The sequence below is a fragment of the Vanellus vanellus genome, assembly GCF_965231255.1.
Source record: "Vanellus vanellus genome assembly, chromosome: 1".
NCBI lineage: Eukaryota > Metazoa > Chordata > Aves > Charadriiformes > Charadriidae > Vanellus > Vanellus vanellus.
This window is the reverse complement of record NC_138905.1, coordinates 32,318,068-32,462,246: the sequence shown is the minus strand read 5'-3', so window position 1 is coordinate 32,462,246 and position 144,179 is coordinate 32,318,068. Positions and strand designations below refer to the sequence as shown.

The following is a 144,179-nucleotide window of genomic DNA, read 5'->3' as shown; positions in this document are numbered from 1 at the left end:
TCTGGAAAGAATAAGCATGCAAGTTTCATACGAGAAGCAGACAATGGTAATACAAATTCTTAGCTCATATGAAAAAGAAGCTAACATTTGAATTATGAACTGCAATGGTTTTACAAATAAAGAACATTATCAAATAAGAACTATACATCTGGATCCTCACACCAATGTCACTGTGCTCTGTGTACACCCCATTCTCATACGTATTGTTCTCAAGGAACAATAGAAGTCATTCTCTGGTTCCAGACTAACTTCTCTGTTGCCATTAACTTCCACCCACAGTCACATCTTTACAAGAGAATAAATTTCTAATTACGAAACATCACTTCAAACACAACAGCCATTTTGGTCTTTCCAAGGCAAAACCCAAAAATGTTAGAAAGGAGAATCACTAAGTAGTATGATAGGAATCAAGCTATGCTTTCAGTTACTAGCAAAGCAAAATAAACTAACATTTGAGATAATTCTTGAAGTACTTTCCTTTAACTTATGCACCAAACCATGAAGACTCACTCACTACACTCTTGATTGAAAGGAGTGCACAGGGTAATAAGAGCTAGCATATCCAATGGAAAAACTGCAATCTTTGACATAAATCCAGATAGCACTTAAATAAATAAATCCAACTATAAAACAAAACTTTGATATAACAAATAAGAATAGAGTAAGTTTGGTTTTTTCTATAATTTTTTCTTTTAGCATAAGAGTACACTTACATTGCTGTTGAACAAGCCCTACATCACAATTAAATAAAAATATACGGTAGGAGCCTTGTTCTACATAGAAATTAATCAAACTGGAAGTAACTCTAGAAAGTAACATTTCATGTTAGTTACTCCACAGCAATGGGGAAAGATATTCAAAAGATCAGTATTATGCTGCTAGTGTCATGAAGTTATACCACATTAAAAAAATAATTAAATTTAGTACAATACTTGCTTTTATTAAAGAGAAACCAGTTGACAGTAAGTCAAGTTTAATGTGGCATTTTTCCCCAAAACAGTTTAATTCTCTCTTGGATGGAGAAACATGACATTCCAGCACTGCACTGTGACTCATCTACCTGACCACAATGAACTACAATAACTTGCCTCCATTTATAACAAGCAGCATATTGAGGCAATTATGATCAATTTAGCTGTATCTCCTGCCTTACAGCTCCTCTGGAATGTTCTTCTTAAGGAATCTTTTTTACTAGAAATGTCACAGGGGCAATGAGAGGGAAAATAGTAGTAATATTCCCTGGATATTGGTCCAGTATTTGAAGCATTGATTATATAAAATTAAACTACAAAATGCACCTTATGCAACAACAACAGAAAAAATACCTTGCCTGCTAAAACCTTGAACAGCCAGCAGAACTCTATGAAACCAAACCACTTATTTAAATAGACAGCTATTTTTCTGCATTAAAGGTTTGGCCCAAATCTTAGCTATAATGGAGCTGAAAGCACTAATGGCCCAGTGGTTACAGAATCAATGTTTCTCCTAAATGATAAGGCAGAAAAGGTTACAGAACATTTACGTGTAACTGAGATATTAATCTATACAATCACTCAGTTCTCCATTTCCATAGCAACCACTAGAGAAGAGTTTCCACTCTGAAGGAATTTTTCTTTCACAGTAAGACTGGAAAGCTGCCATTGGAACAGCATTGGTTATTCACTGCCCAGAGCACAGGAAATGCAAGGACAGGTATAGCAACACTCCAACCTCAAGAGAGGCTGAGCCCACCAAGACCACAGGGGAAAGTTAGGCAAATCCACACAACCTGGAATATCTAATCCTGCATCCCCTTTCACTTCCCTTCCCCCAAAAAATCCCACAAGTGGAAAAAGGTCCACACAAATGAGATTCGTTTCATAGAGACAACAAATTTGAAAAACTTGAAGTGATTCCATATGAGAAATTCCTGATATCACCTAACAAGGAACTAAAGCCCTTCATTCAGAGCCAGTTTGTGCTGGACCCCTGACAGGAGTCCAGCCCCATGGGGGGTTCTGACCATTGCACTACTGCTCGGGCTACTCAGGGAAGTCAGATGCCGCTTAACTTGCGGTCCAGCCAGTCAGCCTATGGACTGAACAGCCTCAACAAGCCAATGCTACCCTCACAAATAACACCATTCCCTCCACCTGCGAGAATTTTTATATTTTTCCTTCCCCATATTATTCATCAACACTTTATTAGCTTTATGATTTCTGTATAATAAAAGCCTAGCTTACCAACCTAATCTACTTAGACTGAAATACGTGGCAAAAAACTCCCATCAATTTGGGAGACAAGATTGAAACCACACATACCAAAGCATGTAACAATTCCAAAAAGATTATGTGTCTCAAAACTGTATTTATGATCCTAATATAGCAGGCCATCATTTTTTGTTTGGGTTTTTTTGTCTTTTCTTTTTTTTTTTTTAGTAATCACAATACACAGGAGCTAACAAAAATAAGACAAAGAGAGGCAGAGGGGAGCATCTGTCAGTCCCATCTGGGGTCCCCCAGTAGCCAATTTGGCCTAAACCACATAAATTTTCTGTTTCATAAATGTTAAGTCATGAAGTTTACTTGGCACTATTTGGCACTACTTGGGAATGTCTCAAACAGCATACTGTTCGTGCATAGGGTTTTTTTAAAAAAAAAAAACACAACTGTTTTTGCAAATACATGCTGTTGGTGCATTTGAAGGAGTTGGGACTTACACAAATATTAAAGAACTGTACTTCCAAGATGAAACACTGTCATTTAATATAACATTATTTGAAAGGACACAAGCTGTTCCTAGTAAATTTCCCAGGAATATACCCTATGCTCTACTTAAGGACAACCCTCCTGGTGCCCATTCTCCTGAAACACCTCCCAGATTTAATCCAATCTCCTGAAAGCTTTCCCATAGCCTCTCACAGCATGAATTACCAGCAGGGCAAAAGGTAGGTCTGAGCTATTCACTGATACCCAACAGCAGATCAACCAATACATGTAACTGTTCTGTTTTGTTGCTCTCGGGTTAGACATTTCCCAAAGAAAATATGAAAAAATTGGTTCAACAGATACTCTACAAGAAAGGCCATCAGATAGGGCTACTTATTAAAGCCAATTGTGTTATTTGCATGTGGCAGAGCAGTATTTAACAAACCAGTGCAGAGTCTGCACTATCGCATTTTTTGAGGCAGATTCACAGCTTTCATCATGAAACAGAAATCATAACTACAAATCATAACTATTCTCAGACTGAAGAGGAAATGAAGTAACATGAGCTTTTAACCCATAATCCTATTATTCTATTAAAAAAGAAAGCAAATGATGTTATTACAGGATCACTTTCCACAACTATTCAAAACAGCAGGACAGCTCAAAGCAAGGCATGCTATCATGCTGACATGCTCAGTGTTTCATTAGGAAGCATGTGTATTTTAATCTCTTGCCATTTATGTGTGATAAATATACCAAATTTGTGTCCATTAGTATGTGAAAGCATATTTGTCAAATACTCTTCCACTCATCTTTTCCTTATACCTTTGTCTTACCAAATGAAAGTGAAACATTAAGCTATGACAAAGATTGGAATAATTCATTATTTTTTCAGTCAACTATTTTTTATGAATGCTTTGATAAGTTTATGGTACTTCTTGCTAAATCCCACAGGAACCCTCAAACAATGTCTGTAAACAGAATTCAGTTTCTCAGCACTCACTAGGACAGAAATATATTCCTAAGAAGCTGAAATAACATCAAATCTATTGCCTTCCCTTTTATTAAAAAACACAGGTTGAATAACTTCAAAATCTTCCATGCAGATACTTAAAAGGAATGTAAAATATGAAGTAAAATATTTTAATAACACAATTATGCATCCATTGTGATTCAATGGGAGATGTTTTGTGCCTCAGGACTTGTAGGCTCTTGGTTGTTCAGATGGCTTACTCAAATTTATTTGTATCAACAAAAATAATTTAAGCATTCCAGGGTCGTTTTGTCATTTGTCGTAAGAGAGATCTGAGAAACACAAGGATGGTTTTGATTAAAAGATGTATTAAGTGACAGGGTTTTTAAGTGATTTCTACTGTGTTCATCCTAGAATCTACCAAGTCATTAAAATGGTGATCTCTTTTAAAAAGTAAATTCTTCAGAGACAAATAAACAAACACCAATTCCACATCTACACAGAAAAAAAAAGTCAAGGGCAAACCCCACTTCTGTTAGACTAGAATCATGCACAAATTCAAGTTGAAACATCATCATCACCTCTTTCCTCATAAAATCCAATCATGCAAATATTTAATCAGTGACCTGTCACACTCCACCTCATGACAGTATCAGCACCAGCAAATGATGCCCTGAGGTTTCAATATGCATACTATTACTCCATTTAGCAATAAACTCAAAACCAGAACATTAAACATTGACCTACTTCTTCCATCTTACAGTTTTCATTTAATGCCTCTAGTGATAACCAGAAGACTATTCTCAAGGGGCCACATCAGCGTCTGAATCAGAGAGAAAAAATGAAAATAATCCCCAACTCTCAACAGTCAAAGCTGAAATTCAGTTCCTGAGAAAAGAACATCATTGCACATATTGTACAGGACAACCATCTGTCCGAATGTGTCGATAGAGAATGCTGTTGTTTGAACAGATACCAAAATCCTGAAACAGAACATAAAACTTACTCAAAATTAAACATAATGAGTATTCTAAAACTACCAACCTATTGAATTATATAAAAAAACCACACAAACCCAAACCAGCATTACTTAAACTGAAATATATCTTCTCATCATCAAGCAATGAAAGTCAGAGTTCTTCTTCCTTTACATCTATGATAATTACTCAAAGTTTGTTCTATTTTTTGCCTGTGCTTACACCTGTGCTTTAAGTACTAGAAAAAAGGAAAAAGTTAGGACTAAAATACAGTACAGCAACAAAAAATAGCGTGCTCACAATCCTCCATCCAAACATCTAAGGGTGTTACTTGGTATATCACTCACATGAGGACCAGAAACCCGTATCAGATGTGTTCACAGGAGATAAAACACTGTGCCCAGAAAGATAACAAATACAAGCACTGTCTTTTGGGGATTATCTAGTGAGACTCTGTGCATGTCTGTGAGCTAAAATAAGCTTCAGAGGCAGCTGAAAGGAGATAAATGACACTGGCAAACAGTTTAAGGGCATTTGCTTTTAAAGGACCAATGAGATTTGCACTGTTCAGAGAGTAGTTGTGGGGTCAGTGTGTTCCTCCCCTTTCTCCTGAAAGTGTTGTCATTTTTCCAGCCAAGGACTCACAGTTCTTCCAAATTAAATGGTGCGATCAGGTACTTCCATTAAAATACAGAAAAAACATTAAATTGCACGGAGGTTGGCATTTTGAGAAAAAGAGGTGGGTGTGGTTGAGGCTGTTCACATTAAAAAAAAAATAAACTAGACACTTAAAAGCAGGATAAAAACCAGCCCTTGCAGTGTGACACTTAAAAGCTATTCTTTGTCACCTTCCTCTTCTACTGATCCTCATATTAAGTATTACATTGAACAACTGAGCACTGCAGGAGTTTTAGAAATCCTCTCCTAACCCACTCCTATTTAATAAAATAAAATATTGCTAAGGTGTTTATTTTTAAGTAGGAGACAACAACTTCTAAATTTTTCAGGAGCTCATCTACTAAAAAATATGTAACTACGCTCTGCTTTTTCTCGAAATTAATATATTGCCTCTGTGGCAAGCAACAGATGAAATCATCTGGGATATAATTCATTCCCTTGATCTACTCATATATTTCAATATTCAAACCAACTCAAAGAGCCATGGAATAGGTATTCAAACCTGTTTACTTTTTCCATCCCAAATGCTACTCATTTATAAACAACATACTCAATTCTATTCCAAATGAACAAATAATCTGAGTATGCAATTTGAAAATACTGCACTATAGCTCTTCCTAAATTCAATTTCTGCATCTTTATGATAGCAAAAATCAGGGAAAAAATCTTCAGGATTAATAACACGTATGAAAAGAGTTAGAAGAAAGCAAAATGACTACACTAAAACAAGGAATTGCATTATCAGCAACTGAAGGTCAAAAATACTGCAAAACTATCCAAAAATTAAATGCTACCAAAAACTGTCTTCCCTCCCCGCTTCCAAATATTCAGCACTATGTTTACACATCAAATTTAGGGGAACATGGGTACTATCTGCTATCTGACATCCACTACTTTTTTCCTTGAGTGTCATTAAGCAATAACAATATAAAAACAGTTGAAATACTTTAAAGCTTGGTCTCTACTCACTCTATTTTAAATTGATGTTAACTATTTAGGGAGCCAAGAACTGTTACATACAAAGTAGTAATCACAAAATAACAATAGCCTTTCTTTTTTATTAATATCACAGTAACCTTAGTTAAGCATTGTTTACATGGCCTTTTGGTAACCTATAAAATAATAAACTATTCCAAACTGAAGTATTTAAATATTTACGAACTGAAGTACTCGAATATTTATACATAACATGTCAATATTAACAATGGTGACAAATGAAAACTGTTTAGTTACATTACCACAATCATTCAGAACAAAAATGGAAACAAAAGAAGATAGACACAGATATTAATATCCTGTGAGAACACAGAGTTTAGTTAATTTTAATTAAAACTAATTGTCTAATTTTCTTGCAGGTTCTTAGAAAATTATTTCAAGACTCAGAGTTACAAATATGCTATTTAAAAATACAGTTTAGTGATTCCTAAAGAACCCAAATTTGATTTTTTGTTAAGAATGAATAGAATTCACAATTCACTGTAGAGTTACAGAGTATGGAATGCCTCCATAATTCCTGAGCTATTCATCACATAAAATTGACAACCCCATATAGTGAAACCATCAAGTGAACACTCTGCAGCCAATACGCTCGAAGGTACATATCAGAGCCAAATGAAATGTTCAGGTAATTAAGAGCCTTGAAATGAAATGAAAACATCACTGTATGTTGCAATCTATATCTAAAGGATATATGAAATGCTAAGCACCCACAGACACCAAAAAGCAGAGAAATAACCTACTTGACTTATACAATGGTAAATCCAACTAGCTTGATGTCTAATGCCAATGCTCACAAGAGATTCCACTTTTTTCAGAGGTGAAAAGCAAAACATAAATTTATCCACATTCTGAAATATTTGAGATGCCTTTAGCAAGCATCAGAAATGAAACATATTAGATCAGAAGCAGCATTTAAAACTTTTGCAAGTATAGCTATTCCATTTGCAGCCAAATCAACATACAAAACAGAGCTAGTGAAATGGCTTTTGCAAAGCAATAACCTGAATTTCATCCTTGTTCTACATATCTATCCATGGAAAGCAATAGAGTACTACATGAGAAAATTCAGAGGTCATCTGATGGGATATGGCTGTTACAAGTTCTGTAAAATCTAATGCCAACATTGCCTGAGAAACTACATAGATACCTAGAGAGACCTTCAAGCAGCTAAGACAGCAGGTTATAAGGGGATCCTCTTAGGAGAGGGTTCAGATATTGTTCATCCATGTAGAAATATAATATATGAAAAGAATTTTATTTAGTAAAGGTAGTTGATAAAACAATATTGAATTGTATTGACAGAACATTAGTTGTAGTGCTCTTGCATTTCCAGGTCAGATCTTTTCATTTTACTTGCAGTGAACAAACAGTACTTTGAGAGCTGTCCAATTAATAGCAGCTAAAAAGCTGAATTAATTTACTCTTTTGTAGACAATATAAGATGTTATGTAAATTACTTCTCATCTTCAAAGTTGTCTGCAGATAAAGCTCATTAAAATCAGTTTTATGTCAGTGCCACTCCCTTGACGTCAGCTAAATTATTCCCAATGCATACTTCCACATGTGTGATTAATGTCAGACCTAATAACCAGTTAATCACAGAGGAAACCATAATGCTGTTGCTTATTTCCTTCTAGGAATTACAAAACCTGCCAAGGGTGCAATGTACCTTAAAGTTATGGTAAATCAGTAGATCTAACTTCTTTCTATTTTCAGCATCAACTGGAAAGTTTCACTGTAACACAAGCTTCAAGAGCAGAATTTTGAATTATAAAAGTTTGGTAAAATGGACCAGAAGTTATTAATATTTGTGATTGGGAAAGAGGAAGGGCAATCTTGAAATAAAGATGACTATTTCTGCAGAAATAGTTCACTCAGTTATAATAAATACATTTCCCATTGGAATTGCATAAAAGAAGTTAGTGAAAATTGTCATGAAATGCATTTGATATAACACATTTTTCATTACTATTTTTATAAGAATTGAAAAATGGGATTGAACTCGGTCCCAGTGGAACAAATAAAACCTCAACAGAACTACATTAGAATACAAAAAGAAAGTCCAAGATTCAAACTGACTACAGTTCAATTCCAAATGTAAAACTAAGATTGAAAGAAATTTGAGGAAAATGTTTCATAGGTCAATGACTTCCCATTGCAGTTTCAGGCTGCAGTACCAGTTGTCCAAGAGTTGTCATAAAATCCCCGTTGCTTGGAGTTTCTGTAAATGGACTCTACAGGTGCAGATGAGTAATAGTCACCAGAAAACAGCAGGCTAAAAGAGCAAATATACATGCCAAGAAGGAGGATGTAAAAGTCTACCAAACACTAACAAGCTCTGGAGATTTATCATGCTGTTGCATCTTTAAGAAATGAAAGAAGACTCAGTCTGCTGAGCACACGTAAGGCCACCAGCACACGCTAGCACCAACGAAGGACTGTGCAACTCGGACAACATCCGAGGTAGCAGAGGCATCTGTGTGCCGTCAGAGGCACCAGGACTGCACGTGATGCTGCGGAAACCCCGTGGGGGACTCTCTGCACACCTGCCTAGAAGCCACTGTCACACCAGCGCAGCTTTCCCCTGTGAGTAAATTGCTGGGCTGGCCTCTACCCAGGTGACGGTGAGTGACTGCGCATGTGGCAGAATCTGTGTGACAGTGTGTGCTGTGGGTGTGAGAACACTGGGAGGGAATAAGCAAATGTACCATGTGAATAATTACCAGCTTTTAATAATCACGGAATCACGGAGTTTTCAGAGTTGGAAGGGACCTCTAGAGATCATCTAGTCCAACTCCCCTGCCAAAGCAGGATTGCCCAGAGCACATTACTCAGGACTGCATCCAGGCGGGTCTTGAAAATCTCCAGAGAAGGGGACTCCACACCCTCCCTGGGCAGCCTGTGCCACTGCTCTGTCACCCTCACCGTAAAGAAGTTTTTCCGTGTATTTGAATGGAACTTCCTATGTTCTAACTTGTGCCCATTACCCCTTGTCCTGTTACTGGGAACCAATATAATAGCTTGATTCTATTCATAATAAAAGCTGAATTAATAAAAGTTGTTCTAATAAATTTTCATTGGCATCTATCTGTCCCTGACTCACTCCCTGCCAGGGAAAGGAGAATTTAAAAGTGTGTTTGGAGGCTCTAAATGAGGTTAGGACCCGATCTCCTACACACCCTGATATGCTTTACAATACCTGCAGAAGAATGTATTTTTTTTTTTCAACATGTGGGTTTGTTCATCATACAATTTAAGTTATCTCTGAAAATATAACATTTCTTTGAGTATATTAAGAATTTTATTAAGAACAAAAGGTACTACAAACTCCAAGACATTATCAGCTCAGATCTTGTATCCAATGCATGAAGGGACTCCTCTAGGCTCACAGAATGACAGATTTTGGTGAATTCAGCAATTCTGACTTGAAGAGCACTGAAATTTGTACCCATACACACTGCCAAAATCTCCAATAACTATCAGAAGCAAAATGCACTTTTAAATGTCTTTCAGCAGTGATATCCTGCAAAACAACTCATCGTTAACTTCACTGTTGCTCCACTTAAAAAAAAACACCAAACAACAAAACAAAAAAAGAAAAACCCAAACCAAATGTAATTCATATTACATAAGCCTCATCACTAAATCATCTGTGAAGCCTGAACCGGCAACACTCCTAAAAAAGTATTGTATTGACAACTACAATTCTTATGGAATTAACAAGCTTCAAGTGATATTAAAATACAACTGTACTAAACAAGTATATTTACATACCTAGCTCTATAGAATATAAAAAAAAATAGTTGCATAATTGCTGTATCGATATTTTATTGCTAAAAGATGGGGGGGTTTCTTCTTTCAGATGAGTAAGTCTTAAGAGGAGGGAACATATACCAAATGTATATGAAGTTAGACCACAAGATGCTCGTCAGGTCAGAGTGTGTTACAAAGAGAATCAAGTATTTGCTGACCATCTTCAAGACTAATCCTTTATCATCAGCAACATGCATAATGACATTGGTTTAAACAAAAAATAAAGAAGTATTTTATTAGAAATTCCTAAATGGCTTCAAATATAAATATTATGTAAAAAACAGTTAATTCATCTGTCCTAAGAATCATACATTTCTTGAAAGAAAATTCCTTATACCATGAATTTAAAGGAGGAACTGGGTTGTTCAATAAGCAAGACATCAAAACATTCCTATACTTTCTACACATGCCTTAATATTTTTAATTGCACCATTTTCACTTCCCAGTCTTTCATCAGGTTTCTATACCTACTTAATGGACCTTATTATTGCTATTCATACAAAGTATGTTTGTACAGCAGCCTGATTCTGAGTGACACACAGAAGTGCTGCTTCAATGAAAATTAATTTATAAGCATATTCCTAACAAATCATCTGAACAATAGAAATAACTTGCAACAGAATCTCAGAATAATATTTTCTCCTCTAATTTGCATACAGAGAACTTTTCTTCATCATCTTCCAGTAAGCGGGAAGAAAAAAGAAGGAGCAAAGAATCATAATTTCAGATTCACCGTATAGAAATGTTATTTTTAATGGGGGGCAGGGTGGAAGGAGACATTCTCTGTATAACAGCAAACTGACTTTTTTTTTCCCCCCGTGTGCAGGATTATCTTTTCCACTCATTTCACACAGGTACCCCTAAAGTTTTTCCCAATTGGCACCCACTTTAACTTTCAAACATTCTTAGACTTGTTTTAAAAAATATTGGTGGGACTGAGTCAATCTTGGTTGGTTCAGCAAAACACAAGTCATTCTGAGGACAAGTTCTTCTTCCTCATGCTGCCTACATGTATGCACTCTCTCTTTGAGAAAACTGAATAACGGCAGATTTTATCTGGAAAAGGAAAAGAGCTTGTCTTAAAAAGACTGTATTGTAGCACAAGAGAAGGAGGCAATTTCCTTACCCAACTTCTATGCCAATTACCAAGCTGTGCAGCTTACAACTCTCCTTACTGGAAGCTAGCACCTGCCAACTGTCACTAGACTAACAGAGAAAAAAGAGACACAGTCATGTCTATATACACTTCTGCAGTCACAATTAACATAAAAACCCCCAGTATTTGCAACTGTCTGTAAAACCAGAAGATAATATTTCTAAAAGTCTGAAACAAATATTTCTGCTTTTATATGAGAAATGAGAAAACATTTAAACCCAAAGCTCTGGATGAGCAATTTAAGAAACTAATCTTAATGAAGAATTCCTTCGTTGCTTTCAGCTGTCTTCTAAGGCAGCCTTCTAGATTTGACTAACTGAAAACAAGAATACAGATGTTTCTACTTACCTACATGCAATAAAGCAAAACCTTGCAACTAAAAAGCTTATCCTTGTAAGTGTCCCTATCTTCCTATCAACTAACTGAAATATAAATTACGGAATCACGGAGTTTTCAGAGTCGGAAGGGAAATATAAATTAACTTGGCAGACTACGATTCCTCCCTCAGAAGTGGGCCAATTATATGCAGTAAGTCACAAATGCATACAAAAATGTGTAGTATGCCAAATAAGAAAGAGTATCTTTATGTGGAAACATTTATAATGTAGAAGTATAGGAAGAGCAATAAAATTGTTTAAAATAACAGCAAAAACTGAATTACAAATACTTAGAAAACAGGGCATTTTATGCATGCAAAAGTGAAAGGTTTTAACACAAAGCACAGTCCATAATTTCAGCATATTCAATCATCAAGCAGTTTCTTGAATTGCTTGGCTCAAATTAGTTTCAGATTTTTTTCTATTAAATCTTCACATAATGATTAAAAATAATAACCCTGATATATTTATTTGGATCTTTGATTTGATTATACGCTCCTGTACTTAATACAAGAAAATCTGTCATATGGTATGTTCTTCATACATAAAAATTGTTCAACTTTCTTTATTTTTTAAGTATTTTGAGAGATGGTAGGCTTACAGGTCAAATTGTGAGTTAGGCAGCAGGTTTCCATATTACATCCTAGGATCAGTTGAAGCCCATAATCTTGGCCTAGCAAGCCTTCCGAGATGCTGCTGTTCCGATGTTACCTTTCAATTAACAGCAAACATGTTCACAGACCAAGTCAAGACCTCCAATTCTTGGGAGCCTTTCACAGGAACAAAGTCTGAAAAACAACTACCTCTAAGGAGACAGATAATTTCACAGGTAACTATGTTCCAAATTGGAAGAATCCTGAAGGGCCTAACATAACAACTGCAGGAATATAAGAATTGGCTGCACTCCCACTACTTGTCGAAATCTGCCTCAGGTGACTCTGTTTTTGAGACACTGTCAGTAAATTTACCAGTGGTCCTAATCCAGACTCGGGCAAAATCAGACTATTTATTTTAAATCAATTATTGGAATTTAAGCTCATGCAGACAACTTCAGACTGAAGTGCAGAACAGGCTAGGCAAATTAAAAAATGAGTGTTAGCACTCGTTATCTACCACCTCCTCTGACCCAACTTCTCATCACTCCCTACCCCTAGGAGTGAGATCAGGTTTACCCAAGGGGTTCTCCTGAGACCACCAAGAGAACTTCCAGGGAAGATGAGAGAACCACCCGGGATGAAAGCTAGGTTTAAAAGTTTTAATGGGCCATAGATTCAGAGACAAGCATGAACACAAACAATACTAATATATCCAGCAACAGAAAAATTTGCTATTTGCCAGGAAGATTAAATAAAATTTTAAAATATTACCCAAATGCACACATTAGCATTTTCTCACTTGTACTAAACAGATTCTCAGGGAAAAATCCCGTAGAACGGGAACAATGAAGTCAGAATAAAAAAAAAAAAAAAACAAACAACTGTAGATTAACAGACATAAAGCCACAAACATAAACACATTTTTTATATAAGTGTTTAGCAACATCCTGAAGGGATGTTTAGAAGAAGTACAAGTGTCTACGTTCTGCGAGGTTACTCCAAACACCTAAATATCATTATTCTATACTACGTTAACAATCTTCAGCCAGAGAGTGGTCAGTCCGGCCCAAAACCTGCATATGGATGATAAAGGTTAAAGACCTAGTGCTAACACCTAATAAAAAGTCCTCTCATTTAAATTTGCCTATATTTAACTCTGAAAAGTCCTTAATGAATTTTGTGATAAAACGTTTAGATGAACAAGACAAAGTGACAAGCAAAGACTTATTGGGAATGTGTATTTAAGAATTGATTCTCCCAGAGCAGACATGAATTAGCCCCTGGACTCTCTGGAATGATAACCTGTGTTTTATGAAGCTGAGCTGAAATTACCCTGCCAGTAAATCAAAATTTCCAAAATGTAGTTTTTTAGCTATACAGATAACAAAATAATTCAAAGGGAAATATGGTTATCTTTGACTACAGTGTCTCCGAGCGAAACCACCAAATAACTGCTCTTTAACTGCTTGCACACCCCATTAAATAGCACAATATCTAGCTAGGATCCACACAATACATGTCTTCCCCTTTTATAAAAAGACATTTGGTATCTATAAAAACTTTCACATTAATCAGTCTTTAGTTTGTGATTTTCAAAAGCAACATATTACAGTCAAGTTGTAGACTAATTTTGCCATTGTGATAGTCTGATTATGCCTTTTCCGGGGATATCATTGCTACAACAAGTGTAAGTGGCAGAACTGGATACTGATTCAAAATATTCATACATTAAAAAATTCTGAAAAATTACAGGGCTGGGAAAAGTCAGAGGGGAAAAAGGTATAATACAAATCAAGAGCAAAGAGAGTTCAGGAAGTGAGAAGAAGGGGAAAAAGAGTATTTCAGAATGCCTGGCTTCCCGAGATCTATTTCAACAGCAGCTGGTGTCCCTTGGAGCTCCTTTATAATGAAAATCTGAAGTAGAAACTGTTCAATATTCCAAAGTTCATTTTTATAAAAGAACTAAACTGTAGACAGCTGATGAAAGGGGAGCTGAGCTTCTGGCAATAGCACAAAAGAGTGATGGCCTTATTCTTCACAAGAAATACAGAGAACAAAAAAAATGTATATTTTTAGCTGTTATTTCTTTTAATCCTTATTATTTTATTTTTGCTTTGCTCAAAAATGTTCATAGTGAAAAAATGTAATACTTTAGTATTACAGTACTAATACCAACAGCATCGAGTCTTCCAGCTTTTAGAAAGAGCAAGCCTTATCAACAGGGAAGTTATCATACTAGGGACTTTTAGAAGTTCACTAATAATGGTTGGTAAAGGAAAATACAGGTTTGATCTTCAACATATCGAGACATTTAATTTCTTTTCAACTTTCAACAGTGAATAGCTGGCAAGACAACTGACCGCCTTTATTGAAACAAAGTCAGCTTTATTTCAAGTTTCAAAGCAGCATACTACTTGGCAATCCGGTTATCTAGAAGGAAGTCTTCATTAATAAATATTTAGGGTATGAGGCTGCTTCTCTTTTCTCATGCAGAAAACAAAAGAAATTATTTTATTTCTCCTAAACTGTGATTAGGCTGGAACATGAAAAGCCTGAAGAAGAGACATAGCGAAAAACAAAACTATACATGAAAGGTGAATTTATCATATCCATAAAATCAAGATAGCTTTCAAAAAAATGATGTATTCATCACTGCATCACATATTACTTGAATTATAAGCAGGCACTCCAAAAAAATCATTGGGTTTACAGAACACAGAAGTTTAAAATGATATGGACTTCTTTCCTAGTTGTGGTAAATCCAAAATTCCCCATCTCGCTGCAGCTCACGTGTTAGAACCACTCACTCTTCTGTTGTCCCATCCCTCTGCTTGAGACAGGATACCATGTTATCTCCTTCATTCAGCAAGCACTGATCATTCCCAGGAAGATTAACAACTTAACTAGGTACAACATTGAGACAACATTAACAGCCAGTTCCACTTACCTACATCCAGTGTTAGTTTTAAATATTCACATTCAGATTGTGTTAGATTTTGTTTGAAAAATACAAGTTTCATAATTTAAAACAGCTATATTAATAAAAGGGATCCTTTCTTCTGATGAAATTGGAGACATATCATTACTTAAGTACTACAACTCATTACAACATACCAATGTTAATGGACCAAGCTACTGAATCCTGTTACTAACTCTCATAAAACAGACCTATAATATAACATCAAGGCTACCTAATGCACACAGCAAATCTACCAGTACATTTAAATACAATTACCAATGAAAGCTAAAAAGGGAATTCAGTCTGGAACATAAAATATTTCTATTTCATTCAGACATTAAGTTCGGCTGTTCATACAGCTATCCTTCCCCTTTCAAAAAGTACTGTTCAGACTGTATATTGATGTTTCTGCCTTATAGAGAATGACAGGATAATGTCATAGGATAATTCATGTTGTAAGGGACACCAGGAGGTTTCTAGCTCAACCTCCTCCTCAAAGCAGGGTCAGCTACGACATCAGATCAGTTGCTGGGGGCTTTACCCATTTGAGTCTTGAAAACTTCCAAGAAGGGAAACTGCACAACTTCCCTGTTCCAATGCTTGGCTGAATATATCAACACCTTTCCTTGATTTTCACAAACAAATTAAATTTAGCAGTTGTAAGATGAAGTGCATTACTCAAATTTTATGGATAGGAAAAACAATTTCATGAAGAAACTAACACAGCAGTAAATTCAGGTACATGCTTAACAACTTTGAGTACTGGCTTGACCAGGAATCAACAGCAATTTAGTTATGCTTGTGTTCAACTATTTTGCTAAACTGGAGAAAATGGAATTGTTTATGGTAAAGCAGGATGTTTCCAGTAAAGCTATAAAAAGAACACCCATCTCATGACTAAATCATGATCTCTACGCTACAAGCTAACTCCTTTCCACGGGAACAACACATAATCTGGCCACTATGTGTCAATTATAAAAGTATTACATAAATACAAGCAAAGAACTTATAAAATATGTATATCTCTATTTCTTCATTTCAACACTGCACTGCTCATATGAGCTTTTAGGAAGATTCCACAGATACGATAATGTTTTTACATATTGTCTCACATTAATTATCATATTCAGTCTGTGCTGCAAACCATAACTCATCTATGCCCCCCATTTCAGACACAAGAGCTACTAAGCTATTGCAAGTAGTATTTTTATCACATCAAAAGGACTATCTTATGTAAACCAGATACTATGGTGCAGTGGTAACTCCACCCGTCACAGTTTTATTCAGATCTCAATTCAGTGAGAGGCTTACATCTTCTTTTTGTAAATATTTCTCTGAAGTACCTATAACAAAACCTTAACATACCAAATGCAAATTATTTTATTTGCAAGCCCAGAACCCCCCAAAACTTCGCAGAGTTAAGCAAAAATACAGTATATGCTCCAGTCAGAATTGCTGATGTCTCTTCATAATTAGGACTATTTAAGTTGCTCAGCATTTCTGATCACAGAATGGTCAGGGTTGGAAGGGACCTCTGGAGATCATCTAGTCCAACACCCCTGCCTGAGCAGGGCCACCTACATCAAGTTGCACAGGACGGCATCCAGGCGGGTTTTGAATGTCTCCAGAGTGAGAGACTCCACCATTTCTCTGGGCAGCCTGTTCCAGTGCTCTGCCACCCTCAAAGTAAAGAAGTTCTTCCTCTTGTTAAGATGGAACTTCCTATATTCAAGTTTGTGCCCGTTACCTCTTGTCCTAAATGTTTACTACTACTTAAAACTTTGGCAAAGTGTCCTGTCTGTCCTTGCTTTCTGCCAATGCATATATAGAAACACATACTCACATACCTCATTTGAATAAATTTGTTCAAGAGTTCAATTTCAAAAGGAACAATGGAGGAAAAACACATCAATATTTTTCCTCTTTCAGCAGAAGTGTCTTTTACTTCAAAGTGACTATAGCTTGAAGCCATCGACATAGGCAAGCTTTGAGTTAATGTTACACTTTTTTCTGTATCTCTAAAAATGTACCTAAAACTAACGAACTTCTAAGAAGGAAGTACTGTGTTGTATCACTGCAGAAGAACAAAAGCCACCTTACCATCTACAAAGGGGAGTAAAAATTGAGACCAGTGTCTGGTAAAAGCACAGAAAAAGTGACTGGAGACTGAGAAGAGAAGGAGACTAGACTGGACTGACATAGCAATCAAGAAGAGGAAGCTCTGGGGAATCAACAACAGAAGCAAATGAAAGGAATGCTAACAAGCAAAAAGCAGGGAGAGACAAGACTGGCTGAGACAAAAAACTGAAGACAAATTTGGAATAGTCAAGACCAGGAATACCTAAAAAATTAAGACTAAGATTGACTACAGGAGGATATGGAGACTGTCATTAGGATACCTGTATAAAGGATGAAGTGAAAAGGACTGTGCTTGCAGAAGACTGGCAAAAGAGCTCTCATCCACCATGATACAAAGGCTTTAACAACTAAAGTCCTCCCTTTTGTAGTTTCCCCCAGTCCTCTTACTGTAATGCACACCATTTAACCCAAAATTTCCATAGTTTGTAACTAACTGTGAATTCCTCTTTTTCCCCCCATCTACTCTACAGATGAAGCATTCACAGATGTGTGGAGCACTCAGGACTGCTACTAAACGCTGTGGCAGTTGTAACCTGAGCAAACGTATTTACAAGAACTGTAGAAATGTCAAACTGGACACCAAAAATGAGTGAATACTCTTCACCTAACCCCCCTTGTCCCTCTGTTCACCATCTGTAAGTCTTGTCTCATCTTAGGTAGTGTTTGATAAACTAATAATTATTTGTGAGTCATTCTGATCACATAATGATAAGAGCTTTAGCAAAGCCCATGCAGATGTTATCAGTTCTGTCTTCAAAGCAGAGTTGAGTAACGTGGAGTTAATAAATCATGGGCTCACACAGTGATCAATGAAATATACTGAATTGTGATAAGTGAGCTCCATCCATCGCATGCACCAAATGAGATAGTAGAAAAAAAGATAGTATGTGATCATGTAGTTACAACTGTATCAGAAAGACATGCTCAAAGAGGCACTTAGAAGCTCTTTGTTCCATAACCTTAATAATGTGGGATTTCTTTCACAGAAGGTTTTTAAGATACTTGATTTAAGATTCTATGAAATCGAGTAAGTTCTTGCATTATCATGCAGCTATGTTGAGGCTGCATTACTTTTTGGTGTCTGTCAGAAGTAAAACTGGAAATCTCTTACTGGTTTAGAACAGCATTGCAGATAATACAAACATGGACAAGGAGAGAAGTTTTTTACTTAGCTTCTTATTTTTCCTTTTTGCAAAACTTAGGGATGGATAAGAATACTTTGATGCAATGTGTCAATAAACAGAAATGCAAAAACTAAGCAACTGATGCTGATTATACAGATTCAGAGGCAGCAAACAAACAAAAGCTCCATACTACTAACAGGCTCCTGCAACATTGAGGAAAGTTCTCATTAAAGAAATTTTGGTCGATTATTATTATTTATATAACATGGGTGAAAGATCATCCTTTCATAGGGATTTGTACAATATATGTACTCCAAGAAAGACATTTAAAAATTACTAACAGTAGAAGAGAAAAATGGAGAATTTTATAACATTAGGTTCTTTCAGAAAGCTTTCTCCTGCTCTTATGCAACTTCAAAGTCCTGTGTTCATTACATTTACTAGTTTACAAGTAATTTTATAGGGAAGACTGATATGAAGTAAAGTATACTTGTTACCACCTCCTTTGATACAGCCACCTCTGCACAGGTGGTTGCATTTTTAGGCAATTTTTTGCCCTGGTTATACACACCAGTAATTACATAATGGTTTATTTTTAAAACCTTAAAGAACCCTTTAAAGATTTTGTTATATGCTTTAGTACAATAACTATTGAAAACCTTCTTAGCTCACAGGTCATAGTTTACTTTCATTACTAAATGGACCACAGTTGATTAACTGCATAGATAATCTCTGTCAGGTTTTATAAGCAGAATTAAATACTGCTTCATAGAGCAGATGGAATTCCTAAAGAGCCCCTCACTCAGTCTGCAGCTCAGGCACAGCACCACGGGCACGCTCAGCCCCTTCAGGTGATTTTTAGCAGAGCTCAGCAATGGCAATGTCCGCAAGTGGTATTTCTGTTCTCACCAGCAGGTGTTACTACAGTCAGTCTGAATTACTGCCATTTACGGAAAAGTGACACAGAAAAGAAGCGTAATTAGCATTTTACAAGGGGAAAACAAAGTGAAACGCTATTATTTTTACTGCAAGAAGGTGCAATAAAAAAAAAAATAAATCCCTTTTTAGCTGATCACCATTAAATACACCCAAAACGCCAAACAAGTAAAGGAGATGGAGCAAGGCTGCCTCTGGGCGTGCAGACTGCTCCGAACGACAAACCCGCGCCGCAGCAGCGGTGCTGAAACGATGGGCTGTAAGAACACCAGACGGCTACGGTTTTTCCCCACGCTGCCAAAACATCCCGACGTCTGCCGGGAAGAACCAGAGACGAAACCGAGGAATGGGGCTTTCCCTGCAGCACTCTCCCCCGGCGCCGCCAGCGAGCCCTGCGGCAGAGGCAGCAGCGATGCCCAGCAGCTCGCCTCCCACCCCCACCCCCCCCTCCTCCCCCCGCGAAGCCCACGATCGCCAAGGGACAGCATCCGCGAGAGGATTACCCACGGACGCCGTCCCACTTTCGGCAGCCCGGGGGTCCCAGTAATCCCGTCCCCAGCGTCCAGGCGCCCTGGGAGGGGGCGGCTCCCCCCTTCTCCACCGCTTCTCGCGCCGTGTAACGGCCGCCGCCCCCGCCCGCTCACAGGAGCGGGCCCCGCCGCCCAGGCCCGGCCTCCGGTATCGACCGCGGGCCGCGGGGGAGGTCGGGGCTCTCCCTCCGCCCAGCCGCGGGGCGGCGGCCGCCCGCCACCCCACACCTGCCCCAGCTCACCCCGCCGCACCGGGAAAGTTGACTCCCCGGTGCGGTACGGCACAGACCCCCCCCTTCCCCGGAACTACCCGCTGCGGGGGGCTGCTCTCTCCCCCCCACGGGAGACTCGCGTCTCTAAAGCGGGACCCCGCTGCGCACAGCGGGCGGTTTGGAAGGGGGGGGAGGGGGAGGACACACCGCCGCAAGCTCGCTACGAAGCGAGCCGGTATCCCTACCTGTGCAGTGCTGCCGCACCGCCGGGCTGTCACCCCTTGGCGTCCCGCCTCAGCTGCACACACCTTGGGACGGGACGGCCACCGCACCGCTCCGCCGCCCGCTTGACAGCCGGCCGTCCGCGCCTCCCCGCGCGCCGTGCGCGGGGCCGAGCGGGGCGCGGGGAGCGGCGGCGGCTGATTGGACAGGGGTGATGTCACTCCTGCGCGCGCGCGAGGGAGGGAGCGCGAGCGGGGAGCGGTGAGGGGAGAGGTGACAGGGAACGGTGAGGGAGGAGAGGAGAGGAGAGGAGAGGAGAGGAGAGGAGAGGAGAGGAGAGGAGAGGAGAGGAGAGGAGAGGAGAGGAGAGGAGAGGAGAGGAGAGGAGAGGAGAGGAGAGGAGAGGAGAGGAGAGGTGAAGGGAGAGGAGAGGTGAAGGGAGAGGAGAGGTGAAGGGAGAGAAGAGGTGAAGGAGAGGAGAGGTGAAGGGAGAGGTGAGGTGAAGGGAGAGGTGAAGGGGAGAGGGTGCTGCGGGGAGAGTGAGGCAGTGGGAGGAGAGGAGAGGAGAGGAGAGGAGAGGAGAGGAGAGGAGAGGAGAGGAGAGGTGAAGGGAGAGGAGAGGAGAGGTGAAGGGAGAGGAGAGGAGAGGTGAAGGGAGAGGAGAGGTGAAGGGAGAGGTGAAGGGGAGAGGGGAGGACAGGGTGCTGCGGGGAGAGTGAGGCAGTGGGAGGTGAGGGGAGGAGCGCGGCGGGAGCAGGGTGAGAGGCGCGGGGAGGAGGTGAGCTCTGCGAAGTGAGGGGCGAAGGGGTGTACCCGCCGGCAGCCGCGGTGGGGGAGCGGGCTGAGGGGCAGCGGTGCCTCGGCAGACGGGGAAGGGCGAAGGGGTGCAGTGCTGGGGGAGGCGGAGGGTTTTCAGCATCCCTCCGTCCGCGCCCGTCCCGCCGGCGGTGACACACGGCTGCAGGTGGAAGGGCGCTCCGCGCTGCCCAGTGAGCATGTGCGGCGCCCACCGACTCGCACACGGTCACACACACACCGGCAGGCACAGCCCTGCGCTCTGCACATGCCCAAAGGGAGGGTGAAGCCCAAGTGAAGCTGCTGCCAGTCTCCGGGCCGTGTCCCGCAACTGCGCCCGCATCCATTGGCAGTAGAAAAAAAAAAAAAAAAAAAAAAAAAAAGCGAGAGACCAGCGGACCTCAAGGGTATAGCTGGGGAAGAGAGGCGATGCTCGGCATCCTTGAGAGACGTGCTCAGTAATGCCAGGTCCAAACTTTCAATTAATACCCTCTTCCCAAGTTAGGAGAATAATTTTGAAATGACAGATTTTTTCCTAAGCCTCAATTTATTTTCTGGACTTTGCATCTCCTATGCAGGATCCTATTTCTTAATTTTTTTTCGTTACCACAAATTTTCCACTTTGTAAATTGCTGCAGAAATCAAAACTCCCAGAGGGAAAAAAGGACAAAAGCGCTGTGTGAATGCACAGGCAGAAAGATGTCCTGTCCCAAAATAAGTATGGGTCTTGTTGCATACCTGCTTGGAGGAAAGCAAACAGGGTCATTGAGAAATGAGCCATTGAGGAGTCATGAGCTACCAAATTTGTGATGGCTGCTGCAGGACTCATGGAACCTGCAAAACTACGACACATGAGTTCCTGCTGTATATGAAACACAACTTTCGGGGGAAGCAGGGGCTGCAACCATGACACTTCATAATTACGGAGAGTGACAGACAGCACACAGTCACTAGCTGGCAGAGCACAAATAACACTTGACTAGGTTATGCCACCTGCACCGCAATAAGGACCAGAGAGAGGAAAACTTCAGCAAGTCCAAGGCCTGACAGCCTGAGGCCCCTTGTTGTTTGATGATCAATCCTTTCTTTTGGGAGTAACACCAAAGCGTGTGCATTTCCCCTTTGGAGAAATCAGGTCTCTGCAGTAGTGAGGCATCTGAAGTACTTTTTTTCAGCAACTCGAGGTAAAGAGGGGCAGTAGGAAGTAAGTCAGGACTGCTTCACTTGCATACGTCATCTTGGGTAGTTCTTGCATATCTGAGAGGATTTGAACTCCTTCTAAAACACAAGATAACAATGACCTTACAGCTTTACAGTGTGCAGATTGCAGCAGATACTGTTACGTCAATTACAGTGAGATCATACTCTCACAACCATATGGGTCAGAAGCTTGTTGTTCAAGGATAAAAAAGATAGTTCATAAAAAAAAACCACTAATAGATTCTCGTTTAATCATTCCAGAATTGGAGATTTAGGCTTGGGTCTTTAATTCCTGTGTCTTAATCCAATACTGAGCATTGTATGTGTACACAATGTGTACACAAACATGCAGAAGAGAAGAGCTGTCACTGTGGGTGTGTTCTCAAAGAGGTAAAGAGGTTAGATCATACATGTTGACAAGCAGCAGATAGTAAAGGAACACAAGGCATTTAAAATATTAGTGAGCTTTGAAACTCTGGCACAGACTTCAGCCAAACTGCAGTTTTTAGACACCTTAACTGCTTTCTTACAGTGAGGCCCATAAAACCGTTTCAGCCCCTAGTAGAGTTTAGAGCAGTCTTAAGACTGCTCTGAATGGCGTTCGGTTCCAAAATTGCCTCAGGCTGCATTTTGCAGCTAGAAACACTAAAACACAAAAGTCAGCTTTAGGATGATTTGCTGAAGGGAGCCAGGGTGCTCGGTGTGTTCCCTCAGGTATACAACACAGACAGCTATGTATGGCCACACTATATTTAACGTTTAGGATACTCTCTGAAGGATGTTATTCCCTAATGTTCAGTAATTTCAGTTTCCGATTTTATTGCCAGAAGTTAAGATGGCTGTCATACACATTTTGAGGCAGGGTAATTTTTTGCTTAAATATACCAGTGGGTGTCTCTGCACTGCACAGAACATCCCTGTCTCTCCCTTTGCGTGATTCAAACATCCTCCGCTAGAACCAGGGACTCAGCAAAGCAAAACAGAAACAGAAAACGTGCAAAAAGCAGAAACAGTGCATTCAGCACCCTGTGCATTTGTAATCATTAACTGCCCGTTATTCCATAACACTCTCTTCCTACGATCGGTTGATATCTGGAGCTTGTACACATACCTACATCCCTGGGTACTTGATTCCTGTGAGGAATTTTCTCCCTGTAAAGCAGCACAAGTAATTAGGAGCCAACCGTAAGGATGAAAAAGGCATAGCTGCAGCCTGCAGCACTCGTAGAGGAACAGCAGCCACTGACCTCCCTTCATATTTCCTACAACAGACACTCATAGCATCTACCATGGGAGGAAGGGGGGGGCGGGGAAATATGAAGCGGGGACAACAGCTTTCCGTTATTATAATAAAACGGAGACACATGCCAGCATGAGCTTTATATACCCCTACCCAGTCTCAGCAACCCTTTAGAGGATTAATAAGATTAGAAGCCCCTATTGTTTTGTGAATAGCTGTTTATTTGAAAAATGGCGTTTCTTGTAAACATACAGAAAAGACCATATGTTACTCCACACTCCAGTGCTGCCTTGTAACACTACTAAAAGCAAAGAATGAAAATGATGTTCCAACTGCAAATTTTACAAAAAAAAAAAAACAATTAATTTGCCCTTCAGCTCTGCTGCTGTGGGGTCTCACCTGGTTGAGGGTAATGCATTAAAACCGCTTAAAAGTACTCTTTCTTAGAAAAATCTTGCTGCAGCTTATGCTGCTGTAAGAAGGCTAACAATGCTAACAATCCATTTAAAAATCCATGGATAGTTGAATTCCAGATGTATATTTGCAGAAATAATTTGAACTCTGACTGTATCCAAGCCTGTCATCCATAAAGTTGATGCATGCAAGTTCCTTTACATTGCTCCCAAATTGTGCAAAATATTTCCCATCATATTAAGTTTTCAATTCAAATGAAAGCAAGAGTTTTAGAGTCAAATATGACCGAGCTGAACACTATTCTTGCTGAATTCCAAACTCTCCAAAGTGAATGAAACATGTCAGAAAGGTAATTTTAATTATAGAGCTTAAAATAGAGCATACGGCAAGACTTAAGGTTGAATTTAGCTTCTGTGTCTTACAAGTCTATTTTCAATAGCCGGTATTTTAATCACTGAAGCTATTATTTGCTATGCTTGATCTCTTTCATGACTCACATGTTTCTGGAAAATGATTCAGACATTTTTGAGGATGCAGAAGGACAAAATCAGGTACTTTTAATGAGAAACAACTTTTCTAACCATTCTTTTAATGGGAATACTGTCCACAGGAGGGAGCAGGAACTTGAGATCTGGCAAGAAAGGTAGCTTGGAGCTCAGACAGATTTTTCTGTACAAACAAAACTATTCATATCTGACAACGAACTGGAGCAGGAGAGAAATTAAGAGGGTGACATCAGGGTATGTTGACACTGTTGATCACTGGCTGGTACTGTGAGCCCGAGATACCAGTCCAGAGGTTGTAACTTTGGACGTTAGTTTACTCTAAGTTACACTGGGGCTTGTTTCAGAAGCAGTCACATCAGATCATGGGTTGGGTGAATATAAAATTAGCTGTTCCTCTCAGTAAGCAGATCTCAACTTTCCTGTGAATCTAGCCCCACAAATTAAAATGTTTAACTTGCCTATGAAATTATTTTCTCTATAAGCTATTACCAGGCTATCAGGTTTGTACCACAAGACGGGTGACTCGAGTGTCATTTCAGAGGAGCAGAAGCTGTCCAGGTTCTCTAGTGAGTCAAAAATACAGTCTCTCATGAATCCAGTCCATATTCTATGGATGCATATAGCCCGATGCCTATAGCTGCTTAAACTCACATAGCCACAGCCCTCCCATAGAAAAACAAAGGAGAAAAACAAAATAAATAACATTTTTAGAAGGCAAATTGTGTGGTCCTGTACTGGCTATTTCTCACACATGATAATACCTGTTGATGCCAACAGTTACTCATTTAGCCCAAGTGAGAGACAATCATGTGAACACAACATTCCTGTTTACTGACAGTTCTACACATTGGGAAGATGTTTCAGTTTTCCGTAAGTATATATGAAAATCTGCACAAACACTATTGTTGTGGTTTGGCCTATGTAAAAAGGATACGTAAAGGCCTATGTAAAAAGGATACTAGTATTTACTGCAGTTGCAAGTCTTTACATCTAAGAATTACTGTATTACCTTAGTTTTATCACCCTAATCTGCATTATGTGAACCTTTAAACGAGCTCAATGTTTTTTTTCTGAATTCCTGTCTCAAAAAGTATAAAAAGTGGATATATATAATACAGCATGTCTGCAATATTTCTTTAAATACAGCATGTCTGCAATATTTCTTTATATTCTTACCAATCAATGGATTCAGGTGTAATTTACAACTAAATGGTGCTAAATAAAAGCTCATATTCTTTTTTCATTGTGCTGATGAGTGCAGTTCCTGAGGGTTCTCCAAGGTTCCTGACTTTGAAACTTTTCTTCCAAAAACACAGGTAGGAAAAAAATTATAGTCTCTTCATTTCCGTGTATGCAACTGAGATAGTATAATATGGCACATGTAAATTCCTAAAGAAATTGCAAATATCTCAGCAGCTAGATGTTCAACTCAAGATATTAATAGCCTGTTTTTTCCAGAGGTGCTAAACATTTTCCATATTCTTTACAGGGAAGTGTGATGATAGATAGAAAAGATTGCCTAAAATCAGGCCTGAGCTGGCTGAATGTAAAATAATGAACACTTGTCTATTGTCTTTGAAAAAAAAAAAAAAAACCAAACTGAAGTGGCTTGCACAGTAACCCATAGTCTGTGAAGGATAAGGAGCTTAGTTCTCCTATCTTGCTAACTTGTTTTAAGCACTTTCTGCTATTTGAAATCGGGCACTGTAAAGGTTTCACAAGAAAATGCACAGATTTCAAAGAAAATCACTTCATTCAAACCTCAGTAATAACGCACACATAATCTTTACTTTGGCCTTTGGATTTTGCTGTTCTTTCAGCAGCATTTTTGGATGGAAATATATAATGCATACTTATATGTTACTTTTATTTGCTTTTTGAAATAAAACATTCATCAGATAGAAAGAAAAGTATTCATTTACTTCAAAAGAGAAGAATTGCTGTGCAGTAGGGTTCAGCATATCTGTAGAGGCTACAATATGCTCCCGATCTCTGAAGATTATTGAGCTATTCTTTGATGATATTTGCAGAAGCTCTTTTAGAAGGAGCATTTCTGATGGAAGACCCTCAGTCACAGTAGGTATTAAGTATTTGGTTATATTAGTATTTGGGTATTAGGCACTTAGCATTCATTAGCTGTTGGATACTTTCCACTAAGGTGTGACATATGCCTTGGGCTTGGACTTATATCGCATTTATTTTTACACTCACTAGCCTACAAGTCATCACATATTAGCAATGTGGGATTTAACCTCTATTGTTTCCTAAATCTTACCTGAAATCAGCCTGACAGGACAGGGTACAGAAGCAAATACAGACCCTGTCTGATTGTGAGAGGAAATGGGACAAAGAGATCTGTGCTGTTAGTTGCCATCAAGGTCAGTAACGGGTGGTTTCCTTGTTACTGCTGTTGTCTTCGTCTAGGGAATATTGACATGTCCATGTCGAGGCTGGAGTGCTGCAGTGCTTGGAAAGCCTCTCTGAGAAGATCTCACCATTGAAACTTCTTAAACAAAGCAACCACAATATCACCTTGGTGGTAAAGGCGTGGCCAAGTTTACCCCATGCCAGCACAACCCTAGCACTTTTGCCTGATGATCATCAGTACAGGAGTTAAGGCGTATCAAAATGATGTACTGGTGGTAAGGAACTTGGAACAGCATCAAAATGCATCCCCAAAGATTACCATCATCATCACTTAGTTTTAATTCTTATTTCATGAGCAGAGCAACCCTGCTTAAGTAGCACATTCTCTCTGTATTTTTGTTTTGTTAATATCCTGTCTCAGGTGGCCTAACCCCAGCTTTATCAGGTTCATCAGTTGTACTACATCTAGCACAGTTTTTCTTTCCTTCCGTCCCGATAAGGTTGTACGTTGTGTGAATGCCATGGCAAGCTTTTATGTGAGCAATGTACATTCTCCAAAGCATGCTCAAGTTCTACAGCTACAACATAAGCAACATGGGTATTTGTCCCATACCTACTAGTGCTAATGACAAGGCTAAAACCCTGAAATCTCCATATCTGAAATCTGTTTTTTCATCTTGCCTTGACTGCTTGTGTATATAGGTAGATAGACTAGATCTAGATGTGTGTACTAATGAATTTAGAACAGTTTTCTCCAGGAAGAAAATAATGAAAAGGACTATGTCCTAATTTTCGTCCAATACAGTCTTTTCTTTTAGAGCTCCAAAAAGTCTTTAATCTTCTCAGCAACGTACGGTTAAGCTTAATTTAAAGAATTCTCATGGGACTGACACAAATTGGTTGCTCAGCAGTTGAGATCATCTAATAAAAGGCTAATCTTTAAACTACAAAGACCAGGAACTTCCACTTCAAGAGTTTATATTTTTTTCCCTCATGCTTTTTCAAGCAAAGTGTTTTCCTTCTAAAAGGACACAAAAGTAAAGAAATAAAGAAAGGGAGATGTAAAAAAAAGCATACTTTAAAAGTTCTATCTATTTTAAAATAATATTTGTACTACATTTTGCAATTAATTTTGCCAAATTTATTTTAATGAGTGTTAGCTATGGATTAAAAGAGATGACCAATGAGAAAGATAGTAAAGAAAAAACATTCAACCTTTGATTATGTGAAAGATTAATTGACATTCATAAAGTTCTTTGCAAAACTACAGTCACAATAATTGTAGTGTATTTTGCATAATGATGTGCTCCAAATTTTCAAGCTTCAAGTGTTTTAATGTTAGGAAATGTGTTAAAATATTTTCCCATTTCCAGTGGTAGAAGATGGAGCTGTCAGGATTTCAGCCAGGAAACCTGACACAACTGTCAGCCAGCGGTGCGCCCTCACAGCAAAAAGGACCGACAGCATCCAGGAAGGGCTGCGTTAGACAGAGCATTGCCAACAGGTTAAGGTAGGTGATCCTTCCCCTCTCCTCAGCACAGGTGAGACACACCTGGAGTGTTGGGCCCAGTGCGGGGCTTTCCAGTACGAGAGACATGGACATACTGGAGCAAATCTAGTGATGGACCACAAAGATGGTTAAGGGACTGAAGAGTCTGACCTAAATGAGGACTCTCTCTGGCTCTGAGGGCTGGGATGTTTTAGCCTGTAGAAGAGAAGGCTCAGGTGAGTTTTATACATATGTATAAATATCTGATGGGGGCTGAGTAAGGCAGGCAGAGCCAGGGTCTTCTCAGTGGTGCCCGGTGGCACGATGAGAAGCAATGGGCACATTAAAATACAAGAAATTCTACTTAAGCATAAGAACCCCCTTTGTTACTCTGGGAGTGGTCAAATACTGGGACAGGTTGTCCAGAGAGGCTGTGGAGGCTCCATCCTTGGAGATACTTAAAAATTGACAGGACACATCTCTGAGCAACCTTCCCTGGCTGACCCTGCTTGAGCATTGTGGTTGGACCAGATGATTTCCAGAAATCCTTTCCAACCTCATAGGTTCTGTGATCAGCATAGTGTCCTGTATGTGTTTTTATGCAGAAAAATTCCAGCTTTTAAAATATCATGAATACAATTTTGCAATCTGTATATATTCAGGACATGAGACTTTTCCACGTAATTTCAAGACTCGGCTCGCACAGTACATTCAATATAGATATACCTAAGAAGTTTTTCTTAACATAGTGACATTTTAAAGTAAGTAAATGCATGTGTACGCATATGTGTATGTGTAATATAATGAAACACCAAACACTCCTTATTTTTCAAAAGGAGCAAAGATTTTATATAGGTTAAATACCTCCGTAAATATTTGCAGAACTGACTATTTTCATTTCTTTTTAGGTATTATAATGCATTCATTACAGGTATCGTAATATTTCTACAGATTGCATTACTTAATACTTCTCTGAAATGCACCCTCTTTTCTGAGTGGAATATATCATAACAAGCAACTGTAAACTATAAAAACTGCACAATTAATTTCAGAAGCAAGCAGGAAAATAGTGTATTTACACACACACGCGCGATATCAAGTGCCTAGGCATTAGTCATGTTCTTGATCTTCCCCTTTCTTTTGCAGAGTACATGGTGCTTGAATCTTTTCACTGTTCACTGAATGTATATATTAGGAAGTGTTTTGTGGTTTGCAGCATATGGCGGCATGATTGGATGTTCTATGGAACATTGCAAAGTAGACATAAATTGTCTCTTTTCTGCCATTCAAAAGGAGTGGAGTTGATCCATGTGATCTCTTACAATCTCATGTTCCGTCTTTACTTTCTGCTAGCTTCGTATTTGCTAAATGTAAAAACTGTATGTCTCATCTTTTGAAAAGAAGATCACTAACATGGGTTAATGATCTCATAAAGTTAGGCAACATGGATTATAGGCACATCAAGTTTTCAGTGTGGTTGCTTCTTACCTCCACTCTTTAGGATTCAGAGTAAAATTCAATATTTTAGACTAGCGGAATTTCTTTCCTTAAGGTAAATCTTTCAGGGGGTCTAGGAATGACAGTGTCAGCCTTATTTATCTACATTTTATCTTTTTAATCCTTTTTGATAGAAGTGATATTTTTATACTTACACTGTAGATGTTTCAATCACACTGTCCATGTGACCATTTGAAGAGCTCTGAACCTGTTGGTCAAATTTGAAGCACTGAAGTGTCAGAGCTAAATTCTTACACATTTAGTGAAGGCAGAGCAGAGTAGAAACACTTTGTAAATCGCTTGAATTAAGGAAAAGCTGCAATCTATTAAGCATCATAGAATCTGCATGAGACAGAGCGTCCCTATAGAAGCCCCAAATTCATCATAAACTGCTCTGAGGATAACCCCTTAAACTTATCCACAAGAAAAATCTGTCTCCAGCACTGTAGAATTAGTGCAGTACTAATTTAAAACTGATATTTTTCATAGAGTAAACCAGAGGGAAACAGCCTAGTTTTACATTATATGGTCTGCTTGGTACATAAACCATGCTGGATTAGTGGCTGAGATTTGCTCTACCAATACCTGATTTTGTGCTTGCACATTGGTGCTTGCATGCTTTACTTCTTTATTAACAGTTAACTGTGACAGACCAAAGCCAATAAACACAGTAGAAATGAAAAATCTAAGATAAATACAGTATTGTGCATATAACATTTCATTTAATGCCAACAAGGCTATAAAAATAACTGAAGTCAGAAATTACATCTCCAGTGAGGTTAGTATTTGTTTCTTGGTGGTTTGGTGCTTTTTGTGTTTAGCAGATGCTATACCTCAGGGGGGAAAAAAATGCCAACAATTACAGTTTACAATTAATGCCTCTCTAATTCCTAACGTTCTAGTGACTGATCACAAGCTGCTTCATTACACACACTGTGTGTGAAGTACACACAATTCCTCTGTTAAAAAGGTAGTTTATAAAGAGAAATTTAAGTTCATCTTATAATAGCCATCTGTTTTTTTCATCCAGTGACATTCTAATGGAAACTAAAGAAACCATTCTGAACAGTGACCAGAACTTGAGAGTCTGTCCTAGATGAATGACAAAATTTCTTCTTCATATCTCTCCCATTAAATCTTCATTTATTTTCCATGTACCCTCAGTTAGAGGCTCTTAATCCTGCTGGGATTTAAGAAATAAATGTTACTGAGGTGCAGAAGGCATTTGGGAAAATACACACTTCCCAGAAGAAATATAAAAGCCAGGGAATTTAGAAGCTATGAGTTTTGAGGATATGGCTCTTAGATATCTGAAATGACAGTTAGGTGGCACTTAAGTCCTTTTGTTAACCTACCTGTCTGCTTCTCTGTAGATATGTCAAGACCAAATTGTATCAGACCAGTCTAATCTCCTCATACAACAACATAGCCAATCTTGTGGACAGATAAAAGGCAACACAAGTCAAATACTAGGATTTTTTTAAGGTTTCTCATAATAGACTCTGAACAAATTGGGGAAGATGGTTTAGATAAAAATGCTATTGCCTGGCTAGAAAACCAGTTAGAAAAGCATATTCAGAGTAATTAGCACTAACTCAGAGTCAAAATGGAGAATTATACTTAAAGATGTTTGTCAAGGGCCTGTCCTGGCATGGTATTAACATTTGCATTGTTGAGAGGAGTGATAAAAGAGACTACATGGCTAATTAAATTCAAAGATGGTCTAGATGGAAGGGAGCTAGCTTGCCAGAGGACAGGTTTGAGTTCAAAGTGGAGTCTTGACAAGTGGAGATTCAATCTGAAAAACGTAGTGCACTGTAGGAAAGGATCTGTGATTCCCCAGCACAGGCAAGCAGCATCATATTGCTGCAAGAAAACAAAAAATAGGCTCATAGAATTGTCTAGGTTGGAAGGGACCTTGAAGACCATCAAGTCCAACCATCAACCTAACACTGCCAAAACCACCGCTAAACCATGTCCCTCAATGCCACATCTACCCATCATTTAAGTACCTCCAGGGACGACGACTCCACCACTTCTCTGGGCAGCCTGTTCCAATGCTTAACAACCCTTTTTGTGAAGAACTTTTTCCTAATATCCAGCCTAAACCCACCCTGGCGTTACTTGAGGCCATTTGCTTTTGTCCTATCAGACTGGGACTTATAAACAGCAATGTGAAGCTGCAGAACATGTAAGCCAGTCCTTCCACCTTACTCAGGTCTGGCAAGGCCTTATTACAGTACCGTGTCCCATTTTGGATGCACCATCAAATGGGTGAGGAGCAATGGACAGAACTGAGACATGCTGAGAAGAGTCGCTCTGCTGTATGGAAAAATTGAACAAAACAAGATGGTTTAGCCTAGAGAACGGGGGAGTAGGTGGTGACATGACAGCAGTCTATTAAGCAACTGGTGGAAGAGAAGGAGGTTCACCTGTTGTTTGAGCCCATGGTAGAGAAGACAAGAAGTAATAGCTGTAAGTTACAACAAGAAAGCATCAACTTAGATACTAGTGGTTTGAAGTCTCCAACTTGGGACCTTTGGAAAAGCAAGAAAAATCTCATTAAAGATGATCTCGCCACAGGAATTTGGCTGCACTAGTTGATCCCTTTAAATCTCCTTCAGCCCTGCGATTGATTGTCTTATTGATGTCTAAATCTCAAACAGAATTGATGTCTAAATCTCAAAAAGACTGTTTTCCTGTAGCAAAAGCCTCTAGCAATAGCAAAACGGGGTCCTGAATATCTCAATACCTTTTTTAAGTATTCTGAAGCTGTAAAAGGTTATTTTGCCCATATTACTCTGCATTAACTGAATGATGATGGGAACACCTGCTGCTTTTTGTAAGAAGATACTGCAACGTAGGCAGTGGTTACTTCCTTTATTGCCCTGCCTGGGACCTGCTCAGCCATAGCATAACCTGTCAATTACAAAACAGAGGAGGGAACTGCTAAAAACGCCAAGGCAGTGGCCATATTCATCTCACCTGCCTTTCTATGTCAGCAGTATAAATGTCTACAACTGCACCACTCATGCTAATCTCCATTCAAGGGGAACAGAGAAAACTAGGCAATTTCAGGATGCACTTCATTTGACTTATTTTAGATGTCTGTATTAGGGTGAGATGAGCAGAAGTGCTTATTTTTCTCCATTGACTAGATGCAGACTAGATGAATACCTTAGCTGGGGAAATCTGCATGGCAAATATTCTCATTTTCTAAGATAAATTCTATCTGGTGCATCGATTTCAGAGTCCAACGGTATCCACATAACGCTATTAGATACACAACAGTGCTGACTAGCAGCTGTTTGAAAGAGAAGGTAATAGAGAGAAGACCTCACTCCACCTCTCAATTAACTCCTACAGCTGTTAACAGCAGATAAAGCTAGGAGGCAGAGATTATAAATAAAGTTGAAATGACTGACCCTGTAAGAAAGGAGTATGATCATGCAAATTATGTTAAGAACAGAGAATTAATTGTAAAATCAGGTCCAATATCTTTTAGCTGAAGAGTCTATTGATTAAAACTGCTGTGTCCGCGACTGCAGTGCACTGGTGTTTATTTTGAATTAGAACTACCCCTTATATTGAAAACCACTGTATGTCTTCCCTTGGGCACTCCAGACAAAGTGTTAAGATCAGGTTCATGCTAAGTCTGGAGTTATATATTCATTATCAAATTACTGTATTTTCAATCATTTAAAAAAATATTCAAAAGGGAGGAGCGCTTCACCTCAGTTCTAGCCATAAGAGTTTTGCTGGAAAATGGCAGCCTTTCTTATTTCAGTATTTTCAGTAAAACATTATTTTGTAATTGAGAAAAGAGCAGAATGCACTCTTGAGCCTCAGTCTTTGAATCTTTAACCCTGCTTTCCTCTACAAGATCAGACAATTTTCTTTTCCTCTGGACTCAGCAACTATGTTAAATAAAATAAAATTGAAATCTTACCAAATGTACATGTTATTACCAGTGCCTCCCCTGAAAGGCTGGGCATCCTGACTGGTTCCATAATCCGTGGCTCTTCCACTTTGTCCTTCTCCTCTCTTCTCCCCGCCTTCCTCCAGCATTTGTGACCAATATGTTTCTCTCTCTCTTTATATTTGCTATAGTGTTCTGATCTGGGATTGCCTATGGCAGTCAGACCCCATCCTAATGGCCACAATTTACGCACCCAATTAGCAGAACCATTTAATTGTCAACTTCCATTCTGAATATTGCTTTGCACACTGCTGGAGTCACTCTCAGTCAGTCACTTGCAGGAGAAAAATAGAAGAAAACTCTTAGCTCTGGGGCTACTAGGGACAATGTATTCTCAAGTGCATAGAGAATCAGTTGTTGTTTGATTGCTTGAGGATCCAGAATACAGAAACAGATCAAGACGGACAAAGTCCATGCTCTAGATGTGTTCCCCGTGGACCCTTGAAAATGTATGCATCATCGGACTCTATTTCTTTAAGCCTTCTAAAAAGAATCCATCACGTTTTGCAGGAAATAGTTTGCATAGAAAACCGAATAAGTGCCCTGATGAAGTAACGAGAGATCGCAAGAAGACTTCTGAGAATTCAATGTATGTTAGTCAGATACACTGGAGCCCTGAGAAATCAAGCTGAAGCACCTTTCTCTGAACAACAGGGGGTTATGCAACAGTCCCTAGAGTTTCATTATGAACATGTTTTTAAGTAGCTCCTTGGGACTGGTGCTGAGATGGAAAGACTGCGTGGAGTAAGAGTTATTAGTTAATTCCACTCCTTTGTAACAACTACAAAACTTTCCTGTTCTTGACCATGAAATTTTGAACACTCAACAAAAGTTTCCATGGATCTTCCAAGGCAAAACCCCATAATCTTGCTCAAGGGAAAAAGAAAATCAAACTACTATGCCTTGTAAAAAATATTAAACATTTTTGCACTGTGGAGTGTTTGTAAATACAGCGTGCAATATTGTTGCATTTTGACTTGACTCTTACATGCCTGTATTCACTAAACATCAATAACTTATTTTAACCAGAAATATATTGAATGTGGCTTAGCTGAAATGCATCACAGATAAAACTGTTATGTTTCCCTAACATAACAGCGCTAAGTACTGAAATTCACACATTCCTAGAGATGTTTATTCATTTCTAAATCATTTTCATGTCATTGTCATACACAAAGATTGAAAAAAACCTCACACACAAAGGCTGTCATAGCTGATGAGATCAATGAAACTACCTACACGATGAAGTTTGCTGGATCAAGCTTTTAATTTCCTGCTTAGCATTTTAAATACCATAGGAAAAATGATTCATCAATATTTTATGTGCATATTTACTTATTTTCCAGTGACCTCCAGGTAACTGGTATGTTCCAGACTGAAGTCACTGAAATTGCATTATAAATAAACAATAGAAACATGAAAAGCCAAATGCACAGGTGGGTAAATAAGCAGATTCCAGAATGCCGCACGGTTGCCGCTCTCTGGAGTTAACAGTGAGAATGAAGCTTCATTCCCTTACGATGATTTAAATTGTCTTCTAAAAAGAAGCAGGTGCCCCGAGCTGGAGAACCCAAATACCCATGAGATACTCCATAATGCAGCAGAAATACAAACCAAACAAATAAAAGATCAGAGAATAGACTGAGAGCAAATCAGAAAGGAATGCAAAAGGCACTGCTTATCCACCCAGTATCTGGCTTAGGTTAGAGAAACCTTCAAATTGTTCATGGGGAAGCAAGGACTGCCTCGGAAGCAGATGCTGAAGATCTTTTCCAGCTGTGGTCCCCGCTGCTCCTGGTCTGGCCTTTAGCAGCAGTACGAGTGCTGTGTGGAGAATTTTACCACACCGTGAAACTGGCCCTAAAGCAACCCTAGATCAGGGCCACAGGTGAAGAGCGAGCTCACATGATATTTTTTCCATCCAGTTTCTGTTTTTAAGCAGAATCTGAAAATTGTGTGTCCAGTAAAGTCCAACTGCATTAAGGGCTTTTAAATGCATGAGGAGAGGTTTAAGACGTCAGCGGTTACAACCATCACGCTGTTAAGTGGTGTTTTCTGACAGACCCAGTAATCTCTGCAGCTGTACACTAGAAAGGCTCCTTCCGTGTACAAACCTGACAACAGTAAAGCATAAAAGACAGAATTGCCAGTAATGACTGCATAGCAAACAAGAATTTTAATGCCATATATAAAGCAAAACAGCCAAGACCAGAAAAAGCCACCCTTAGGTAACAAAACAAAACAAAAAAAAATTAAAAAAAAACATCCAACAAGCTAGCAGTCTGGCAGCAGTCTTTTTTGAGCTCTATACTGATTTTCAGCTCACAGCTGCTAAACCCCAGCTGCGCACACCTTATGTGGCAGCCCACATGCTATTTCTGCAGCTTTCCAAAGGCCACACTTGGTGAGCTGACCTTTAAGAGAGATACTGGGCAAGGAATGTAATGTTTCTTGCTTGACCAAGAGGAAGGTGAAACTACTGAAAAATACTTTAAGGCTTTAATGTATCCCAAATAGAAATTTCTAGACAGCAGTCGGCTGCAGAGAACACACAGTCTGATTGCACCACAGGTTAAACATCGCCAAAGCTGATGAGCTCTCTACTGCTCTGCTGGTGGAACTAAGAAAAGTAAATCTAATCTCTGCAGCATTACTGCTCCTTATGCAAAGGAGCTTTCCACAGGCATTGCTAAAGGAGTGACTTTATTATCAGTGTTGCCTTATACTTTGCACGAGGAAATTTTGTTCAACTTTGCATATAGTTTTTCCAAAATATGGGGTTTTTTTCAGGAATATGGCTACACATTTTCCATGCCCAAACACCCAGCATATAGTCTAGTGAATTCCTAAGGTGCTGATGTTTCTCTTTAGGAAACCCAAGCACTTTATCCTTTGGACAAAGACTTGTCATTTGACAGGGAGGTAGTTTTTGTACTGTTACTTCTGTAATTTTTGGCTCAAAATGAGACAAACTGACTGACCAAGTGGGTAAAGACTGCTGCTGCTTTACAGGTTAAAGGCGTAATGAGTCAGGATGCAATAAGCATGACTGAGACCCTCATGGCACATTCATGTGAAAAAATCTAAATGTGCCTGGTCTCTGGCAGAGAGAGCAGCTGGCCTGGCATTGCCCATGACATCATTATATTCTCCTTCTCCTTGCAGCAGGGGGGCTCATTGCCACTGCCTGCTGGGAAAAGGTCCCCGGCTGTGCTCATTTCCAAATGGTGCCAGCGAATTGTTTTTTGGAGTGCTTGTTGGCCCAGATCAGAACTGTGCCATCACCTAAGAGTGGAGACAGGTGAGTGTCAGAGCCCTGAGACTGTTAATTTACTGGTACAGCTTTGACCTTGGAGCTCTCCATCCTGTGTGTCATCCTCATGTGTAAACATGCTTCATATATTCTTGCTGCTCCTAAACAAGCCTGAGTTGCATGAGCAACATACAGAGTATATGTGTTGGCCCAGACTGACCAGTGGCAAGCCAAACTTTTCTTGAAACAGCTCCTTTTGCCCAAGCTTAGGAAACCCTTCTCCTCACTTTGGGGTCCTGGCATTGTGCTCCAAGCAGCCTGACTCAATGCATGCTGGGTTTGGTGTGCTGAGCAAGGGGGTACCGAACCAGAGAGGGCAAAGGAAGACATTGGAGAACTACCACTTGGAGCTGCTGGAAAAATTGGGAGTGCCTGGGCAGAGGAAACACAACTGGTTGAGGCTCTGTGAGCAGTGTTTCCTACTAAATAGTGCCAACCCATCCCGAGAGTAGGTCCATGATGCTACCCTACGTGCTACTCAGCATATGCTCCCTGAAACACCGTCTTGGTGGAGAAAATAATCCATGGTCATGTTGTCAAAGGTTATTATAACCCATGTATAAAAAGGACAAATTGAGCTTAAGCAGAAAAGTTTGGGTTTACCACCTTGTATCTTTTTGGTGTGTGTCTTTCCAACATCAATAATGTACCTTTAAAACAGAATTTCTGGCTTATTTTTCATTTAAGATAAAATGCATGAATATGTATTTCTCCTTTATCTGTACAGGGATGCCATGAGCATCCTGGATAAACTAAGCCAAAACACCCTAGGAAATGTGATTTAGAAATCAAAAATTTAGCTAACAATATTTGCAGTTAAATAGTTTGAGCACTTTTTCATGTTTGTTTCAGATAAAATTGCCATAGACCATCCTTCAAGCAGAATTCTGGGAGGATGGCACACGCACTGTTGTTTTGCATTGTTTGTACCAGCAAACATTACCAACTTATAGCTGTAGTAATGAGCTGCTGAACAGTATATTGCTTTAATATTGGAAAAAATTAGTTTAGAACAAAGACAGATTACAGTTAATAACAAACATACCCAATGCTCACATCTGAGAGCTCACCGGTAGGAATCACAGCAGATATTCTATATTTGGTACCACCAGACATAGCAGAGAAATTTGCCAAACAGTCCATCAGATGGTAAAATTAAGGACTCATTGGTTCTATGGGGTGCTAAAATTTGTAATGAATTACCTTAATATAGGTTACTTGAACTCTTGTGTTGGCTTATGTATCAGCATCTGTGCAAATTCAAACCGGAGAAAGTCAGTGTTGGTTTTATCCATGAAGGAGACCATCCTCCAACAGCCTTTCCTGTCAAATTAGTTCAAAAGTTCATGAAGTTTTAGATATGGAAATACAAGTGGTGACCTCTAATGTGCTCAGAAAATACAAATGAGATTTGGGCCTCTTTTAAATATTAATTAAATCAGATGTACTATAAAATAATTAATGTAATCTATCCCTTGCTTTGCAGTAGGAACATATGAGATATTCTAAGATAATAGGTCAGACAGGGAGGCGTAAAAGGAGACAACCTTTTTAATACACAGCTTACATTAAATTTTATTTATTCATCAGACCCCATATTGCAGTTATGAGATTTGGAGGCACAATATGTACTCATTCTGTCATGGTGGTATAAAGCCCCTTTATTGTTTGGCATCGGTTGGAAGTGTATATTAAATAAAAAGCTAACCTAGGATTAGAAACGGGGTCAAAATCAGGATGATTACATTTTTTGTCACATCTGGCATTTGGTAATTATTTCGGTGTCTTAAAATGCAAGCGACCAGTTCCATAAGAAATGGATTATCCATGCACATATCATGAGGCAAATCCAGACGCTTCCCTCATAATAAAAAACTGTTCCCTTATCTCCCAAGAACACACTGTAGATTTTCCACGACTCCACATAGGCGTTGGCATGTTTCAGAGTCAGATGCAGTGATGAAATCGCAGTGCCACTGTGAGGACACAGGTTTACATCACTGGCAGACACGACCACCCTCTCCTGACCTTTGTTTTCCTTGAACCTTTCGGACATGTTGGTCAGTATGTGATAGAAACAGTCAGCAGGCTGGCGTGGGTTTGGCTGGCACTCAAACAGCGGGAGATGCTTGGGTTCAGACACTGCAACTACTGGGCTTGGGCAAGCATGTTTGTTTCAGGGATGGAAAAATCGCCACCACTAAGATTAAAATTCAAAATGAACTGTGAACACATGCTCATTAAGGGAGCAATTAGATAAACTGTGTGGTTTTGCGTGACTATTTATGAGAAATGCTCCCGGTAAACACCAGATATTAGCAACACAACTGGTAACCATTCAAACAAATTACACCTACATTAAAAAGAGATTATTTTTTTCAAAGTGTCTGTCCCACATGAAAAACAGAGATTTTTTTTCTCTGAAGTTTGTCCTTTTTTTTCAGGAGATGATTGATTTTTCAGCTCCACAAGGCCCTTATCCAACTGCTTTTCACCACCTTCCTATCCCAGCTCTCCATGACCTCTTTGACATGGCCTGTGCTATACATAGCTGTTTATGTGCATTGCTAAGCGCTTCTGTGCCTCTTCAGATCTGGGCCCTAAATTCTTACCTGTCTATTCTTTTTACCGAAATGACCGTGGAAAGTCTCTGCAGGTGCAGTTTGATGGGAGGTCAGAGGGTTAATACGCGCTGCATGTTCGGGGTTGTACGAGGATGGGGAGAAACTGCATCTCTGATTTCAGGTTGCCTGCAAGGACAAGCTGAGTGTGCACGGTGGCATCTTGGAGACAGTCCAGACTCCAGGCTCTCATGGGTCCAGCAAGCTCAGCTAAACATAGGCAGGATGATGGGGTCACAGTGAATTCACAGCTTTTATGAAAGGGAATAGATATTCTCAGCAACAGGCCCCGTCTCTCACCATCTGCACCATTGTACAGTACTGCAATATTTTTAAGTCCAAAAGAGAGAATATATTTAGTTTTCCTTGTTTCCACACAAAGAGACAATAAAAAATAAACATCTGGAAATAGAGTAGTTCTGAACATTCTCCTTGGTTGCTCCTGAAGTTGTGTAGTAAGGTCAACACCCATCAAGTATTTATTAACAACTCTGCAGGTCAGTAAAGGGGAGACAAGACTGGCTCAAAGACAGGTCAAGAAAGGTGCCTGCACATAGAACTGAATCCCATGTAATTCACAGATCTGATGAGTGTTTTTTCCAGCTTTTCTTATGAAAGAAACCTTCTCTCAGAGTACTATTTTGTCCAGTGCAACATACTCCCTTTATCTAGGGAGCTTGCGGGGGGAGAGGACAGAAGCTCTTCAGGCTATGGAAGCTGAATTTAATAGGATTCATAGAAGAGATTTAAGGAGCTAATCATCCTTATAGCTGCTCAAGTCCAATTTTTATCCCCCAAAGCTACTAAATTTTTTAAGCATGTATTTTTGGCAACGCTCTCCAGCAAGTATCTCCCCTTGGAGTACCTTGAATTGTGTAGGCTGTATTACATAAATGAGCTTCTTTGCCATCTCTGTAACCCCTAAGTGCTAGTGAGATGTATAACTAGGTATTCCCTTATCTCACCAGGCTGACCTAGTCTTAGCCTTCCATTTAACAAAGCCAGAAGAGGACAGACATTCAACATAGGGCTTGGGACACGCTGGCACGTAACGCTACAGGGCTTAGATGCCAGGATCCAGAGTCAGAACTGACTGTGTTAGTTGTTCCCAAAGTCCTGTCCAAATATGAAGGAGGCTCAGGTGTCTACATCAGGATTCAAAGCAATTGGCACTCACCCTCTGCCAGCAAAAGGAAAAGGTTGACAGTATGTTTGATATTCCATACATACATCTATATACATATATATTTCCATACAGAAGAAAAAGGATGGGGAAATGCAAATGAAGCCAAGAAGGATTCATTTGCATATGTTTATCCCTCCCTGTGTTGTCCCTGTCATGGGTTAAATGAGTGGAGTAGGAGGAATATTGTCCACTTCCAAAAGGAGATATTTAGGTACTGCTTAGGCACCCTTTATGTCCCATAGACCCCTCATTCTCGTTGTCACAATGCTTGTCAAGATGGCTGGCAAGTGCTTTTAACAGGCAAGAAACAGGCAGGAAAACAATGTAATTCTGAGGTTTGTGGGTTTTATCAGCTCACTGTAAATGGGAGAAATATAGTTTTATTTGCAGCTCTATTTTTCTCAAGCTTCCAAAATTCCCTCTTATTTAAAGAAACCCTCATCTCATACAAGTGTACTATCTCCATGGCACATCCCCCTTAGAACACGAGAGCGTTAGCTTACTAAGCGCAAGGACACCTGGTTTGATTTCTGTCCTCTCCGAGAAACTGTGAATGCCTCACTTCGCAGCAGTCCCCTTCAGAAGAAACGCATGTCTTGGGCCTATATGGCAGAAGAGGTTCATTCATCGGTGTCTGCGCTGGGAGACGGCCAAGATGGGTCTGAACCACACCGCCTTGCTGCTCGGGGAAGGCAGGCTCGCTGAGATTTTCTCATCATTTGACATTTTCTGCAACGCACTGGAAAGAGAGTAGGGCTGAAATCAGGCAGCGCTGGAAGGGCTGAGCTGCCACAACCGTTTTCACCAAGTCCGACAAAGCTGAGAGCAGCCCACACAGCAAGGTTAAATTCCTTCCATCCACTCTGCTTCTATCCCCAGGGCTCCCAGAGGCAAAACTCCCCAGTGGCTCCTGGGCACAGGAGTGCACAACACACCCTGAAAAAACTCGAGACAAAAGTAAGTCCTTTTGCTAACCTCAAGTTCCAGTCTTAGAAAGCTGAATACAAAAAAAATAGATAATCAGGGGTTTGACTACTTCGGTTTTCAGAATTAGTGCACAACCCAAGCTACAACTCTCCCAAAGTGTCATGTTCCTCCAGCCTTCCTACGGGTCCTTGCAGTTTTCCAGCCACCAAGCGCTCGGCAACACTTTGTCAAAAGTTTTCTGTATTCCCTGGCTGGAAGCAGTTTGAGTCTTGTTGGGTAAGTACTGGGTCAAGGCTGTCAAGGTCTATCAGAACTGCGAAGACACAGAGAAAAAGACCTGGAAGGTATTGAGATGTAATTCAAGATTTTGAGTGATTATGAAAAAGCCAACATTAAAGAGACATAGAATCACAAAATGGTTTAGGTTGGAAGGGACCTTGAAGATTGAGTTAATGAAGATGAGGGACAGTGGCTACATGGGTCTTCCACCTACCCAATATCCTCTGTAGAGCAACTGTGTCTGTGCTGAGTCGGGCAGCAAGAGCCAGAAATCTCATCGAATGAATGAGTACCTGGATCTTCTTGGATGTACTTTAATCATGTAATTGGTCCCAACACTGAAAACTGCACAACTGTACTAATAAAAAGTTAATATCTCTTAATATAAGTTAATATCTCTTATATATAAGTTATATATATATATATATAAATATATAAAGTTATATATAACTTATATAAATATAAGTTAATATCTTTTTTCTGCCTAGGTAGAGTAGTCACCCCTTCACCTCGAGAAAAGCAGGTCAGTGCCAGCATATATCGCTCACGCTATCTGAAAATATGTCTTGTTTCTGGGGAATCTCTCATCCTGAAACCTTTATCCTTACACTTGAAGAGAAGCACAAGTAAATTGAGATCGCCAAGGTTGTCTATGGACTTGGATGATAAATTTATACTCATTCCTATAAAATTTGGGAAATGGGGTATTTCATATCAATTTTGAATGAGATTATTTTAAAGGTTTTTGATTTATTTTCTTTGCGGTGCCATGTTGATAACACCAAAGATACGTAGTATCACATACAATAGCAACAGAAAAAACAATTACTTATTTAATCACATTTTTATAACATTAACATGCTTTATCAGTGTTATCAGATGAATGCCAAAACCCAGCAATCACACAATCACTGGGAGCTACTTCTGCACTCCCACAAAAGCTGCACTCATTTACTTTCGAACTTGTGGCTACGAGCCAGTGTAAATGGGCAGCCTAAATTTATTAAACAAGGAACTGCTTCTTCAATTGTGAGAATCTCTCTGGCTCCAGACCTTCGGTAGCTCCGGTTGCCATTAAATAAAAAGCCTGATCCAATTCCTAGTTTTGCAAGGGAACTTGCTCGGATTCGCTTCATTTCTGTCTTGACCAGGGTTGAGCTTTCAAACCTGCACAACTTCTACAATATTTGTAAACTGCGGATGCTGCAGAACTGTATGCCTTAAATATTGTTTCGCATTCTGGCGAGAAAATAAATTAGCATCAGCGTATTTCTATAATCGCAGTAAAAAGCAGTGCTTTCTCATGATGCTAAAACATATTTTTAATTAGATTCACACACTGAATTCATTTTTTATAATCACCTTGGATTCTGTAGTTCAGCTGTTAAAAATCATTATCCCGGCTGGCCCCTAGCAGTCTTTCCCCACATCTGACCAACCAGTCCTGAACACAGACACGCGGGAAAGGCTGCCTGGTGCTCCAGGGGATGATGGAAATACAGGAAGCTATCAATAGCCAGCTCAGGCTAATGAAAGCACATCTCTGCAGGGGCTGAGCAAGCTGATCATTGGTTGTTAATTATATGGGGCAAGTTCAATTGCATCTCCCTGCAATAAGTTATGTCTGTTTGACCACGATATCTACTCAGTTTATACACCCATTTAATTACATTGCAGCCTTCATACTTGCAAAATGCAGAATCTCTTATTAGGTGAGTAATTCAGAACTATATCGACTCTCTCATTTTTAAATGGTTTTTGCTGTTATCATATAAACTTATAAAGAATTTTCATTGTATATTTATGCAATAGAGATACCAAGGTATAAATACCATTTTGGCATCTAATTTCTCCATTCCAAAAGAGCAGTATCTCACCTTTGTAGCCTTACCTTTATGCTTCTACCAAATGAACCATCTACAGCTGCTGCACAGAGCTCCTCTGCCCAGTTCTTTCCTTGTTTCCATTTGGATTGATTCAGCCTCACTTTTAAAACGTCTCTGCACAGAGCTTTTACTACATTTTTGGAAGAAGGAAGGTCGTGTCATCCAACTCAGTGTCTCTTCTCCTTTCAGCACAGCAGCCAAGAAGTTTTTTTCTTGATATCCCATCCTATGTGAGTCTTCGTCTGACCCCTCTTTAAGATCTCCTTCTCCTTTGTGACTCATTCTGCCTATCTCCTACACTTCAGCTGTTTTCTTCCTGTGCCTACTCAGTTTATCTCGTTCGTTGGAGTCAGTCTGAGCTTTCAGCCTGGCACCTTCCAGACCTAAACCTTTGCTTGTCTCTCTTTGCTTGTCTCTCTCCCGTGTCTGGGACACAGTTCCAGCTACGGACCTTCCAGCATCTCCATCATCTTTCCAAACCCTCCCCATGATTGTCTTCCCTTGGCACAATTCAAATTTACTCTCTGTAACTTTTCCATTACTTGGCAGTTATATTTGATTTTCCATCATATTTTTTCTCTGTCCAAACATGAGTAGTTCTGTCAATTCTCTCTGTCTGTCTCTGTCTCTTTCTTTCTGTCTCTTGGGGAAGGAAAGTTATCTTTCTTACACTAACAGAGTATTTTGAGGTGTTTTGCCCATATATTTTCCCACACTTGGTAATGGGGCGCCCATGAAATTGGAAGGGGACTCTATTGGATCAGGAAGGGCATTAAGGGATCCTTTGCCACTGCAGAGTCCAGCTTTGTTTAGTTTCCAAAGCAGAGGAAAAGAGTGCCAGTCATGGAGTAAAGGATGTCTACGCTAATATGTACGCTTTGAAGTTAGAGCCACGAGAGACAACTTTGCCCATGAGACAAAGTTGTCTGGACCCCTACAGTCCCTAAATAGTGATAAATGATTCAGCTGCAGGTCCATCTTCCTAAAACTCATTTTATATATTGCTGTGAAAACATTCCGGTTAAGCACTCAGTCATGTTATCATAGCACTGAGCTCTGACCCCCTGGCGTTATATAGGATCTGCTCAGATCCAGAGTCTCAATAATGTTGTGAGTTTTTTTCTACTCTTCTAAGACCTTTATACAGCTTCCAAATCTGTATCACAGTAGCTGTATTCAGTGCCTGGAAAAACAGTTCCCATTCATTATCATCCCTCCTCAGTCTCTCCAGTACTCCTTAGGTTGCCAAATTGCCATCAGTGCTTTTACTCTTAGTTTGTATTTATCTTCACGTCCCATTGGCTCAGTTTCTGTGTTCTGTGCTCTTTTGGGAAGGATAATTAAAAAAATCTATAATGCATTTGTTTGAAATAATACCTTTTATAAGTGACATGTCCAGCTGCAGGCCAGGGTGCTTACTTGCTTATATTCTACAGCTGTTCATTGCAGCACAACACTACGAAATCATATCACTAATAGCTATGGACCCAGTATGGGAGAGGGCTGTGGGACCTCACCTCTTAGAGGTGTCAAAGCGCAACAAAACTGGTCTCTGAGGGAGCCAAAGGGTCAGGATTCAGCTTTTTTTTTCCGTAGTTGTGTGGGCAAAACTACAAGTTTTATTTGTTCTCCACAATTCATTGATTTCGGGTGGGACCCAAAGGTTCACACTTGATACCTAAAATACTACGTGATGGAATATCACTATCAATATAATCTTTAAAAATTTTGTATTATACGCAGGTGCGTTTGTAGCCATTTTATCTTCTTGGGTGTACTGTCAGGCTATTTTTCAGGTACCTGTCATGGTTTCTGCCCTTTTTCTTAGAGTGAAACTTATTTCACTGGAGTAATCACGGTTTCCAGTCTATCTTTTATCAATGACATCAACTCACTCACCAGCCTAATGCTCCATTATCCCAGGAACATCACGTTGTTGTGGTATTACCTTTCCCTGGAGGAGGCTGAATTGCTTTTATTACTTCCTGCTTGAACAACCGCTAATCTCCTTTCTGGAGTTCTTCCAGCAGGATGACTATACTTCTGACACGACTGATTCAAGTTGCCCTTGCCAGGATTTAACAGACCAAAATATCTGTCTCACGTTCTTCAAGGACAGAGGTTTGATTTCCTATAGAATCTGTGATTTAAAAACAAGTGTTGGGGTTTTTTTTGTGCAGTTTCCCATTTATCCTCCTGTTTTGATGAACTTGCCCACGTTCTGGGTTTCCTGATGCCAAATTGCTAATTATTGGTCACAGCCAGACTCTATAAGGGTTTACAACCTGTAAATCCTGTTGATTTCTGTTCCTATTCAAAATCTAAACTACCCAGAATTTGTTGTTGAATTCCTGTTTTCCTGAATTAATTTTCTGGACTGTGACTTCTTAGTTTGCTAACCTGAGCTGCTAGATCACCTGCTTACTTTTAAATCTAATGTTCAGTATAGAATAAGTTTTGTTAAATGAGTTCCTGAACTTTATTGATGTACAAAGGAGTTAGATGATCAAGGGCCAGGAGGTTACAGCAATCACAGGACAGACACATACTCTGCACAGCCTTCACCAGGTTAACACCGTGGCCGTATGCTCAAAATATACCGAAGGGACACTCCCATTTCTAAACCAACAAATTAAATTCCCCTGAGATTGAGTAGTAAAATTGCAGCAATGAGCTAATATTTGAAAAGCTTTCAGCTTTACAGAATCACAGAATCTCCTAGATTGGAAAAGATCTGTAAGATCATGTAGTCCAATCATTAACTTAGCACTGACAAGCCATGTCCCTGAGCACTATATCTACACAACCCTTAAATGCCTCCAGGGATGGGGACTCCACCACTACCCTGCGTAACGTGTTCTAATGCCTGATGACCCTTTCAGTAAAGAAATTCTTCCTAATATCCAATCTAAAATTCCTCTGGCGCAACATGAAGCCATTTCCTCTTGTTCTGTCACCTGTTACTTGGCAGAACAGGTCAACTCCCATCTCTCTGCAACCTCCTTTCAGATAGTTGTAGAGAGTGATAAATGCGTGTGACAGGGCTCAGGACTTCCCGGGGCTGGAGAAGGAGAAAAGGTCTGAGGATGGAGGTGGAAGAAGAAAATGAGAGCCTTTCCCATGTCCACCAAAAGCTTCCCACGATTGCCCCTCTCCACCACCCTGCCACAGCCCCACAGCCTGCTCCTGCAGCGGTAGGTGTCTTGCTATGCCAGCTTGCTCAGGCATCTATAAACAGTATTACTGAAGCACGTCATGTTCCTTAACTTCTGCTTTTCGCTGGAGATGAGTATTTTTTATATAAAACTCTGGCCCTCAAGCAACACCCTTGCAGTTCTTGGGGAAGTATAGGAAAAAGTAAAGCCGGTTCCTCCTGCTGACAAGGGCTGATCAGAATAAATAACCTAGAGAAGTGAATAGTTGTAAGTCATGCAGGTCCCTCTGTCTTTCCTTTTCTTCTCCCAGTCTGTTAATGTGCCTTTTTACTCTTGGCAGAAGGATTTAAGAGATAGACCCGAGTCTAATGGTTGGTGCCACTCAAGAGAACTGACAAAAATACAGGGAAGGGATTATCAGTGTCTCTTGTGAGAGGAAATAGATAAACTTGAAGACAACACCTACTTTTATTTTTTTTAAAACTACTTAAATTAAATGGGATGGGTCCTACCGTATTTTTAGCACCAACACTTTGGGGTGTCCAAGAGCCTTTTTGTGCTGTTGTAACATAAATAACAACAACCACAAGAACTGATTCCTTCTGGTGATGGATCTGATCTCACGAAAGAAAACCACAGATGTAAAAGAGTAGGAAGAAGAGACATATTTAATTATTGTGGGATCTATTTTTCAAGTTGCCTGATCCTGACAGTCCAGGTTTCTCATTTTAGCAAAGTGTTTATACCTGGCTATTTCAAATCAGTTTAGTCCAACTCAGCTCAGTGGGAGCAGGTTGATATGGACCAGCTGAAGATCAAGTCCGCTCTCTTTTGCTACTGGAAGGGTACAGGCACCACAATAGAAAGCTGAACCTGCTGGGGAAAAAAAAAACAAACAGTAAAGTATATGGTAAGAACAGTGAAAATCTGGTCTTTTTTCGATTAACTTCACTGCCACCTAAATTTCAATTTACAGTTAAGGTTATTAACCACAGGAAGTTACTCATTTTGAAGCTGATAGCATACATGTCTGTAGTCTACCACACGTAATTTGACTGTCCAAAACATAAGCAGAACTTTCTCGTCTCCTTTGGTGCTCGGAGCTGGTTTCGGTGGTGTGGGTCCCCGAAAGGACTGTGCTTTTAACTGCACCCATGTGTGGACTCAGTGACAAAACTGCTCTCAGATATTAGGTCCATTAAAAATGACTGCACTTTTAAATGGAGAGTGTGACTTATTTGATTATCCATTTAGTCAGAACATGATTGCCCAATATCCTTTAGAATAAAGTCTTTAAATCAACCCAATTCTCCCCGGATGTCTTATTAACTACTATTCAGTAAAAGAGTGGCAATTACTTGGCTCTAAAATTGTTTTTTTTCCCTCCAACAAAAACATTTGAGGGCACCACACAAGCGTACACGCGGCAGTGGGCAGGAAATCTCCTTTTAGGTTTGGGCAATCAGCCATTCATCGCTGCTTTTTGTTTCCTCAAGGTTAATCCTTCTTTCATCGTGTTCCAGTGGCAATGAAGTTTTTCTAGATGGATTTATTCTTGCCTATTCACAGAAACCCAGTGTGAGGATCTTACAGATCAATTTCTTTCAAAGCTTTATAAGTAAATACATCTGTGTTAGAAAAGCCTTGTCTTGATCACTTGCACTTTCCTTATCTCTGCCTTCTTGCTCCAATCTGTTGCTTATCTAATTATCCACCATCCTCTTCCCACCTGTGCTGTCTTCTTTGGAATCGACCCCTGAATTCTGTTGAGGCATTAGTGCCTGAATGAACCCACATCATATATACCAGCCACCCTATATGCGTATGATACATCCGTGTCCTCTGACCTTTGCGCATTTTCCTGTTCATTGCCGCTGTTAATTCGTGTTTTCAAAATCAAAATATTTTGCTCACCTGGAATATCCATTCTCAGCATCATTGCACAGATATTCATGGTCTCTTTGAAAAACACGCTTTAAATAAAAATTTTTAATAGCGGCGATTTCTTGTGTCTCCAGCAAGTAAAGGCATTTAATTGCATATTGTCTTAAGAAATAGATTATGCCATACAAGACACAAAGGAGGAGAAAGCAGTCTCTGACAAGCTAACGTGAGGCAAAACTCATTTGTGATCCCAAACAGAGCAAAAGCTGAGCACAGCAGTAGGACACACCGACCACATGAGATCAATTAACGCCATTAGGACCTCCCATATCCTGTCTTTAGCTGGGGAGAGTCTCCAACACCTCTGAGAAAAGTGGAATATTCTCCCTAGTTACCACTTGTGATTTTATCTCCCACTGGAGTGAACTCTATGCCATCTCCCATCTCGCTCTCTGGTGGGCATGGTCACCACTCCACTTGCAATAACAAACATGCGCAGACGAGTTTTCTAAACCAACTATATTCTCAGCATGGCCAGAAAAAAGGGGATTGTGTGGCTTTGGGCTATTTCAAAGTACTTATTGTTTGAGGGGTCCCCTCTTTGTCTTCCCCCTTCCCTTTTCAGTGTGGCACAGTTGTCACAGACAGTCAAGGGTCGGGGGGCACGGCAGTGCAGCTATATGCACGCTCTCAAATAAAAGGGCATAGGATGAGTTGGTGGCCCCAAGGCCGAGGAGCACAGACACGTTTGTGACCTCCCTGCGTAGACCCTGCTCTGCAGGGGACGAGCTGCACCCACCGAGGCTCAGCCGGACCTTACTGCCTCCCCAGGTCTAAATCTGTGGTGGTGGTACGGGAGCCGGCTCTTCCTGCAGCATGGATGTGGTGCATCCGTGCCATTCCACCTGGGACGGCGCTGAAGGGCGCCAGAGTTCGCACAGTCCGTCCCATCCCCATTGCTTTTCATGAACAGGTACCCCCAAGGCTCTGAAAAGCCCTCACAGAGCCCTTCAGAACAGCCCGGTGATGAGCTGACGGCGATGCTGTGGGGCTGGTGGGGCTCCAGCGGGAAGCCTGGCCCCGGGGCTGCCTCTAATTAGCAGCAGAGATGAACCTGCCGAGACCAGCGTGGAGTCAGCAACGCTGCAAACGCCTGTCCGCGTTAGGACTCAACTTCAGCTGTTTGCTCAAATGCAGCACGAGGCAAACTGACACGTTTCCAAGTTACATGGAGCCTTAGGAACCACGGAGAGGCTTCAGCACTTGTTTGAGCTTTCTGAGAAGTTATGACTGAAAATATCTGGGTACATGTATATTTTAGCAGAAATACATATACGTTCTGGGCACTGTTGGAGCAAACCTGTTGAAAAGGTAGGGGTGCAACCGGTAATTACAATATCACATTACTATCACTTGGTCACATGCAGCTAGGCTATGCACCATTTATTTTAATCCGTTTATATTTCAATTTGATCTGTGGTTTTGCTCCAGAACACAGCTCCTCAAACATGATTTGGGCTATCGCTTCAAGGTTAGGTATGTGTGCGGCTTATGAGGATCTTCGAAGGTGAAAAATCCGGCAGTGATTAATGAAGTTGACAACCCTTCCTGCCAGGATGATGCATGGACCCGTACCAAACCTGCAGGAGAATTCCTGGGGCTATTCAGTCTGGACAATAACCTTTCAATGAACACATTCATCCAGCCAAACCACACAAAAACCATCTCAGCTTTAGAAGGGTTGCACCAATGCATTTTCAGCTTGTTGTCTGTTGTTGTTAGGAGCAATGAAACATGGAGAGATTTACCGATCCCTCCTGAGCCACCCCATGTGAGTCACAGCACACGGCTGTGGCCAACCGGCAGCACCTCAGGAATAGGCTCGTTTTGTATGGCACCAGCTTTCTCTTTTTCACTGTGGGGGTGGTGAGGCACTGGAACAGGTTGCTCACAGAAGTTGTGGATGCCCCATCCCTGGAGGTGTTCGAGGCCAGGCTGGATGGGGCTCTGAGCAACCTGGTCTAGTGGGAGGTGTCCCTGCCCATGGCAGGGGGGTTGGAACTGGGTGATCTTTAAGGTCCCTTCCAACCCAAACCATTCTGATTCTATGATTCTTGGGGTTTAGCTCTATGAGTGTTTTACGCAGTAAGGACAAAGTAATCCCATGTGCTTTTTCGTCCCATGTAACATAATGGTGTGCTCTTTTCTGAAGGGTGTTTTGCAGGTGAAGCTATACTGTGATGTTAACTTGCTTAAGAAATCCATGCCGGTATCTAAATTACTGCTCCTTCGTATAGGTTTCACAGGTCTCTGTCAGAATTAAAAAAGTCAAAAGTCAACAGAATAGTTCTGTTCCAGTGCGCTGTCAACCAGCATGTGAGGTAACAGCACAACAATGTAACACACTGTAAAATCATCGTTTGTTTATCATGAGGTCAGTAACGAGTACTAATGAATGGTGGCACAATATATTCAGGGGTTAATTTTCAGTACTTGGTTTGATTGTCTGCCCTACCGACAGCTGCCGTGTCAAGCATTTACTACACACAACAATGCGAATTAACAGAAAAGCGCAGCATCGAGTGACTTCACTTTTACACAGGTCAGAGTGTATTTGAAGGGGTCAACCACTGTGGCAATGCAAAAGACATCCTGAGAATTGACGCGTGGCTCTGCCCACCAGAGCATGCCCTGCCCAGGCAGCCATGGGGCCACGGCTGTCCCTGTCACCCTATTCTGTCATTAGCACTGCCCACTTGTGATCAGCCATTCCAGGCCAAGAGCAATTCAGTAGGGGTTCAGGCACATCACTCCAGGTAAAGTCCTGCTTTGGCCATCTTTTTTTGCCCTGGACCATAGTGACCGGACGCTTGCTGTGGTGAAAGCTTGATTGCCAGCATCACGCCAGCCCAGAAGGAGCTGTACACTGGGTGCCGCTGGTTCCCTCTTTTTTTTCTGATCAGGCAGGCTCTTCCCATGCTGGCAAAGGAAACACAACTAAATCATTAGAAATAAACGCAGCGGTTTGTTTGAGTGTGCAAAAGCGGCTGAGTGGGGCTGTTCCCATGATGAGGAGCCTCATAGCAGCAGGCAGACTGGTCTCTCCTAACCTTGGTAAATATTCGTGTCTGTGTTGATGCAGATCTCTGCTCTGTGTAGGGAAAGGAGATGATCCTCCTGACTTAGGTGTGGGCATCTTCACATGTGTTTGACCTGCTGCCGAGTAACACACCGGTCTATTTGTATTTGCTGCCCTGAGTAAAACATGCACAGAGCCTTGGTTTATTCTTCATTCCTTCACCAGTTTGTAGAAATAACTCCAGATGAGTCAGTTCTTTATAAAGATATCCAATTCTTCAAAATGTGCAATGAAATATCATTATGACAAAGTTAAATCAAGTGGCCACAGTGGAACCGTTTCCAGTGGGTTGTTCCAGTTAGGGTGTGAGAGGTTCACCTAGCACTTTGAAGGGGTGGAAAACCAAATGTCCTTTAAGCATCAATCTTCCTCTGGTGACCTTCTCCCCCTGTAACTCTTCCTCTGTGTAGTGGTGGTGGGATTCGGCACTGGGTGAGACCGTGGTGCTGCTGAGAGCCCTGCAGTGCCAGGGAGCCTCAGAGAGGAGCTGGCTCCTCACGGCTGCGCACGGGGAAGAGGAATCATAACTCTTAAGGTGAGACGAAGACAGAAATTAATGATAAGACTTCTAGCAAGGCTATGATTTCTGCTCCTATAGGTTTCACTTTACATCATCTTCAACGGAAACCACCCCACCCCCCCAGAAACTAGTGCAATCCATATATTTCATATATTAGCTTTTATTTTGTCAACTGAAGTAGTTGAACTTTTCAAATTCAGTATTTGTGTATTTTTTTATATCAATTCAAGTCTCACATGGAAAGCCTATTTGAAATTAAAATCTAATTTACAGTGAAAGACTACCGTGAAATGCAGGACCAGGCCGCACTGATTGTCATATATGATTTTTGACAGACGTAGTCTTACAGTATACAGCAATTTTTCTCTGAACATCTTACCGAAAACCTCATCATCCAGCGACGAACGGATGTAAATTACTTTTGAAACATATCCTACCAGACGTATTAAAAAAAATACATGCCTGGCAGGCAACCAAACCCAGAACCCAACCTGCAGACAAGCTTATGATGAGTGACAGGCAAATTCATTTCGCTTCTTCTGTTATCTTTTACATGGAACATCAAATTCCAGCCATTCAAAATAGAAAACTTTATCTACAATTAAGAAGGATGTTGCAATGATTGTCCCCAAGCTTTTTTGTGTCGAAATAAAATGTATACTTTGAGAGTGAGCCGCTTAAAAACATGGACTGTGCCGCTGCAATGGTCCTTTCACATTATTTTTATTATTAGAAATCTTTAGTGAAAAACTGATAAGCAGTAATCTCACGAAAATTTGCTACATAATTAATGTGTTCTGCTTTCTCAATATTTGTAGTGGAATGTTTTTCAGTTGCTGTCTGAAATACATGATTTGGAAAAAAAAAAAAAGATTGTGGTTCTGCCATGTGGCTGTCTCTAGTTCATAAACTGGCGGTGGCTGTGATGTCCCTGCTGGAGGCTGCTGTCATTAGCGGAGATATCCTGACACTCTATTAGACAGTTATCCACTAAAATAATATTCATTATGCAAACCTCTGCCCGAAGACCTGCCTAAAATGCCACAAGCAGAAGTCTCAGCTGCTGTAAATGAAGGCAGCTTCAATGGCTTTGGCAGGGCGGTCACTGCCTGCTCCTTCTGAAACATCTGTCCTGGGTTCCAGTTTTCAGCATCTCTGCTCTCACCACCAGCAAAAAGAACCAATTTGCTGAATTTTCTTTGTTGTTAATCATTAACCTGTGCCTGTGTTCCCACCTCTAACCTCAAACATCTTGTACGTCTGTCATAGAACCATAGAATGGTTTGGGTTGGAAGGGACCTTAAAGATCATCGAGTTCCAACCCCCCTGCCATGGGCAGGGACACCTCCCACTAGACCAGGTTGCTCAGAGCCCCATCCAGCCTGGCCTTGAACACCTCCAGGGATGGGGCCTCCACAGCTTCTCTGGGCGACCTGATCCACTGTCTCACCATCCTCACAGTAAAGAATTTCTTCCTGATATCTTATCTAAATCTCCCCTCTTCCAGTTTGAAGCCATTCCCCCTCATCCTATTGTCACATGCCCTTGTAAAAAATCCCTCTCCAGCTTTCTTATAGGCCCTCTTCAGATACTGGAAAGCTGTTAATCAGGTCTCCCCGGTGCCTTCTCTTCTCCAGGCTGAACAACCCCAACTCTCTCAGCCTGTCCTCATAGGAGAGGTGCTCCAGCCCCCTGATCATCTTTGTGTCCCTCCTCTGGACCCGCCCCAACAAGTCCATGTCCTTCTTGTGCTGAGGATTTTGTATGACGCTGATACATGATGATTTTTCTGTTTTGAAAACTTTTATTATTTTCTGAACACCTTATGCTCTCATTTTCTTCTACTGCCTCGATCCATGCAACAAGTGTCCTGCAAAAAAGCTACGTGCAACCTGCAGAAGTCTTCCCTTTGCACCTCTTTTTCCTGCTGCAGGGATGATGTGATGCTAATCCTGAAGGGCAGAGCCTCTGTCCTCCTCACATGAATGGGCCCTGACGTGCTGAGATGGTTCCTGCAGGCAGAGTCCCTCTGAAGATGATGCTCTCTGACAACGCGAATGAAGTCTGTGTTTCTTCATCTCATTTCAGACCAACGGGGCTTCTGGTGGCGCGATACTGAAAATGTGCTATGTGTTGCCTGTCCTGATCAAAAGGGTTAATAGTAGTCACCGTCCCGGACACCCTCTAAAAGGAGCGACCTGAAGAGCATCAGGGCAGGGGGCAGGCAGAGCAGGCGCAGTGCTGAGCTTTGCTCCCGCTGCCGCGACTCCCGCCCTGCCGGCACGCAATCTGCTGTGTGACAGCTATTCCCGACGTCGTGCGTCAAGGCCTTAAGCCTTTCCTCTTTGACACAGAGATTAAGGGCAATCCCGACAAATTCAAAACCAGATCAAGTACGGTACTTGGGCGAGAGGAACTACTGGCCTGAAAATTACCCAGCGCCGGCTGGACCGCAGGGCTTCTCGGGGGAACCTGTCCCCTCCAGTTTTGCTGGTGCAGCCGTGGGCACCACATCGTCCTTTTCCGAACCCATTCTGGGCCTTTAGGTGAATCGTGAAAGCTCAGCTAATGGGCTGCAAACCCATCACTTCATTTTTAAGAAATTTTTATTTTTTTGGTAGCTGTCAGGTACAGGTACCCACAGACACCAGTGTGGGAACTGACAACCGAGCAAGGCATTCGCCTGGTTTCCGATACTGCCTCCAAAAAGCGCTATTTCCATGTGCCTTTGGGACAGGGCTGGCTGCTGAAATGGAGACCAAGCATCCCTGTCCCCTACTTCTTACCAATTTTCTTTTCAAACAGCAATTCTGTCCTGAATGACTCTGTAATTTATGATCATGATGACAAACGGGTGAATTAGAAAAAGGTCATTAACATTATTGCTTACACAAATAGCATTACTGCTTTTTGCAAAACAAGCAAAACATTATGAACTTGTATCTTATTCTTACTAGCCACTATTTTATATATACTTTTATATATAAAGTATATAGGGATTTTTTGTGTGTGCATATATATATGCATTCACATGGGATGTGAACGGAGATGCATTGCTTTGAGCAGCAGTTTTCCCCAGGCTCTGCTAACCAACAACTGTGACTTCCCCCTAGTGGTCAATTGTTATTTTTAAATGATTAAATTATTTAAATGATTAAATGATTAATGGTTAAAGACCGGGCTGTCTCTCACATTAAAAAAAAAATATATATATAAAAAAAATCAGTTGGTTTTAGAAAAATATATACGAGCTTCCCTTTTGATAAACTTTATGGTCATTGCTTAATTCTAATAGAACAGCAGAGGCTGGTTCCTTATTAATGCAAAAATTTGGAATCAAGCATGGGGTGGGAAAAAGCCAGGAAGGAAGATTAATCTCAGCTAAATAACAGTTCTTGCTGGTGAATTGGCTCACTTGTTGTTCAAGTTCTATAATTACACCTAAAACCTGTGGTTTGTGGACCACCACAAAATCAAAGCTATAGTATACACTTGTAGGCAGTGCAACCAGTTTTCTAGTGGTTCCTAATTCAGTGTTTGGGTAGAGGCCACCTGATGGCTCAGCAAGGGCCACTTTTCCTCTCCTTACGGGAAATCAAACTATTCTAGTCCATATCAGCTTTTTTACCGTTCATCTATCCTCTGACACAGCCAGAAACTGCTTCAATTAGCTGCCTTTTTTTTCCGTTCCCTCTCTCAATTTTTTTTTGTTTCTGAAGAAGCTCCTGTGATATTCTGGGTTTGGAGTCCTCATCCTGTAGGTTCTTGACTTACTAAAGAGCTTGCATGGCTCCCCTGTATCTTCCTTATCTCAACAGCTTGGAAAATGCCCACTTTCCTCAAATTACTGCAACACTGGTCAAAGTCCCAAGCAAAGGTGAAAGAGTCTCTTCCCCTGGCCTTGCCCTGTACTTACAGAAAGCAGTTGCTTCCCAGGCGGCAGTTTTATCTTGCTTCAAGAAGTAAAGGAAATTAACGCAATCACCTCAGGGTGTTTGTTCATCATCTGTCTGCGTACTTCCCCTACCTCAAACCTGCAAACTCATTGGCAACTTTTAGTCAAGTTTGACAGAAGCCTCAAAGATTAGTAAGTCCTTGTAAGTCTTGAAACAATAGCTGAATAAAGAGAAAAAAACCCAAACCATAGAATTCCCTGGAAGGAGAATGATGTACTATTACTCCATTCTATGCTGTTTGTCAGCACCAGGTAGCCCAGTCTACCCCTAGTGAGTTGTGCTGCTCCGGACTGGCCGGGGCTCCCGCTGCCTCTCCCCTGTGGGTACAGTAGCCTTTGGCTGCTCTCCGCCTTTCCCCCGCAGGCCCGCTACCTTCATGGCTGTTCCTCAAATCTTTAAAGGAAACCTCAAATATTACACCTTTGTTCTTTCCTTTCTCTCTCCCAACAGTTTCATTTTTGCTTCTTCTTCTGACAGTGCTGGACAGGTGAACTTTTCATGCTGGGACACCCATAAGGCTGCCCTTGCGACAGCACAGATACTGTAGACCATCTGTCTGCAGTATATTCTGAATAATGCCAACACAAAACTCAATTTTTCCCCTTATGAAGTCTTGAAGCCCTCTAGATCTTTGCAAGCACAAGGCAGAGCAACAGATGGAGTGGGCTGCTATCACTCTCAGGTGAGATGCTGCATTTCAAGATCAGAGCGTCCCTCTTCAGAGCCCTGTGGACCGGGAAATAGGGCAGCACCCTCTGGAAGATACATATCAAGTGTGGTTTATTATCAGAGGTAAATATTGTTCCTTCCTTAATGCAGCACGAGAGCTAGCAGTTTTTAAGAAGTCAGGCACAAGAATCAGATTGTTTAAACTTCCCCGGTTTCCTGGACACATATATTTGTACAAGGCGGCAGGCTGGGGACTGGGGCATTTTTCCTCCTCTTCACTTATAGCCAAAATGTAATAGAAAGCCAGGAGGAATTAAATCCAATTTACAGCATCAGCTTAGATTTTCACATGATGCCATCGTTGGCTTTTTTTCAGCTGACAGGGGAACTATGCTGTCTTCTAAACTTCTTTATTTTACCTGAGTGCCTCACGGTAAGGGAGAACAGGACGAAAGGCTGGCCGGGTCCCGGTGACAGGGGCTGTCTCCTGCCCTGCCTCACTCTCCAACACATGCAAACCCATGACTGGGTTCAATTTTATCCCGCGGGGCTTCCCCTGGGGACAAAGCCAGTGCTGCCAAATTCATACTTCAGCAAACTTCTCCAACACCAAATGAAGGATCCATCTTTTCAGTTATTAAAAATGATCTGTATTTGTTATCTGCTCACCTACATGTGAGCACAGTAAGGAATTTGGTGTATATTTTTATTGCCAAAAGTAATGAGATCACAAGGACCTCAATGTTCTTCCTTGCTTACAGTCCCGATGGATCATATCTACTGTCTGTCAAAGTCCTGTTGACATGCATTTATCTTGACAGTTTGGTCTAAATTTTTCACTTCATGTGTACGAAGAGCAGCAAGAGATTCCTTCCAAATTAAAAAAATGATGGCCCGTGGATTTATTTGCACCCCAGGGGGCATCATTTGGGGGTAGATTCCTACAAGTAGCACATTCAGTTATTTCCATCTTCCTGTGACACCAGCCGCTGCTTCTGCCAGCCCTCTGAAATGTTCTTTCCTAAGGTAATAGGAGGTGGAAGACCAAGACAAACTCAACAAAGGACAATGGCTTTTCAGGAACTATTGAAATCCCATCCTCTTCCTGCTTTTCTCCCTAATTTTTCTTTCAGAGAAGAAAACACCTCCATACTGTCTATCTCTTCGTATATTATGACTAGAAGTTCTGTCTTACAATGGGCCAGACAGCATATGAAGCAAATTTGGTTCCCCAGTCTTCTGCCACTTTGCCTCTGCTATGTGGAGCCACAAGGAAACTGTATTTTCCTAGGAACAATGCGAGAATAGAAGATTACAAGAAAAATTACTGTTGGGATATCTTCTTTAATTCCCTCTGGATTTATACAATCACTTCAGTGAGAATAAAACCAAAAGCAAAGGTATATCACTAAAAGGAAAATTTAGCAACTATACGTATTAGTACACTGTGGGGAACATGCACAAAGATCGTATGTGTGTCTCCAAGACTGGTTATCATATGAAATCTCTTGTCCCAACAAAGCCTAGGGAACTCAGACCTCTCTTTTCGGGAATTATTCTTTAATCAAAACAGAAACAGCTGTATTTCGTATCTCCCAGTCAATGCATATTGCTGGAAAACTCAACAGATACCTGTACAGAAAAAAAAGGCAGCCCAGTATCTGAAGGTGCCAGAACTGCAGATGATGGAAGCTGGGATAGCCAGCGGTTTCCAGTTACACATAGGTGGCTTGGAGGGCTGACAGAATGGCTTCTGATTCAGTGATAAATTCTCTCTTTCAAGCATCAAGGCCAAGCATCAACTTTCTGATGTATCTCCTGAAGCACCTGTATCGCTTGGAATCCACGGCTCTCCCGCAGTCTTCTCTGCAGAGCAGCTGCCCTCCTGCCCGGTCTGTTTCCATTCTTACGCCGAATAGACAAGATATGGAAAGAGCATTGCAATGGATTTTGCATACTGGAAAAGATGTTATTTAAACTTCTCACTTCATGTAGTGTTTAAAACAAGCGCCCAGAATTTTGTATGTCAGATAATTCCTTTAGGACATAAAATCCTGATTTGGGCCCCTATCTGAAGGCTCTTAATTTCAAATAAACATTCTTATTTTCTCTTATTCACTCTTGCAGGTATGGAACATGCCTGTTTGGCTTTTCCTCTTTGCAGAAATATGACTAAATAAAGCATCCATGGAAGTAAATGCAAATAGCAGGAGATTTCAACAGGAAACGGTCAGACAAATTCACACTTTTTCACATGGTAGCATGTAAAGATATGCAGCTTTCCGTAAACAATTTGGTTGCAGTACATAGAGTCTTTTAACACCATGGGAACTTCTGCCAGAGTTGTTTCATGCTTTTTTTCCACTTTGCATTCTTAATCACATGGTGAATCAGATGTGATTTTTAGTGCTAGTGTAAACAGAACAAACAGTGAAATTTTAAAACCACATTTATTTTTAATACAAAATCTGTTGCACTATTACAGAAGTGAGCCTGTATGTTTACCCCCACATGCATAGATAATTCAGCATCTACAATTAAATAAGAGTAAAATTATATTTCTCTTTTACCAAAAAACATTGGCAAATCTTATTAAGAAATGTTGTCTTTGTGCTTTGTAGTCAGTGTTTGTAGAATTCATTTCTTATTTTGGTTCCCGTTAAGAAAACTGATCAATGGAAAGCTCAAAGGTGCGAAAGAAGCTCATCACAGCTAGCTTACATTTGTGATCCCTTCAGTTGTGCTTTACCTACAATACATACATGAAAGCTGCGAGGTGGACTATGGCCTAACGCAAAGCACTGGCAAAAGCTCGGAATGGTTCAATTAGGAATCTGCAGTAAATAAGCAGAACGGTTCACTATTTCGTTTTCACAGCAAAAAAAAAGAAATAAATTTAAGTAGATGCTTTAAAATACCATGCATACCATTGGCTATAGTACTTCTTACACAGTACAACATAAGCTTTCTTGTTTTATTTGTCTGTAACACCTAGAAGCATATAGCATCTACGCTTTAAGTGTATTTACAAATTCAACAAAATATCTACATATAAAAAGCTTACTTAAAATTAAACTTGATGCAAGTTATGAAAAACCAATTTATTGGCAAATGAAACTGAGCATTCCTTCAACCATAGGTTGTTATAAAAATTTATATTTGGAGGTAAACATTTGATTGATATCGTATGCGAGAAAATAATTTTGTAACCGATAATGGTAATCCTTTACCACTAAACCATATTAGCACTTGTCAGATTGAATTCTGCGGTTCCGAGCGGTAAGCCCCACACTGCTTCAGGGTGGAGATAATTATAAAGCTGCCACACTGATCAGGCTGGGACACAGAGGGAAATGCACTCTCGCTGGTGGAATCGGCTGGTTTGTTTTTTTAACAATTTATTTTACAAGAGCTTATACCTTGCTGTGTTAGTAAATAATTTAATTCCAGTTGGTTTTTGTTTTACATCTTCTAAGGCCATGAAAACATGTTGTGCTGTAATTGTCTAGAAAGCATTTATTTTATTTTTAAAGGAAAAAAAAATCATACCCTTCTTTGTGTAATTTAAAATATTTTAAACCTTTTATTTTTAGCACAACAGTTTCATAACACTTTTTTTTCCCCTTCACATTTTCAGTTTATTTGGCAATGACAGTAGTCCGCTAATCACAGTTTACTGCACCAACTGATTTAGTAGCACAGCGCGTTATGGAATGCATATTGTATAAAGGCACTGAATGTATTTTGCCCTGTGTTTTCTGGAATATTTTCTCTTATTTTAAAGTTTTTCTTTCAGTGACTGTACAAATTCCAAAATGCATTGCAATGCGTTATCTTTTATGCCCTAAAATCAATCCAATGTGTTTTGATGTAAAAATAGAACACTATACTGCTGTAATACTTGATAGATTAAAAAGGCTATAAAGTAATAGGAGCAAAGAGCAGATAATAGGGTCTCATTAAGCATCAGCAAATGCAAGTGTCATACTTAAATCATTTAGCAATTATATACTGTACATACTGTTCCTAACTGTCTTGCAAAAAGACATATGATAGCTAGACATTAAGTCACCAATTTCACAACAATGTCCACAAAGACATTGAAGTTCTATATAATACTACTATAACACTCTGACAATGAAAACGGAATTCATATCCAGGGATTCAGCTGAGGACTGCATAACAAATTGTCAAACCATGTTTTTATAGTGTACATAAGATTATCTGTGAATTGTGTAGCACTTTTTTTTTTCATGCATTATACTGTATTTTCAACAGAAAACACAATTCTAAGCCGATGTTATTGTTTGTGTCAGTTCCTTCTAAAAAAGTAAAAATACCCAAGTTCTGAACAGAATTTGAATTTTGTATTTTGATTCATACTAACATACCACTTAATGTATCATTATGCTGTATAATTGTATTGACCTGCATATTCTCATAGCATAAACAGCTTGTGGTGAGGAGCTCCATTACCTGCATGTTCATAGTATGAGAAGGAGGATGTGCAAGTGCTTTAAACGAACTGAAGATACAAGGGGATCAAGTTCTGTGGTTACACAAACGAATTCATGGCATTTACAGGAGAAGGAGCCTCAGAGCTTTCATTTCCTTCGGCAGGTTCTTTCTCTTTTTTACCACTATATTGTCCAATAAAGGAGCCATCCTCATTGAACTGACCATTTACACCTTCTCCATAGTCAACTAAACTATCATCACTGTCTTCTTTTTTCACAGTTCTGTCTGAAGGTGTCCGGCTTCCTTTTTTAAGAGGTTTATGGTCTTCTGCATCACTGGAGACACAAACAAACAAACAAAAGGAATTAACCGATGTACTGTGTATTAAGACAAGATCAGCCATGCATGCAGAGTTTATAAAAAGCATGTGTGCAGCCCTATAATCCTTTAGTAAACCCACATCACATTGTAGAGACAGATCAATATGATGCAGTTGACATGAATACATGGTGTAGGAATGGTTTAAACAGAGAATGTCTTCGGTGGAGGGAGGGGGGAGTTGTGGTTTCTTTTTTTTTCCTTTTTTTTTTTTCTTTTTTTGCCCCCATCGTGCACGACTTTTCAATGATAAGACTTGTACCCTTCGCTTGGAAGCAATTTAGATGCAACTGCAAGCATTAAAAAGTGGGTTGTAAAGTTATAAAAAAAAAAAATAATTCATTTGTTCTCTAAAGTAACAAGCTTATGATGTGCCGTGAAGTTAGTCTGTTAAACTTCTTAATTTCTTTGACTCCTTGAACATGAATGAAGAATGAATTTGGTTAAATGAAATATACTGATTTTCTTTACTAGTATAAAGAAAATAAAAGTGCTGCATTTCAAATAATTTGTTACATAATGCAGGCCAGACTTGCAATTTTCAACCTTACCTTTCAAGAGACCTACATATTCCATTAAAAGGGTGCAGAAGAAACAAATGAAAATAGCCTAAGAAGAAAAGCAAAGTCCATATCCTGATAGTGGTCAGTATTTTATCAATAATAATTTGCTCTTAAAATTGCTAAAACATTTACTGTACATAGCTAAAGCAACAATTTCTCTGACAGTAGCTACGGTTGAGCAGTTAAGAGCATGCTTAGTTTTTTTCATTACTTATCAGATCAACTTCCTTATCCTAACCCATAACTGATAACATGATGATGGGGATTTGGAGGACAACAGAAAAAGGAAAGGAAAGAAAGGCAGGGAGGAGAGATCCCTGTAGCAAAGTATTGTGGTCTTTCCCTTGTCAGTGGAAAAGCTGCAGCACCATCAGCATCCCCAAATACATTTGCAGCTGTGGGAAGCTTGTATTTCATGAAATAGATGTAGCTGGGCTCTTTTCAGAATCCTTTACGCTGCACTTCAGTTTCAAGATGAAGATTTCGGCAGCAGCTCTAAAGCATTTCCAATTAAAAACCACTACTGCCAGCTGCACTTTCAGATGCAGTTATTTACCTTGTCTTGAAAAGAACGTGACTTTATTTGCATATAGGGTACAAAAGGGTAAGTGATTTGGGGTTTTTATTTATTTATTTATTTAAAGACTCACAGTTTATGGAAAATATAAAGAAACATGTCTAGAATATCAAGGAAACAAAATATATTTACAATATCCACAATATTAGGCTGAATATATATATATATATTCAGCAAATTATTTTAACTGTGTAATTCCTAAAAACAAACACTTTAGCTCTTCCAATAATTATATTTTCTATTTTTTTTCTAATGAATATCTTTGAACACCCAGAGAAACCATACATATATAGCACATACAAGGTCACACAGATGCTATTGTTAGCTAACAAATACCCTCTTGAGCAACATTTCACTATTGCTAGAAAACCATTACATCAATTTTCCATCAAGCTGCTTCTCCTTATCTCAGCACCTTTTTTGGAAGACTCCAAGTTATCACATTCTAAATTACAGAAAAAGCATAACAGAAAATTTATTCTTCTATGCATACACAAGAAAGAAGTGGTAGGAATATCTATCTTATTACATGAGAAAACCTTCATGTTTTAAATACACAAAGGCAAAAACTCTAAACATGACTGTATCCATCTTGAGTTTGTTTTCAGTTATTGCTGTGTACATGGCATGAGGATAAATATCATATTGTTGATCTTCTGTGCTCACTGATATTGCAAACATATAGGGTAGTAACATTTAAAAGAATGCTACTCCAAAATGTCAAACATCCATCAGTAAAGTGCAAATGTTTCTAACACTGCAAACACAAGCAGATTACAGAGACATTACTGAAGTGAGTTCATTCTGGAAGGACCCTATATTTAAAAGGCTGAAGACAGAATCGGTTATTTAAAAATCACACTCAATGCAGTTTCTCCATTGCCCTCATTAGAGGGCATTAGATTCACTGTAACAGGCTACACAAATCAAATGAAGACCAGACCCTCACTCTGAACTAGTACCATGTCCTCCTCCCAAAGAAGAATGACCTGCAGTGTTTAATGCTTTCTGGGTAATAGCATTTAGTAAAGAACACTGCACATATGGTTTGCTGTTTAATTTTAGATGAGTAGCTTCATAATTCCTTACATTGTAATATGTAGGAATGAAAAGAAATTAAAATTGCATTTGTATGATATTCCAACTGGTCAAGAAACTGTGCAAATATTCTAAAGTCTGACCCTGTCCAGTGTAATTCACTAGGCTGGAATATACACTAAATAAGCAATACACCATCATTGTATAAAAAATATCCACATTTTTGTGTTTAATCCAATATAAAGCTCGATTTTCAATTATAACTTAGACAAATCTGGGTATGGGAAGCTCTGCTCTTAGGGTTTTCATGTTCGCATTTTTAAAAAAAAACGTTTATTTATAAGCCAAACAATGAAGAAATACTTACACAGTTGCATTGTGTCTGTGATTTTTCTATATTTTAGTAAGGATGCAGATTCTACTGTCTCTATAATTAAAAACAAACAAACGAAACTGCAGATTTACTCAGGAGTGTATCTGCACAGAGGCGGGCACTGGGGTAAGCGTATGGTTACAGCAGATGCAAAAGTCGAATCTGAATCCGGGGATTCCCTCCCTTTTTGCAGGCTACCAGTCCAGAAAGAAGTTCTGCCAAGACTCTGGCAGCAGAAAAAGACATGGGATTATCCAGGGTGCTTCCCACTCCTTGTTCAGGAAAAGGAAATATATACCATGGTACCATTTATTCTTCATCAGACTGGATGATCACTTTTGTATTACATGAATACAGTGTTTTGGGTGGAAGGGAAAGAAACTGAGGAATAAAAAGGAAAACAGCAAGCAAGAGAGAGAGCAAAAAAGTGAGCACATCGATATTTTGGGCAGCACTTTTGTAACCCTGGGGTGCAAAACAGAGAAGGGACTCTGGTGCTCTCGGGAAATGAACGTATTTTCTGTTTGCCGCTAACAAGCAAACTGCAAAAGCCACTGAATTGGATTATGAATACAGATGTCCAAAGAGCTATAGAACACTTTAGGCTGTAGAATATATAATACTATATTGCAGAAACATGTCAAAGCCATAAATTTTGATACAGTATCTGCAAGATTTGCTAATTTTGCTTACAAAAACTATTTCAAAATGCAACCAAGATAGATCATAATTTATTTTAATTGTTTGTGATTTTGCTTGCGGTCTTTTATACTAACCCATTGTAATATCTTGAAATGAAAAATAAAGTACAAATTAGGTTGACTAAAATTACAGTGGAAAACTGAAGAAGTTTTTGAAATGTGTCATGTATGCAATGCATATAATTAATAGTAAGACAGTAAGTACTAGGAGGGAACAAAACAAGAGGTGAGAACGGGTATGAATTTTATATTTAGATCAGACAGCCATGAAAGTTAAGTGTAGGAATACTTTTACTATTTGTTGTCTTACAAATAAATTCCATACTACTAGTTTTTTAGGGATGAATGTTGCTCAGTGAAGATTGATATGTACCAGTCATTTTGGTAAGTACTGATATGTACCACCCATGTTTCTTGCCCTTTTAGTAAGATCAGTGTTTAATATTAAAGCATACTCTAAAAGCATGACTTAAATATTTTTCATAAACAACTGTTAATATATGAATACATGTTTCTTTTTCTTAGTTTAATGAAACACATAGCAAACTTGCAGCTAATGATTAAGAGATATGAAGAAGTACGGAGGTGACAATAACGTGTAAGTGCAAAGAACAAACTTATTTTTAAAAAAAAACTACTTGCATTTCACAAGCTCATCAGTTATTGAAAGAAATATGTACCTTGAAATCTCCTTTCTTCTTTCAACTTTTCAATTTTTCTTCCTTAGATATGGGTACATGCAGCAACCAGTCAGAATGGGGAAGACAGTTTTACGATGCCTCTGCAGTCCAGCAGGCAACTAGTTCCCACTAAACTTTGCCACATTCATGGACATGCAAAAAGACTCAATATATGGTTAGCAATATACTACTTTTCCTTATAACATAACTGTCAGATGAAAGGCAACATAAAACAAACAAAACGGGTAAAGCATTCTGGGCTACTGGACACAGAAAGAGGATGTAGAAGACAAAAACTGTTGGCAGTAAATTCCTTTTCTGTGCCCTCAGGTCAACAGCCCAGAAATGTTTAAGTATGAAGAGTCACATAAAGCCACAGAAGTACCTTACACTAGGGCTTCCCTGCATGCTCCAGGAGAACCTCTGCCCCAAAACCTAACAGGTTTCTGCTCACGCTCCTACACTGATAGGACTGTGCAGATGAAAAATGCTTTTCCTATACACTTATGCACCTGTATCAATCCAGATTTCAAAACATTTTACTATTCCCAATCTAGCTAAGACATAAGCACATCTATGTTAGTTTTTTGAGTAGTTTTTCTTTAGCATCTCTGTAATACTCAATCTTCAATCCTGGCAGAAGCTAGAAAAACTGGAAGATTAAGTTCTGGCTTTAAATGGCAATGGTTTGAAAGAATTGTTGTTAGTCAAAGCACCTGACTCCCTCCTTGTGAAAATTTTAAAGAAAAATCTGCTTGAGAGAAATTCAACCAACTTTCCATGTTTGCTATTTCTGCTGGAAAGTTATGCAAAGGAAAATCAAAGCACTGATTTAAAAAGTAGTGACGCAGATGTTCGAGAATGAAAATAAGAACCATCAAAGAAAGCTCGTGTGTGTAAATGAGGACACAGTAAGACCACTGCCAAATCCAATCGGACTATTCAGAGACAAGAATTCTTCAGGCAGGCCATTGACATCATCTCTTGTGCTAGAGAGGACCAAGCTTAGAATTACGGTGCTGAGGCACAAATCATTGCTAGGTCGCTCTGGAAACACACCTAAGCTGCTATAAAACTTGAATAGCTACAAGAGAAAAAAATACTATTGTATTACAAACTATATTCCCATTGTTAATCAACTCAGAACAAGAAGGAAGAGTAATATATTATCTAGAAATCTCAGAACTCTCCACCAACCATTTCCAGAAAGTCTCTCCTAGCATATCCAAGAATTTGTAGGAAAAATAGGGTGTGTCAAAATGTTGAAGAAAAAAGGGAAAATAATTCAACAAAATGTGCAAACATCCTGCTTTACCACAGTAGCAGTCTTATTACTGCAGTTGCCTTGTCCTGTTTGATCTTCCAAAGAACATTTTGCAGAGTGCTATGAGACACTAGACTTTCATGCTTCCTGTGAAGTTAACTAAGAAGCTTGCAGTCTGTCCCTACCCATGAATCCATAGGTCCGTAGGTGCCATAACTTCTTAATTTCTCTTGATTTAGGGCCCAGGATGGAAATCTAGGCTGATTTATACACCTACACTGACCTGTACAGGAGCTCTAGATAGTCTTTAATTTTAATTTAAATAAACGTATATTTGCGGTACTTCTTGGTTTTCTTGCAGTTTCTTGGTGTAAGCACTGACTGCCCACAATCCACTATCTCAGTCTTCTACAACTCAGGAAACCATTGCAATTGTAGTGCAATCAGTTTGCTATAGAGGCACTGATTTCCCTTATGTAAAGGTGCAGGTATGCCTCCAGTCACAGGAACATAATGCACCCCATCATTCTGTGGTTCCTGGAACACCTGTGTTTCCTAAAGCATTATTTCCTTCGTTAGATTGATACAACAGGAAAATATGACGTTGGCAGGTTCTGCAGAAAGTATATGAAGTTAGATGAAGTTGAAGAGTGCAACACTTCAAACAAGTCCAAGCCATCCCAAGAATACTGGGAAGCCTAGAAATTAAATGTGACAAAAATCTCCCCTGAAATTGAGAGCTATGATTTCTCTAGAAGATCTTAATTAGTCATTAAGATTTAAGTAATTTAATAATTTAAATCTTATTTTTAAACAACTACTTTTATAACCGTTGGGCTTATCTGTCCAGAAATACTGAAATCTATTCAGTATAAAATTTCCAAGTCTTTCACTCCTCCCAGTTCCTGAAAAAGGAGGAAGCAAGTCTATGTTCTTAGAAAGTTCCTCTTGACAATCTGGTGTCTCTCTGAAAGTGAGATGTTCTTTCGTACTTGGCATGAAACGATTGTGAGACCTTATACTTTCCCTTTCCTCCTTTAAACTTTGGAGGAGAACGAAAGGAGCTCAGACACTTATGAGGATAAGAAAACGAAGAGCTTGCAGCAGAGCTCTTTTTTTTCAGCTGACGTAGGGAGTGTTTGTGTTCTGAGAAATCCTTCATGATCTGGACCAAAGATTCACCAAACAGGTTGCCGCCTGTGTATGGTAAAGACAGCAGTTTACATTTTAGATCTAGTGACGAGGTCCAAGGACGTAGCCATATAGCTCTCCAGGCTACAGTGAGGCATGCCAGATTTTTAATGGTGAGTCTCAGAGAATCCTCAGCTGCATCATGGATAAAATTAGCTGCAATTTTACATAGCCTGCGTTTCCTCTGCATGGCAACAGGTGGGACCCATTTCTTTTTGAATCTGGCTCGCTCCTCCTCCAACCAGATTAGTAATGCTCTAGAAGCGTAAGTGCAGTAGATAGATACTCCAAGCTGGGCTGCAACTAGCTTGAAAGATCTTTTGATTGCTTCCTCAACCTTTCTATCAGTAGGATCTTTAGGGAGAGCATCCATATTAGCAGGGACTGATAGTACAGTATCACCACTAACCAATGCCCTGTCTACCTGAGGCAAGGTCCCCCACAAGGCAGCTTTATCAACAGGAAGAGGATAGAGCTTACGTAGGACTGCCGGGGCTTCATACTTTGCCTCAGGATTACCCCAAATCCTACAGACAAGCTCTTCCACTGCTGAATGGATAGGAAGCGCATTATCTACCTTGCCTTCTTCAGAGGGGATAGGCAGTTCTTCTGACGCACACTCAGATTTCGAAGATTTTAGCATTAACACTCTCTTTATGTGCTTGAACAGATAATTCTGATTCTCCATGTCAAACTTACGCAGAGGATCTGGTCCTTCTTGGTCTTCTCTAGGGGACTCAGATGACACCTCCCCATCTTCAGTGGATGATTCAACCTCCAAGGCCTTGTCCGCCTCAGATTTCTCCTTCCTAGTAGTTTGATCTTTTAAACTGTCCATATGATCAGACTCAAAATTTTGGGAACTGCTCCCAGTCGCTTCTAGAGGAACCACTGGAACTTCTGTAATTGGTACCCTGGGATGCTTTACTGAATGGGACCTAGCCTGTGCCACAGAACTTATACTTTGTCTGGCTGCTGTCAAAGCATCCTTTAAGACAGTAGCTAGCTCAGGCAAAATTACAGATTTCATTAATGAATTCTTTTCAGATTCAGAGAAGTGAGTAGTAGTAGAAGGTCTTACCTTCCTGTGGTAGGAGCTCTGAGTGTCTTCTGAATCTGAGCTGTAGTCTGGGGTCTGGTTGAACCAGTGCTGGAGAGAAGAATGCTGCCTTGCCAGTGAGCCACGAATGGAGTTGCAGCTGAGGGGTTGCTGGAAAGGGGATGGCTGTCCTGCCTGAGAATCTGAGCCCTCCTCCGACCCCATTATCTGTTGCTCAGAAGCATGATGTCTAGAGCCATGCCTGTACTTCCATTCGTCTGACCTTTTTTCCTCTCGGCAGAGGGAAGCAGAAACAGAACTAACCCTTGTAAGCTCTGAGGACTGCCTATCCCTCCTCCTGGTGTAGGAGGTCTCTGATCTGGTGCTGGAGTATTGATCCCCTGACCTTCTGAAGAAGCTGGATCTGTCAGATCTCACAGACTTTGCTTTGGTAAAGACAGGGTCTGGTTCAGGAGAATTGGCACAGCTACCTTTTCTTTTCTTTTCCTTGTCCAGTTTCTTTCCTGTCCAAGCAGACATGGACCTGAAGTGATGAAAAGAGTTCAAAATACTCGAATTCCTAGATTTTTCAAAAAATACTTTTTTTTTCAAGGGAAACCCTATACCCTTTTTCCTCAAAGAAGCACTGCATCATGACCAGTTCCATGTGAGGCAGACAAACTGGGAACTGAGTGACTGCAGTGATGCTGGGCTGCAGAGAGGGTGCCAAGATATCTTCTGTAATCTGACTGGTTGCTGCTGCTGCCCTGTCTCTAAGGAAAAAAGAGGAAAGCCCAATATAGACTAATTACACAGAAATACATTTTAAAAAGGAGTTTTTGCATGGTAAATAGTATGAGCTCTTCCACGTGAACAAGTCTGAAAGCCTGACATGCATCTGTTGATATTCGCCAGACATGAGGTGGATAAATGTAATATAAAATAATTTAATAAAGCACTAGATGATTCTATAGAATAACTCAAGCCACTTAAATATGGAGACATAAATTTGAATCTTGCTACAGGTCACACATGAAAGTAGACTTGAATAGTCTTATTCTAGGCCTGAGAAAACATGTATTGAGGTCATATCATTTGTACAATTCTGTACGAAGGTCAGTTTCTGCTGCTGAAAGTTCCAAGTATCGAAAAACAGAGGAGCAGTAAAGGAGAATGCAAACTGGACTGCCTACAAAAACTTATACAGTACTTATTTACCTCTGCTTCCAAACATTGCTTCACACTTCCCTTTTTATCAGCGGAATTTAATTAATCCATATGCACTTAATGCTGTAATGAATTACTATTCTGAACTTATTCACCTAAGAACAGAGTATCGATTTTTTTTAAATCAAGGAAGAATAAACAGAAACTGCTCTTTGGCATTCAGAACTGTAAATCTATTCCAGTCAGATCAAGATGCACATTTCCCTTATATGAAGAAGCTATGGCAACAGAGTAGATCCTTCTTGAAAAAATGATTTTTCTATGTAAATTTGTAAAAGTCACACCTTCAAAATAATAAAGGGCTTTTACAATGCTTTTGACACAGGTATGCACTAGAACATCTATTATAAGACCCTGGTAAAATATAATGGTATCAACCATATAACACCAAATAATAATACTATTTCCTGTACTAATTAAAAACCAACAAATAAAATGCTCCTTCTTTAATAAACTATACTCATAATTGTTCTATGAACAGACTTGCCACAGCATGCTTTTTGCGATGCCAGGAGATTCTGCAAGACTACCTTTGTAATAAAGGAAAAGTCAGGAATAAGAGCTGTGCTGCAGGCTTTAAAGCTGCTTGCTATGTATCTTGTACTGAAATACATGAAAGGGAGATTTTTTTCTTTCCTCATAGGACATTCCTTCCCCTCTGTGTATAACGTCACTTCCTTGTTACTGGATTAGGTGTTAGTACTGGCAGCCATTTAAAATGCATTTGTTTTCCAGTCAATGTAACACAAGATTGTCTTTATTAGGCTTCCATTAGGAATGTATTTTCAAAACCCATAATGCTAAATGTACCCTAACTGAAAGGACACTGTATCTGGCATTTTAACTACCCGAAAGACGGGTTTGAGACTATTGAGTTTGAATCTGGATTTCACCTTGCATTAGTGGATGGCTTATTCTAAGCTTGGATGTTCAATTTTTTTTCTAATGGTGTGGTTGAAATGCTATCTATAGTTCTATACAACATTGAATAGATCTATACAAAACAGAATCTTTGTCAACACGGAAAAAAAAAGGTTAGTTTTGAATTAATAAGTGTGATATTATATACAGTTCATGTGTGATATGAACCGTGGAGACAACAAACCACATCAGTTGCTCACCTGTATTCACCAAATGTTCCATCGTCTTCCTTCATAGGTTGTATTTCTGGATCAGCATGCGCATCCTCCTTTTCCTTCACTAAAATATTTGAAATAGTAATTTTTATCATGAAACTTCAAGATGAGAAACCTTAAGACCTTAATTTCTTAAATTGATCACATTTGGCAGGAATATGGTTTGAATAAAAATAATTTTTTTAACTGGGGCCTTAGGCTGTTACATTTTTGCTTTTGAAGGAGAATTCTGTTAATTAGTTATCGGATTTTATTTTCATTAAAGTACAAAATACTGTATGTCACTCTGCATTAGTAGAACTTTTTCTTGCTTTCATTTCTAGCACTGAAGAGAAAATTTTGTTAAAAATCCTACTAAAATACTTTCTTTATTTATGTTATTAATAGAGCTATTGATTATTGAAATCTGAAAATTTAGTTTTACCTATCCATGCTCCATTCCCTCTTGATATTCCTCTCAAACTGATTGATAAAACTGAATCAGATTTACTTGTATTCACTGTCTGTACACTTTGTGCTTCCATTTCATGCAGTAAGACTCTGGGGAATTTTAAATAGTATTTTAAGAATTATTAAAATTGGAAAAAATAGGTATGGTCTGTTAATTTCTTCTTTTGTGTAACATAATCAAAAGCAAAGCAAAATTGCCTACACTGGAACCTAAATTTAACATAATTGTATCTCTTGCACATCATTGTTATAGGTTTAGTCATCATTCACTGGTGGGAATAAATCCATGCATGTAACTTGTCCCTATAAAAAAACTATGTAGCACTGTGTCTTTTGGCACAGAAACCCGCTAGCATCTGAGAAGACAGATGTTTATAGAAGACATATATTCCTATAAGTTAAGATTGTTGACAGAGTAAATAATATGCTGACTTCTAGAATTATCTTCACGGTTCTTTCTTTCGCCTTTTCATTTCTGTTTTTCTGGCTACTACTCAAATCTTTCCCTTGTTTAGCAGATGCAGCTACATAATCCAATATTCAACCTCTTATTTTTTACTCTGGTAATTTCCACACTTAATTTGTACATCATTAGTTTATATGCTGCTGGTTAAGATGATATGAATCATTCCTGACCGTATTTTCTAAGTCTATAATTACAATAATGCATAACACCTTGAAATATATCTGGCTGATATAATTTCATACTGAAATAATTTATTACTTTTTTCAAACCATAGGGAATCTCAAGAAGACATGCTACAAAGAGTTAATAACTTTGTGCTTTGCATTTGTTGCTATCTGTGGAACAGTACATTTGCAATGACACAAGAAACACAATTAGCTCTAGAGTCACCGCTGTACACAAGACTACATACTGAATCTGGAAATCTTATATATAGTCAAGGTCCACCTTTATATATGCGTGTGTATATGTAAGTGTGCACAGAAAAATTAATACCTTACATCTAGTTATTCTGCAGAAGCAGAGAAAAGAAGGGCATAGCAGGGATCCCCACAAAGTAATGACAACATTAGCATCCAACTGCCTTTTACTCAAACTGTGGTTTACCCTCTTCTAGATGGTGGCTCAGTCCAAGTCCTCCCTAGTCTTTTCAGCTTCATCACTTTACCTATTCCATCCTACTAATTTTCCTTTTCTTTTCTCAATTCTCCCGACTAAGAGTCACTTTTCTATATACTCTATAATCTCATTTTCTCTTTAAAAAATCCAAATATTAGGAAAAACCCTAAGATGAGGTCTTCAGCCTGTCATTCAACTCGTATATAGCACTGTGTTCCTTAATCAGTGTTCCTTAATCATCCGTTTTTTTCTCCACGGGCACATAGGGGGTTGGGACAGAAGCTTCTCTTACTTAATTTTTGCTGTCACTACAAATCTTTAGTCTCTCCATAAAACAATTAAACCATTAGATTGAGCAGAGTAGGATTCTTATACTTAATAAGGTGATTTTATCTTCTTATAAAAATAATCTGCTATGCTAAGTTTAGGTATAAAAGATTTGCCTATGAAGAGGAAAAGTTTTAAGTGTCCACTGACACTAGTTTTCATAAGTGCACTCGTCAAAACAAGCAGGAGAAAGTGAAACAGAGTATGGATTGTGGTTTTTTTTGTACTTTTGTAAGTGCAGTCGTCTTTTTAATGTCCAAATTAACATATGAACTTCAAGAAATTTGAGTTGACTTTAAATAAGTATTCCAGAGACTGGATATTTATATTATTTCCAAATCTTTGGAGTTTGTAATATAGACCCGATTTTTTTCCTGAAATCAAGATTTTACTTGAAACTTAGCAATTGTACTTTCTATCATAGGTAGGAGAGGAAAAAGAAAAATCAAATCATCCTTTGATGCCCAGTTGAAGTCCATTCACGTCCGCTCGTACTTCACAGCTGCTCTGAGATTCTATCAGGCAGTACTACTATTCTATGCAAACTGGTTGTCACTATCCTTTTCAAGAGAGCTTTGGTCTATGGATCTACTCCATAAACACAACTATAAGACTGGGGAAAGATATACACAAGACCCATATATGCATGCAGACATACACACACACACACACACACATATATGCCTTTTATAATATGTATACCCAGAGGAATCAGAGTTTTGATAAAAGACATAAATTGTATAGTTCCAACTTCAATTGTAAATTATAAAATATACTTGGCCATTCCTAGGCCTAATACTAAAAAATGCCCTAAAAAGAAAAACTCTTGTAAAGAAAAACTTACAGTAGAAAAAAGTCTAACTGAAAGATGGTAACTTCAAATTTGGCTGCAAAAATGCAGAGGCTCAAGACAACACAGCTTCTAAGAATGTAATGTATTTGAAACAAAGTAATGTAGTATCTCATCAAGTATCTCAAACAAAGCTCAAACCTCTCTGGAGAGGTAATGTAGTAATATGACCCTCCAGAAATGAAGGAGATACTTCTCTTATGCTTAAATGGATTGAGGTTTTCTACCAATAGGCAGACTGCTCCTGACAAGCTTACCAAATGATAAGACTGATTTTAAATGTAAACCAGCAGCAAATGTGAATTCTCCAGTAAATGTGAGGTCTGTCTTAATCAGTTACCAGTAGATGATTTTTACTCTCATTGTTATATATCATACCTGGATATTTGCCACCCTTATTCCTCCTTATGAAGCAAACAATCAGTAAAATCAAGATCAGAAGAGCAACAGCACACATAAGACCAATGAACCATCCTTGAGTAGCGATGTCTACCTGCCGACTTGCCATTGCTAGAGAATAAAAGAAGAAAAATTAGATGTTTTGCTGCATTTAAATGCTGTGCTAATTCAAATGAATAATAGACAGTACACGTTGTTCATTAATTAAGGAATAACATTCAATGTGAAAATTAGTATTAAAAAAGAACAGTGATAGTGTATTTTGTGAATATTTTCACTATTTAAAATGTTTCCAAGTACATGTGCATAGACTTTAGAGTATATAAGAATTCTGCAACATTTAAGCTTAGCAACTACTCTGCAAAACCTGCGCACATACTGCATTGCTTTCCACAAACCTCAAAACCTATCTCAACCATTTTACAATAATTAAACTACTGAAATGAAATTGCAAATTATAATTCACACAAACATGTCAACTGCATTCTCAAAATGAATAAAAAGCCAATGCTCATTAGCTAATGCACTCCCATTAGTCTGAAATGGGGAAACAGGTGGGTCATTCACGACCCTAACATTCAATTTCAACTAAAAATCAACAATGAAGCATCCTTTAAAGCCTTATTAAGCATCATGTTCTCTTCCTCTCCTCAAACCCGCACCTCATCCTACAGTTTATCATGATTGCTGTGATTTAACATTAGTGAGGACTTAACACAAAGTAATTGGGAAGCCTTTTCTTGGCACTGTTTCTCCTCAAATGCTGACTCTAGCTGGAAGATATAAATGATAAACAAACTACACAGGAAACACTACAGTCACTAATAAGGACAGGAATTATCTGTGCAGTTGGGGGGTTGGATCCCCCCTACTGGTCTCCAAAACATTAGGAGGATTTTCCTGGTGAGGCTTATTTCCTACTCCCCTGTTTGGAAACACACTATGGGCAACTGGCCTTAGGATTTGCTGTTGGGAGAAAGTGGGAAGAGTGAGAGGAGTTAGGTACATGTGCTACAGACAGAAGAAGACATGAAGTGGAAAAGATGGACATCCATCCAAACCTATCGTGTTGATTCTTCACCTTGTCCTCCAGCCCCCAAACCCAAGTCTGAAACTCTATGAAGAGGTGCCCAACAGACCTCTCTCTATTTAGGAAACAGAGACAAAGATCACCTTCCCACATGAATAAAGAATGCAAAACACTTCCTATGCATAATTCATATGGCATTTTGGTTCAACATTTGTTGTTTTTTCTGGCTTCATGACATAAAGTACTGGATTATTAACAGCCAGTAAATTACCTAGGATTTTAGTCAGGATCAATAGTAATTCAGACCTCAGCTTAGTAGACACTTCACACTAGGACCAGATTATACTTGAGACCTTCAGTCTCTTTGTTTGGATGCACCTCAGCTCTCATGGCACAATGTGTTTCACCCATGTCTGCCAGGGAAGGTCTGTATCGCTTTACACACAGAAATGTGAAAGTCCCCGAGCCCCATAAAGACTTCCACCTCTCCTTAGAGAACATATGTCTACACGGTAAGGCTCATAAAAGCACATCAGAGAGAATCCGTTTTCATTGGAGCATTGACTTTTCTAGCCACAATTCCAGATGACAGAGCATAAACTCTTCTCCTTACAAAACACGTTGGATGACAACTGTCCTGTGCTGGTGCTGTCCTTTGAACAGCACCTGCCTTGTTGGGCAGACAGCTAGCTGACAAGAGACTGCACGAGCCGGCAAGCACACTAACAATAAAATGTAACAATATTCAGTTATAGGCCAGAATTCAAGTCCATGTCTCAGCATTATTTATTATTTAAGACAAAGGCTGAGACAGCTTGGAAGCAGGAGCTCTCAATGCTCAAAAGTACCTCTGATGTATGGAGACAGCGTCTACCCTCCATTCCATATAGAAGACCAACATGTATTCCACTTCACAAGTACTAGGCTAAAATTAACTCTTTATTTTGCTGCCTCTTTTTGGTCTTACTGGGCAAAGTTATGACTTGATTTTTATTTAAATAGATCAATGAATGAATGTGCTTGCTTACTGCATAGTTACAATAAGGAGATTTCCTGGCCATTGCTTAAGATTATGTTTTCTGATATTTTATAAACTGTCTGTTTCTTATATGCACACCAATTTTAACTATTTTTGCATAAAAATGTCTATACATTATATAGATATATATAAAACATCTCTCTATATAATATTTATACTTTATATACCATATATAAATATAAACATATATGTGGCAGTCTTAAAAAACAAAATCACAAAGGTAATCTTCATCTGAATTCTAAATCAAATTAAAATAAATTTTTGTTTCCACATTAAGGTTAAAATTATTTTGAGTTTTGCACATACCCATTTATAATAAGGCATTAAAGGTTGTATAATACATACTGTGATAAAATGCAAAAACATTTAACATTCAAATGTAGTAAGAAATAGCATCAAGCAAAACAACTCATGCATAAAAATATGCAAGATAGATGGGAGAGAGTAAAGATGAAAACTTACTTATGCAGCTTCCTGTCTTTCTTAACTTATTGCATATCCAGTAGGAAAGGGTTTCTAGATTTCAGTGCAACTTTAAAAACGGCGCAACATCGCCTGTTTATGCTAAGCAAATTATTTGCTTCAGGCAGAAAGATATTTACTCTTGGTGAACTGCTAATGCAGGAGAGATTGCAATACACTGCACTGGTATGCTCAAAAAATAAACCCATACACTATGAAGGAACGCTTGTCAAAGAAAAAAATATGGCAAAAGCCTCACATACAAAATATTCTAGTTTCATTCCTAATTAAGGACATATTCCATATTCCAATATTTTCCTCTTTTTCACTTCATTTTTTGCAGCGTTTAAAAGCTTTATCTAGGCTGAAGACAGTGTGACACATTTTTTCTGTAAGAAATATACTATGTTAATAATTTAATGCTGGACACTGAACCTTTCCATTATCAAGAAGCAGAAAAGACTGTGTTTAAATTCCCTTCTTCCTCGATTACTCAAGGACACAAGCCAAGGTGACTGAGTATGCACAGGATTCTTTATCTACTGGCTCAGTATTTTTTGTGCAGAAAGATGCTTTTGGGAAGGTTTCCATTCAGCTTGTTTTGAACTATACTGTAGTCTTGATCCTTGCTTTACTGCTGCTTTGGGCTTTGGATGTGTATTTGCATAAAACTTTACATATCTGCTTTATACCACTAGCTGTCTCCAGCAGGCATATAACCTCTGTGTTTAGCCCATACACATTTGCTTGGCACTGCTATTCAGCACCATGTTTTCAAAGCTTTCCTGCAACATGATAAACTGTGAAGAGAAATGGAACAAAAGAAAGCAAAAAATTATGATTTTAGAAAGCGCTCACTTTCAAACTGGCATATTAATTATTTACTTTGTTGTCTGACAATTATTACATATTTTTCAAGCATATTTTCATATTTAAACTACTTTCTTAAATCATAACATTCTGGATTTGGTGAGGCAACTGGTAAATAACTATGCACTGACCAAAATGCTTGGAATGAGCAAAAGTGGCAAGAACATGCTGTGATGGTAATGACATATTCAGCATAACATCAAAACACTTCCAATAAAGCCTTTCTCTGAGTTAAATGAACAAGGATTACTGATTTGCTTATGAAGAAATATGGCTGAAATATGTACATAAGGAACTTAAACAGCCTTACTGATTCACAGGAAATAGTTCTGACATCAAAATCTATATAAAACCAGTATATGACAGGAAAAGAAACATTTAGAAGTAGGAATCTCTCAACACTGGTATAAATAGATTACATGAGACATCAAATTGAATCTGCACTTCTGATTATGCAAACATTTTAGCTCAGATTTTTTGTATTAAAACTGTTCATATACAGATTGTTAAATTTAAAAATATATACTTGGCTCTATTAAAGTGCATGTTATTTAAATATAGCCACCTAATTATATTAATTAGAAATAAACTAAACAGGTCATCTTCAGTGCACAGCACACAGATGGAGTGCGAACACCAAGTATCTTGCCCCTAATATAAACAACAGGCAAGTACAGTGAATTGGAAGGATGAAAATTCTCATAATCTAAATAATAAATGTGCTGGCATTATTTAGGAGTTTATAAAATAATTCAACATTGCTCTAGAAAAAGAACATGCAAAGATGCTAGCTCCAACATCTCTTAGCTAGAAGCAGTTCAACGTTTCAGCATTTGGTCTGCCATAATTCTGACTATGACACAGAATTGGTACGGTGTGCCTCACCTGGACCTGTCTCAAACACATCCTCTGAACTCCTAAAACCAGACAGGCCCTCAGCACCAACCCGGACTTTATATGCTGTTCCTGGTGTTAAACCCTTTAACACAAAGAAGCTTCGAGAACCATTTACAATTTCTTTTTTCCAATCTTCTTTACCTACAAAAATTTTAGGAAAACAACATATTGGAGTTTTAATTTTCTCTGTATTACTGAAAATTTTTAGACAGAATACTATCAACAGTTACTTGACTAAACTATGGATGGGCTGAAAAAAAAACCTGTTCTGTCAAAAAATAATAAAATCATACAAAATTATGACTTCAAATAATATATTGCATGCAATATATTGAAGAAGACATTGTACATGAATCATGAAACTATTTTAAACATTTGTTCCATTGTACTAGTGAAATACTATTTTCAAGTACTTTAAAAGGCTTATTGAACTTGCAATTATAAAATACATTTAAAAAGATTTTAATCATTTAATTACACTTCTGTAGTTTCAGTCAAAATTTATTTTAGTCGAGAATTTCTACTTCGAAATCTGAACCTATCTTATTTCCTGATCGTTCTCTTATATCTAATACAGTCTCAGCTGCTTATTTGACCAATATCCGGAAAAATGCATTTATATTCCAATTGTCAGATTGGTCATCTTTAGTCATAACTTTAGAAGGACAGGGAATTTGAACTGAAGTATCTTGGTTTTATTAGATAACTGTGTTTTAATTATTACTGGTATTATCAAAGATTAAAACCTGGCTTTATGCCAATAAAAGTACATAAGTTGGTTGATACTTTACTTTAAGGTTTAATTTGACAAAGAATCTTGTTTTGATTGGCTCACTTATTTAACTCCTTTTTTTTTTCCTGAATTGGACATAATTTAGGAAAACTGTTATATCCTATTTTAATGCAGGTGATCATATTTTTACACATGTAATCACTGCATGACAAACAACTTCATGCAAACCAGATTTTTAGAAGTTCATGTTCAGAAGAATTTATAAAATAATACAAAGGAACAAAGGCTGATATTCTATGTAAGCATCAAATACCTGCTACACATTGATGTTCATTAAAGTGAAAATTGTTTGATCTTCCTGATCAAAGTAAAAAATAATTCTACGCATTCAAGAACTATCATTAACACTGGGTCAATTTAGGACCACATTTAGTATAAAAATTTTTGAAAATATATCTGAACACTTCAGCAAAATTTAATGAAATGACTTCTTACTGCCTGCTACACCATATTCAACATAAAAGTTCGCATGATCTGGTCCCTCATACTCCCAACTGATATTGGCATAGGTCTCAGCAGCAGCTGTTGTAACATTTCTGATCCTTGGATAAAGTGGTTGCACTGAATACACAACAGAAAAACAAAGCAGAATACGAAATTGTGACTTCATACATTACAAAAAAAAAAAAGATTTTAAGAAGTTACTAGGTTAATTTAGACCATATACAGGGAAAGTACAGTACATTTGTCATTATTTCCATTAATGGAAATTAGTGACTAAAGCAGCACATTTGGTAATTGAATCCTAGGGAGTTACTACACTATGAAATTATAAAGTAAAATCCGCGTACACTACTGAGCATGCCCTGTATCACAAAAACTGCCAAACACTTAAAATACCTAATTGCCAAAATTCTGGAAAACATTACTTCTATTCATCTAGAATTAAAATGCAGACAGCTGGAAAGTGAGAACATTGTCAGGGTAATGGGAAATGGCAGGAGAGAACGGAGTTCTGAAGGTGGTACACACCTCCCTTTATGCCACGTGTCACTGAATGGACTGCAAATGCCTCAACTGCCAGCCCTTATAGGATTTTGTCTCTATTGTATTGATAATGATAAAAAAGGAAGACAATACCCTTATAGAATGTTGGACGGACAGTGTGCATGACTGAGGAGGTTGCAAAAAGGGTTTCTGAATATCCTTCACCATCAGAGATAGTAGGAAAGAAAAAATAAAGAGTAAAACCACTTTGCATTGAAAAGTAACATTTAAATAATACAGTAAAACCTTACCTGTTAAATGAATAACACATGCACACTCTAAGTCCATGCAGGATTCAATTAGTTCTACTTGTTAAAATAAGAAACAGCTAAGTGATACACATGTATTTGAAAGCAAACTGAAGTATGTGTGTACTGACACCTTTACTTTCACAGAACATTTCTGAAATGAGCTTCATTAACATTAATGAATTCACGGCACCTTTAGACATTGGAACATTAGACATCAGATATTGGAAAGCCAATATCAAAATACTCTGATGTGAAGGACACATATCGCTGGAATGCAAGAAGCTGTTCATTTTAAGGTACTGTGTCTTACTGTTGACATTCTTGTTAGACAACAGTACTTTTCACAGATACGCCTAATGCCCACATTTACGAGAAGTACTTCACTCTTCAGCCACTTCTTTGCTCCTACCTTAATTCTTTGTTCTCCAGTTATGCTTGTTACAAATGGACATATACTGCCTAATACTAATCAAGAATAGATTTTAATAGTTCTAATAGTGTAATAGTGCAGATACAAAGAGGATGCTCCTCAAAGGCATGAAATTAGTTTTTAATTAAAATGCCTCACTCAGTTTGCTACTAACTGTTTGTATTCTGCTAAAAATATCTTCTTTTTTAGAAACAACATAAAAAATACTTCCCGAAGGACCAGGAAACATCAGAGGTAAAAACTTAGGCTCAGTAAAGATAAATGGCAGAATTTGAACGGCTTCACCTATGTGAGAAAATAAAATGGGCAAAAGCCTGTTCTCAAGGCAAGAGGTGCTGCACAGATTTTATATAAGTACTTAAATTATTTTCTCCTCAAAACAGCATGGCTTTGTCCATATGGCTGACTGGAAGCAGCTCCAAATGAGATTCAAAGAGAAAATGGCTTACTTTGGCATCATAAAATAAATAAATTTGTATACAAGCCCCTAGCCCAGACTAAATGAGTACCATGTCTAGAAAACTATAGTTTCTAAGTTGTTTTTTTTTTAAATACTGAAATGATGCAAATTCCATCAATTCTCCTGAAAATGTATTCTCATGCTCACAAACTTTCACAATATCAGACTTTTTATCCCCAAACTTGCATCAATTTTTTCTTAACTATATTCCAGTAGTACTCACTCAACTCTTCAATCTATATTAAACTCCTTACTCCCACATTTGATGTCACTGCAGGTAAGTTGTGCTTATATATTTTACATATGATTTCTTTCACCAACCAAAAATAATAAGGAATATTTAAATAATAAAGAATATATTCATTCCTTGACTAAAACTACCTTAACAAAATCAAAAAGAAAGCATTAGATTTAAAAAAAGCCATCTAGGTTACTACGTCAACAACAATACCCCTAAGAAATACCAGAGCCAGAGCTGTCTACGGGAAATACAGCATGTAACCATATACACTATGGTAATGCAAGGGGATTAGATTTTGCTTCTCTGTGCCACTTGAAGGTAGCGAGAGGAAAGAATAGCAGGCTCTAAATTTAGAGAGATGCAGAGTCGGAGATTGCAGACAGGATATATAAACTTCCTTCCTCATTTGCACACAGGAACAGGTGTCTGTTACAATCAGCATCTAAGCATTTGTTCTGTGCCAAGAAAACAACTGGTTTGTATTCCAAATACGACTTTGTTTTGTTTCATTAAATTGTATTTTCTCAAACCCGTATTTTCCTGGACTTTGCTCTTCCCCTGAAGATGTCTAATTAGCAGCACAACTGTATGACTGATATTTGTCACCAATATTAAAGACAGAAGAAACTATTATCTGTGTCAAACTCTTGCAAAGAGATGTCACAGAATTACACCTAACTTCTCCCTCCTCATGCCTGAGCGCTTGGGCACGAAGAAACTGTCTCATCTTGTGTGAAAGACTCCAGATGACAGACAGATTATCTTATCTTGTGTTTTAGGTTTCTTTTTCCATCTCCAATTCCCAGTTTCTGCTCTGATTAAAGAGTTGCCTGCTAGATTAAAGACCCAGTATCTGGTGAATGCTTTTCTGTCCTGTGACTGCATATAACAATTAAGTTTGCTCTGAAAATTACCTTCATTCTCTTGGTGTCTTAGTTTCTAAATCCTCTCAAGTAACCTATTTATGCTTACATTTATCAGATTTACTCTTATCTGATTCTTACCAATAGCTGTTTGTATAGATTTATCCATGTTTAGTATTTGGTCAGGTTTAAGTTCTGGTTTTTTCCTATTGAATACAGTGCACCAAGAAATTTCTTCACTAGCACATTTATGTTCAAAATCATTATTTTTGTAATTCTTCCTCTTTTCACTACTGCTTGACCTAATTTTTCAGCATGCCCGGAAACTTTTAGTTATGTCTGTTAAATGTGTCATATTTGCAACGTAAATACACACCTAAGAAGATAAAAGATGGCTGATGGATCCTAAGGTGATGAAAGCCTAGAGTCGAAGTAGTTACAACATTCAAAACTTGTCTCCAATCTACCCAGACTCTTGTCTTCTCAATCAGCACACCTCTAATTATAATTAACCTCTTAGTTCTTCAATATGTTTCCCAGCACTGTTCACAAATGCAAAATGTGTAATTGTCAGTTGGCAGAAACTCTCAGTGTGTGCAAGCGTCAGTTGGTAAAAAGGGGGGGCAGAAAGCTTTGTTTTGTGGAGCAGGGCTTTTTCAGTAGCGGAGCATGGTGCTCTCTTGATCTGTAACCATGCACGACACTGGGCAGCAGCACTGACAAAAGCATCGCTCTAAAAGTGATGGGAATGGATTGTTAATAAGTTACGGTTTTTATACAGACCGACCCTCATTCAGCTACCTCCAGTAAATTAAGCTCTTTTAACCATGTAACAATACAATGCAAAATTTAGCTGGCAGGTCTGAGTATGGTTCCGTTCCTGTAGTGAGATATGGTATACAAGCTGTTGCCAACTGTTGAGAATGAGGCCAAAGTAAAATTTTCCTTTCTTTTCAAATTAATCCCAGTGTTTTTTTAGTAGAGTTTTCTGTAGAGTTGTATTTAATCTTCCAGCCTTTCAAGAACACAGTTCCTCCAAGTAACACAGTTACACTTGGGCTGTAGATTCAATAGAATTTAGTAAAACATGTCGTGAGAAATTAATGGATTTTAACAACAGAATACTCTCTCTCATGATTTAGTTCAGCAGAACAATAAATGAAATAATCCCCAAAGTGACTAAACTTTAAGAATTTTCATGGGATTCACCTGATAACCCAGAAAAAATGGCAGGTAAGTGACAAGCACACATTTGAAGATTGGTGTCAAATGGAAAAAAAACCCCGCAAAGCAGTATATCATAGAAAATTAGTTAAAATGCATATATAAAAGGGAAAATTCAAAGGAAAAAAACCCATACCCCCACATAGGAAAAGATGAAGGAAAAAGGTGATAGATTCTGCCAGAGACTGTAAGATACAGAGAAGGGTTTTGCTTTTGTTTGCTTTTTAACCTACAACTTTTACAGTATGAAATTCAAGCCCTGGTATAACAGTAGGAGTGAATTCCATTTCTGGAAGTAAGATACGGGCATTAGTCACTTCTAAGATTATTTAGGTCATTGCAGGAGCACTGCTGTAATGCAAGAAATACAGAAGACAAATGCAAGAAATCATTTCACTGATAAGCATTTAGCGTGGCATGGATTTTGCGTGACATCTATGAAGCAAAAGATATTTGCAGGAATTTTTGCATTGCAATAATCATCATTTTCTCTAGTTTAGCATGCAAAGCATCATCATTGTTCCCAGTAGACTTAAAAGAGGACAAAACAGTGGTTGTGCATAGCAGGCTGTACTGAAAGAATCACATAGATATATCATGGAGAAGTCCACAGGGAGAGAGCGGCTGAAGGTGCAGTACAAAATTACTATGATCAACTTGAAACGAAAAAGCAGCTTGAACTTGTTAGCAAAAAAATATGGAGACATTATGTGAAATGATTCAAAGAGGGAGGGAAAACAGATGGTGGGCAGGAAAAATGATTTAAAGAACAGCCTTTTGTATGGAACAAAGAAAACTGAGATGATCCTATCTTCTACAAAGAGATCAGAACTACGAAATCAGCTGAGAATGATTTCTAGCCTACAGTGAAGAGCTACATATTGGAGATTCGGTCAGAAAAAATAGTTTCAAACCCAGGGGCTGACCACTTTTTTTTCTCCCTCACAACAAAAGTATTTTTGTCAATAATACTTGAGATGTGAAGTTCACATGAAGAAGGCAGACCGGACCGAGTACCGCATTGACAGGAAGTGTTAGCTTCAATTAAAGGTAACTGTGATCTCACAACCTTACTTTAATTGCAGTTCAGGACTGCCAGTTACCTGTGTCTGCATGCATTCAGACTACAAGACATTGCTTTCAAATATAAATACGGACTAAATCAAAAAGAAACTGAAAAGTGAAACAAGAAGGCTTGTGAAATGTAGACTGGCACATCATGCCATGACTCCCTACACTTCAACTTACCACAAACACAATAATGAGCATCTGTGACTGTTTATTTTAATGAGCAACTTTCATTTCTACCACTGGTCAAATTTCTATTCTCTTCCTTCCTCTATAGTACAGTTATTTAAAACTTCTAATGGAAAAGAGTAGTAAAGACTTGACTCCAGTGACCATCTGAGTCACTTTCCAGCTGCTACTATCATTATTTTATATGTAATCAGGTTCTTATTCCCCAATTTTTCTCACACCTTTGTTACCTCATGCCTGTCATTGGATGTCAATACAAAAATGGCAATATCAATGCATACTGCTTATCTAATAGTGGGTATACTACATAATCTTTTACATACGCAGTTTTCAGACACATTTAGAATACAGGTTGCTAAGAAGAAAAACAATTATTTTTTTCTTTGTAGTGACATAATTTGACGAAATTTAAGTCTTTTATAACATCACAGTATTAGAAAGGAAAAAAGATAGTGCAAGTCAAATAGGAGTATCAACTATAACAGGATAGCTTGCCCATCTAGTAAAATAATGTGTCTTGTGACGTACTCATGTGGGCTTGTGAGAGAATGACATGGATCTCCTGTGTTAAGTTTCCCTTAAAGAAGGAAAAAACCTAAATTCTTGTAATTTGCCAAGATCCACTGCATTTCTGCTATTTGACGCAATGGCTTTGATTGTCTAAAGAACTTTTTCATTAGGATGGTGCCCATATTACAGGGAGACAATAATTTCCTCCTCCTATTGCCCCCCTCCATTTGAATAGAGCTTCTAAGTTTTATTCCAGCTATAGAAAAAAAAAAAAAGATTCCTTTATCTAAATCCCTTAGCCTTGACCTCTATTTCATGTTTTCATCTAAATTGTCATTTTACCTTATGGGAAAAATGCATAAAACTTGCTTCTCTACTTATTGGTCTAGAATATACTGGGTATCTTTACTTAACACCAGTATAGTCATTTATAATCACACAAACTCAGTTGGGACAAATATTAAAAGTGTCAAGTGTAGCAGTAAGCAGACCGGTTACTTTCATTGTTTTTAAAGTAATAAAAGACACGCCTGTCTAAAAAGATGTCAAGAGACAGGGAATGTATTTTGGAACTACAATAAAAATATTGAGACACTCTAAGATCCTTAGATTTACCGTAGCGGTATTTCCCTCTGCCCTGTAATACATAGTTGTACTCTGAGAAGTGAAAGATGTCCCAAATTGAACAGCTTGCCCAGGTTTAGATGATTTTAATTCCTCCAGGACCTTGTGTCTAATGTTTCTGCCTGGCTAAGAGGCAGGTCTCCAGGGGCAGCCAGCCAGTAGAAAACACCAAGTACAGAAATGTCAGTGCAATTTAGGATGGCTGAATCTGGGACCTATTGTCTTCTCAACTTCCAAGATGAAAGTGCTCAAATGAAAGAGAAAGGGTAATTACAATTTTCTGGTAAGTTCTGCCCTTCAAAACGAAAAAACTGAGATGTTTTTGATAGATCACAAAAAAGTTGAGAATATCTAAATTTCAATTTCTCCTTGGTTTGTCTTTGGGTCCACAACAGTAAGAACTGCATATATGTACAGGCCCTCCTGCACTTAAAAAAGGAGTAAAAATTCCCTGCTGGGTACGGCTTCTTCTTGAGTAGGCTGAATATTTCTGTCTTCCAAATCCACCCACTCATGAGACCAAATAATTTGGCACTTGATCTTGATAATACGATCCTCCTTTTCCTTCCTCATAGTCCCTGACCAGGAGCGAAACAGTTAATCCCGTTAATCTAAGTAACCACTGAGCACATTCATCTCAGACCTGCAGCAACTCAGATGTCCTAACAGATGTCATGGATTTAGTTCCATCCTGTTTGCAGTTCCAAAGTTTTCTTTGCAATTGTAAGAGATAGATGCTACAGGAATACGGGAAAACTTTGAAACCATAAACGGCATGGAACCAAACGAAGACATCTGCTTAGTTTTCAGAGAATCTGAGATGACAGCTCTGAAACGTGAGCTGCTCCAGCTGATCTTACAAATAAGACACTTTCTACTAGCCACAGACTGTGATACAGCTATTATTAGACCTCAGTTTCACACAGAGAATCCATTTTTCCTTGCATGAGTTTTTATAGTCAGCTATAAAATAATGAGAACTTAATTTACATTTCTGCTGTTAATGTCCGGGACTACAAGCCAGTTTGATTGTGCCAATCTGTGTTGACTTCTCAGCTACAACTAGTCTAAAAAATAGTTGGAAAAACTTGTCATTAAAATAAATCCACAACTCTACACACTTATCAGAAATGCAACTGATATTAGAATATACTTATGTATATACATATATATAATATATGCACAAATGCATGCATATGTACATATACATATAGTCTGACTTATACCATACTGTGTGAATTAAGTTCTTTTTTGTGGCTATTATCATTCAAAACACCTGATCATCAAGTGGAAAGAAAATATATGTAAAACAATTTATGCTTCTTGTAAAACGAATGTTGGGTATTTGATGTACAGAGTTTGATTTGGGACCTTTATGGTCTGAGAATCTGAAGCACAGATGTTCATTAGTGTTAATGACATCTGTGTGATAAAATGACACATACATATAGAGACACCTTTCTGACTTACAGCTACTTAACAGTCCTCAGGACAATCATTGCTTCTGACAGAAAAGGTAACAAAATTCGTAAAAACTGTGCGCAAAAATGTGAAGAACACCTTGTTTGACAGAACTGCATCATAAAGAACAAAATATTACAGAATTCAAGAATAAGGAAGATAATATGTTTCCCTCACTGAAATATCCTCAAGTGCTCACTCACAAGATCTGTGAACCTAAGACAGCAGGAAGCCATTTGTCTGTATATTCAATCTGATACTCGAACTGAGATGTATACAGAGGGTATTGTCAGTCATCTGCCTCCTATACGCAGCTGGCTTGCAAAGAAATAAATGTGAAAAATGGGTAGCATTAATCAACAGTGGGAAAAAGAACGCGCCTACTTTTTTAAAACAAAAAAAAGCACATGGCACAGGCAGTGAAAAAATCTCCTTTGCAAAAGTGCTGTTTTTTCTACTCCAGCTAATCAGTGCTAGTGCACCTGGATCCTGAATATTTATGACAGTGACATACATCTGCTAAATGTTCAGAAATAATTAGACTTTGCTGAAGAAAAGCTAATGAATTCCCCTGGAACTCTGTGGCAAAATAAACAGATGAAAGGTATTAATAAGCATTCTGGATTCTTTCTTAAAAAACCAAACCAAACCAAAATAAAACCCACAAATGTTTTTTTCCAGCACTGATTAATACTTTGTATAGTAATGTGTACTCCAAGATTTTCTGTCCTTACCACTCAAATTTCCCCATTTGCAACACTGCAAAATCCACACATTAACAAATCATGCAGTTTCATTTTACCTTTGCCTGCACCTACAGCAGGACGGAGAATACCAGCTTTAATGGAGGAAAACAAGAACAGGAACACTATATAATTAGATACAACACCAAAGGGAACATACATATATGATTTCATTATAAACCAGAAAAGCATGCAGACTGGATAAAATGTATTGATTCAAATAAATTAGAAACCATCCACTTATGCTGAACACTGACAGACTATTACAAGACAAAAATTAATATACATGCATTTACAAAATTTTATTGCTCATGCTTGTTACGATTCAGGATTTAAAATAAATGTTGTTCATATGCAACCTTAATACATTATTAGAGAAACTGTACTGTGTACCAACTCATCTATGGCAATTGCAACAAACTATAATTTTCCTAAGCATAAAAATACACGAAAAGATGGTATCAAGATGGACTTTTAATATTAAGATGTGCAAAATCATAAAAGGCTTTCCCCCCAAATTTTGCCTTTGCTTTGAATTAGTCTCATTTTATTAAGCTTTCATATTTAAATAAATAACATCTTCAACAAAAGAACTGCAAAAATAAGAGATCTAGAATGGCTATAAATGTAAAAAACAATAGTGACAGAAGCAAACAGTATATTTAAGAGTATTTAAATCTTATACAATGTCACCAGTTACTTAGGGCCACAGATGACAAATTCATTTCTTCAGCTTTTTTGAAGTTACAGTTTTTGCCAGCTCTGTGAAAAAAGTTTAGACCTCACAGAAGCTGGTGGATACTTCAAAAGAAATAATTTCCTCCAGCCATAAAGCTGCATCGCTTCAGTATTGTTCTCTGTGACCAGAGCAGGTCAATGAAGCGGAATAGGTGAATGGAAGACCACCTAAAATGTAAAGTTACATGACAGTTTGAAGCCCAAAAAGCCAAAGTCTTAGATCTTGTAAGTTTATATCAAAAGGAGGGGCTTTTACACCTCTTTTGGGGCTTCCACTACAGTAGAAACCCTTTGCACATCTTTTCTTAAAAACTATTTAAAATCTTTTATTAGTGTATAATACAGTTAGGAAAGCTCTAGAGAAAATTTCACTAGGGGCTATTTCCTTAATGGAAGGAAGTAGCAGTAATATTTTTAATAAAATTTGTAGTGGTTTTTAAACTCAATGGGTTTTCTTTATACATACCCATCTTACCTTCATCCATAATTGTTACTGCTTCCTCGGTTATTTGACTTCCTGATCCAACTGAAGTTTGTGCATTAAAGTAAAACTTGTACCGTGTGCTGTAATTTAAATTTTTTAATATCAAGCTGCTCTCGTTGGCAGGAATTCTTATCTCTACCAAGGGACCTAATTCATGTGTGTTGTTAACTGTTGTTACAAGAAAAAAAAAAAAGAAGTTAGTTAGGAAAATTGCTGACATTATCATTGTGTTAAAAAAGGATTTTTGTTTGTATTTATTTGTTTTGTTTGTCTGCTGCATTGTTTATTTCAGGTTTTATGAATGATAATCTACAGCTGCAAAATAGTCACATTTGTGTAAAAAGGATCTATGCGAGGGGCCAAAATTCAACGGGGAGATGGGAAACACCTACAAATTTTTTAAGTTCAAGTTCCGTTCTTGTAAATACCTGAATACAAGGCAACTGAGTCCACATCAAATCATCTGAAGTTACACACATTTGAAACACTGATCATTAAAAAAATCTGAAACTCTAAACTAACTACTTCGTAATACATTCAGTATACTTAGGAAAAAAAATACTGAAGTGACTTGTATCTAATGCTAAGGAACAGTGGAAGTTGGTAAGTGGAAGAAAACAAACTTCCTTAACCTGTTCCATGAACCTCTTAATTTCCAGTCCAACTCCTGACAAATTTCTGGGCAAGTAAGCAGTGGCATGGGGAACCTGAAGAAGTGATTTATATAGCTCTGATAAGAGTAAATGGCACATTTATGATTTTTTCATTTTAAAATTAAAAGTACCATGAAAATTTAAGAAGCAGACAACAATATAATTGGATGTATTTTGATCTACTTCTAATGATACTTTCTCTGCAGTTAGAAGATAGGATTTCTAAGTGGTAGTATCTTGCTTCTAACTTGGTTGTCAATTATATGTAGGACTTCACCTCCATCTTTCTGTGAAGCATGGTTTGAAGAAATAAAAGTAATGGAAAAACGCTGACCTTGTACTTGAACAAGTGAAGTTTTCCAAATAGAGTCATCTATATTGTCACAAATACATTAATCTTTTTCAAACTTGACATCTACAATGCAATCATATCTTTTGTAACATATTTTTTTCTTAATAAAGGGATTGCTATTTGGTAGACATATTGTCTAAGTTAGAGTTATATAGTCATAATTAACTTACTTGGCTGAAACTTCAGTATATACGATGTCAAAACACCATTTGGATGGGTAGGTGAACCCCACTCCAGAGTCAGAGAATCCAATGTTGGGTTAGTAATCTTCAAAAAGGAGGGTGAGCTAGGAACTTTTAAGAAGAACACACAGTAAATACAAAGTACATTAACTTAAAACAGTTCATGAATTATTTATTCTTAAGATTATTACTCTATGAGCCAGATCATTATTTTCTAATGTCCAAGATGCAAATTCAGCAATTACACCCTCAGTGTTCTATTTCTGAATATGCCACACTTAAGTTTATGCTCTACCTTTCTCATTTCATACCTCCTTCAGGGGTCTTAAACACTTTGTCTGGGCTTGCTGGTCCTTCTCCTTTACCATTAACAACTCTAACATTCAGCTTGTAAGAACTATAGGGCTCCAGCCCTGGCAACATTCCAAAAGTCTTGTTTCCCCTGAAAGTCAAGATCTTTTTTTCTACATGCCGCCTACTCCTTCTGGATAGACTTTGCACTTTCCAGTAGTAAACCTAAAGACAAAAGAAAATCTACAGTGAGTGTTTAGGTGTTCTGATTTTACAAACTCTAAGCTTTTTGATGAGGATCCATGAATTATAGGTACGAATAACTACGATTTTAATAAGTTCAGGTGAGAAACAGCATAGAGCTTTCCTGCTCCAGAAACAGACCTTATCCAGAAACAGTCATATCTACACAACTGGGTGAAGACTACCACCTGCCAGTTCTGGTAATGCTCAAAGCCAGTTTAACACAAGTTCTGGTTTGGAACTGCATTAACGTGTGATGGTTCTCATGTTAGCAAGTCCATCTGAGAGGCAGGACTCATTCATGCCATCCATTCTTGCAGTAAGACGTCTACACAGCTCCCAAAGCAGACCTGCACTTTGCCACTTTGTTATGTCACACACTTGACTACTATTCCCTGTGATGTGGAAGCCAAGTAGATATTTTTAAATGGGAAAGAAAAAAAAAAGATTTGTCTGGGCTGGAAAAATATACAAGTTCTGAAAGGACTCTGAGATTACAGTCATGGAATGATCTCCACCTAGAGACAAGAAGACTATTCCTCCATTTATGTGACAACTAGATCAGAGCACAAAGCTGATTCTGGTGTCCTATTTACTGATTAAATTTCTAAGAAACTACAGATGAACTTCAGAGGTAATTACCTTGACTGCACTCTCCTTACTAACACAGCCTCTCTACCATGATATCTGGAAAGATATTAACACTTGCCCTTACAAAGACTTGTGTTACTCCTAGGATTATCACCTTCAAATACACCACTGTTCATTTTTCACAGCATAATTTTCATGCATGTATGATCACACACTAAAACTGATAAAGCAATGTAAATGGGTAAAATTCTGGTTCCATTTAAGCCAACTGCAAACCACATCTTTAATTAAGAAAGCTGGGATTTCATATAGGGACTCAAAAAAGGGAACAGAAGACTTACAAAGTCCAACTAGATAGTTTATAAAGCAATGTTATACTAACACCAGCTTTCTATTGCTAACAACATAACATTTCACTCTAATCACTGTTAAGTGCCATTGTGTTTTACATGGCTTGAGTTCATGTTTTTCAACACTGCCAGCTGTCATCCTGTAGCTCTTATCCTACCAACTAGGGTAGAAAGCCATTTACAAGCTAATAAGAGCTTGAAGTGTTGGTACTATTAGTATTGAAACTCATCAGGAACGGTTCATGATATTTTAAGAACTGTTAGTCAGTAACTTTTCACAAAGCACATTGTTAGAGCCAGGTCATCACTTTTCACTAGCCAGGCTGAAATTAATAGAGAGCTTTAATAAGCTGGGTTTGATAAGCAGTGATTTGGAGGAGGAATATGACAGTAAAAGAGACTGCATCATGTTTTTCACATACTGTATTGAATAAGCACCGAATTCATAAGAATAACAGGAAAAAATGGCAGCAATAACATTGAAAAGAATGATTTTTAAAATTTCCTCTTAGGTTTGAAATGCTTTATAGTACCACAGTATACCAAGTAATAGCTAGATTACTACAAGAGCAAAATATGAGTGATGTGCTGTAGGCTGCTGCTAGATGTCTTCCTGCTTTGTTCATACATTTGTCTTCATGACATGACTCTTTAGAAAAATACCCCTCTCTTTATTAAGAAATGAGTCCCTAATGCAACACTGCATATTGGGCTACTGTCTGAAATAATTTTATTAATTAGGAAAGCCTGAGTTTGCTAGCAAGATTTTGCTGATGTGTTTGCTCTGCAAACTATGTCAATAACTAAGACACTTAAAGTGTACTCTGCATCCATAAAAAGTTCTCAGCTGGTATTCAGAGAAAGCTTTATAACAATAACTATGCACTAGGTCTTAGGACTTGTCATGCCTTCTCTAGTTTTTAACCTATTTTAGCTTGACTTAGCTGTATCTGCAAAAATTATTTAAGAACTTTTGCTGCATCTGCAACTTATTCAAGGATATATCATTGTCTCATTCGTCCTAGCCAAAACAGCAAAACTACTCAATGATCATGTCTGTTGTCAATCCTGTGGTCTTGAGCTTGTTTTATTTATGATTATTAACTAACTTATTTCAGCTTTAGTTTTGCTTAGCTTTGTGTAATTGTGTGGTTCTCCTCCCCACAGAAAAAAAAATCATACCGTATACATAGAAGGACTAACACACCAAACAGAAGTAATCATGGCATGACTAACCCCTTCGACCAAGTGGAGAGGAAAGTGTACAGCCCATTAGCAAAAACAGGAGAGAAAAAACCCCTCAGAGATTTCAAGTCTGAGTAAAAAAAAAATCTCCATCTAAACTTGGAATGATCACAACTCACCGTAACCATGCCTTTGACAGGTGAGAACACCTGATATGGGCAGATGTTCGTGTCTATGGATTTTTTGCATTATCAATAATCTTTAACAGAAATTTGGTGATTCGGACTATGAGCATTAGCATTGCTGTAACTGGGTTAATAATAAGCATTAACTTCACTAAATTCTAACTCTTTAATCCTCACATAATGGACATTTTCTTTTGGCTGCCCATTTGTCTGTTACATACCCGGTTGATATGAGATTGTCATCTAACAGATAAATATCTAACAGACTGGGAAGTCCTGCTTCTCAGCCAAGTTTATTATCTAGGGCAAAGCACCACACTAATTACAAATACTTATGCTAGCTCATACAGAACTAGCTTAAGTCTCTCTGGATGGTGGCATTTTGTGCCAGGTAAGCGACATTCACATATCAGGAACTCACATTCCTGTGGTAACTGAAGTTCAGTTTCAATGCTCTTGAATGCTAGTCCTCCATTTTATAAGTATGATGTACATTTATTGTCCTTCAAATATTCTTTAGTCTCTTCATTTTTCAAATACTTATTTTTCCTCCTTTCATTTAAATAGAAGCAGTTCAAATTAGTCTGTCTTATGAAGTAACCTATTTTGGGCTGTGTAACTAGTCTGTTTTGTTAGAATGTATTCATTAGTATACTTGTAGAGGAGCAAAGAAGTAATGATTTTTTATTTTCTTCTATTGTTGCATAGGAAGTCAGTATATCCTCTCATTCCACTCTTCCCTCCACAACCAGTCTATCATACTTCTGCATTTTCCACTCTTGATTTTCTTCTGGTAGGCTTCTAGTGCAACCCCTGAAACATCTTTTGCCATCAGATTTTCCCTGTCCTCCAGGGACACCAGTTCCCCCAGTTTCTAACCTTGAAGTCCTTCTGTCTCCCATTCTCTATTAATTGCAGTCTTTTGTCCCCAACACAGCCTTCTTGGCTATCGTCAAGGCCAGCACGATATCTTACACTGAGCTTCCTTCAATTATATGTACACTCCAAATTTTCTGCCATTTCCTATCTCCTTAAGTTGAGTTTTTAAACTGAGCTTTATCCTGGCCTCCAGAAATACACAATACTCAGCATAAAGAAGGGCAACAGCATCCTGGCCTGTAGCAGGACTACAGAAGTGACTGTCTCCCTGTACTTGGCACTGCTGAGGCACCACCTCAAGTACTGTGTACAGTTTTGGGCCTTTCACTACAGGAAAGACACTGAGGTGCTGGAGCGTGTCCAAAGCAGGGCAACAAAGCTGGTGAGAGGTCTGGAGAACAAGTCTTATGAGGAGCAGCTGAGGGAACTGGGGCTGTTTAGTCTGGAGGAAAGAAGGCTGAGGTGAGACGTTATCGTTCTCCACAACTACCTGAAAGGAGGTTGTAGAGAGGTGGGTGTCAGTCTCTTCTCCCAAGTTACAAGTGGGGAAATGGCCTCAAGTTGTGCCAGGGTAGGTTTAGGATAGATATTAGGAAAAAGTTCTTCACAAAAAGGGTTGTCAAGCATTGGAACAGGCTGCCCAGGGAAGTGGTGGAATCACCATCCCTGGAGGTATTTAAAAGACGGGTAGACGTTTAGTGGTTTAGTGGTGGTTTTGGCAGTTGTTAGGTTGATGGTTGGACTCGATGATCTCAAAGGTCCCTTCCAAGCTATATGATTCTATAATTCTATGATAAGCTAGCAAGTGGCCAGTTGCACAGAATTAAAGATGTGATTAATCATATTATGGCAGAAGATGAGTAATCTTAGCATTAGACCTAGAAGAGACTCCTACAGAAACTATTTCTCCTCATCTTTTAAATATCCTTTTGGAATAAGATCTGTAAAACTATTAGCATTTTTTTAATCTATATAACGTGTGCAAATTTAATTGCAAACATCCCATTTTTCTTCAAGGACACTGTCACAGGAGGCTAGTGCTACAAGGCTGGAACACTGCTGAAGTTTAAATGAATTGTATCAATTCTGCTGTTCTTGTCAGCAAAATTTGTGGTCTCACTGAAAAGCAAGGGTCCTCTTATATGTCAGTTACTTCAATCTGGATAGTCTCATATAGGAAGAGTGATCTTTTTTAAGAAATGAGAAACAGAAAGCTTTTGACTGTACTTACTTTGTACCCTTGAAGGTGTCCTCGTACAGTTTTTAGTGGAACTGGGTCCCAATGCACCTTTGCTAATGTGCTGTTAATAACATGAACCTGCACATTGCCTGGAGCAACCATTGGCACTGTGTGGAAAGGATGCAACAAGCACCTAGTTAGAATGAGACACTACCCGAATATCGCATTCAAGGAGAAGGTTAACATTTTCTCAAAATTATTTAATTTTAATTAAAAAATTAAACTACTATCCTTCTTTTTCAATATTTTAGTATTTTATATACCCATTTAGGTTGCACATTTAGTTGCTTTTAACTAGTACAAATGAGTCAAATTACAAAACTTACAGTCTTCCCCGGAATGTCCAATCACCTCTGACGGCTCTGGTGCATATCCCAGGTCATTTAAAGCTTGTACTTTTATTTCATAGGGAACAAAGGTTGGTGTACCAGACACAATATATTTAGATACATTGGCAACTATAACAGATGTCCATTCATCATCAACGTCTTTCTGACGCCAGCTGACTTTGTACTGAAGCCCTGGTCCATTAGACTGAAAACCTTTTAAAGACTGAAATGAAAAGACTAAATGAAATTCTTTTAAAAATATTCTGAAACATCTGAAAAATCCAAAGTCACAAAGGAAATATATTGATTCTTCTTTAGAATTTTACTGAAAAATTACTACTGTGCTCTGTGAAAGAGAAGCTCTGCTGAAATTTCCAAGCTGTGCAATTTAGCTTTTACAAGAGGCCAGTTCAGTTGCTTTTCATTCATTAGTGAAAATCACACTGAACGGTGACTCTGGCTAATTCTCATGTAACCATACATTGTGATTTCTGTATACTTATTTTGTTTTCAAATATTTCTAAAAAAGTGGAAGAGGGAAAAACAGACTTACACTAACTCCCTATAAACAGTGTTCCCTAGACAATGTTTCTTGCCTGGGCTGGGAAATTGGTTTTACATGGCTCTCCTTGAGCTCCTGTCATGAAGGTAAGGGCATGATAGAGAAAACTTTTCCACAAAAGTTTTTTTAGTGGAAGAGTGCACAGTAATTTAGTTTATCACAAAAGTTGTGGGTAGAATTAGGATTCACATTAGAACTCATTCTAAAAATAAGGCTCTACTTGAGATAAACCACAATTTACATATTTAAGTTCTCCTAAATTGGCAGCAAAACATCCTGTATTACCAAATTAATGGCTTATCTTGAAAAATCACTCAAGGAAAATACAGCACCTTAATTTTTTTGTTTTCATAATGCATGCAGCTTTTCCCTGAAAATGAAGACATTAAATGTCTTCATCCTAGTCTTTTTCAAGAATGTTTTAAGCAAGCAACACATCGGGTACTCTCACAGCGTATTCACAGATCATTATTATTTTTCTTAAAAAATGCTACTCACAGACCTGAAAACAAACAAATCAAACCAAACTTACCTCCCATGTTATTACCAAATTATCAGGTTCTGAGCCTATCCCTTGTACATTAGAAGGATTTTCATCAGGGTCTAAAAATAAAATATTTACATGTGAACAAGAATGACTGCTGTTTGCATTCCAAGCAAATTCAACGCCATTCATAGTATAAATCAATCACTGGTAAGCGGGAATAGTTATTTACTTGCAGATTTAGTCAGGTACTGTTCAGATGGTTCACTCGGCTGACTTCTGCCAATCTCATTGACAGCTATCACACGGAATGAGTAGTTGACATACGGAGACAACTTCAACTGTACAGTTGTCTGAGTTCCAGGAACTTCCGTCTGGTAATGCCATACCCCTGGTTCATGCAGCCCATCTTCATATTCAATCACAAAGTCTGCAAAGAGAAATTGAATCCAATTTTATGTCAAAACTTGTAACACCTTCCTAGATCAGTGTAGGCATTTCTGAATGAGCTAATGAGAAGGGAGTGATCCAATCAACGTTTTTAAAAATCATGGAAATTGAAATGTAAGTACATAAAACAGAACACAGATCTATAATGTGGATCTCAAAAGTACTGCCAAGGTAGAAATATAATAGAAACACTCTTACTTTTATTCTTTGGTATTCTCACTTAATGCAGTTGCCTCTCAGGTAACGTGTTATTACAAGAGCTCTCTCTCAGGTACTGGATTTTAATGTAACAGGAACCCTTGAACTATCACAGCAAGAAAGTGGGACAAGATTGGAATTTTGATGTAAAAGTAATATTTGGCTGACAAATATATTGGTCTTAGTTGTATCAAGCTGACAGTAAGTAGTACCTGTACAATATTAAAACTCTCAGCATTTCATTCTCCCCAATGAGACTGGCTTATTGAAGAACTATCTAAAGTCAAGAACCAGTACTTGAGGAAGGATTTTGAGAGCACTTCTCAGTACCTTCAAATTAAGTCAAAGAATGTATGTTCAGAAGCTAAATTTCTTGAGAGTTATCTGTGTGAACATTACGATAATTACTGTTAAGACCCTATAGAGTATATAACCTTAGGGATAATCAGGTTTGTAGAACTCCAAAAAGAAAATCATATTCATTATCAAAGACAAAAGGACATTTTTTTTCAGCTGTGAAACAGCTAAAAAAGCTTCCTGCTCTTAGGTATGAAATATAAATTTTGAACACTTAAGTGGAATTGTTAGAATACAGCAAATAAATGGGAGAAGAATGCATAGTCTGAGTATATTCCATGGAACCTTAAGTTTAGATATATGAAATTTACATGAGCATCAAATGTTTGTGTGTTGTGTAACAATAATTTTCCCCTATCTCATGTACATGTGGGGACAAGAAGCCAGAATATGACTCAGAATACATCCTGTTTGCATTGCTAAAGAAATTCTGAGGGGCATCTAGAAAATGCTTTTAGAAGAATACTTACAGTACCAAACACAAATAATCCACAAAAGTTCGAGAAGCCAAGATGTTCAAGAAGTAAAATAGATATGTAGTACTAATAATAGCCTTCTGGACTTAAGGCTTGCAGATTTCATCCTGACCTGGGTAGTAAGAAAGACGGAGAACTTGCCCCTAATTACTGCCTGAGTTACAGTTGGTGTTGTGTGCTCAAAGATAAAGGTCTTAGGATGGGATGTTTTCCAGATCAAAGTCTTTGTTGAAAAGGTGACTAATTAACCAAAAGCACCAAATAACATTCTGCCTGCAACTGTAGTAGAAAAATTTATAGGACACTTCAAGGAAAAAAAAATCTATCTGAGGTTTCAGAGAGATTCTAGCATCTCAGCCATATTACTTGTGTAAAGAGATCACTCATAATGAAGTGCTATCTTTGAGTCTTGATCTGCATTTTAAAGTGATAGTAGCAGCACCAGCATTAATAAGGTTACTTACGAAGCAAATGCCTTATTTTGCAGGCTCTCAGGGGACAACACAGCGATATAAATTGTATCATAATTAAAACCAGCAGTATTTAGTCAGAAGATTTCAATTTCCAATATCAGAGCACACGCAATATCTCGCTTCCAGAAAAACTCTGACATGAGCCAACACCACCTAGTATCATCTCTTTTGAAGCAGTGTGATCTCATTCCTACAGAAAGGCAAGACTTGTGTCTTCTGGTTAGAAAAAAAAAGAAAAAGCTGATACAAGAGTATATGAATAAACTGTAACTTAAACTCAATTCAACTCTTTACATTAAATTTCTGTATATTATATTTTTTAAAGCATATTACTAGTTGATACACATCAGACAAGTCTGAAAGTGTAAGACCAGGAAAATCCCTTGGTATTTCATTGAAATGCAATCAAACTCTTTGATGTGTTATGCAATTTCTGAAATTCTGTTTTTATAAAACTTCCTTTCCAGATGCCTGATCCTTATGGTTTGTGTTCAGTGTTAGTACTGACCAGCATCAGACCCCGGAGAGCAACACTCAGTAAGTCAGCCTAACTCATTCATTCCAAATAGAACGTGAACAGTGGCCTTGGTAACTTGTGACAGTTACTAACTAAAAATACACTGTGAAAATAATCAAATAATTACATTAAGTTGCTCATAATGAAAAGTTGCCCTAACAAATCTTTCTGATACTATTATTTTTTTGAAAACAAACAGTAACGCTCATCTTCTGTCCTCCTAATTCCCCCTCCATCCTCTCTCTTCAACATAAACAAGAGTATCTTTCACCATGTCCTACTGGGAGAAGTAAGAGCATTTAAGATCAATTTCATGTCTCAAAAGTTTATAGATATTTATTTTCTCTGTCTTATGGACATGCTTTATTCATTCAACTGTCTGGACTAGAAAGACACAGAAAAACTGTCTGCCTTATATTTTTGCAAACAGTAAGTTTCTGTATCAGTAGTGATGGATAATCCCTAAAGATATTGGTATTGATGCTATTTCAAATTCATGGGAATTACAAAAGAGGTAATGCAAGATATTAGTAGGTCTCTCCTTCAGAAGCATACAACTAATGAACAAGTCTGCTCTCTACATATTCATAAGTGCACCTTGTCAGACAGAGCTCACATCAGTATCAACTTCTGTGTTAACTAGCACAGGTTTTGGGATCAAAAGCCCAGCTCTTTAAGGCAGTAAATAAGTCTTTCTGCTTGGCTGTACAGTAGAGGACATTCAGTGAATTTTTGTTATGTAAATAAATGGCAATTGTAGCGAATAAATTTAGCACTCTTCCTCGCTGCACACAAAATTTATCTCAGAACTCTTTGGAACCTGAGAACAGTAAACATAATGCTGTTAATGTAATGCAATAGATACAAACAAACATACTTGTAATGGGGCTGTTGTTTTCATCTCCTGGTATCCATGACAGTTCAACACTTCTTTCCAGCTGACCTGTCAATTCCAAGTCAAAGGGTGGATTTGGCCGAGCTGTAAATCAAATGAACACAAAGTAAATAATCACACCAGAATACGTAGTTTCACCTTTGAAAAAATCCTTACATTCCAATCAAAAGAATTCCACAAATACAGCAGAGCAGATCTACTCGCTTACAGAAGCATGATTTAATGACCATTAGCATGCGATTGTTACAAAACAGAGATAAAATGGAGAACTGATGTATCTGGAAACTTCTATATATTAACAAGAATCTATATTTGATTTTATCTACGTCTGATTCCACAGTGGTATAAAAAAAGTTATGAGATGCAAAGAATTATGAAATCCATGTTCAGTTTATCTTTGAATGATTATGGGCGGTTATCTATTGTAACTAGAAATATGTAATAAAACATGGAAAATAAAGAAGCATTCACATCAAAGAATCTTTTCTAGAATCACTACAAATATTTTGCATGTGAATTCAAACCAAGTATAGTTCAAATAGAAACTAATTGCAAGTTACTGTCATTTTTTTTATGTACTTTTAAAAAAAACTGAAATACCACACAATCTGTTAATATACATCCTTATAACGCATAAAGATGTAATTGTCCATTCCTAATTGCTGAAAATAATTCATTATATGATTTGTTACACAAAAATCAAGACTAATGAGTCGGTTGATTTAAGAATACATAAGCATTTTCACTGAATGTGATAGGATTTACACAAAAGTGCTTAAGATGCTCATACTTAACAGTGTTTTTAGGCATATTATATTGCATTTTAAAACCTAAGTTCAGAAAAAAATGCTACCAAATTAAAGGCTGTATACTGTCAAATTTAAGGCTGTACCTGACTGACAGATTTTTGGGGGAATTTCAGCTTTAATTTTAAAATCCTTACTAGCAATTTCATTAATCATAAACCAAACTGGTCAATATGGTCCTATCCATTTTATGAGTGAAGTAAAATGAAGAAAAACTATGAAATAAAGTACACCAGGCCTACAAAGCTGTCATCCAAAGCAATGTAAAAACATACCATAACTTGGCTGGTGCAAGTTCTTTGATAGTGAATTAGCTTTCAACAAACAGTTGGATTTACCTTTTAGATCTTTCATTTATTACATGACTAATTTGCATTACAGTGCTCTCTATGAGAAAAACATTGCCACACTGTAACCAACCTTATTTTAAAATAGTTTATCTCTGAAAATAATTTATTCCCTAAAATACAAAGCAACCTGCACTGTTAAATTCCAAAGTCCAGTACTTCAGTAATTAAGCAGTTGGTAAAATGGGATGAAACCACACACACACACACACACAAAAAAAAAACACAGGAAGAAGGGAAAAAAGAGAAGATGTTGCACTTTGCAATAGGCAAATGAGAAATATATCTGGCAGATGATGTAGAAAGAGAACTTCGTATTAGTTTACCGTAAATGATAGCTGGAGTTGGGGGAGCAGCTGAAAAGAACATTAATATAAAGGATTTAATCAGTTAGTAGCCAAAGAAACAGAATACTGTAGGTAGTTAAAGACTATAATTATTAGAGACAAAGAAAAGTTAACTTATTTAGACTAAATGGTTGATTTCAAATAATACATTGATAATTTTTCAGTGAAAAGTTATATTAGTCTTCTTGAATATTTTATCCACTTTTGTTTTAATAAGGACAGATCAAGAAAATACATAAAGCAAGCGATCTTATAAAACCTTCTAAGTAAGCACGAGACGTTTGGCGTATGTCATTCCTGGATAGGCGTAAGATTACGACACAATTTTAAAACACAAGCATACTTGACTTTGAATCTCAGCTCGAACTCAGGTAAGAAGCATTCAGGACAAGTACTGAAAACTTTCTTACAAATTGGGAGAAGGGGGAAAGTAACATATTTTACAACAATCTGCAGTTATAGAAACGTAACAGAGAGAACTAATTGAAAAAGAAATCCTTGAAAAGTCATACAACCAAGCATGTTCAGTCTTTCTGGAGCATAGTTTAGCTGTAAAAGGGATTCCTGATATAACATATTTAAGTTGAAATATTCTGCAGTACGTAATCTACTGTGTTAGCTCAGATGTGATCCAAATAAAAACCCATACAGCATGAAACTGAATATGCCCTGTAGCTATGGGACCCTTTTGTAAGTAGCTGATTCAAAGGCAAACTTTAGGGTAAGACTGTATTTTTAAAAAACTGAAACACATTTACAAATAGGTGACATTTCCTTTGTCCTGTCCTAGAAACCAAAACTATGTTTGTGCTTTTCATTTTAAATCTAATGCTGTTTTCATACTTAACAGTTATTAAACACAGTTCTGCTACCATAAAGTTTGAGAGTATTCTTACCAACAACAGTAAGCACAGCACTTGCTGAAACACTGTCCAGAGTAGTATTAACTATGCAAGTGTATGTTCCATCATCTTTATCAGTTACATTCATAATGGTCAAGTTGTCTTTACCAACTAGAAACCTGCAAATACAATAGATTCAGCCACTGATTTTTCAATAACTGGTAGTGTTATAAGAAACTTGCATAAGACATTGTCAAATCCCATATACTCGTGTATTTCTGCAAATTACCTAGACTGCAATGTAAACTATGGGACTGTCAGCCTTTTCTACATTGCTCTTGACCATCTTCCCACAGTAACTATCCTAATGTCCTTTTACTTCCAAATGCACTCAAACAACTTTTAATTATCTGTGACTTCAAGCAAAATAGTCTTCCATTATCCCTTTGGCTTCTTATGCCAATTATCTTCTTACAATTGATACATATAGTCAATGTGCACAATTAAAAAATCTTACATCTTATTTTACTTTGAATTCTATCTTAATATTTTCACCACACTAGGTGAGTCCTTTAGTCATCAAATATGGGATAGTGATGATATCTATCAGTTGCCTTTGGAAAATGTCAATAGGTCAATATGCTCCTTTCAAAGATCAGGAAAGGAGCAGACAAAAGAAACTAGAAAATTAAAAATAAAGGAGAACTATTTTGTCCATACCTTTCATCATCTGGCAGTTCGTCATTGTCCTTCAACCATATAACTGTTGGTAATAAGGTAGAATCATGTTTTATTATACACTCAAATGAAACTTGGCCGTATCTCTGAATCACTTTGTATTCTGGCTGTTTAATTATCATTGTTGGATCTGAAATTTAAAATTACTATTAGATATTTAGAAAGTCTGAAATTCTATACTAACCTTTGATGAAAGAGTGATTAATTTCTTACCTTTAACTTCTAATTGCACCTCATTTTGTATCTTTCCTAATTCGTTCCTTGCTACACACGTGTATGTACCAGTACTATCCTTTTGAGCCACCGGAATTTCCAAGGTTCCATTATCATGGAAAATGTATTCATTGCCACGCAAGATGCTACCTTTCACTCCCTTAAACCTTTATATAAAAAGTAATATCATTATCCAACATCATAGTTAAATTCTGTTGTATTTTATTATCAGAAAATGCAAACTTGGGCCTGCCACATTAGAAAGTACAGACAGAATTACATAATGAAATTTAAACTTTACTCTGTAGGGATAAGTTAACTGTTGTTCCATTAAGCATATGTAATATTGTATTAATGTGTTGTAATCAGCATATATTTAAAAATGCACTATTTTTCAATTGTAAATAGAGTAAAAATAGTTGTAAAGCTTTAAATGTTTGATTCCATAGATATAACTGCCTCTTTTTACATAACTTAAGAACAACAACTATAGCTTACCATTCAATTTCAGGCTTAGGTGAACCGAAATAAGCACAGTCTAGCAATGCAGGACTATCTGCGATGACTTGATACAGTTTATTAGCAGGAGTTAGAATTCTTGGCGGCTCAGCTGAAAAGACAATGATATCTGGATATAAATACAAAGATGCAAATACAAAATACTAAGATATCAAGAATAGCCTAAAGAATTATACATTAATATCCTTCTCTGAAGTGATTTCTGGTCTCAACCTAGGTCCAAATACATTCCAGTGCCAGTAGCCTGAGGAAACGTTAATGTGGGAGAATTATCTTGTGAAAAAGAAATGCATCTCCCCTGTTTACAAGCAATAGGTATGGGTACCAAAGGCAATGATTTAATTTGGAAAATTTAAATCAGAATATACTTCAAGAAGAGAAACTCCTGGGAACAGACTGAACTACATAATTCCGAACAAGCCTGCAGGCAGAAAGAAGCTAAAATGTATTTTTGGTGAAACACCTACATTTTTTAAAGGAATTATAGGACCAAAGTGAGTTCTTTCATTTAAAAGACAGTGTCTCTCAACCAAAAGATCTGCCAGTTCCTGCAGGAGAGAGTCTTTAAAAGCCATTCTGCCTAGGATTTTGCTACTAGCTTTGTTAAATTCAGCTAGAAGAATTAGAGAGGGCACAATATCTCCTAACTAGAAACACATTCTTGGGACGCCTTCAAGACAAATGCATAATCATGTCCCCTTGCAATAGCAACTTAGAGATCGTCTATTTAACTAATCCAAAACACCTACAATCAATAAGTGTACCAAAATATACTAACTTAAGGAATATTATTTCCTGCCTTATTTGTTTTGCTTCTGCTTGCTTGATTCACATAAACAAACAAACAAAAAAGGAGAATTTCTTTTAAATTTTCACAACTATCCTTCTTAAGAATAATGAAAGTGAAATTCAGGAATATCCTACAAAAAAACACAGTGTGTGTGTATATATATATATATACCCTTGCCTTTTTCAGGGCTCAGGAAGTTTGTCCGTTCCCACGGAAGACCTCAAACAAGGCTTGAGCATGTAGGACACAGCTGAATATGCAAGAAAACTGAAAAATATAAAATCTGTTTCTTACCCAGAACATTCACAAATGCGTTTGCTAGCAAGTATCCATATTCATTAGAAGCATTGCACTGATAGACAGCACTTGATCTTTCTTGCACATGTGAGAAAATAATGGTATCACCATCTACCTTTCTGCTTGGATCTTCTGGGGCAACTGTTGGAGTAAAGAAAAAAAATTGATTTCTTAAACTGCTCTTGGATGATATGTTTCATACTTCTGAAAAGAAGAAGCAATTTGAAAGACCAATATGCCCTTTCTTCTGTTTTTCCTGGGTGACTGTTCACTGGTTAGATGTGAATTTCAATATGATTAAGGAAGTTATTCCAGTTCTACAAATATTTAGCTCAGGATGGTAAATTTCCCATTTTTTTTAGGGATTTTTGTGTTGTTTGTTTTTCAAAAAAGTGTAGCTGAAATCACATTTTGCATGCATTACAGAGGAAAAATACTGATATGACAAGATTCAGGCAAATACAGACGATATCTAGAAAAAATAAGGACATACTTCTGAGTTTCAAAAGAAAATTATGTTGATGTGACATTAGAACTTTACAATCCTCTGTGACTTAAAGGTTTCAGATTTTCAAATCAGTTGTTATCCCATAAATAAATATCCAAATATAAAAATAGCCTTACTCAGTGGAAAACTATCTCAGACTAAAACACAACTAATTTTTTCACACAAAATCAAGTCTTCACAAGAGCAGTGACAGTAATTCAGTAGGTGGCACTCTTTTCCTTTTGTAAGAAATATACAATGCCATTTCCTCAACTGTTCTGTAGCAGCCTGAGCTGTCAAACAGCTCTTGCACCCCAGAAGAATCGAGAATATAACTGAAAATAAAATTCTGAGATTTTACTGAAGAATAATAGCTGTCAGTTATGATATAACTGGATGGAGTTAGGGAGGAACAACATAGAAAAAACTTAGCTTATAACATCGCACATAAAAATGCACAAACTACAGTTTAATATTTTAAGTAAATATTAAATCAAAACACATCATTGTATTATTAATAGTGAAACTTAATGGGGAAATTATTTAACAGAAATATTAAAAATAAATGCATATATGCATAAATAAATGCCTCATAATGTGGTTGCATCGTCAAGATTGGCACCCGTATATATTATTGGAACTTGAGAAAATAAGTGTATTTGTGGAAGTCACTTTCATATAAAATCATTTCTCATTTCTTTGGATTCATTGAAAAGATCAATTAACTAAATTAAAATCAATTTTTTTAAGTGGCAAAGCCTTTTGATTCAGACAGTATCTCAGTACTCACCTGTAAAGAAAAAGGGGAAATTTCTGCTACATTTTCTCAAATCTACTTAAGTATCCATTAATGTATTCTCTAAGAGAAGAATGAAAGCGGACAGATGAAGGGGACCACAGTTCTGTGCTCCCACTTGAGGGTATTTTCATCTTGGGTGAACAATCTTAAGGCCATTTTGCATTACATCAATTTCCAAACAGATGCCTCAAGAACAGTTTTTGACTCCATTTTTAACCCTTATCCTCCATCACTCTGAGTTCAAATCAATATCACAAATTCAAAAAATTCAGAAAGGAAGAAAAAAGGAATTTTAAATGCTTATTCTCTGGACTTCTGGACTGCTGGCACTTATTTTTCTTCTCTTTTGCTTTACTTCCTGTTGTGTCCCATGTTCCCCATTGCTTCCTATTCTATGTAAATGACATTTTCATTAAAAGATTCATGGGCTGAAAATAGATGGAGCAGGTGAGTAGCCCAGCAGGCAGGCCAGTCAGCTGTGAGAAGTGGTCTGTTTCTGCATAGAAATCACTGTTAAATGGAAAATACGCACACCTGCCCTCCCAGGAGGTTGGAGATCTGCCCCTGGCCGTTCCAACCACGGCTACTTCCTGCCCCGGGCTCTGGGCTTCCCTCTGCTCATGCCCTCTGAATCCAGCAGCATTTTCTGCACACCGACAGATCTTTAATGGCTGCACAGACTCACCTTTTCATACATGCTCTCATATATAATACCCTACAGGCTGATGGTAGGACCCCTTCAGAGAAATAGAAGCCATTTGTTCAATCCTCTATGACTAAAAAAGGACTGAATCTTAAAAGAATGATTTAACCATCAAATTAGCATACAAAAAAAAAAAAAAAAGGATAGCATCTTCACTTCCCACTGCTGTATTCAAGTAAAAAAATCTCCTTCTTCAGTTATTTGAAGGAAAGAGGTAGGTGCTTGTTCTCAGAAAAGGGCTTCAAGCTGTGGGCTTCATCCTCCCACACACCACCAACAGAACCTACACATTTTTGTCCATGTACTACACTATGTTTTGCAGGGCCAGGCCCTAAAAGTTAGATGCTGTATCATCCAGCTGCTTTAATGATCTTACTTACAGCATGCACTACTGTACTTACACACACACAATGGTTGAGGTTGGAAGGAACTTCTGAAGGTCATCTAGTCCAATCGCCTGCTCAAGCAAGGCCATCTAGAACCAGTTGCCCAGAACTGTCCCCAGACCAGGGAAGGATCACTTCCCTCAACCTGCTGGCAATACTTTTGTCTAATGCAACCCACAATAACATTAGCCTTTTCACCATAAGGGCACACTGCTGGCTCATGATCAACTTGGGTGTCCACCAGGACACCCAAGTCCTTTTGTGCTAAGCTGCTTTCCAGCTGGGTGGCGCCCAGCATGCACTGCAGCCTGGGGTTGTTCTTACTCCAGTGCAGGACTTTGCTCTTCTTCTTGTTGAACTTCATGAGGTTCTTGTCAGCCCATTTCTAAAGCCTGTTGAGATCCCTCTGGATGGTAGTATGACCCTCTGGTGTATCAGCCACTCCTCCCAGTTTTGTGTCATCAGCAAACTTGCTTGCTGAGGGTACACTCTGCCCATCATCCAGATCATTAATGAAGATGTTAAACAGGACTGATCCCTGGGGTACACTGCTAGTTACTGGCCTCCAACTGGACTTCGTGCCACTGGTCATCACACTCTGTGCCTGCCTGTTCAGCCATTTTTCTGTCCGCCTCGCTGTCTGCTTATCCAGCCCATACATCAACAGCTTGTCTATGAGGATCTTATGGCAGACAGTATTGAAGGCCTCACTGAAGTCCAGGTAGACAATATTCACTACTCTCCCCTCATCTGCCAGGCCAGTCATTTCATCATAGAAATTTATCAAGTTGAACAAGCATGACTTCCTCTTGGGGAAGCCATGCTAACTACTCCTGATGGCTTTCTTGTCCATAAGGTGCCTGGAAATGGTTTCCAGGAGTAGTTGCTCCATCACTTTCCCAGGGATTAAGGTGAGGCTGACCAGCTTGTAGTTCCCTAGGTTCTTCTGCTTGAAGATAGGAGCAACATTTGCTTTCCTCCAGTCTTTGGGCACTTCTCCCAGTTACCATGATGTACCAAAGATTGTAGAGAGTGGCTTTGCAATAACACCTGCCAGCTTCCTCAGCACTTGTGGGTACATCCCATTGGGGCCCACAAACTTATGTATGTCCAGTTTGCTTAAGTATTCCCTGACCTGATCCTCTTCCACCAAAGATGCATCTTGCTCCATCCTTTCCCCCTGGTCTCTGGAACCTGGGATTCCTGAAGGCTGGTCTTGCTAATAAAGACTGAGGTAAAGAAGCCAAGCAGTACTTCAGCCGTTTCCATGTCCTTTTTTCTCTTTTCTGGGGAAAGAGAACGATGGCAGGGCCACTCAAGCACTGCTTGTTTGCCTTTACTAGGATTCTGGGCACATTACAGGATGGCTGCACAAAAAGGGGAAATGCTTTTGACACATTTGACAAATCTGAATTTGGAACTGATAGGCAAGGTAGCAAAGAGTTATGTAATACTTAAAATGGTTTTGTACAGTCAGAATAATGAGTGATGAGGATTTGTTATAGGAGTTCTGCTGCTGTTATAGGAAGTTGAACGTGTGCCCTACGACAGCCAAAATTTATTCCAAATAACACCAAGTCTCAGCTTATGAATGTGGTTATGTCCTTTCTGGACAAAGACCTGATTGCACCTAATTTTTCCATCGCTTTGTATAATAAGACAGCTTCTTACAATCATAGAATCATAGAATTGTCTAGGTTGGAAGAGACCCTTGGGATCATTGAGTCCAACCATCTACCCTACTCTACAAAGTTCTCCCCTACACCACATCTAAACGTCTCTTAAACACATCCAGGGATAGTGACTCAACCACCTCCCTGGGCAGTCTATTCCAATGCCCGACCACCCTTTCTGTGAAAAATTCTTTCCTAATGTTCAGTCTAAACCTACCCTGTTGGAGCTTGAAGCCATTCCCTCTTGTTCTGTCATTAATTACATGTGAGAAGAGACCAGCACCAACCTCTCTACAGTGTCCTTTCAAATAGCTTCTTGACTCTATAGCTACATGCAGCATTAGATAATTTTGTCAGTTAGTCATCAGCACCCTGAATATCTTCTGTTCCTCTGAATGCACACGTCCATCTGTTTCATAAACTTTAAAAAGCCCAAGCAATTACTTTCATTAGTATGTTTAAATAACCACTATGGCACTAACCACTATTATTACATTTTTCCTGGAAAAAAAGGCAAAACGAGATGTGCTCTCAGAAGAGAAGCAGTTAAAGCATGCTATTATGCTTAAAACTGGAAGGAAAAAAATCCAGATTTTGTTGAGATGTTTTACCCTTCTGTTGAACTATTTCCTTTTCCTGACCAACTTTAATTGCTGATCAATGTATATTTACTGAAATTCAGAAAGCTAAATCCAATGAAGAACAGAATGATTGTCAACTGATCATGCAGTATATAATGCTAGCTGTCTAAATTAATGAAACAAACTTCAGCCCGATCTGTAAGAAAGATATGTATTTTGGGCAGAAAATTATCCAGACATGAAATTGGTTTACTGACTTTAAATTCTTTAGCTCAGATCTTTAAGCTCTATGTAAAAATGGGGAAAAAAAGCACCACTGTTTGGAGTTGTGAGTTTTTTTAACTTAAACACAAAAAATAATTTGTTATTGTGAGGGTGGTCAGACCCTGAAACGGGATGCCCAAAGAGATGATGGAGTCTCTGTCCTTGCAGATAATCAAAATCTGTCTGGACGCAATCCTGACCAACCAGATGCAGCTAACACCTTGCTTCGAGCAGGCAGGTTGAACTTGATGTTCCTTTCACCTTCAACCATGCTGTCATGCTGTGCTTTTAAAATAACCTCACAAACAATGTAGATTGAAAATAATTCACTGAGAAGGAGGTATATACATCTTTGATTGTGATTCTGTAATTTGCTGTGCTTTAAAAAAGCTAATAAAGTGAAAATCATCACTCCTGAAATCAGAGTTCCTTATACTGTTATGACTTTCTGAAATACAACAAAGTGAGTATGAGATCCAGCTGACATCAGAAGTTCTCAGCTTTGCTAACTTAAGACTCCAGGTCCCAGGGAGCACTGAACTAGGGTGTTTTTTGTTGCCTGAGAAGTATGATGTAACCTAAGGTAGTATATATTTTTTTCCAGAAGCATGTTGTGGATTACAATGATAGTTTGTAGGATATGTGAGTACTAACTGTTTCTATTCTGTAGTGAAAATACTGCTGTCATGCTCAGATGTTGTACGAAAGATTCCCTGTGGCTGAGAACAAGATGGAAAAGAAAGGGACAAAATGACTTGACTGCTTTTCCCTGTATCAATGAGAACACATACATCTTTGGCACGTGTAGGAGCTAATCTTAGCTAGATCAGTAAAATGTCACAGAAAAACACAGTGAAAGCAGAGAATGATTTCTCTTTAGAAAAGAGCAGAAATATTCATTACTGTATTTAGATGCTTAATTCTTCTTTAGCAAATCAAAGTTATGAATCAAAAGTAATCAGTCCTGCTATGCATTCACAGTAACTATATATGATTGCTGGAAAACGAATGTCGTAACACAAAGTCTGTTGTTTAAGTGTTAAGGGGCTTAGTCACTCATTTCTTTAATAAAGCTGAGCTATCATTTCACATCAATAGTAGAAAATTAGTTTCTCAGAGAAATTGAGACAATTATTTGATTTAGATTTTTATACTGAACATTTGTTGTTGTAGTTCTACAACTACTGTAATTCTGAACTTAAGTTTATGCACAAATAATAGTGAATGTAAATGGAAGCGTGGTATCAGTACTGGCTCTTAAGCCATGATTTTCAACAACTGTAACTTCAGGGAAAGCTTTGAGGACCCTGTTACTGTGGAAAAATATGAAGAAAGCAAAGGTTAGGTGCTTTTTTTCTGATGTGAATGTAGAAACATATGGTCCCTGTATAGCGATGCTCACGTATGCTTTTCAAGTTCTGACAGTAACTTTTGCTAGAAGTATCCTATCATTCTTCTTGACCCACTTCTTCCAGAAGCTCACATTCATGAGTAATTTATGAATATAGTAACCATCTTCAAAAACAGAATAGTCTTTCTGTTGTTAAAACTAACTACAACTGAACGACTGAAATGAGATTTTTAAAGAATTATTTGTGTAATTTTGGACATTCTTTTTCAGATAGATTAGCTACAACAACAGGAGAATGTGACAAAACCAGGACTTGACATTATCAATCAACCAGCCAAGAAAACTGTTAAGAACATCCAGCGTGTAGTCATTGAGGTGGCTTCATAAGAAGGTATGTCCCTTATAGAGGGACCTCCTGGTTTTCTGTAGATCATAAACCATACAGTCTATGAATGACTTTCCTCATAACATTTGAAAGCCCAAGTCAGGGGCTACTATGCATGACATACCTGTTCTCTCAGATCTCTGATCATATTGCCTAAATACCATATTATGAGTTTAGAAAATGTTATGTGACTGAATCCTTTTTTCTTCTTTTTTTTTTTTTTTTTTTTTTTTTTTTTCTCCTTGTGGGTGGTGGGGTGCAGTGGCTGGAAGCTATGCTTTTGGAGTTGAGCACAAAACTAGTAGTGAAATAACAAAATAACAAGGCTGGGCAGTACAGTGTATCAGACACTTGAGAACCTACAGTCAAACCAAGACTGAACCTAAGCAAGAAAAACAAGAAACTTAAGTAACCTAGTTTTGTCTTACTCTACCCCTTACAGTTAACCGACAAAGACTTAATTCTGGAAGAGATGGGACATTGAAGAAGATGCCCTTTTCCTTTTCTTACTAATCTCACTTGCTCCTCAGAAAATATTTGCTTGTGATCACTGAAATCCTTGTGTCCAAATTTCTGATTCGGATAGTACTACTACCTCCAAAGGGACAGCAGGTTATTACCTGCACTAGCCGCAACCATCCTTTGACTATCTTGCGCAGAGTACAAATCCTGATTATCAAAGGTTTTCATATCTGCTGCAGTTCCTAAGATGCACAGTTCCAACACGATGACAGCAGAAGCAGTGGCTAAATGTATGCCCTGGCAGTCCTCTGGTCTCCTCAGGGACTGAACTCCTCAGGGCATTTGAGTCCAGCAGATTTCTCCCTACGCTTCCATAGCTGTGGTGAACAGCTTGTGTGTGTACTCACAGAGAACACGATGGATGACGAATCTCTGAGCCAGGGATTATCAAGGCCTTTCACGAAGGAAATCTAAGGGCTAATGTTTCTCTCTTAAATTCAATGTGATTACTAATGGAGACTAAATAAAACCTAAGGTTCAATGTGAAATGTGGTATAAACAAGTGAAGAACATGTTGAAAGAAGATAAACAGTGCCCTTTAGTGCACTACTTTGTATAAATCTAAGTTTGTGTATTTAATATTTAATAGCTCATCATGAACTATAAACCACTGAACCAATAAATTAGTCTTTTGTGCAGTATTTGCAATGCCTTTCTGAAGTCCAATTATGAAAGTGCTTCCCCTTCCCAATTAATCCGGGTTGTTACTTTCTTAAAAGTTGAGATACTTTATGCATGGTTTCCCTTTTGTAAAACCATGCTGAATATCTAAGCAGTAAAACAAAACGGATTATGCAGTGGTATAAATAATGCAGATCTTGAGTGTTAATTGAAGCACAAGGCAAGGCAGAGTCATGGCCTGAACTTTCAATTGCTTCTTGCCAAAGTAATTCTAATTGACCTCAACGGGACTGTGCATGTGAGTTCAAATTACTCCTGTGAGTAAATATTAGGAGGTTAGGTCCTTATCACTCCAGCATGCCTGAAGCAGCTTTCTTTTCAGACATACTGGAGTTCTTCTTTTAAGTGTTAACTGTTGAAGAGAATTAATTAAAATATTTCAAAGAAACCTAAAATTTTCCTTTAAAAATATCTTTTTAGTCTTATTAATATAATCTGGAACAAAATTTACTTCATTGCAATTTTTTTTTTATCAGTGCTTAAGACACAGTACATTTTGCTTTATTCTTCCCTTTTCCCTTTTGATTTTTAAGCCTCACCCTTTGACTGAGATATGGTCGAATGGTTCTTTCTTCAACATGCCCCCTTCCTTGTCTGCCTCTATTATGGAAAAACAAAACCGGAAGAATTAAGCATCTCCCAGTTGTGCTTTCCAATAGAAAATTAAAGTATTGCAAACAGATTACTGTGCCACAGGAGGCACATTGTGGGATATATGATGACAGCAGGGCTTTGAAATTCAAATGTAGTTCTTTTTCTTTGAAATCCTGCCATGGGTGTATCTCTCTCAGCACTGCCCTGAAGCTGAAACAGCTGCTTTAGTTTCCTTTTACAGTGATTCACTAATCATTCAGTTGGAAGAAGAGGGGCTCAATTCTATAATTTAGTAACAAGTGAACAAAAAGGCACACTGTACTTGGTAGTTTCCAGACCAGCTTTTGATAACTCAGAATAATACAAAATCACAAGAATCTTAAGAACGGCACTTTCTGTGATCGCGATGCTTCTCTTAGATGCCCCGACAGACTCAGTGTACTGGAGCATTCAATCAACTTGCCCTTAAATTTTTAAGGTGGATAAAACTTCAGCTTTTCTCAGCAGTGAAAGTGACCTTTAACATAAGGCTGAGCTACTCGGTTACTTATTTCCTGTGTTCTTTTCTTTTTTTTTTTTCCCCACTGAGATTGAGTTGGTAATTTAATTAAAGTCTCTTAATTTTTACTCAGTTCCCTTCAATAATGCTCTGTGTACTGATTCCTCAAGGCCAGCCAGCCAATATATGCTGCCCTCCTATTTGGGAAATTCAGCGGCATCCTGCAGGTGCTTCTGAAAACTCTTTGTCTTTTAGTATTTCACTGCTATCCTGTGAGAATGCAGAACATATCATTGCTTTTCTGGAAAATGTACTTGTCTCTCGTTTGAATAGCATGTCCTACAGCTTTGACAAGGAAGCAGTGTGAGGCAAAGGTGAACCTCATGGCCAGGTGAAAAAGGTTTTACCAGTCAGGAGGCCTGAAAGGAAGAGTTAAACTATCAGGACAGCAGGATAAAAGTCTCCTCAAAATAAACAAAAAAAACCCCTAACGGTAACTATATAGAAAACAGTAAGGAGGATGAAACCACCCAAAATCCAGAAAGGAAAGAGCAGGACAGGTACCAAAGTTTGATTATAAGGCATACATTACGATCTATTTACCTACAATATATACAACACAAAATTACATTGATATTTTCCTGTTTTCCTGTAATACCATTGTTTGATGAGGTGATTAATGTCAGCTTGCATAACTTATCTAACCAATGGAAACCTCATTTTAAATCTCAGGCTAGAGAGCTCAACTTACATTTAGTTAGGATTCCTGAAACAGGTTCTTTGCTAAGTATTTCTATCTGTTTCAATATATACCCTTACTCTTCCCCCCACAGTTGCATATCTTTCCCTCCAGTTTAGTTTAATCTATCTTGTATCCCAAATATTTTGAATATATCTAATGAGGGTTCTCCTTTACCTGTTGCTATTCCTTAGATTCTCACTGTAGAGAATCTTCCTCCATGTACCAAACTCTGTGACATTCACTTTGTCAACACTCAGACTTCTGAAACTCCTGAAAGTTACACTATCATACTTTCAATAGGTCACCACAGACCAATATTTTAGAGCATGTTATCTCTCATGAGTCAACAGGGTAAATTGTCTGTTTTTATAACAACATTTTGTGAGAGAGGAAGGATGAAGGTAGAAGGACCGAGTGTGATTTTACGGTACAGGCTATGTCAAGTGCAAACCCAACTGATAAAACACCGCAGTGTCCTCCAGCAAGTGCTTCCCAAGTAAAGTTGTGCTATATATAGCAGCTATCTTGTGTCTGTCATACAGCATTGCCAGTCGTAACACTGCAACAATTAAGTGACTCAACCACCTATTCAGGGTTGCTTTTCTTACCCATGCACACAGAAACAGCTGTTTCGCTGCCTTAGGCGTTCCTTTTCTTTGACACCTACTTGGCACAAGCTGTTTGCCAGGCACTTGCTGACGCATTCAGTCAGTTTTGCTGCTGCTGCTGCTTTTTAGCGATGAAGCCTGGAAGGCTCAAACATACTCTAAGCTGCAAAGCCTGCAAATTGCATCCACATCCACAGATGTGAGGACTTGACTTTTTAGGTCACCTTTACGATTCCTGGACAAAATTAGTGTTGCAGTGGGGCGGCAAAAGAGAGAACTAGCAAACGTGACTGCCATGGCAACACAATGCTAAAAATTACAACCCAGCAATATCCTCGTCAAAGAGGCATGGCGCAGCTTTGTTACTACAGATACTACCAGCAGAACACCAGACAGAATAACCTGCAGTACAGTCACAAATTTTAGCGCTCTCAAGCACATTAGAGGCATATATTGTTGTTTCACTTTTATGAACCACAGTATTTTTATCACCTCATGTATAACTTTGTATTACCTGTCAGGCAAGAACTATTCAAATACATGCTCTTCATTTATATTTGAAAAAAACCCACCCTGATATTCCTCATACTCTCTTACTCATCCTCCTGTAAGGTAATTAAGAATCTTACTTGCTATGGGAACACCATTTGCTAACCAGCTTATATTAGGCTTTGGGTTGCCGTTAGCTCTGCAGATCAATGTACCATCTTCTCCAGGAGACAAGACCAAGTTTCTGGGTGCCGTTATCCAGTATGGAGCAGCTGGGGTTAGGAAGAGAAACACAGCAATTGTTTTCCAAAATTATGTACAGAAAATCATAAGGCACTGTCATGGTAACCAGAAGATAATTCAAAGAAGTTATGTACAAATATAGACTTACGCTTACACTGTTATTTTTTAAAAATATATATATATATATCTCATGCTCAATGATTAACTGGCAGATTATACTTCGGCTAAACTGAGCTATTGGCTACCCACTGCATTAAAATTCTGAGATAAGCAACAAGAGGTTCTTTGTTTCATTGAGGGTTGCCTGCTTTGAATCTCATTTTCCTGTCCCAAAGAAAGCAAAATTTATCTGAGTATGGCATCTGCAGAGACTAGAGTGATCTTTTGATTAATTTCAGAGATATCCATGTACACAGTAGTTATGCTGTTAGACATTAATTCAGGTTTCATTACATAAAAATATTTCATGTCAAGGGTGAAATTTAGAAATGGCAAAGTCCTTGGTCTCACCAAATTCAATGGAGGATTGCAGTGGGGCCAGATATTTACCCGAGACAGCTGAATACATACAGAGATAGAAATGGATGGAACACTGTCCTTACCAAAAAATACTCATTTGTGTTTCCATCTCTTTTACAATAAATAACCACAAATAGCATATGTTATCACATCTTGCAATTAGATTTTAGGTTTTGGACTGATGGACAGATGCAAACAGAAAATTAAGCTTCTGCTGTTAAAAATGAGGTTGAATGTGATCATAAAATGATGCTGGTCTACAATAAAATAAATGGCTATTTAGCATGCAAAATAAGCACTACAGTTGATTATTTCAATGACTAATTAGCTGTCATTCTAGGTTTTGTTTCACGGTATTCAAAACATGCTTACAATTCCTATTTGGACAAACAGACTCTAAGTCTTTTTATAGCTAGTAAGACATCATCTTGGGTAAAAAACCGTGAAGAAGATAGAAAACCAGAAATGTCAATTAAGAGAGAAAAAGGAAGAAGAATGTAAGACTGTAAGACAATAGTAAAATAGAGAAGAGAAAGAATTTGGGCTATATGAATGAAGAGCAGAAAAGATGGAGAAAATAAGAAGGAGATGAAGAAGAGAGGTGGGCAGGAAGATACAGAAACAAGGGAAAGAAGCAGTCTTATGACAGATAATCAAAGGACCTAAAATAAATGTAGCACTGGTACAAGCTAAGAAATTATTTTAGTACTGTAAAATCTCAATTTAGCCTGATGCTTTACAAAATAACATATTAAAAAAATAAAATGAGAGTAAAGTCCTTCCAGTGGTAGAATTCAGTTGGTTTACCGACCATTTCATCAGTCTTTTTTTTAACCACTATCATTCATCTTTTCAGCTATATTTTATCCTGTAAAGCTTACTTCAATCTTGCGTTCTGAACATTGACAATATTACATTAAGGATTATTTTAGTATTACCTTTCACAGTTACTGAAATTACATGATGAGCAGAACCTAATATATTTCTTGCTATACATTTGTAGTTCCCAGAGTCAGCTTCAGAAACGTCTATGATCTTGAGAGTTTTCTTAAAGTTTTCAAAAAATGTTCTGTTGGCTGGCAGTTCCCCACCCTCTTTAATCCAGCGGATTACCGGTGTGGGTCTGGAGAAGGAAAAGCAGAGACCGAATTTAAGAACTGGAGAAAAGGAAGACAAGAGTTCAATACATTAATTTTTTGAACATTTGTTTAACAAATAATTATTTTAAGAGCCTTTAACCAGATTCTGGGGCACGTCCAGCAAACGTGCAAAATATGCCAGCATTTGTTTCTGGGAAATGACAAGCCTCACTAGCATTGTCAATGGCCATCTGTTCATAGGCTTAATAATTATAGAATACATTTGTCTGCTGATTAATCTAAAACCCCTGATGGTTAATAAATGAATACATGTGTATTTCAAATCTTATTGGAGTTATACTATTAAATCATGGTGCTTTAAAAGGTAGCTTCTAGATAATGACAAGTTTATAATTGTCCTTTATGTGAGCAATATCCTAACACTTCATCAACGTCATAAATTTTACAACACAGATGTAAGGAGACAGAAATATTTCCTATGAGAAATCAAGAAAAGAACATCAGTGCTGAGTCAAGTATACCTACTTGTCACTGCACCATGTCTAAATCTTGGCTATGCCCCATGTTGTCCACTGAAGTTGAAAGTTGTCGAAAGACATGGAGATATACTTTTAAAATTACAAGGAATTACAAGGTGTTGCTTACTGAGTAGAATGTCCTCTCTCAAGTAGTAATGACTCAAAGCAAATATTCCCTTTGCAGTCTAATATCATGTATTTTATAACAGAGGCACCAAGCAAAGTTGACTTTTAATTATGGTATCGATGATCATGAATAGTTGCTTTGAAAAAAATCTGAATCTGGCCCTTTGTGAGCAACTATGTAAGCTTCCATCATTGAATTATTTTTTAAAAAAAATACACGATGGCTAAAGACACAAAGTAATACAATGTTTGGATCACTGAATACTTTTATTGCAGGGTTGTCAAAAAGCATGTAACTGTATTACCTGTATGTAAGATTACCTGAGCTGATGCTACCCCCACTCCTTGTTGTGATTTCGCTAGTGGTGCTGATGCAAAGATACCTCAGCAGACTACAGCTGAGACAGAAACACTGCACTAATGCTTGTATCAAGCTGTGTCAAGCTGTGCATGAGCGTGCCCTGTGGAGTTTATGCAAGTGAATGCATATGCATGATGTTGCGCTGCATCATTTGCAGTTACTGGCTTTCCTCCTGGCTACATCAGAGCACTCTGCATTATATGTTTTTTTGCACTGTAAACATGTTTACAGGTCCTGAAATAGGTACTAAAGATTTTCCACTTCTGCACTAACCAATCTATTCTTCAGATTTCTTCCTGATAATGAAATTGTTTCAAGATCAAACTAGTTCCTAAAGTTAAATTGTTCTTTAGTCATTTTCTACTTGCACAATAACCAGCAGAAGCAAATGTGCATTACATAGAAGAAACAAGTACCAATTAAACTCAATTACTATGAGAAATTGAATGTAAGGAGCTGAAGGTATGTTCTAACAACTCCCACTTAGATGATCTACTAAGTAAATATTAGCATATGTGAGCAGCTTTTTCAGATTCGACCAGCAGATTGTTATCTATTTTTATATAATTTGTGAGCCTGATTGTAAATTTAGGAAAAAAAACAGGTTTGATTCCTGAATGCAATTCTGCAAATGTGTGTCCGAGTTTACCCTATGGCATTTCTTGCTTCTGTCCTTTAAAAAAACAATTGTCCAGCCTGAATCCCATGTGCAGGGTTTGGGGATATAAGAAGGCAGAGGCTGTATTTACGTTCATAGTCAGTTTTAAAATCTGATGATGCCCAAGTAAATGGTGGACTTCCTTAAAAGAGCTCTTTCTGTTATACATTTCTGTTTCTTTAAATACCTAAGCTTATACAGTGGTAACATTTTAAGCATCTCTGAAATGTTTCCCTCTGTTTCTGTATTTTTATTTAGAAAAACACTGTCTAAAAAGTAACTCACAGTCCTGCTGCAATGCACTCCAACAAAAGCACATTTCCTCTGAGTTCCACTTTGGTACTTGTGCTACCTGTTGGTGTTAGAAGAACTGGCTGCCGCTCTGTAACTGGCTTTGCTGGAACAAGAAAAAATAAAATAATTAATTTCTAAGTTTTATTTGACTACTGATCAAATGTATACATCCATTCTCACGTTTTGGACAGAGATTTCGCTCCACATTGGCCATTTAATTAAAAATCATTGTGTTACACAAGTACACAGCTCAACAAATTAGGTTTTGGACAGACATAACATATCTCAACCTGTTACATTTTGAACACATACATGAAAAATGTTATTACTGAAGATGGGAGCAACTGATACTTAGTTTTTACATAGGCAACTATGCAGCCTGATGGATGGCCACTGAGCCTTAATCCTAAACAGTCCCTATTCACTTCAGCAGAACCATTACCGGGAGTAGAGGTCACTGATATGAGTCATAGTGCAAGACCGAAAGTTACCAAAATTTCTGGATTTCCATCAAAATACAAGAAAAGCAAAGTTATTATATTCAGAAATATACACGAAGGGGATAAAAGGTACACTCCACTTTGCAATATACTTTGTTCAATATTTTCTAGACAACGTGAGGCATCTTTTCAGAAGTTAAGCCTTGTACTCTCCTCTTAGTATATATTTAACTTTAATTCAAGCTGTTTCCCAGTCTGGTAATAAAGAACCATTTATTAACCCGCAAGAAATAACCACAGTAAACAGACAGCTATAAATACAAGACCCATTTCTGACATTATACTCTGTTGGCTTTTGAAGTATTATGGTATTTCATGTGCCTTGATGGAAGTCAGAAGAAGAGTGCTCTCTGTAATAACAGAGTGCTTTCTGTAAATACTCTAATGTTCTTTTATAGCAACTTTAAATTATAGGATTAAATTGCTCTAAAGTGCAGTAGCAGTCTGGATCAGTACAGAAAATTGTCTTTTTTAAAAATGTTAACAGAAAAATAATAAACTCTTGTTTATTAGGGTACAGGATTTACTCATAGAATATCACAAATAGAACACTTAAATTTGAATACAGTATGCGCTATGAGTTCCTTAAAAAACTAGTACACAAAAGTTGGCAGAAAAGGGCAGTCTGAAGTCAAGAACGCAGCTGACAGTCACAGGCAATAACTAATCTACCCAGTTTTGCCGCTGCTGAGGGCTGCTGACTCCTTTTGCGAGACTATGAAAATTAAGAAGAATATACCTCTGGTATTTCTGAGTTGTGAGCCAACCAAATCATGTTTTCCTCACTAACTGTAGCTAACACATCATTATGTGTTCAGGTACATATTTCTTGTTCATTTCCAAATGGCATCTTACTTTTATACAGAGAATTACAATGATCTGTGCCCTTGCTTTATTTTAGATTCTGATAAGTTATGGCTTAATATGTACAAAGCCTCATTTGACAAGGAAAAAGACAAAAATAGAAGAAGTAAGTATTTTCTATCTGTCTCACACAATATCAAGTGGAGAGTCTAGAACCTCAAGTGTTACTGTATCAGCGTTGCTCCAAAGTCAGTCTTGCTAAACACACATATACCTGTTTGGGAGGGAGGATTAATTCACAATATAAAAAAGACCATTCAACACAGATTAACGTAAAGATCAGCTTAAACACCAGACAAACAAAACTCATTTTTCCCCTACAAAGTTACTTATACAGATAGTATTAAAGTGTTTAGATTTTAATTAATTCCAGTTCTACACTTATGAAATATGTTAAAAATGAATGGTACATTGAAGAAACTATTAAATGTGAAGTGCATCTGTTAAATGCTTAATTGTTGTTACTTATTATGCAGCATATGATATTGAATAGTCCTAGTGATAATGAACATATCACACTACTAGTTGAATTGGAGGAAAAACATAAGCAATCTACACAGTATAGAAGAAATCAAATAGACAATTTTTAAAATCTGCCCCAGTGTGAAAGGACTCATTTATTATAACAGTTTGTATTTTTTATGAGCCATATGTAACAACAGCATTGAAACATTAAATATTTGAAAGGGTCACACTGTGCAGTCCCTTTCTAAAGCATGTATTATCACCAGTACTAATAGATACCTTTATTAGAAACTGAAAAGGAAGCAAAAGGTTAAGTAGCCATGGAGGTGAAGTTAGTTAACTAAATGCTACTGTGAAACAGGGAGTATCAGTGGGGGCCAGTGTAACTCACCACCATAAATATCAGTGTCACTCAAATTAGCAGCTATAGTGTCATTCAATGAATCCACTGAAATAAACAGAATATCATGAAGAATGCATACAAGAGGGATAAATCAAAATACTGGGAATCAAAAGGAGATGATATGGCCACGGTGAGTTAATCAAATGATTGATTAATTTGTTTCAATAGTTACAATAATAATAATAACTTGATATTCTTGGACATGAAAACCCTTTGAAAACTATTATTTTTTACACTGTATTTCTTGAATATTTCAAATCTTGCAAAACATTTTTTTCAAAAGACAAAGCCTGATAAAGGGAAAAAATGACAGCTTTTAAAATGAAATATATGCCAGGAATACTGGAGATTACACTTTAAGTTTATACAGTAATGTCATTTCTTATTCAGAATTAAAATGATAAAATTCCCTAGTGTAACACTCCTTAACTTTGGCAAATAACTTGAGAATTCTGGATAAATACTATGTAAGTATATAATTAGGTAATGCAATACCTACTTGAAAAGACTTTTACAGAAATGGGTTGTTTCTGCTGTATAGTTTGCGTATGATTAAATCTTGCATAGCAGATATAGTCCTCCCGGGTATCTTCTGGTTGTACATTAGAAAAATAAAGGTCTCCATTTAGACCTTGGGAAACTCTTTCACTTTGAGGCAGCCTTTGGAAAGCTGAGAGAAAACAAAAAAAACATTATCTTAATTATAATACAAACTCCATTATTATGATCTGCAGACTCTACATTCGTTCGATTACGCTGTTTGAGGATTTGTAAATATATAGACATTTCTAAGTTTCCTCTTGAGCTCCCTTGTCTTCCCATTCTTCCCCAGTGTGTTAATCTACAACTTACACTAATATCTCCAGCTGCTTTTGGCTTCGTGCTTTTTGGCTGCATGTCTGCTTTTTCTTTGTTTCTACAGAAATGGAAATTCTTTGAATTTTAACTAAGAGAAAAACTCTACCATCTGTGATCTTGGTAAGTAATGATCAATGTGTAGAAAAACCGCAAAAAGAAAACTAATTCTGCATAAAAAACAAACTCACCATTATCCATCCAAAATATTATAGGTGGTGGTAAGCCAACAGGAGGTCTGCAGTGTAGTACTAGTGAATCACCTTCTCGAACCTGATTTGGTTCTAGTTTTTCTTTTGTCCACAAAGGGGATCCTATAGAAAGTAATTTTAACACACATGCAAATTATGGATTGACAAAAATTCCAGAATTTAAGGAAGAAATGCACATAATACTCCAGAAAAAAAGGAGAAATACATGCATCAGAATGTTAAGTCCTATCATGTTTACTAAAGATTTAATTTTTGATCTTTCTTTATGTTTTCTTGGGAGAAAAGTAGGTTTCCTTTAAAGCTTTTATAACAGCAATGATTTGCTGAAAATATAATCAACTGATTCAAATTATTTTGCCTACTCACTAAAGGTTCTGCAACAGTATCTTGGAAAGTTTTAACTAAAATAATGCAAAACAAATAAACAAAGCGATGCATTAAATTAGAAAAAAAGGCAGACATTCCTGAAACAGTATTACACACAGAGTTTTATTAAAATGTGAGAACCGAACAATTTAAGCTGAGAAGCTTGAAAAATTGATCTGAGATAAGAATCACACAAAAAGCCGTAGAAACAGTCTACTATCAATCAAAATTTCTTAGCTTTATCTTCTTTTTGGTCCCAGTCTGTTCTGCATTAAGGCTCTTATAAAAACTATAGAATACAAACATCAGAAAGGGAATGAAAAATTGTCCTCAACAATGACGTGCATTAAGGATTTAAACATTTTGTTCTAATTGTAGTGTAATATATACAAACCAATTTTAAACACGATAGGTCATCCAGATGTACAAAAAAAAAAAAATCAGGAAAGCATTTTGGTTAATAAATTTTCTAAGGAATATTGGAGAGAAAATGCAATACATTATTAAATCTGAAGATCAGAAACCATACAATACCTTCTAACATGATGACTTTGATGATATAAGTTTTTAAGACAGGAAAAAAACACGAAACATACATAAGAAAATAAGCAAACCAAAGTGTTTCACATTTTATGAACATCAAGAGCTTCACTTACTAGAAGGCCTTATAACAATATTGTTGGAAATGGCTGCTCCTCGTTCATTCCTTGCTGTACACTGGTATACTCCTTCATATGCTTCTGCTTTCCCACCATTCATAATATTTATAACAAGGGTCCCTGAATTTGGTTTCATTGTTACCTGGGCATCTTTATCTATATCAAAATGAGTTCCATTGCGTGTCCAGGAGAAGCTAAAAAAATAAAAACAAAAAGAAAATTTTCTTCCTCAGTTGCCTTTTGTACATTGTATGGAGAAAAAAAAGAAAAACGTAATTTTCAATAATGCATGGTATTTTTTCTTTAGCAGATAAGTCAGACTTGTTCCCAAACTAAATTAACTAATAAAGTAATAGAGCATTTTTTAATATAAGAAATCTGGGAATATTTTAAGATAAAAGGCCTGGCTGAACTTGTTAACAGGAGCCATTTCAAAGCCAATATTTAAAAAAAAATACATTAAAAGATTCTGCAGTTAATCGTATATGGAAAAGAACTGATTTTTTTTCTACTAAACATGATACAGTAACATCTGCGAGAACTGATATTGCTAAAGCTGCATTAGCATTTCCATTATAAAACCTATTGTTGAAAGGGTTTATAAACCTGCCTTTAAAAACTTGCTCTGGGCTGAAATGTGTAATCTCAGGTCCCAGCAGGAGATCATTTCTTTTAAATGATTTGGCCATTTTAAAGTTATGCAAGCGAATTAAAGACTGTGTGGTGAGTTTGATTTCTTTTCACTTCTTTAATGCAAACAACCATGATTCTTTAAATGAAATTTTGCAGGGCGATAGCCCATAATTAATGTAGTAAATTTATACTGGTGTTACTCAAAGCAAGACATGTTTTGAAAATTAGTCACTAAAAACGAAGACTATTAGAACTCATTAAAAAAAGTAAAAAAGCAGATTCATAGTCTGCCACTTATACTGCCGTAAACACCAGTATCTTACTTATGCTTTGTTAATGGCCAAAATATAATGACAGAGAGCTAGACCAACCCCTGTGAAGTGCTGAGCACTCACAGGTTCAGATGTTGTGAACAACCCTTTTCCTACTTGTTATATTTCAGCTTCATAATCTTAAACACAAACACTATATATACTTAACTGTTTAGGATGCTTCCACAAAGTATAAACATATCCTGTACTAGAAAAGCTCAAATTTTAAGCCACTCAAAATTGTGTGCTGACCTTCTGGTGTCAATTAGCTGTCAATTGAGTGCTGACCTTCTGCAGGCAAGACTGGACACACTATTTGCACTTGGGGGGGGGGCAGAGCAGAAGAAGTGGACCTGACTAGCAGCACTAGTGGTGCTTTCGGGAGGACTAGTGTGCATAGTGAACCAATAGTGAACCTCTTTCTTACGACCTTGCGGGTGAAGCTGGAGAACATGGGGTTCCTCTAATCCTCAGCTACCAATACCACTGAAGCATACAGGGAACTGTAAAGTATCTTCAAATGAGAGGTCACAAATGTGGTACATAACCCTGAATGTGAGCTACATCAAAGTCAGAATCTTTGCTGGTCAAGCTATAGGTAGCAGCACAGCCATAAAACGTTATGGCAGCTGCTTTCACCAATAAAAAGCTACCTTGTTTTAATAAACAACTCACATTCTGAGCTGAGAAAGTTCATGTTCAACTTCAGAGCTTTGAACCAGCTCAAGTTCCAATATGCATTTGCAGGTCATCAAGACTGATGGACCAGACTAACTATTGAAATAAATTATTTGGATGTCATATCTTTAAAAATAAGCAAAACTAAGCACAAGCTTATAAAACTCATTAGAAAATTCTGCACTTAAATCCTGTCACTTCCTCTGTAGCAGTGGAACAAAGTGAGACAACAGTTTGGTGGGAAAGGTGAAGCCGTAGAGCAGAGCTCTGGCACATGATCAAATATGTCAGTCTCACAGACATTGCTCTTAGTCTCTCAGGTAAATCCAACCCAAAAAAGGCCTTCAAGAAAAACATCCACAGAAGCAGTACAGTTGTCCCAAAGTGCACAATAATCATCTGACCCTCCAGCTCAACACTCAGACTGTTGAGAACGGCATCGTGCCTGCCAAATTAAAATGCTGGTAAACACAGAAGCTTTATGGCACTCCTACCATTAACAGAACACTAGAAAGGCTGACAGTATCACAGAAAAACTCCGTCTTCTCCATTCTGCCGCCCAGCATGATAATGACCATGATCCCAAGGCAACCAGAAGGAATAATGTAGAGAAAACCCTAATTATTCAGAAGAAGTACATTTAATGAGCTCTGCGTGTGTGTCTGAATGAGCAATTATAGACTGACCTTGCAAGTAAGTTGTAGCATAACACTACTGAGAATAGAGAGATGCACATTCCTCTTTGTAGTCTCTGAAATAAGAAGCAGTTACTAGCAATGCCAGAATGCATCACGGCTACTGCTGTTTCCAGTGCAGGTAACTCAGTACCCTGAAATGAGTAGTTTCAAGATACTGAAACAGCGCCTTAAAATGGAAGATGATCAGGAATCTGATCTACACACAGCGTTACCACTTCTGCCAAAACTGAAACTTTAGGCTATTAACTACACTTGGTAAATCAAGGCTACTGATCATTAAAACTGATACACATTATATAATGTTTTTTGTCAAGATGAGCCTCATAAAACTGAATGATTTACAAAACATTAACTTTCAATTTATTAGGGTTACTCTGAATTTATTCAAAATCTATTCATCCTAGACACTATGCCTAAATCTGGAATGTGATCCAGTTCATACTATAGCGGGCGCTAACTGCTTTCCACGGGCATTCACCTACCCTCTCCTGTAATAACCGAGTATTATTTTATTGTTAGAGCTTTAAGGAGAAAAAAAAATGCTATAGTTACTTATGACCATAGAGAAGTTAAAATGTCAAGGAAGAGAAGAGTCAAATTTGTGCCACTTTCTACTAGCTGTTTAAATTACAAAGACAGGAGTGCGTGCATGTTTCTGTGTGTTCAAGCACACACATATGCATGTAACTCGTTAGTTTACAAAAGTTACATTATTTTCTCCTAGTTTTCCTAGTTAGGCCAACAAAAGCAAAACAAAATGCTACTAACCTAGGCGGTGGCTTTCCTTTTGCTTCACACTGTATTACAATATTCTCTCGAGGGTCAACAATGTAATCTTTTGGAGATTGCCGAGTTATCGTAGGAGGTTGCGACACTTCATTATGGAATATAAGAAACAGAGAGGAATTTCACAATATTTTCAAAGTATCAGCGAGACAGTTTTGTAAGCAGATAAAGCAGAATTGCAATTAGCAATCAAATCATCGCGACAAGAGTGAGATTAAAGTATCCTTTATATTAAGCGGCTGAAGCCCTCTACTCTTGTAAATCAGTGTAGCTGTACTAACTTCCAACTGAGCTACGCCAATTTACAGCAGATGAGCATCTTGGCCAAAAAGCTTAATGGATATCATTTCCATACATCAGATTTCAACACATTTTCACAAAACCAAAGGACACTTGAATTCTAAGTCCAACATATCCTGAATGAAAGGTTGTGAGACACAGACCCACACAAAATGTTTTTTACCACAGAGAAGGAAAAAAAATACATTCGTTTGTATTTTTAAACATTTTATGTATTTCCAGTTTCTCTATGGGTGAAAACTTTTCTCAAATTTATTTGTGCTCAACATAATTGAATTTACCTACAAAGCATGCTTTTAGGAGCTACTTTTCAGGAGTAAAAAATATGTTAGAAGTAAAAGACTGTAAAAAATGTCAGACATAGTAATTAGTTTCCAAATAGAGTAAACATGTAGGAAAAGTCTAGTACTGATTCTCCGTAAAAAAAAACAACAAAAATACAGTCAATCTTGTGAATTGCCCCAGGAGAAACAAACATGTAACATTTATGATTTATCAAGTACTGTAGAATGAGTAGCACAAACCAGAATTTAAGTAGTTGGCACCTACCTATTTAAAGTAATTTATAATCTGTTACCATTATCTATGTCCATTTTTGCATTAAAAAAATCCCTGGTTATGATATTAGAACAGTGAGAAAGGTGTCTTCCTCAACATTGTTCATCTGTTTATAGTTTAGTGACACCTAAAGGAACCAGTTTAATAACATGTCCATGAACATCCCCGTCTAAATGTTGTAAATTGACTGTCCAGGAATACACTTTGCTAGTACTTTGGGGTCATTTCTAGCCACTTTAGCAAAATATTTCAATCATTACAGTTAGCTTTGGTCTCATGTCACACTTAAGTACTCTTGCACAGAAAGAGGCAGCCATCTGTAAAGTCCTACCCATAAGAAATAGCCAGGAAAAAAAATCAGATCATGGAATCATAATGAGATATAGCAGCTAAGCAAAACAGAACAGGCCATCAGAGCTGGGTTTTGCTCCTCTTCCTCACTGCAGAGAGGAGAGTGCTTAAAAGAGGAAGGTGACATTTTTACATGATGACGACTTTTTCTGTATTTCTTTAGAGGCACTTTGAAGACAGCCCTTTTCCTTTTCAGAGGTAGTTCTTGGGACTAGTACACGTCAGATGTTTATTTGGGAAAAGCAAGCACACTCTGAAAAGGGACGTGACACAAACACTGCCCAATATACAGGATACTCCATCTGAGGCACATTAAAGACCTGAAGTCTCCACTCCTGTTCTATGCACTGCACTTCAAAGTCATTAAATTAACCATGACATTACAGCTGAGTTAAGAGATACCATAAAAAAATTAGGTCTCCTTAAATAATTCTATCTGCTGTTTTTTAAGGACACAAAAGTATCTCCAACTCAGACATGTAAAATAGTATATAAGTACATATATACCAATGAATTTTTTTTTCATCAAATATATTTACTCCTGAAAGTAGTAGTAAAACATTGCTCATGCTGACACTGAGTAAGGTTTTTAATGTTCAGATAGCACATAATCAAAAATCACACAATTAATTTGTTCAAAGTATCAGAACACTGATTTACATACAGTAGTATTTTCTGAACACTGCATGCACAAAACATCTAGCTACAGCAAACCAACTAATCAAAAAAATGTCAGAATCACACACTTTTGGACTGCAAATTCAATTCACAACACAATCAGTATTAATTTTCAGCAGCACACAGCCTAATTTTTGTGGACAAGAACTTACATTCTTCTAGAAGTTTTGCTTTTATTCCCCCATCAGAATCAGCAGTTGAATGGACAAATGAAGATTAAAGAGAAACATTTGTTAGTTAAAAGAAAATTAGAATTTTTGAGAGGGAAGATAAGTATCTCTGACAAGGACATCGGCCACCATTAAAAAGAAAATATTTAAAACATGTAGAACCGTAACCCATGCGGCGATGCCTGAAATTCCAGCCACGATTTCCATTCTGTCAGATATTACTACATTTATCTCAAAGTTAATGGTACAAGAAACTTTTCTGAAGTGTTGAGTTTTTAAGGGCAACCATGATTTTGGCCTTGCAAGGACACAAAACACTGATACCGAGGAGACAGCAAATCAGAATTAATGGAGTGCATTCCCCTCATGCTGCAGTCAATATCAATCCACCCATATGCTCATATGGAAGAACAAAGAGAATGCTTCAAGCTAAAATTACTCTTACAAAGACAAAAGCACCCAATTCTACTCAATAGGCATGCAATCCTTTTTGGTTTGAAAAATAACTAAACAAAAAAAATCATCTTTGTTCTCACATCTTTATTGTTTACTTCAAATATATTGCATACATGTCTCCTCATCAATAATATTTTACAGCAAGTCAAACTGCTTTTGGTCAGCTACATTGTCAGTCATCCCTTACCTACTTTGAGACACTGATGAGCGTAGGAATTGCTAAACTGCATGAAACCTGAAGGTTCAACTAATCAAGTATGTTCTCACCACCAGGTCTCTGTGGTGGGTATGTAGGGAAGACCCCCAGAAAACGTAAGTCCTTCTTTTGTGGTGCTCTCCCAGAGCCCACTCTAACCATTATTTATGAAAGCAATAACATCATTATAGATGTAATTTTGGTTAATATGATTTTTGGCTAAAAATTCAAGTATGTGACTTTATCAGACCTAACAATGTTATTAAGCATTAGGTAGTACAGAACATGAGACTTGAGAGTTAACATGATACATCTAAAAGGACTATTAATTTTTGTGTATTGATGCATTTCTGGTTAATCTAGCTTGAAGTGTTGCTCTATACAAAAAATATTAGAGTGGTGCACAATTTAAATTAGTTTCTAAACTACAAGAGGGGTTTAAAACACTATTTCTAGCCTGCAAAAATATTCAGGGAGAAAAATCAAGTTTAGAAAATACGACATTAATTCATCAAACTTTTAAAGCCCTCTTTAAGCCATACTTCATTGCTCTAAAGGCATTCACAGCACAAAAAGTCTGATGTGATTCAGATATATTGATCTGGTTACAGAAATACAGGTCATTGGTTTGAAAGGCTTGTAAATGTGCATCGGGAAAAAACATCAAAGTGATTGCAATTTATGTTAATAATTATTAAAGAAAAACATGCATTTAGGGAAGGTAGGAAGGTATCAAAAACATGGGGGTAAAGAAAGCCATGCAGATTAGAATCATAGTCAAATTTACTATGTATTAATCCATCAATTTAACACCAGCCCTAATGTTCTCTTCTCTGGTAATTAATTTAACAAATGAATAGTCACTGTTAGGTGCATCATGGTTCACTGAATTCTGAAAATGCGATCATGTTTATCTTAAGAAGAAAATAACAACCTGAAGCATGAATAAATTCATAAAATTAACTATTAGGGCTATAAAACACAGCAGCTACCATTGCTTCCTTTTCAGCATAGAGTGCTACCTTCAAGGATCCCCATTAACACAGTCTTACATTAGACAAGAATTTTAGATCTTGGGATTTCCCCTCTTCTAGATGTTTCCTCACTGGTTAATGCTAGAGTTCCCTGCTCAGCATACATGCTTTTAACTTAAAGTTAGATACTTAACCGTTTTCAGGCACTGCTTAGGAAATCTAAAAGCCTAACTTACTCTTCTGGATCAAAAAGTAAGATGCTTCCAGTGTCTGAATTTTAGATATATCAATCTTTTACTAGATCTAGTATCAGCTCCTGGAAACCTCTTATATGAAGATAAGGGTGTTTGTTTACAGCAATTAGGAATTGTCCTGGGGTTTTCAGCATACTGTCAGTATGATCTTAATTAGCATTTAACTAGGCTTCTCTACCCTTCTTCATTTTGATCAAATAAAGTGTTTAATAAAGGCACACCGAAGTGTGAGTGTTCATGAGAATCCTATGCTAACCCTTCTCAAGTGAACGATATAAGTCATTTTATATGCACAGTTTTCGAAAATCTTTAGTAAATTAGTGTAAATCTTCATAATCACAATGTCCTGACTTAAGTGATGAAACACACTCCATGTGTTCCATGTTGGAGTTATCTTCATCTTCCTATACAGAAAATATTTAACTGATCTTCCATTATTCTGCACTTCTTTAGCAGGTTAATACTTACAGTCAAGAGGTACATCCAATGCAGAAATCATTTGGCACAGAAAGAGGACTAAGGAAGCTTTGCTTGCAGATACGCTCTTCTTTTTCATCATGATTTTAGGCTGTATTGTGTAAATCACACTTGAAGAATGAAGTTCAACTTCATCAGACTAGGTAGCTTGGAATAATTATGCAGATATAGACAAGAAACCTGGTAAATGAAAATTAAGAGAATAACAATATGGATACTATGTAGAGTTGAATGATCACATCTTAACAATATTATGAAAGACCAGTAGTTTACATATATTCAGGGGTAAGAGTTACACCATGTGCTCTAATGAAATCCAAGCAGAGATCCTGAAGTTCTTAGGACACCCAGATCATAACATTTTCCTAAGGAAGCTAACCTTGTTGAACAGAAATACAAACGCCTCTCCTAAGAAGGACAAAGCATCAGTCCAGCTAATTAAAGAACAGTATACACTAAAGAGAATAGTCCTTAAAAGTAAATTTAGGAGATTAAAGCTCTGAATGCCCACCTAGTCTCTCTCAAACACCCTGTACAATTATTGGAAAGACTTATTTTAGGCATCTACCCCATTGAAAACATGCCTGGCCACAAATTTGCTAAGTAACCCATGGGATCTTCCTGTCCTTTGAGTTAAGATATGGTTAGCTTCTCCCTGCTTTGGAACTTTTTCTAATAAACAGCTGTAGACTGAATACAGAAAACTTCATGGATTGCCATGCTGAGTTGCTAGTTTATGTACTGTATAGGAACCCAGGCTTCTATTCCTGGATTTCTGATACCACCCAAAATACATAACATGGAAATACTTTGTCATTTCTAGCCTGAATGCCTAAAATCTAATTAACTGGCAGCACACTATTGAACTCTCTTCTCCTCCCTTCCTGTGCGAAGAGGTGGCAAAATGAAACTTAAGGGAAGACTGTTCTTTGAAATGTGCCAGATTTTCGCCCTCAAGCAAACCTGAGGGATCATATTAACCACAGCAGAATGATGCTGGCTCCCTCCTTATTTTTACTGCATTCAGGACCAAGCTCTAACTTAGAAGAACGTTGAAGGAGTAAAAACTAGCTGCTTGCAAGCCCCATCATCATCACCAGAGACCTACAAAGAGCTGTAAGAATACAGCCAAGAATACAGCCTTAGAAATCAAGAAGGTGCTTACACAATGCATTCTCAGTAAACAGACATCAGCTGAGAAAGTACTCCCCAGATGCCAGACTGAGCAGAAAGTTCACAGTGATCAGCATTAAATTACCTTGAAAAGAGCACTTCCTCAGCTACGCCTACAGATGTGATACACAATGTCATCAAGTCCACAAGGAGTTAAAGTTGCAAAGAACCAGCTGCCTTACAAATGCTTCCTGAAGTTACTTAAACCAGTCTATGCTAAGAATTTCCCTCAATCTTCAGGTTACAGAAGAAAAGCCTTCACAAAAGCAGACAAGGCGGCAAGCCTAACTCCAAAATACCCAGAAAATGGTTAAAGAAAAAAGCAGGGAAGCATGACAAGTACTCATACGTTCCTAGAAAAACAAGCTGAACTTTCCTACATTTTAAATGAGTACCTTAAGCACTAGGGATTTAGCTGGGGAAGGGGAGAAGTGTTTCTTCCATCCCAGTTTTGGCACATAGAGTTTCCTATGCTCCCTCTGCAGCAAGGGGAAGGAGAAAGGCTTCTGAGAGTGCCTGAGAGCACTCCAGTGTGTTTCCTGCGATGAAGTGCTCTCCAGAAGAGCTGATTTTGTTCCATCATCTACAGCTGTCTACTCTTCTCCAGTTAAACTAGGTTCTCACACCCTGCTCTCCTGATCTTTATGTCATCTACTCATTACGGCATCACTGCAATTAACAAGGTGCCCTCTCTGTACAATGTGTTTGACCCAGGATTTACAGGACACTCTTTGAAGTATTCTATAAGTGAACCTTGACTTCTATTGTTTCTTCTCCAAGCAAAATTTCAGTTTTCCTTATGAAACCCTGAGAACCTGATTATCCACTTTATTGTCTTGTTCTTTCACCTTGTAAAATGAGTATTGCAGTGATTTGAGAGTATTTTAAAATTAAATTGCATTCCCTTTGAACAAGTACAAATGAATACGCAAGCAGTGTGAATCAGGCATGTGCAATTAAAATGATTGTGAAAGTAATACTCTTGAGAAAATGCCTCACACTGCCTACCTCTGCTACTGCAACGATCCAGTAGGGTATCTACTGAGTCTAGTGCTGGGATGTTTGGGTATAATATGGGAATTCAATAGGCAGTGGGAATTATAAAACTGAGCTTGCACACTGACTTTGTGATTCTTCAGAGAGGCAACGTGCCCAAACAATCTGTGATAGAAAGTATCTAACTGAAAATGATTTTAGGTTTGTCAGCACAACTGGGTGCTCCTGTTGAATATATTCAAGGTTACATCTGACATAATTTAGTATGAATACAACAGCTGCTGAATAGAACTAAACATTGCTTCAACATAATTCTATCTGCTACAAAATAAGGCCAGGCCTCTAAGTGCAGATCAATGTAAAGGCTTCTGTTTCAGAACTTGAAATATTTATACAGCAGATTGCCTTTTCCTCCAGATAATTTATTTAATGTCTCTTGTAACTCAGACATTTTGTCCTACCCTTTTCATAGAAAAGCATGTATATTTTGACAGCTCATTTAGGAGTCTGTTCACTGATTTGTACAAAATAAGATTCTCTATACCGACATACCTCTTATGTACGTAAGAAAATATCACTTGTTACATCTTCTGTGCTTTTTGCTGAGATGCCAATTGTGAGTAAAAACATGGACTAAAGGTTGAAGCTATGGTGTAGCAAACAGGAGTCAAGGTAAATATGAATGCATAAGCAAAGTACAGTAATATTTATCACATAGTATAGTATCAGATTTCAAAGGGAGGGCTTTTATGTATGACAAAAGAATAAGGATGAAGTGAGAGACATCCACTTTTTTTTTCTTTTAAAAAAAAAGATATTATTACTTTTTACAGATGAGCTACAGAAAGACACAACTGGAAGAATGAAAGCACCAGTGAGCCTGTGGTAGAATATGTGGCATCAGCACAAAACACAGTTTGGTGCCAGTGATCTCTTTGCTGTGACTCACATGTCTGAACGCTTTTGGTCATAAACAACAAAAACAGATATTTGGAAACACTGAAGGAGCTAAGAAAAACAGCCTGCACATGGAAGAGATGAGTTGGGAAGCAGAATCCAAGACTCCTTTTCGTACTATAAATCAAATGGGTCAGGGACCTTCTTGATTTTGAGTGCTTAAGAGCAAATGAATCATAGAATCATTTAGGTTGGAAAAGAACCTTAAGATCATTGAGTCCAACCGTAAACCTAACACTGCCGAAACCACCACTAAACCATGTCCCAAAGCACCACATCTAAGTCTTTCAAATACCTCCAGGTTTCACTTCCCTGGGCAGCCTGTTCCAATGCTTGACAACCCTTTTGGTGAAGAATTTTTTCCTAATATCCATCCTAAACCTCCCCTGGCACAACTTGAGGCCACTTGCTCTTGTCCTATCACTTGCTACGTGGGAGAAGACACCAACACTTCATGGCTTACATCCTTTCCCTCTGACGGAAGTCTCCATAGTACCTATGGCCTGTGCTACTCCCTGAATCATGTTCAGGCATTGTCTGGGAGAATTATGGTTGACTCAGGTCAAAATCTGCCAGGGAAAGCGTTAACAATTGAACAGTATACAAGATCGTGGAACATACAGTATGGTATATTTTACTATACTATAGCAGCACTGAGTGTTACTAATTCCTAATTGGGATATTAATACAGACAGACACACTCTCAATGGACATTTCAAAGTTTAACCAATTAAGGCTCCAGCTTACAAAGGGAAGAAATTTTCCTCTCGCTCTCTTCAACATAAGAACATGGAATCTTTGATTTCTCTGTAAGTACAGCTGCAATATTTCTTTAACAGCATGTAAGAGGTGCAAGGGATCAGATTTACTGAAATTCAGCTTAGCACAAAGTTAAATAATGTATTTTCTAAGCGTAATATTGTTCCACAGAGTTTTGATGCATCAACTGATTATACAGTTCTACTGGATTAATTATTTTAAGACAAAAAGGACTCTATGAATGTGAATTAAAATCAAGGTGAATATTAGAAAAGTGAAAGGGTTATAAAAAAGTGCAAGAAAGAACAACTGGAATATTTCATGCACATTAGGAAAAAAATAAAGGATTCCCTTATATACAGTCATGATTAAATTAATAGGGAACAAGTTTGACACTGCAAATGAGAGGAAAATTACTACCGAGCATTTGTCTAATACCTGTATTCTCACAGCAAAAGACAAATATAATTAGAATACAGGAAAAATAAACAGTTTTCAAGAAAATTTGTTTCAAAGCAACCTTATATAGCTCCACAGAAACATGAAAAGCAATTTCAAATTAGGTAAATGGTTTTAATAACTTGTACATAAAAAAGTGCTGACAATACACACATTTTATTTTATATTTTTAACAGATAAAAAGCACAAAATGCTTGCTTTTGAGGACAACAGCAACACCCTTACCACTTAATGACAGATCTTTATAAGGCTTATGTATTTTATACAACTGTGCTAACTATGCAAGTATCAATAGGATGATTTAAAATATTTTTGAACAACTGGTTTCAAATTTCACACTTCGTTTTTAGCTTATGTAGCATTTACAGTAATGGGTAACATTAAAAACTCTGATTGGAAACAATTATTTCATTTAAAATTTTTCAAATAGAAACAGGTAACAATGCACTTAGTGTTATACTACCTAAGTGCCATGGACATAGTACTAACAGAAACAATAATGCTATTTAGATATTGCCCTTATTCAAGCTATTTTTATGGAGGTAGCATGACCTAAAAGACTAAACACTCATGTATGAGTCAACAGACCTGAGTCCTGTTCCAAATTCTGCTCTTCAATAGTCATGTAGTCCATTCAGTCCCCGCTCATTTGATTTCCCCATCCATCTCTGACCTACTAGATGTAAATTGTCCAAGGTATGGTCTATTTACAGTTAGGTGCTCTTAATCTACTTATCACATAAACTATGCAGACAGAATTCAATAAAGAACTCCTCAGCACTAATTCAGATTAGTTTTAGATGTTTACATGTAAATCAGCCGTTTTTAAGCTTTTTTTGATAAAGGCAGACGGCAAAGCTGTGTGCCGCACTCAAGACGTTCTTAGCAGTTCTATATACAGAGTAAAATCGTCAGCCTGGTCACGCTCCTGGACTCTCCCTACACACATCATTACTTTTTCGGCTCCAACACTGTACTTCAGCATTCACACTAGTTTCCTTTCTTCCCACCACCCAGACACAATTTCCAATCTCTCTATTTTCATCCTCTATTTTCCAAACATGGTCTGCTAACTTCCTTCTACCTAGATGGATTATTTTCACCTTTCCATATTAAATATAAAAATTTGGCTCACTCAGTCATCTCAACCTCTCTTAACGATTGCCCTGTCTCTACGGTTATTGTTGTCTTACCAATCTTCAGAACAAATGTTAATTTCAAAATGTAACATTATGGCTGATCAAGTCAACAAAGAAAATGTTAAATATCATTGGCCTTTACACTGTTCCTCATGAGAACACTACCAGAAAGCCACTTAGTCCTTGAAGCACCTTTATTGACAATCCTATATTAAGACCTGCTAGTTGTTTAGTTATTCATTCAAGTCTGGTCTGTTTCATTATATAGTTCGATTTATGTTTTTATTAATCAGTTTCACGTGGCAGTAAGTCAAATTCTTTTCAAAGTCTACTACATCAATAGCATCATATTATCAAACTTGTAATTTTATCGAATATTAAGAGATCAAAATCAAGTTTTTGTCAATCATTTGTTTACAAGCCCTACTTTCCATAAAACTGTGTTGAGTAGAATTAATTTTACTCATGGCCCTTAATTCCTCATCAGCTGAATCCCCAATCAGCTTTTTCCATATGTTCACCGTGATTTATAGCAGGCTATATTTACCCTGCTCAATCTGCTTGTCTACTCTGAATCTGGGCAGAACACCAGCTTTCTTCCAGTCTTAAGGAATGGATTAAAAACGAATACTGGTGAACCAGAAATCTCTCCCACCATCTCCTCTAGAACTCACAGGTAGACCCATTGCACCTAGACCTACTGACTAAAAATATGTATCTTCAACACATATTATTCAATATCTATTAATGGTTACTATGACTAAAAAGCTCTCCATCCTAACATGATGCCTCATACTTTTCCTTCCAATTCATCATGTTACTTGCAATAATAAATCAACAGCAAGAGAAGAAAACGATTGTGAAGTAGCTCACAAAACAGTGCTAATCCTGTTTCTGTTCTTAAGACTTGGTCCTATAAAACTAAACCAAATATTTCTCTGCTTGTCTCCTCCATGGCAATGGCCAACACATCTGCCATGAGAACAGAAGCTCTTTCACACAAGTATCAGTACTGACTGCGCATCTGCACAGCCCCAGCACAATGAGATTCAGTTGCTTCTAGAGTAACTTCAGTATCAATTACTTAACCAGCACTGTTAAACAGCTTCATTATCCACCCATTTTGCATCACTACTGAACTTGCACTTGTACCAGCCCATCAGACACCCACCCAGCTGATGCACCCTTGCATGAGGTTGACTCCTCCAGCCCAGCCAGGACTGAGCAGGCTCCCACAACGGCACAAATGCAAAGGGTCTCCTTAAGCACAGTCAACAGAAGGTCAGTCCTTTAACAGTGCTTTATTACGGCAGGTGAGGGTATAAATGAAGATATGCCTGTTTGGGTAATTCTGTAACACATCCTCCCTCCAACAGACACTCACCCATTGAGTAGGAGACAGAAGGACCCCCTGGGTTCCAGGTTAGCTTTGATCTTTTCCCCACTGATAAAGCATAGGCAATCTGGATCTTGTCTTGTTTACTTGTTTCTGGGGTTTTGTGTTTTTTTTTTTTTTTTAAAATTCTTCTCTCCAAATATTCTTCCTTTTTTATTTTGGGATTCTTTAGTGTTGTTCTTCCCTGATCACCATAAAAATTTTATAGCTGCTAACTGCAGCTCATTGGTAAATCACTATGAGCACTGGGATACAGCTAAAAAAGCAAGGATATAGGTCCTTAAAAATTCCACTCAGCAAAGTCTTATTTCAACTGCTCTAGAAGTACAAGTGCCACATCCTAGGAGTGCCCAAAAATGCAAGGTAAAAAAAACAACTAAGCACAGAGTTCAAATGTCTAACTAAGGTCTGCAGGTAAACCCATAAACTCAGTCATGATCCACAGACTCGAATCTTCTCTTGAGAGCAGCCACTTAAGAGTTGATTTTTAAAAGACTGGAGCCAGGCTGATCTGTCCTTTTACAGTTGTCTTACATAGTCCCTGAGGACCTATACTGGATTTGGCCCTTCTGAGGATTTAAACAGAGGAGCACTTACTTTCTAGATCCTGCTCAGATTAAATTATAAGCTGCTTTGGCTGGGGCGATTACACACATGGCAGAGCAAAGCTGTGGACAGCCCTCAAACAGGGAGGTAAGCCTAGTAAGAGTGGCAAGTTTAGATGCTTCCAGAGCCAAATCAGCAGTTGAACAGCATTTTTGGATTGAAAATTGAAACTCAAGACATCTCAGTCTTGCTTGGTTGCTTTCTGGTGTCCTAATTTCCTGACTTTTCAACTTTTTTACCTCCTCACTTATAACAGAAGATGGAATGGAGCATAAAAATAGTGGTTTAGCACCATTTATTTCAGTCCTTTAGAGTCATTACAGCCTGAGCAAATGTATTTCATCTCTTATGCACGTATGCACACTTTGCTGTCTTTCAAAGACTTGGCTGAAGCACTCAAATTGAGCGCAACTTTGCAAATCTGCTGAACACTACTGGTTTTCACAGGAGGGAGTAAAAACATAGCTTGCATAGGTTTAGAGAGATATAGTTTGGCTTGAAGTGCATCACTAAATATGGTGATCAAGGAGAGGAAAGAATTCAGCTTGATTATTAAATTTGTCAGTCAGTTAGAATTCATGCAGAGTGAGTGAGAGAAAACAAATTAAGAAACGACATTTTTACAGCACCTGGATTTTAAAAACAGGTACCCACATGACGGTACTGTTAGGATAGCTCTTCAGGCTATGCTTTGACATTTTTAGAAGCATGCAAGTGATCTAGGTGCTCATTAAGTCCAGTTTCAGAAGATCCAATTCAGACTGAACTTCAATGAGACAAAGGTTTTCAAGTAGCCCATCTCCTTCCCTCTGAAAGGTTTTGCAATAGAGAAAAAAAGTACTTATGAAAAAAGTATCCATGAATCATCAGACTGCTATTACAGCCATACCGTACTCTGCAAACAGAACCAGAAGGAAAACTGCAGAGTGGGCAGAAGGAAAGTGCACCATCATCCTGAGTGAAGACTCTCAATTTAATGACTACAGTTAGTTTCTTGTAAATATGCAAAAGGGATGCTCAGCTGAAATGCTCCCTGAAATGTTAATTTCTTTGCCCAGGAGGTATGATGAAAGGGATTTTTTTTCCTTTTTTTTTTCTTATTTTTATTTTTTTTAACCCACCAGAATTCAGAGCAGGGGCTTCAGAGAGCTGGTGTAGGACAAGGTAATATATTCTGTAGTACTCTGGTTAATTACATTCTTTTACATCCCTACAGCTAAAGTCAAAAGCACTATCTGTCCAGAAGTATTCCTGCAATCCTGAAGATATTCTTGTGAAAAGCATACCGTGCAAAAGAGCAGAATCTGATTCAAAGACAGGGAAACTCCTCCCTTTGGGAAGTAGAGCAGAAACCACTAATATTAGCATGAAATGCCAGAATAGTTATGCTAGGGAGGAGGTCACTCAGAATAGGGACAGTGCCAGAAACTGAGGACTAAGGCATTCTGTCAGATATAAAACCCTAACAAGTACATGAACAAAGGAGGGTAAACAGTGCTTGGGGAACAAACTGTACAAACTCCAGCTAGCTGCCTTGGGTAGATTTTTTGGAGATGGGGGTTGGGGACTGGCCACCTATGTGTAACATTTATTTAACAGGCAAAAGTCAGCATGTTTGCGGGTTTAATTTTAATTAATTCTGTTAAAGGAGTTACAATTACATCTGTTGGCTTGGAATCTCTGCCAGCCATTAAAAACTGAAATGTACTGAGAGCTTAGATACAAACACTTTCACTCTTTAGAAATCTCCCTGCCTTTCTCTCTAAAGTGCTGATAACGTTCACGATGATTATAGCTGTGCAAATCACATCTGTTCCTACTTTAAATAACACTAATTCATGCTGCCACTGCTCCCATAGAATGATCTGAAACTCGAGCAAACGAACAACTCCTTAAAATTTGTTTGCAGGTATCACCAGTGTTACCATGCTCAGCTACCTTACAGAGGACCATACATGCAGGGATGACTAGTGTCCTGACAAGGGACAGAAAGAACTTACAAATTTTAAGATTTTCTGACTCACTTCTCTATATGAGCATCTCTAGTTCCCCCTCACTCTCAAATAATTCGTAACAACATACAGAGTGCTAACTAGCTTTGTCACCATCATAAAACCTGCCTGCTGCAGCTGGCCATCTCAACTCTATAGATAAAGTAAAGCAGAGAAGGTTGGCATTCAAGTTTCCTTTTTTTCCTGATGCCATTGCTTTTTTTTTTTTTCCCCCATATTAACTTGTAGAGCTCCCAGCTCCCTGAAGATACACTCTTGTGGACATTGTGGAAGCTTTAAATGGGAGTATGCAGCGGGGCAAGGTCTGACAAGATGTGCAACACCACGCACAACAGTGAACAGTGACACAACCTGACTGCCTGCCGATGTCATTAAGAGCTGACTTACTCGGTTGGCACTTGAGAAAGAAAAGGAGACCTGGTGTCTGCCTCAAGAGCTCACGTAGGGAGCTCACCACCACAACACCGATAAATTCTGCCACGTTTTCTCCTCCTGTCAATGAGAAGGGCACAAAGCCCTCTGGACGCACTGCCTTCTGCCTCCAAAGATTAACGATAATGTCAGTCCTCCATTAGGTGGCAGATTGACCCAGCAAGAGGATGGGGCAGGCGCCTCTCTGAGCTTGGAGCTGGGAGGAGAAGAGGGTGCAGGAGTGGGGCAGGCAGCTGTTGGAGCGACACACTGCGATGGGATTGAGACGATACCAGGTAAATAGTACCTTTTAGGTTTTGTTAGGTGGACGGGAAAGGCAAGAAGGAAGAAACTGTGCACATATTTAAAAAAGGTAGTAAGGTTCGAATTACATACTAAAATTTTAGATACGTAAAGTCAGATGTAAAGAAATTGAAAGTATTCAGTATTAACATGAAAACAGAAAAATAATTTTCCAGCAGTGTTGAAAGCCACAATCTGGAAGATGATGGGGGAAAAAAGCAGACCCTGCAACAGCCCAGTGGTTTGCTCATGAACATTTGCTACAGCTCTGCCTCCTTCTACTGTGAATTCACAGTGACAGATTATTTCAGCATAGATTTCACCTTCAAACAAGGGCTACAAGAGCATTTCAGGTATTTCACAGGAAAAAACAAGGGAAAGGTGAAAAAACAATGTTGCAGTAATTAGGGAATATTTAAAAATACTAAGGTCCGAAGGCTTTAGACACATTGTGGATCCACTGTGCATCCATCGTAAGGCAAACTCCAGAAACTCTGAAGTACACAGAGAGATCAACAGCGCAGACCGCTGGGGCTCTGTCACCACCCGACCTCTCACTCTGAAGTACAAATCACGGGTATCCGCCTCCTCATACAGTTTTTGCTTTCGTCAATTCTACTGCCAGTCGGACATAAAAATGAGCAATTTCAGTTCAGAGCAGGAAAAGTGCCTTGGATGAAACTGCCAGCAGCAAAGATGACGTTTCAGATGAACCAGCATTTCACCTGTTATTAGTTCCCCCTGGAGTCCACTGTTATCCACGACTACCACATTCAATCCATTTATTACTGCATTTTCCCTCTTGTTTTCAATAAACTACGCGATTTTAGCCAGTTTTACTGCCATTGACTGTTAAACCTCATCTATCTAAATACGTGAATGGATAGACCCAATGTTGTTATGCTACTTTAGTGGGACAACTTCAAGTAACAGATACAATGTACTAAAATTCATATTTTTAGGATTAATCCCTCATTTTGCTGGTGTTATTCAACCAAAACTGCCACTGATTTCACCTGAACTTAGCTTGATTAAAACTCTTAAGATCGGTTCTATAATCTTTATTGCAGCTGATTCTGTTAAATCTCTGTTCCCCAGCCATTTCCTTGTATCTGCATTATCAAAGACAAAAAAAAAGAGTAATTCAAAAATATAAATGAAAGGCTTATTTTTATGCATTTCACATTTATGTAAATGTGGAAAAGTTCTCTGCTATTATGATATTAAAGGATTAATATGGCTTTTTAATTG

At 38.1% G+C, this 144,179-nt stretch overlaps 1 protein-coding gene across 9 annotated transcripts; it reads right to left on the bottom strand.

Moving 5' to 3' along the window:
- Window positions 1-61,575: 61,575 nt before the first annotated feature.
- Window positions 61,576-125,348, bottom strand: NRCAM (neuronal cell adhesion molecule; the record flags this gene model as incomplete). Of its 9 annotated transcripts, none has more annotated exons than XM_082483374.1 (25): window positions 125,195-125,348; window positions 124,152-124,274; window positions 123,605-123,775; window positions 123,094-123,150; window positions 120,865-120,976; window positions 118,755-118,939; window positions 117,195-117,326; window positions 106,288-106,431; window positions 105,183-105,294; window positions 104,685-104,851; window positions 104,454-104,601; window positions 103,764-103,912; window positions 101,374-101,475; window positions 98,258-98,455; window positions 98,074-98,144; window positions 96,977-97,202; window positions 96,642-96,757; window positions 91,998-92,202; window positions 91,675-91,797; window positions 90,491-90,667; window positions 80,662-80,787; window positions 79,422-79,574; window positions 75,115-75,246; window positions 72,011-72,089; window positions 61,576-62,193 (listed from the first exon to the last, which is right to left on the bottom strand). In XM_082483374.1, the coding sequence occupies exons 1-25, from the start codon at window positions 125,331-125,333 to the stop codon at window positions 61,956-61,958; spliced, it is 3,585 nt and encodes a 1,194-aa protein (XP_082339500.1). In that variant the 5' UTR covers window positions 125,334-125,348. The 9 variants fall into 9 exon arrangements, with proteins under 9 accessions (XP_082339500.1, XP_082339499.1, XP_082339501.1 ...); XM_082483373.1 differs by lacking the exon at window positions 123,094-123,150 and adding an exon at window positions 102,871-102,900 and having other exon boundaries at window positions 103,788-103,912; XM_082483375.1 differs by lacking the exon at window positions 79,422-79,574 and having other exon boundaries at window positions 103,788-103,912.
- Between the last annotated feature and the right edge of the window lie 18,831 nt (window positions 125,349-144,179).